Source organism: Mus caroli, unplaced genomic scaffold, assembly GCF_978045245.1.
Source record: "Mus caroli unplaced genomic scaffold, Mus_caroli_1 scaffold_12, whole genome shotgun sequence".
NCBI lineage: Eukaryota > Metazoa > Chordata > Mammalia > Rodentia > Muridae > Mus > Mus caroli.
The window spans coordinates 16,310,152-16,454,330 of record NW_028227267.1 but is presented as its reverse complement, the minus strand read 5'-3'; the positions used below and the strand labels follow the sequence as shown (position 1 = coordinate 16,454,330).

The following is a 144,179-nucleotide window of genomic DNA, read 5'->3' as shown; positions in this document are numbered from 1 at the left end:
TGTTTTCCTGTAATTCTTTAAGGGATTTTTATGTTTACTCTTTAAGTACTTCTACCTGTTTAGCTGTGTTCTCCTGTATTTCTTTAAGGGAATTATTAATGTCCTTCTTAAAATCCTCTACCAACACCATGAGATATGATTTTAAATCTGAATCTTGCTTTTCCATTGTGTTGGGATATACAGGTCTCTCTGTGGTGGGAGTCATGGGTTCTAATGATGCCAAGTAGTCTTGGTTTCTATTGGTAAGATTCTTACGTTTGCCTTTCACCATCTGGTAATCACTGGTGTTAGATGTTCTTGCTGTCTCTTGCTTGAGCTTGTTTCTCCTATTAGTCTATAAGCCTGTGTCAGCACTCCTGGTAGACCAGCTCTTTCCTGGCAAGACCAATGCACAAAGTACAGTGTAACAGCCCCATCTCCTGGCTCCAGATGTAGGCCCATAGGATCCTGTCCTACAAGCTCTGTTGCCTGTGCTCTCTGGAGTGGACCTGCTTTAGAGAGACACTGGAGGGAAAATGGTGATCTCACCTGAGTCCTGTGGTCAGAGCCCTCCCTCGAGGCAAGCTCTCCTCTGGGAGTGAAGGTTCACAGAGGCCAGAGGATCAGTTCCACCTCTTGGCTGAGGATGAAGGCCTGTAGTAGGACTGTGTCCGAGAAGCTCTGTTGCTTCTATGGCTCTACTGAGCAGACCCACTAAGGAGAGACACCCTACAAGGAATTTCTTAATCCAGGTAAGTTGTTGAACAGCTTAACCATCACAGCAATGCTTGAAAATCAACAGCCCTTATATTCACAAATAATAGTCAATATGAAGATGGAGAAACTATAGTAAAAAATTAAGTTGCCAAAAATAAGCTAAACAGGAAATATGCACAATGTTTATGAGTAAGACTTTAGGAAGTCTTTTGAAAGACGAAAACTATACTTGATCTGATGTCATTCCTTCTTGACTAAAATGACTCAACTTTCTATCAGTATGGGGTCTGCTAAACTGCAATAGTTCTGTAAAGAGCAATACAAGTTTGATGTAAAGCTAGGCTTGTTTATGTTGAAAATCAGACATAATAGCAGTCAGGAAAACAAGCATAGAGGGCACAGGTGGATTAGTAATGGAGGCAGTAGTAAGCTTTACCAGACATACATTTCTAGAACCTTTTTACAAGTAAAAGAATCTGACCAGACACTTAACTCTAGAGAGAGCCCTAAGAATTCTACATGCCAGGAAGTCTCACAAGCCAAATATCTCCAAAAACTAGAGATGGCTCAGTGGAGAAAATACTTGCCAGGCAAGTGTGTGTGTGTGTGTGTGTGTGTGTGTGTTTGTGTGTAGATAGATTAGATAGATAGATAGATAGATAGATAGATAGATAGATAGATAGATAGATAGATAGGCAGATAGATAGAGTATATCACAGGCACAAGCAAACACACAAACATGTAGATACACAACTTAAAAGCAAATTAGTCAACTGGGTATGGGAGCATATTCTTACAATTCCAGTGTTCAGAAAGCAGAGGCAATAGGATCAGGAGCCCAAGTCCAGCCTTAACTACTTAGTGATGCTGAATATGCAAAACAATGTGCCTCTAATCAGGGAACCATATCACAAGTCAAAATGGATTTATTGATAAATTATGCAAAAACTAAGTAGCCAATTCAAGAAAGATCACTTTAAACCTAGACTTCACACCATACCCAAGAAAAAATTGAAGAGTTTATCTGAAGCAAAGATTTATATACAAAATTTCCATATTCTACTATAGTCTTAAGAATACTACTCTATCATCTATCCATCTATCTATCTATCTATCTATCTATCTATCTATCTATCCATCTACAGCTTAAGAGAAAATTAGCAAACTGTGTGATTTAGATGTAGGAATTGCATAATGGATAAAGCAGAAGTTGGTTTAGAAGTTAGAGAATAAAAGAGGAATTTGCCACTCCATACAATTATACATAATCAAGTAAATGAAGTTAAAATGAGAAAACTTGCTCTATCTTAAGATTATATTTTAAGAAATAAACAAAGCTGGTAGAAACAAAAAATCCCATGGTAATCATAATATTGATTCATAAGTTTCATAAGATTCATTTGTGTTTGAATACAGTATACCTATTCCTATATATACATACATATGTATAATTGTATGAGAAATTAGATAAAACCAAGTTGAGAGACAATTCATAAAATAAGTGGCCAGTAATTTTAAACAAACCAAGCCATGAAACACAAGGATTGAGAAGGTTTTTCAGATTGATGATTATTTAGACAGAAGTGACTGAACTCAATGTTCTACATTGGGTTGGATCGTAACCCCCAGAGTGGACGTAGGTGAGCAAACTGGTAAAATTCTCCTAAGGCCTATAGACTAGCTGTTAGTATTCCATCAGTATTGATTTCTGGATTTTGTTGATTATATTGTTAGTGCATGTGTGTTCTGGTCACAATTTATGGTGTAATGCTTTGTTTGCCATGTTTTGTGCATTCTTATGAATTTGAATTTATTTCAAAATAATAAGTTAAAGAACTAGACAAAGCTAATGACCTAACCTCTCTGGAGTTTGGTGACAGACATTTAAGTGCGTAATAACCTGCTATTTCTTTTTAGTTTGGTGTCCCTGTACAAGAACTTGTAAGGTCTCACCCTACATCATGCAGAGTTCTCTGTGTAACAGTTGTGGGAAATGAATGAAAATTACTAACTACTAGCTTTTACTAGGATTATACCCCATTTTAATAATAAAGGGAAATATTTTTATTAACTAGAAAGTTTCCTTTTAACAGCAAACTTGTTGGTATCCACTTAGCTAGAGAGAGCACAGACTCAAATATCACCAAGGGCTTCTCTCTTTTTTGTTAATTGAACAAGAAACATACCCGGTTCCCTTCAAAAGTGTTGTTCAGACAGCTTGAGACTGCCTGGCAATGGCTTGTCTCAGGTAAATGGAAAGGGTGCAGTTAGCCATGTGTCTATGGCTGGGTAAATATTTCTCCTTGGAAGCTGGGTGTGGTAACTGCTGTAGCAAGAAACAGACTAGAATCACTTCATTAGTTGAAATGGAGATTCCAAAAACATGTTTAAAGAAAACCACATCCTCGATAGAATTCTGAGCTCTTTCGCATCTTCATGCTGCCACTGCAAATGATCGCTACCAGCCCCTCCTGCCCATCACCACAGCTGGATCAATACCTGTGCTGCATATAAAGTTATGTCTTACAGAATGTCGATATTAACCTTTCAAGTATGCATCTTTCATGATTTATCCATCAATAGCTCAACTAAATATGTTTTATATGCTGCAAGCACTTATTTTTACCTGGCAGGAAAAGTGACATTTCAAAGCTAACTTCCTTCCATCAAGACTATCTTCTGGAGTAAGGGATATATCTTACCTGGCTGGGCTGGAACTAGCCAAAGCTTTGGTCATATATGAAGGCTCTGTTCAGCTTTGGTCATGTACATATGGCTATATAATAAATATTGACAAAATAATTCCCAATTTTAAATAATTACTTTTAATTTTTACAGAAATTTAAAAAGCTTGATAATTTTATCTTTTGTATATCGAAGAAATAAACCTGTGTAGAGTTACATCTCGAAAGACACTTAGTTAATGAAAATAGGAGAGATAGTCACTGTAGCCATGTGTGTCTTGGGCTTGGTATTCAATAATGACGTAAAATGTATCCAGTCATTGTATGTGTTGGTGAGGATAGTTTGGGCTTAAGAACGATCTCAGTTCTAGTCTGTCCTGGAGTTAGGAGCATAGTATGTCTCAATCTAACTATTCAGCTAAGTCTGTTTTCTCAATGCTCCAGGGTGACAGATTTAGAGCAGGAAAGTTCCCATGAGTCAATGTGATGCCTGTACTTTCTGGTCCTGTTAACAAATCACAAAGGTTTGTGTCTTGAGCAACATGTTACGGCTCCAGCAGGACAGGGATGTTCTGAAGAGATGTTTGCCTGTGCCCCTCCTTTTGTCTGCCAATCAGCCATTTAGATAGAAGAAAAGCAAGTGACCAACATACCCTATCCAAAGTTTAGGTAATCTTATTAATAATCAGGAACATGTAGCTTTTGAAAATGTTATATTTTACAATCAGTAGAGTTAGTCATGTGACAGGTTAAGATGTTAATATGGAATAAATTTAGTGGTCACAGAAAAAAGAAGACATGGGATTAAGAGGAGAAATTGTTGAGAAGGATTCCTGAAAGACATAGGAATAAGGGATGTGGGGAGAGATTGTGACTAAAATTAATTATATAAATCTATAAAACAGCCAGACCGTGTGCATATTTTTTAAAGAAATAGTAAATCATGTGTACTAGTAATGAGAACCAAATGCAATTACAATTGCATTTACAATTAACGTCATTAATGCAATGACTTTAAAAGTATTTTGATCAATCTACCTGTAGACAGACTCACCAGATATCATCTTACAAGGGTATGTGGAGAAATTTTCAACCATGCTTGCTAATGACCTGTGTATAATACCAAATTCAGACATACTGTAAATCATGATGAATGAGCTTTGCATAGTTCTGTGTAAACATTATAGAACAAATGAAGAGAGTCAGCCACAGTCCAGGATGTGAATTTACATCCCACACCCGACAGTACAAGCTGTAAATTTAGTGCACACTTAAACCCAGAATTAGCCATTGGTAGGAAGCCACTCATACAGACCTTTACAAAGCTTAAAACAATAGTATAAATTATGTGACTATAAGCATGCACTTATGTGATAAATGTATACATGAGTCAGATGTATAAAACTTCGCAGTCATGTCATAGGTATGAACATGCATGAGTTAGCTTTTTTAAAGTCCGACTAAACATTCATCTGCCCATTGTACCACCAGGAGATAAATAAGAAAACTTCTGTGTCCAGCTATAAAACTTCCTATTCCTTCTCAATTTAGCCCCTCCCCCCATCAACTACTTTGCCTTCCTCTTATTGGACAAAAGCTCATAACTAATTTCTGTCAGATGACCTGAAGCAGTTCAGCATTGTGAGAGAATGTATACCTTCGGAGAGGCATTGATCTGGGCCATCTCTAAGCAGTAGCTTACAGCCATTTGCCTTGCTTCTGGGGCTGAGTCTAAGTGGTTAAACCAGAAAAGTGAACTCACTCTTCTAACGTTTACTATTGTAAAGATCTGGCTAACAAACAAACAAACAAACAAACAAACACCTGTGTCACATTAAAGTACCTAAACCTCAGTCACTGTATTCAACACTAGAGTTATTTTCAAAACAAAACAACAAAACAAAACAAAACAAAACAAAAAAACAACCAAACAAAAAGAGTTGTAAGCTTTGAGGTGAATGAAGACAGGATGGAATTCAGAAAAATGAAAACACCGTACTCCATCTATTGAACATCCACACCATCAGCTATTATTTTCTGATCCTACGGAAGGAGTGCATTCTACCCCTGGGATTGGTGGTTTACTGAAGGGCTAAAGTAGGGCCTGGAGAAACCTGATCCGAATTCACACAGCCACCCTCAGCTGTCTTCCAGGCTTATTAAACACCCGGCACTGTAAACTCCAACTTGTTTCTTTAAAAATTGTTAAAGCAGATATGCCAGGATGTCAATAGCAGAGTAATATCCAAACCATATATTATTCCTTCCAAGAGGCTACAACAAGGTAATGTGCATCGCCCAATGAGGACAAGACTAATCGCGGTGCAGGGCCGAGGCTGTGGAGATTTCCCCAGGGAGCCCATCATTTTATCATATGCCACAGCTTCTCTCCATCAGCATGCTTTCCAGAGCTGCTCCTCTTTCTTCCACAGGTACCATGCTGAGGAAAGAGCTCCCTGATAAAACCTACCTAGCACAGGTCCGGCCTGGTGCACAGGACCAAGCACAGATCCAGCCTGGTGCACAGGGCCATGTTACTGGCATACTGAGTAAGGGAATCCAAGGCTGCTCACTAACAGGTGCTTTGAAAACTCACCAGCATCCAAGTGAAGTGACCATTGCTTTGTGTGTGTGCTTAAGCAAATCAGTACTGGCTGTCAAATGACATATGTCACAGCTCCTCGTATTTCAGGCTACCCTGTCCCTGCTTTGAATGAACAATTATGACAGGCTTCAGAAACAGGACTATGCTCTCATGCATGTGTACATATGTACATAAGCACACATAAGACATATTTAGCAGTCCACATAAGACATATTTAGCAGTCTACATAAGACATATTTAGCAGTCCACATACAGACATATTTAGCAATCCACATACAGACATATTTCAACATACACATACATATTTAGACATAGACATAAAACAAATATTTAAAAGGCTGGTCATAAATACAGTTTGCCATTCTGCTTCTGAAATTCTGATGAGATAGACCAAGACCCATAACTCTTAAAATCACAGAAGGCTACAAGATTCCGCATGATTGCTTTTCTCTCTCACGCAGAGGGGTCAGGTAGAGTTACACATAGCACTTCTGCTGCTATTTGAGAAACATAATACCCAGTTCGTTTTGCTGCTTTTGACTTTGTTTAGTGATTGCATCCATAAGAGGCACGATTCACCTTTGTGATGATGGAGATTGAATGCTAAGCGGTGCCAGCTTAGAAAGTATTGACAGGTCACAGTCAAATTTGAGGTCACCAGGATCAAGGTCACCAGGTGACAAGCTCTAAGCATCTCAAACACTGAAGAATCCCTCCCCCCTCCACACACACACAAACATCCTGCCTGTGTTGTGTAGCACAATACTGGCCATAGGGCTGGAGAATCCCAGGATTTTTAGGTGCCTAGGGAATTGGCATAGTTCTCCCCAGCTCTGAAATCCCACAGTGGTCATTCTGAGTTACTTTAGTCTCAGCAGCCACAGGAAGTTTTATGTTCACTCAAGTGGCATTGAGTTGACCTGGCTGGAGATGAAAATATATTTTCCGTCCTTTGTTCTCCTGAAGTGCCCTGCACTCCCTCAGCCCATGCTTCCTAGACAGCTAAGATGGACGGCAAGGAGCTGTTAAAACATCTTGCTGGCAATGAATAGAAATGAAGCGATTGTCTGCAGAGACCTGTGCGGAGGTGGCAGGGACGAAGGAGGGCAATTGTTTTGTGAAGTACAGTTGTCACTCTGTGTTAATAACTGAACATGACCTTTCCGTGACAAAAATTAGTTGCTGGGATCTGTGCTGAATGATCAGAACAGTTTAAAATTTAAGCCCAGACAACAGGGGACCATCCATTTGAGAGAGCAAAACACCACACTCTCAATCCATTGCCTGTCACAGGAGCTCTGTGGAAGGTATGGAGGGAAGGTGGGAAATGACACTCAGGTCTCTCCCCAGAGGATGCTGCTGCTCTTGACAGCAGTAGAGGTGGAAGCTTCTAGCTGCCATTTGAGTACTTTCTCAAGATCAACCAAGATTCCACCGCTCTTTGCCTCAGGTGTAAACAACAAAGAAAATAACTCACACACATTTGTTGTTCCCATCCACAGACAGACCTCTCCTTCTACCGTACACTACCCCTTCATGACAACGGACATCTTTCTTCAACCTCATCCCCTAAGTGATATCTCTGTCTGATCTTTGCTTTGCATTCCTCCTGCCCAGTTGCCAGCTCACTCACAGTCTCTTGTTCCCTGAGCATCTACCTCAAGGGCTCTGAAGCTATTTGTCCTCAGCTGTCACTTTCCTAAGATCGCCTCTTCTGCTTTGGTATACAGCATATCAAGCTTGCCTTCTCTAGAGTAGCAATAGACTTTTCAACAAGAAAGGGCTCATCTGATTTTCACTGCTATTGTCAGAGGCTGTATCAGGTCTGGGGGACCATCAGGAGGGGTGAGTTTCAACTGCAAGAAATTTGTGTTATTTGCCACAGCATACTAGGATAGGAGCTGCTAGAACAGGCCATTAAAACAGAAGAGTCACTTTCATGCTAATGCGAACAGAAGAGGAGGAAAGAGTTCTAAATACTGATATCCCATCACTTTGCACTTGCCCAGTTAAGATCCCAAAGATAAAGAGATTGACTGTTGGCAGGGTCCAGACATTAAGACTGTGTAATGTTAGTGGGAGCTGTTCAAAATAGTCACAAATATCCCAATGCTTGTTTAGTGCCAGGTCTGTATTAAGAGCTTTCCAGGGGTTGGACGAATCACTCGGTGGTTAAAAGCATCTTCCAAGGGATCGGAGTTTGATTCCCAGCATCTACATGATGGCTCACAGGCATCTATAACTCCAGTCTCAAGGGATATCGCACTTTCTTCTGACCTTGGCAGGCACTAGACATACATGGTGTTCAGATATACAAGTAAGCAATATACTCATACACATAAAATAAAAATAAAGGAAACAATTTAAAAAGAAATTTTGCATAACATCTCTCAGGTTATCACTCCAGTCCAGGAAATTGGTTATGTGTGTGTAAGTGTGTATGTGTGTGTGTGTGTGCTCTCTCATGCGCATGCCTATGCACATGCACTAGAAATGGGAAAATGAAGACACTAAGACATTTTCCCAAGGATTTAAGGATTAGATATTGAGTGCTCTAGACAGAGAATCCAGCATGCAGCCAGCACACTCTGTGAATCGTTGGCACACACTTCACATAACTTCAGTTAATTGGGAAGAAAATAAATCAACTAAAGTGAAATTAAAACATCACCTGCTCACATGACTTTCTGATGCTCCATGAATCCCTAGAGCCTGGAGTCTTCTGGTGTGGATCTCTGGGTACCATTAAAGGCATGCATGACAGGCAAGATCATTCTCAAAAGGGCTTTGGTGTCCCCTATAAAATGAGAGGGTTGAATCAGATCTTCACAGTGTTCCTTTTTGGTTCTTGCAGCCTGGGATTTCAAGGAAAGATTTCTACATTCAAAGCCTATAAATTCTGACTACTTTCAGCAGCCCTAAAGAGGGAATGAAAGGAAAAATGAATGGTACCTTTGTGCAAATGTAAGTACTAGAGAATGGAGATAGTCCCCTGGTGAATTCTGAGGTGATATGCATGACTTGGGCAAAGCGAGAGAGAGAGAGAGAGAGAGAGAGAGAGAGAGAGAGAGAGAGAGAGAGAGAGAGAGAGAGAGAGAAAGAGAGCTCTTCATGTGGCACCAGAGAGGAACACCTTTATCTCAGCCCATCTTCCTGCAATAAAAATACAAGTGGGTTTTTCAGGTGAGTTGCTTGATGTATCACCCCGTTCTTTCTCATCAGTCTTGCATGATTCAACCAACATTAGAGAGAAATTTTTCTGCTTAAATTCCTTCTTGCAACAGAGGTAAATATCTTACTTTTATAAAAATACATTTCCTAAAGATAAAATACAGTGCTACAATGCTGTTTCAGATGGATTTGCCATAAGTCAGGTACCCTCATTCAAATAATAGACTATGAACACAATCCATCTTAGGGAGTCAAGCCGTAGTGAGCTTAGTCTTATGAAGGTGTTCTGTTATGAGGCCCAGTCACTGAGACCGTGGATTGTTTTTCAACAGGGCTGTGGGCTGCCACTAGAAGTATTTGGCTTGAATGAAAAAGCAATTAAGAAAAGGATCTGGAAGAAAGATTCACACTAAATGTTCTTCTTCTTGAGCCTCTAACATAATGAAAATGGTGTGTAGTCACCAGTCACTAAAACTAAGTAAAAAATGTAAAATTAAGTGACAGATGAAAGCTAACTGTATTTCTAAAAACACTCCTTCCTTCTAGTGTCATTAGACCCTTGCATTTATTTCTTGCAGAAGTTCTTGCTAAGGGTTCTTAAGTATTCATGTGAACAATAGAGAGAAGGCAATACTAGAGCCCTCATCTGACTCTTTAAAACTGAAAGCTCAACTTACCTTCCTCTGTTAGGAAAGCTTTAGTCTCCCAAGAAGATACCTTATGGCATTGCATCAAAGGCCATACTATCAACCTATTCCTGCATAAACTACATTGTAGTAATTTAGAAATACAATGTTGTGGCACTGTGGATATGGATGGATGAATGGGTGGATGGATGGATGGATGGATGGATGGACAGACAGACAGACAGACAGACAGGTAGACAGATAGACAGATAGGGGTGAAGGGGGAGATGAACTTTTATAACACCATCAATTGGGATGCAGAGAGAGGTGGACCATGGACTTTTTGAGCAACTAGCCTTGTCACATTAATGAATCTCAGATTGAGTTAGAGGTCCTGCTTCATAACTGTGATGGTTTGTATATCCTTGGACCAGGGAGTGGCACCATCTGAAGGTGTGGCCTTGTTGAAATAGGTATGACCTGGTTGGAATGGGTATTAAAGGCATACCAGGAAGTGAAATGGAGCAAAATCCTGTGTTCTAGGAAATAATAGATTAAGGGAGTGGGACCTTGGGGCAAGACCCTACCCAGCTGAATTTAGAACCAGGCATGGTGGTATACACCTTTAATCCCATGAGATAGGCATGCTGATCTCTGCATTCAAGGTCAATCTACAGAGCAAGGACCAGGATAGCCAAGCTTAGGCAGTGAAGGATTTAGAAAACATAAAGCTAGCGATAATGTAATAGTACAAGGGGATCATGTTCTAGTTCCTGTAAGCAGCAGAACTCGGCAGCTTCAGCCATGTGGCTCTGGCTCTAGAGTTAAGAATGGAAGGAACTACTGGGAAGATTGATGCTGGTTAGCTGGAGCTAAGGAATTAGCAGTGATTAAGAAGAGACCAGCATCACTGAGGTGAAATCTTCTGGAAATTGTTTTCTGGGAGCATAAAGAAACTGTGTTCCAGAGATACCCAAGGTTGTACCTCATGCTGTGGCTGGACTTGGTAATGTGTAAGAGTCACTCAGGTGGTACTGCTTGTGCAGGAATGTAGGGATCATGGAGAGAAGCTGAGGCTTAGCACTGTGAGGGCTAGGGAAGGCCATTGGAGAAGGTGAAGCCTCAGCTGTAGTTGATGGCCCAGGACTGAAGGGGTCATGCAAAGGATTTGAGGCTTGGCACCCTGAAGAGAGCCTATGAGAGGCTATTGGTGAAGCCTAGTTGGAGTGGAACACCCCAGTGTATTGGAGAGGTCAGTACCATGGGATGATTACCAAGAACAGCAGCCGTAGTGGAGTGGATCAACCTGAGCATAGAGTGCTACAGAGGACAGAGATGGAGAAGTGATGTCAGCCCTTAGGAGGAGTCCAAAAGATCAAGTGGAATCCCAGACACTGAAACAAGAAGCTGTAATATTGAAATTGCCTTGGAGACTCAAAGATGTTAAAGATGCCAGAGCCATGGGATACATGCCGAGGAAAGCTGCTAACAGGGAGTGGAACCAGCCCAGGAGAAAGCAGTTTGTTGCAGTCAACAAAGATGGAAAAGGAGTGGAGATTTGAAGACCACTTTGACATCAGCCATGGAGATGCAGAGTTTGGAGTTTGCCCAGCTGGTTTCCTGCCTTGCTTTGGGGATTACAGTTAATTAAGTTGAATGAATCTCAAAAGAGACCTTGAACTTTGGACTTTTAACATTGTTGCAACTGCTATAGACTATGAGGACTTTGAAAGTTGGACTAAATGCATTTTGCATTATGCTATGTTTAAGTATGGCCCCCATAGACTCATGTTTTTGAACAAGTCTATGGGGACCAGGGAATGGAATGTGATGGTTTGTATATCCTTGGACCAGGGAGTGGCACCATCTGAAGGTGTGGCCTTGTTGAAATAGATATGACCTGGTTGGAATGGGTGTGTCACTGTGGGTGTGGGTATAAGATCCTCACCCTAGTTGCCTGGAGGTCAGTCTTCCACTAGCAGCCTTTGGATGAAGACATAGAACTCTCAGCTCCTCCTGCACCATGCCTGCCTGGATACTGCCATGCTCCCACCTTGATGATAATGGACTGAACCTCTGAACCTGTAAGCCAGCCCCAATTAAATGTTGTTTTTTATAAGACTTGCCTTGGTCATGGTGTCTGTTCACAGCAGTAAAACCCTAACTAAGACAATAACCTAAAGCAGGGGGCTGGAAAAATGAGTTAGTGGTTAAGGGCACTTACTGCTCACAAGAACAGGAGTTCAGTTTTGAATGCCACAGCAGACAGTTTATGGCTGCCTAGAATTCCAGTCCTGAGGGAATCCTATGTCCCTGGCCTCTTAGGGCACCTGCATTCACCTATATCCTCACAGACACAAGCATGCTCACACACAAACACACATCACATCATTAAACGTAATAAAATAAATTAATGGAGAGTAATTGAGGAGACAGTCAACATAGGCCTCCGGCTTCCACATGCATGCACATATATCTATATAGATGCATGCAAGCATATATAACACAAACTTGTATACCAATATAGAATTATCATTCCACAGTTCCTTTGGGATTGGAATCTGGGCATGGCTTAGCAGAGCCTTCAACTTTAGGGTTACATTAAGGCTCAGTTAATGTTCACTAAAATAAGATTCACTGCCTAGCTCAGTCAGTGGTTATTGACAAACTTCAACACCTTGCTTGCCCGGGTGTGAAATCCATGCTCAGCCTCTCCAACATAGCAGCTTGTTCATCAAGCCAACAAGACTAACAGTCTGCTGCTCTTTTTTAACTTAATCAGAGAATTGCCCTTGCTTGAGTTTCAATATCACTTTGATTAGAGGTAAATCACTAGTCAGTTCTCACAGTCAATATTGCTCAAGTCAGTATTTAAGAGAAAGCCATGCATCATAAAACTGTCTCATGATGAGAGTCATGGGGAATTTGTAAGCTCTACTAAACACTAACATGCTATTTTTGTAGATAACCACTCCATCCAATATGATTCTTTGTAAAGTTTCTTAGTGAATCACACAATAATAAAATTTCTTCACATTTAATAGTCATAATGTATAAAATTATATTATTGAACATTTTATGGTGGGCTCCAGGAGCCAAGAAAGACGACTAGAAGAGATTCATCTGCCCCTTTTTTCTAGGAGGTGTCCTGCTCTCAAGACATACATGTTTGCTTTTTGAAAACAATTGACCTTTCTAAAGTTAATGACAATATTGGACACGTTGAAAAATATCAGATCAAGATAACCTATAATATTTAGGATTATATATTTTCAGTGTTGCTTTTCATAGGAAACTTCAAACTAGTAGAATATAAAGTTGTTGAAGATGGTTTAAGATTATATATGTGCATGTTTAATACCCTGCAACTTAAAAAAAAAAAAACATTGCCTGTTGGTAGTAAAATGTCTTCATTCCTTTTGACCAGAGGAAGCTGTTAGTAAAAAATCATATTTTTGTCTGTTATAAACCACACATGAGGAAAATGACCTCTGCTCATCTAGTCTACCTCTAATTTATATGAGAATCTTCTCCTTGCTGCCTCAAGGGACCTCCAACATGCCTGCTACTACCAGTGAATGGTGTAAAGGACTAACAGACTTCTGTAATCCTGAGTAGTTATAAATGCATTAATAAGTTCATAGATTTGACTGAGTTTGCTAATCAGCTGACAATATAGGGAAGTGCTTTGGGAAAGCCTTGTGGACCCTGTGGAATCAGGAAGGTCCTTAAAAATGACAGAGGTGATTGGGTAGGTTGGTATACTCAGTATTTTATGAAAAATGCTTATAATCCTTGCCCTGGTAATGCTGAAGCCAGGGGAAATCTCAAGTTCAAGGCTAACCTATCCTACATAGTGAGAGTGTCTTCAAAGGAACAATGCAGGTATTCTAAAGAGGACCTAGATGGTAGAGAAGCAGATTCCCCCTAGAGCTATCATGTGAAGACAGTTGACTTATGGTGCTAGCATCCTGAGACTCATTTTGGACTATTAACCTTAAGAACTGCAAAAGTAGAAATTCGGTTTAAGCTTCTAAATTTGTAGACATTTGTTGAACAATTCACAGGAAACAAACACTGATATACAGCTCTCAACTTCCCCAAATATCACCCACATTCCAGATCTGACCAGGCAATGTGAAATAATGGGATAACTATTTATATAACAGAATCTATCTGCACGACACACTACAGAATACACCTTAGATTTTAATATAGAAGTTTCTTCTAAACCATTGTATGTGAACAATGTAGCTCAGCATGTTCATTATCTTGATGTGATTGTATTATGCTTTAGGAAATCCTTCCAACGTGGTGACATGGAGTGTCCCAAGTTCCTCTGCTTTCTTATAAGTCATATGTATAGATAAGGTTATTGATAATTAAATTGTTTTATGGATTTAACATGTCATGGAACTGTATAGTGCTAAAGACATATATAACTTGTACTATGGAGAGACAGCTCAATAATTTAAAGCATACACTACTCTAGAAGAGAACTTAGATTCACATTCCAGCAGTCTTATGGTGGCTTAAAACTATATGTTACTCCAAATCCATTGGATCTGATGCCCCCTCTGGCTTCTGCATGTTCCTGCGTGCACATGGTACACAAAAACTTAGATATACACATCTATAGATATAAATTTTAAAATTGTTTTTATAAATCCCCACAAAACTTAACTTCATAGCCTAGATATCTTCAGGATGTACTGAAGAGAGTGTTATCTTCCTTGTATGGTGTTGAAATCCTGAAATGATAGATCATAAGTAAAGGGGCTGTAAAGTTACATGGTTACATATTCATCCTCAAACTTCAGATTTGCTTATTATTATTTTATTTATGACAACTCTATGTACAAATCACAGTATCCAGGAGTATACAGATTGTTTCACAGGCTCAGGGTCTCAGCACCTGGGAATGTGAGTTCCCATTCTTGTTTGTGTGCCCTTTGTTTGTGTGCATGAACCCAAGGATGCCTTTTTAATTATGCAAGGACATCGGCTGATGATATAACTGCTGTTAAAAGATCCCAAATTAAACAGCCAGAACTGGAGGCAACCTGGAGATTTTTGAGAGCAATCTCAGAGCTTGGAGAATTCATAAACCAAGTAAACCTTCTGACATAACTATAAAATGTGGTATAAACCCTAGAAAAAAATGGCCATCTTGAAAGGGTAACAGCACTTTTACGAGAATTCCAGCCGCACCATGGCAACATCAACCCGTCAAAGCAAATGAAGGGTAGTAAAAGTAAAATTAAACATGATGAAGGGGACACCAGCTTGCTAACAGCTTTCCAAGCAGTAAAGCTTTCAAATGTTATCTCTTCATTGGTCTGTTCAATCACACATGCCTGCTACCAAGCTTTATCGCATTATGTATCTTGCTCATAGCCACAGCCTGCCTAGCCTGGATGGACTTGTCTATCTGTTCACACAGGAGGGCTCTAGGCTCTCCCCTTCCCTTCCTAGTCCATCTCTCTGTGTGTCCTCTTTTCTCTGCTGAATTATCTCTCTGTCTCTGTCTCTGTCTCTGACTCTGTCTCTGTCTCTGTCTCTCCTGTTTCTGTTTCTGTTTCTCTCTCTCTGCTTCTCTCTCTTTCTCTCTCTCTCTCTGTTTCTCTCTCTGCTTCTCTTTCTCTCTCTGTTTCTCTCTCTGCTTCTCTCTCATTCTCTCTCTCCTTCTGTCTCTCTGTTTCTCTCTCTCTGCTTCTCTCTGTGTTTCTCTCTCTCTCTCTCTCTCTCTCTCTCTCTCTCTCTCTCTCTCTCTCTCTCTCTCTCTCTCTCCTCTTTTGCCCTTGCTTTAGTGTCCAAGTCTCTGCAATCAACAGCATTGGCTGTGCCCTAGGAGCATAGGGGTCTAAAAATAGCTCAATGCCTCAGGCAGCCTTCAGCATCCTAAAAATAGGATCTAACCTGATTCTGAGCTTGTCCTCTTGTTTGCTCCAAAAATCATGTCATTTTTCCCCCTTGATCCTCTCCCAATGAATCTCTTCTCCATACACCTTGTACAGACTTCTGCAGGGGAGACCATGGGGGCTTTTACCTGTGTGAACTCACAAACTAGCTGATCCCTGACTTGAATACATGTCCCTCTTTGCAGGGATAAGGAAACCTCAAGGTTACATTTAGTTTCGGACTCACTCAACCTCTAGAGACTCCCTGAAACAAAATTCTAGTGCACTGTTTCAGTCCCTCACACCTCTCCTTCATTCCATTTCTGTGTGTATGTCACGTTGACACAAGCCAAGGTCCTCTGCCTTTAGACTACACAGGTTATCTAACTGTATGGAAAGCAAAATAGGAAATCACATGAACAAACAGCCAACTTTGGCTTCCCATAGCCCACACAGAGAGGAGGAGATAAGGGAGAAATAAGAGGCCAGGGTATCTTTCTATCCTTAAAAATAGTCAATAGGAGAAGAAAAAGAGAAGGCAAAACCATGAAAAGAGAAACAAGTGGCCATGCTAAGTGTCTCATGAAACTGTCAGTATTTAGCTCCTTAGCCCTAGTATATTGTCTATTAACATGGTAACTCAATTGCTCTGAATTGTTCCCTCTCCCTCTTCCCCTCTCCCCCCACCTCTCTCACTGGTATGCCAACCCACTTTCCTATGATCAACCTTGAAGTCTGTTCCCAGTTAAATCAGCCCTTGTGATTTACTCGTTTGCCCATTAGCTTCCATCATTTGCAGAGTGAGACTTCATATGCTTTTAAAATCTTTGAAAGGGGTCATTGGATTTACCCAGTGGAGCTTAGGGGAGAATATGCTCAATCATACTTAGACAGCTCCCATCTTTGATCTATAAGCTTCTCTTTGGTTTGCCTCATAGAGCTCATCCTTAGGTACCTGGTCAAACCATCTTGATCTTCCACGGGGAACCTAGATATTTGCCCCTGTTGGCTTCCCATCTTTTATTGTCCTTACACATTTACTAGACAGTTTCTTACCTCCCATCTACAGCTGCTGCTTTAGTAAGCATTAAAATCCACTCCTTAACACACTCAAGCAAATGATAATGCTTACTTCCCTTTTCTCCTATTAGGATGTCTATTGGTGTCACCCTCGTTCAGGTACCATATCAGTGAGACCACATGGGTTTAGCTTTTGATATTTCTAGGGGGTAGCATCTCATAGTAAATTTTCTGTTTCTCTGACTCTTGAAGTCTAGTTATGAAGATCAAATACACTGGAAATTACTGGTGTGTGTGTGTGTGTGTGTGTGTGTGTGTGTGTGTGTGTGTGTGTTTTACTGGGAATAGAACTTAGAGCTCTGATTATGCTAGGCAAGGATCAGCTCCCAAGAGTTTGTATCTTTTAGGAGTTGTTGATTTTTGAAGAAAGGTCACTGTACCCCGGGCTGACCATGAACTCATTATCTTCCTGCCTTAGCCTCCTGAATGCTAGGATTATAGGGATGTAACATTACACTTGGATTCTCTTCAAACAACTGGAATAACCTAGTAATTACTTCATTCTCTCAGACATGCTTTCTCTGGGATTAAAAAGAACTTCAGACTACATCTCCTCTAGATTTCCCTTGGGGATAGTCTATGACACCTTTTTCAAATTTCAGAAATATACTCAAGAGAAAACAATCATAGGTCTTTCCTGTGTTTGCACAAGTTATGAGTGTTTTATAAGAACATAGACCCGGGAGTGACTCTGCCTGAGTCTGAAGCTTATATATTTGGTTAGTAACCCTCACTATATCACCAGATTTCATCTTGTCTCTGTCTCTTTCATGTAAGCCAGGAATATTAATACTATCATTTGCCTATTCTAAACATCAAATTGATTAGCATTTGAAAACTATTTCAGGTCAGGTGACTGGTATATATTTTGAAACTGTTATATCCATTGTCAACCTGAGTGGAATTGGTATCACCAGTAGACACTGTCGGGCACATTGGAGAAGATGTCTCTAGAGAGGTCTAACTAAAGAGGAATGAGTCTTTTTGGGTGTGGGGGGTACCTTTCTATATTCTGGGGTCCCAGACTGAGTTTCAAAAGGAAATAAAAGGAAGGCGTTAAATCAGCATTGTCTCTCTCCAGCTTCCTCACTGTGGGGGCCTGGGACTATTTGACTTACAGATCTACTGACATGCTTCCTAAACCTATCCACATGGTGCCACCAACTGGGACTAAGTATTCTAATGCCTGGATTATGGGGGTCATTTATCACTCAAACCACCACAGTGCTACAAGTGTTAAGCAAGAATTTCTACAAATGCATATATATAAAGGTAGGAGTGAAGTCTCCATGCATCCAGCTCTTATTCAACTACAAACTTATTTTGGAAACTACTCAGCTATAGATCAAAGTAATTGGAAAACTTATATTAATTCAATGTGATAACGAATATGGTTTTTCTGAATGTAAATTATGGAAGTTGTGATTAATTCTATAAAGATTTAGTCTCAGATCTAACTCTACATTGAATGTTTCTATATCTCTGGTTTTAATACCATTAAAGGAAGGCTATGTGCATAAATAAGTTTCTCAAATGCTATAAATGCCTTTAAGACTTTGCAATTTAGAGTAACCAGATCTAGCTTTTTTATCAGCATTCTATTGGAATGACAATTTTAAAAAAATCTTTATTTTTGAGAATCTTGTATATTCATATAACTCAATATGATGGTGTCTACTCGCCATTTCTCCTTTTACTCTCCCTGTACTCCCCCAAACTCCCTTCTTCCAACTTTGTTTCTTTTTGATTTTCTTCTTTTGGATAACACACCAAGTCCAGTTAGTATAGCTCACATGTATAAAGATGTGGGTTTGAAGTCATCTACTGAGTCATAGGCAGCCTACTAGTGACCACAGCCTGAAAAAAAATTGTTTCTTTCTGCAACAATTGACTGCCAATAGCTCCTCAGTAAGGGGTGGAACCCAGAATGCCAATTTTAATTATAGATAATGTCACTATGAAAATGTCCTCTAATTTCCAGACAGAAATCTGGAGGACATTCATCATTCCCACCTCTTTCTCCCCATTTTTGAGCTGAATTAATCTTCTCACAGTCACCTTTAAAACAGTAGAAACATTCTGCATTCTACTTTCATCTACTTTGTCCTTCAAGGCTGAACAACTCTCTACTTTTATACTGTTTCTTCCCAGCCTCCTAACTCTGCCTGCTTCACTTGCATATTCCCCAGCTTTTTCTTATATAATTTAACATAAACTATGCAACTGATTGTGGTCATAATTTTGTGCTCTATGATAAAGCTAAGAATCTCTGAGTTAGTCAATTGTGTAGGACTTGAATATACCTCAGTAAATAAACACTAAAACACTACACACACAACACAACACACACACACACACACACACACATCACCTGAAGGCCCTAGTATATGGAGAATATCCCACTTTCCCAGTCTTTCTAAGGTCATCTTCCTCATGAATTGCTCTCCCCAGCCATGCCAGCCTGCATTCATTCTCTCTCCTACAATCAAGTTTTCAGAAGCCTTAAGTCCTTTGCTCATTACCTTTCTTTTCTTAGGATTCTCTCTCCATAAGAATGGGCCCTTCTCATCTTTCAGATGTTAATGTGAACATCACCTCCTCAGTGAAGCTTTCTCAGATCACTGTAATGACATCGCCCTGGATTCATTGTCAACTCTTCATCTACTAGATTGTCCATTTTCTTTCTTAACTCCTCACCATTTTTTTCTTTTCATTTATTTATGTTTAAATTCCAGATTTTATTCCTCTCCCGGTCCACCCCCATACTACATCCCATACCTCCTCCCCATCCCCCTATCTCCATAAAAATGTCTCCACCCCCACCCCACTCCACTAGACCACTAAGCTCCCTGGGGTCTCCAGTCTCTTGAGAATTAGGTGCATCTTCTCTGACTGAACCAGATCTGGCAATTCTCTGCTGTATATGTGTTGGGGGCCTCATAACAGATGTTGTATGCTGCCTGGTTTGTGTTCCAATATCGTAGAGATCTTGGGAGTCCAGGTTTATTAAGACTGATGGTCCTTCTACAGGGTCTCCCTCTTCCAAAGCTTCTTCCAGCTTTCCCCTAATTCAACCACAGGGGCCGGCAGCTTCTGTCCATTGCTTGGGTGTAAATATCTGCATCTGACTCTTGCAGCTGCTTGTTGGGTCTTTAGGAGGCAGTCATGCTAGGTCCCTTTTTGTGAGCACTCCATAGCCTCAGTAATAGTGTCAGGTCTTGGGGCCTCCCCTTAAGCTGGATCCCACTTTGGGCCTGTTGCCAGATCTTCTTTTCCTCAGGCTTCTCTCCATTTCCATCCCTGCAGTTCTTTCAGACAGGAACAATTATGGGTCAGAGTTTTGACTGTGGGATGGCAACCCTATCCCTCACTTGATGCCCTGTCTTTCTGCTGAAGGTGGGCTCTACAAGTTCCCTCTCCCCAATGTAGGACATTTCATGTAAGGTTCTTCTCTTTGAATCCTGAGAGTGTTTCACCTCCCAGGGGTCTGGTACATTCTGGAAGGTGACTCCTCACCAATTATAATCACAGATTTGTGTCTTTGTTTCCTGATTTTTTTGTCACTTATCTAAGAATGTTATCCGGTTGGATGCCTAGTCTACCTGTGAATACCTAGAATGGTGTATGACCCATAACATGCACTTAAAAATATTTGAGAAATAACATTATTATTCAAACCCACTATCATTGTGGGATTAAGTTCAGATAGGTTTTCATCACAATAATTCCAGAATGTTCTTAAAGTTGGCTCATGCAAAGACGGGGTTAAGGTAGTACGTTCTGACATGTAAACACACATTTGGAGAGATGACTTAGTGGTTAAGAGTACTTTAGTGGTCTTGCAGAGAACCTAAGTTCAGTTCCCAGCACCCATATTGGGTTGCTTACCTGTAATTCCTCTTTCAGAGGATTTGACTCTCTCTTAGAGCCTCATGGAACATCTACATGCATGTGGTACACAGACCCAAAACTTCTAATTTTTAAGAAAACTTTAAAAAATGACACCAATTTACTCTTTGAAAGTTTATTAGGTTGTAAATTCAATAAGGGCCTCACTGAGAACAATCACAAAGTTCAGCTGTGTACAATCCCTATTGCAAATTGGGGAAGAACCCATTCAGGTTCTTAGTGGCTGTTCCTGTTCCCAGGCTCATGATTCCTCTTCTCTGGCCTCAAAGGCAGGAAAGAAAGCTGTGTCCTTATCTCTTTTGCTCTCCTTTAGCTGCTTATCTCACACCCACCACAACACAGTGCTTGAACCAGAAGCCTTTAGCTATAGAGGGCATTGAATAAAATGAATGAAATCCTGAAAATACCATTTTCCCCCCTGGATTTTTATTCCCTATACACTCTCACGTGTTTTGGTGCTGTTCATTGTGAATTATCAAATATGGTTAAAATACAGTGACAGAAATTATTTATCTTCCCACATTGTTCATTTGCTTTTCCAAGACATAGAGTAAAGATTACATGCTGCTCTAATGGGTTGGTTACTATGGAGGATAGGTATTTGAACATACATTATTTGTCAAACTGGTAAACATTAGGTACAGGTTGTATTGCCAACAGTACCATCAAACCCCCTGTAATTCTGTTGTAATAAATGTTTCGTGGGAAATTTTTCATTTTTTACAGTTGCTATGTGAGTAGATCTTATTTTATCATCACCAGTTAGTTTCAAAGTCAGAGCAACTAGAAAACATGAGTGAATATATCATTTGCTCAATCTTTCCTTGTTAAGTTATCTAGACCTGTAAGACATCCCACCTACATGTGTGAATATTACACTTACAAGCCTCATTCATCTTGTTATAGTTTAGGAATTACAATTATTCTTACTATTAATGTGATAATTATTACAACTGAATTTTTATATGCATGGTACATTTATGTGTATGTATATGCATACATATATGTAATCATATATAACCCCCTATATTATCTCTTATACAGCTCAATATGGTGACAGGCACTTTGCATGTATATTATTCTCATTTTTATGATAACCAAGCAAAAGTGACATCACCACTATCATCTCCCATTCTAAATGGAAGAAGCTGAGGCCTAAGAATATATTAGAAAGTCACCGAGGAAGGCCGTTGTGCCAGAGTTCTCCCAAGGAGTCCTCCAAGCAGACTTGCTCAGCTCAGTACAGCTTTTCTTTGCCTGGATTTATGCTTACTGGGATGAATCATGGCCCATGCCCAGAACAAGAATGTCCAACCTGAAGGGAGGGCAGATAGTCGCCAAGTAACAGAGAGAAATATTTGGAGCTTAACACTGTAGCTGCAACTGGACACCATCCAAGGCCCAGAGGAAAGGCAGATTGCCTAGAGTCAGAACAAGCATTTCCATGATGCTGATCATATGCCTAGCATTATCTTTAGCTTCATTCCTTGCTCACCTATCCTCACAACAACCAAACGAGGATACCCCCAGCCAATGTGAAACAGAGACCTGGAAGGCTGAGGCAATTTGCCTGAGGTCACAGAACTAGGAAGTGACCAGCTAGGGCACTAAAACTCAGACAAATTTAAGAGCTTGGCTTCTCACAGGTACCAGTGGCTTCAACATACCTATTGTCTCATTGAATCCTGTTCTCTCCTGGTTGCCAAGTACCAATAAATCTCAGCTTCCTTCTAACCATGTTAACTGCCATACCCATTACATTGTGTTGTTTCATTACAGTAACTGCCTCCCAAGTGGGTATGAGCTGACTGTCCCATCTGTGCCTTTGCAAACTCTCACTGAAGCTGATAGGCCACAGGCATTCAGCTGCTCTCCCCAGCAGTCTAATTTTACCCATCCCCATTGCTCTAACTAGTCCCAGAGTTTTGCCTTCTGATGCAAGGTTTACAAGGGAGCCATAATCACACAATTATCCTCCCCCCCCCCCCAGCACTGACAATGCAATTGTCTGTCAGCAAATGACCTGAGCAGCTCCTGCGTGGGGCTGTGTGGACCACACTGAGCAGAAGCAGGCTGTTGCTAGGATGGCTCTAACCAGAGAAAAACAATAGGGTTCTGTTCATCAGAACGGGAGGATGGCTTTGCCTGGCTTTCCTACTCACATTCTGAGATCCAAGCATGAGCTGCAGAGGAAAGGGGAATTATCTGGAGACAAAATGCCTTTGTCCTACCTCTTTAAACAAAAAGAGTTGAACAAGTTTTGCAGAAGGTTCTTGAAAGCTGATTACAAGAGGCTTTGCATGTCTTCTCCTGAAAGGGGTGCTCCTAATATTACCTGGCAGGTTTGTCTTCCAAATAGAAAAAGAAATTAAGTGGAGCAATGGGGACACCAACCCACCCATAAAACCTTCGACCCAAAATGTATCCTGTCTACAAGAAATGCAGGCACAGGGGTTTGGAGCAGAGACTGAGGGAATGGTCAAACAATAACCGGCCCAACTAGAGATCCATCCCATGGGCAATCACCAATCCACTATTAATGATACCCTGTTATGGTTGCATACAGGAATCTAGCATGGCTGTCCTCTGAGAGGCTCCATCCAGCAGCTGATTCCAATAGATACAGAGACTCACAGACAAATAGTGGATGGAGCTTGGGGACTATTATGAAAGAGTTGGTGGAAAGATTGAGTCCCTAAAGTGGATAAAAACTCCATAGGAAGACCAACAGAGCCAACTAATCTGGACCCTTGAGGCTCTCAGAGACTAAACTACCAACCAAAGAGCATATACAGGCTGGAGACCCCCCTCCAACACACACATATATAACAGATGTGTAGTTTGGTCTTCAGGTGGGTCCTGAATAACTGGAGCAGGCTCTATTCCAAAAGCTGTAGCCTGTCTGTGGGATATGTTCTAGCTGGGCTGCCTTGTCTGGCCTCAGTGGGAAAGGATGCATCTAGCCCTCCAGCGGTTTGATGTGTCAATGTAGGGAGATACCCAAGGTTTCCTCCACCCTCTCAGAGGAGAAGGGAATATAGGGATGAGGGAAGGATTTTGAGAGGAGATAACCAGGATGTAAAGTGAATAAATTAAGTGAATAAATTAAAAAATATGAAATTAAGTCATTTTATGTGGTCAGTGGGCAAGCAGAAAGACTGAGTTTGTGTGCCATGGCTTAGTCAGCTAAGCCCCAGAGCTCCAACATGCTGGTAATGCTGACTAGGTAAGGAACGGTTGATCCCTTTCTATTGTGAGAAAAATGAGGCTGGGCATGGTAGCGCATGCCTTTAATCCCAGCACTTGGGAGGCAGAGGCAGGCGGATTTCTGAGTTCGAGGCCAGCCTGGTCTACAAAGTGAGTTCCAGGACAGCCAAGGTTATACAGAGAAACCCTGTCTCGAAAAACAAACAAACCAAAAAAAAAAAAAAAAAAAAAAAAGAAAAGAAAAAGAAAAGTGAAGCCTTCCCCTCTAACACTCTGAAACAGTCCCAGGGGCTGCAGGGTTTCTCTGGGAAACATCCACGTTCCACCTTGTAACTCAGCTTAGATTTTATTATGACTTGCCTTCCAGCCTATCCGGCTACTGTCTATCCCAATAGCCACTTATCAATATATCCTATTTTCAAATGCATTTCTCTTCTGAGACAGAATTTCATGAATTTCAGGCTTGTCTTCAACTCACTATGTAGCTGAGAATAAACCTTACATTTCTGATTAGGCATATACCACTCATGGTCTATTGGGTTCTGGGAAATCAACCCACAAATTTCTTTGTGTCTGCTGGACAAGACCTCTACAAAGGGTACTTTAAGTTGCAGATTTTGCCACATTTTACCCCAAACATGTATTTCTAATCAAATTCAATAGTTATTAATATCTATCTCTCATATTTTAGTTTTGAGGTAAAATTTGCACATAGTATTGTATAGGGATCTTATAATAGTCTTTCCTGGATCTAGATGTGTGTGTGTGTGTGTGTGTGTGTTATTGGGCTGTATACACACTGTATACAGCCATCACGCCAGAAAATTCCCTCATACCACAATCCACTCTATTCTTATGCCTGCTTCCCTGGATGCAAATTGTAGGGGTTGGTCTGGTGCTGCTTGTATTCAAATGCTAAATTCTGTGCCCTAAAATCTTGCACCAAGATGAGAGAATCCTCGAGCATGAGCATACCAGCTTTTGTTGTGTAAACCTTGCCCCCCACCCCACCCTGCTCCCACTTATATCTGATTGATTAATAAGGATGACTATAGCCAGGAGCTGAGCAGAAGAGATGGGGGCAGAGCCTAGGGTTTGAGGCACCATTGACTAGAGAAGAGGAAAAGGAAGAAAGAAGTCACCATGGAGTAGGTGGATTGTGAATGAATGGCCATGAGGGTTAGCCTGTTGGAATAGGGGAAGACTTGGCAGAACAGGGAGAGTGATGCCTCAGGCTTTTGACAGGGAAATAAACAGAAGAACACAAAGGGCTGATATCTGCCCAGCTCTAGTGCTTTAAGGCTTGTTATAACTATAAATGTGTTCTTTATTTTGGAACTAAATTATCTAGGTGGTGTAGAAATCTATGGACTAATATTTACCACAACTGCAAATGCTATTTAGCCCTGGTTTCCCCATCACAGGTGGGATATATTTGCCACAGTGTGATATTATGGATCATAAAGCAGATACTCTTTTTGTGGACGGTATCCTTCATCTGTGGAAGATATCCTTCATCTGTTGATTAATGCCTGTGCTGCCTTCAGGCGTGGCTGCTTCGAGCAAAGCTTCTATGAATATCTCTGTGCACATCTTCCTGTGGGCATGTTTTCATTTCTTTTGAGTGAATTGGTGGTAGGATAGCTGAATGTGTCATTTCTAAGAAAGCTTTGTCCTCCTTGCAAAGTAGATATACAGTCTGACACACTCGCTGGCAGTGTGTTAACATTCATTTCTTTCCCATCATCACCATACATGAGTATTGCCAGTCTTTTTGGTTATTCAAGTTGTAACCTTGGTGTAGGCACCTCCATGAAGTATTAATTTATAATCCACTAATAAGATGGAACTATTTTTTTCCTGTACATATGACCATCTCTATAGCAAATTTTGTGAAGTGTCTTGTCATTTTTTTTTAAAAGTAATTCACCACAATCAAGTTGGCTTTATTCCAGATATAGAGATGGGATAGAGATTTAGAGATGGGATATACATACAAATAGATAGCTATAGATATATAGATGTAGGTGTAGATATAGATTTAGATTAGAAATTGTCTTTTCTTAGCTTTGGATCAGTTTCTTTCCCCCCAAAATGAATGCTTGGTCAAACACAGGCTCTCTTTTCAGGGAAACAGCATCCCGTGCATAACTAGAAAGTTCCTGGCTCATCCCTCATCTCCACTGCTCGGACCAGTTTTTGAAGAACCTGAAGAAGGCATGCTAATTTTTGAATAAATCCTAGTTATACTTCTCAGTTCCTGGGCACTACTAGTAGGCAGCAAAGATTGACGGCTTGTTAGTAGAGCCTGGCCCCTTTGTGAGATGTTTGCAGAATGATTGATTTACAATAAAGTGGTTCCTGGTGGGTGCATGCAGGTGGAACTGATGCGGATCGATTCCAGGGGTGCTAACTAATCAGCTGTTTAAACTGGCAGGAAGAGCGCCCAGTGACAGATACAGTGCCACAATCATTTTCCCCCTAAGATTACAAATTAACTTGTTCTGGTGTGCTTGCTTGTGTGACAACCTGAGGCCAGCTTCAGAGATGGAGAGGACAGGGAAGGGCAGCTATGGCCTCCCTGGGATCCACCTTTCCTGTTAGCCTGGGTCTGGGATCACCCTGACTGAAGGAAAAAAACAAAACAAAACAAAAAACAAAAAAACCCTCACCATTGAATTCATTGAAATTCTCTCCACTGCAATATGGGAACAGCTGTGTTTTGAAAGGCCCAAGTCTCTTCTCTTCTCTCTTTTGGTAGGCCCTTTCTCCTTCTCTCCTTTTAATAAATAGGGTCAACACAGAGGGACCCAATCTCTGCCTTTGGAGAGAATTCCATATCTTCAAGTGAAAAACTCATGGTTTGAGGAAGGTTGCTATATTTTGTTCTTCTCTTCACAGTGAGATTAAAGTACAATATGCTTTTAGCTTATTCAATAATACAATATGCTTATACAATATGCTTTTCAGCTTATTATTTTCAGCCTTGCCTTTTATAATATTCTCTACAAGAGTGTTCTGGAAACATGTACAGCTGTGGTCAAGTGGCCAGATAAGGTGTGGAGAGCAATGAAGTTATATCTGGAGAGGCCAATGTAGCTGAGGCCAATCACAACCACTAAGAATGCTAAACTTGACACTTTAGCAGTGGCACGGGAACAACTCCCGCAACATTGAATAGCTGTGCGATTCAGTTCCTTAACCTTAAGGTAGCTCAGTGAAAGGCACTGTACTGCCTCTTTATATATGAGAAAATAGAAATTAAATGTCACTCTCTAGACGGTCTAAATGAAGCCCTTTGTATGCTAAAATCTCCAATGAGAGCCAGGTTTTACACCCACACCCACCTACCCACACTTTATGAACAGTCTACAGTGGAATGTTTCTATACCACTATCCAGAGATAAAACAAGATAACACTACAATAGGGAAATCAGTCTGGCCTCAGGACAAACAACTGACAAATGAACTAAGAAAACTCTGTGGTGTTTTCCATGAAAGATAGAATGCACAATGTTAAACCTTATAGAGAAGAGATATATTAGAAAGCATATGACTCATCTGGGTGGTGCTAGCTCACACCTTTAATCCCAGCACTTGAAAGGCAGGGGCAGGAAAACCTCTGAGTTCGAGGTCAGCCAGATCTAGAGAGCTAGTTTCAGTACAACCATGGTTACACAAAGAAATACTATCTTGAAAGTCCAAACAAAAACAAACAAACAGCACAAGATTTTAGAACAGTGGTTCTCAATTTGTGGGTTGTGACCCCTTTTGAGGTTGAGTATCATATATTTATATTACAATTCCCAACACTAGCAAAAGTACAGTTATGAAGTAACAACGAAATTCATTCAATGGTTGGAGGGGGCAGTGTCACTGCAACCTGAGGAACTGTACTAAAGGGTCACAAAATTAGGAATGCTGAGAACCACCTCCCTAGAGCAACTGGAAAGCGGTTGGAAAAACTCTGTGTAGAAACTTAACAGAAGCCAAGTTTTAAATAAATGTTAAATGTGTCCATGTAGAGACCAAAATCCTAAAGTCTTCAAAATATTTAGGTAACTATTCAAGACTTTGAAGTATAAGGGCTCTAAGTAGAAAAACAAAGGAACAACCAAGAAATGAAAAACATCCATAATGTTAAAGTATAAAACCTTTGGTTTTGTATTTTTATTGTTTCTATAAAATAATGGAAAGATTAAAACCTAAACCAATTAGAATAAGAGGAATATTTACAACAAGGGTGCTAAAGGGTTAGTACCACTTAATATACAAAATGTTCCCATAGATAAGAAAGATGGGAAGCTCAGTGGGTACATTAAGACTAAGATATAAAGAATTAAGTTATAATGGAAGAAATGAAAAATGCTAAATTAGTTTCTTTTTTTTTTTTTTGCAAATTCACCAGTAAACAAATGATTAAAAACTGAGATGAGGTGTCATTTTTCACTGATCAAATTAGCTAAGATGTGAATAGGATAATACTGAGCCTTAGCAATTGCATGATAAAACAGGCAATCTCCTGCACATACGGATGAGGAGGTTTAAGTTGTGCAATTTCTGGCTGCTGTGCCATGCTCTGTTCACTGATGTCTCTCAATGACCCTGTCTCGAAAAACCAACAAAACAAAACAAAACAAAACAAAACAATGCATGAACAAGGATAACACCAAAACACATGTTAATGTAAACAAGGAAAGTCTGGTTGGGGTCTCAACCCTAGACAGAGGACACATTCTACTCTCTACTAAGGAACACTGGCAGATGGAGAAATGGTCTTCTCTAGGAAAGAGCTCTTTAACTGATTATCCAGTACCAAGTGTTCAATCCTAAAATCATATATAGGTAAATAAAGGGGAGAGCATTTAAAATGTAATGAAAAAAATCTAATAAAAAAAAAGACTGAACAGGTTGTAATCATACATGCACATGCACACACAAACACATACATACAAAAGAGAGGCCATAAATTTCAGAAAGACTAGAGGTTACATTGAGGCTTTCACACACACACACACACACACACACACAGAGAGAGAGAGAGAGAGAGAGAGAGAGAGAGAGCAGTAAATAGAGGCCATGGCTTATACAAGTCTGTCTTTGGTCCCTGGAAACCATAGAAATATGTAAGTAGAGAATACCATAATGTTGTTCTGTGATCTCCACACACACATAGATATACTATGTGTGTGTGTACATGTATGCACACACACACAGCATACACATCATCATCATCATAATTGTTATTATTAGTAATAAACTATTACAACTAATATAATAAAGGAAAAATAATAACAATTGTAGAAGTCCAGCCATAAAACGATGCTGGCTCACACAGGAATGAAGCTGGGCAGTGACACAGCATCCTTCAGAATATGTTTAGAAGGCAAATCTGAAGAGCCTTGATACTACAGGTGTAGTGAAGTGTGATGATAATGGAGGAATCAAAGATGATGTCACAGTTGTGATCTGTAGTGAATTTGGTGAATGCCGGTAGTTTAAAATATATATTTAAAAGAGACACTAAGATTAGTGGCTGGGAGGTAGAGAGATGAGATGGCTTACCAATTATGAATGCTTGCTGCTTTTGCAGAAGACCTGGCACCGAAACATAGCCCACAATGTCTTGTAATTCCAGTTCCGGGGATCCAACACCTTCTTCTGGCCTCCATGGGTTTATGCATATGCAAATGGTGTGCACACACTTATATAGGCACACACACACACACACACAGAGAGAGAGAGAGAGAGAGAGAGAGAGAGCGAGAGAGAGAGAGCGAGAGAGAGCAATAAAATAGAAATCAAATCTTAAAAGTAAAAGATTAAGTGTCTACAGTTCCTATTGGCTACCAAGTTTGGGTCAGAACTTACATCCAGAGGAACTCCAAGGAGAGATGAACAGACAGGATTCATGACAACATTGCTGTGAACTCAAACCTAGCTATGTCTAAAAGCCAGAGACATGGGGTTCTTGCTAGTTATGTGAATCAATAAACTCCCTGTTTACACAGGAGTGCATGATCTGGGATTTGATTCATTGCAAATAAAGGGCAATGGACAGGAACAGCACGTTACTGGATCCAGAGAACAGCAACAAACAGCCCATGGTGCCGAGCCCGATGCACACATGTTTTACCCTAGACTCAGTCCATAGGTTGTTAGGCACCTGGTCAAACGTGGAAACAAGATTGAGAGAGAAGTGCTTTGCCTTATGTTTTAAGTGTTTAATAGTTATTGTATTGTTTGGCTTCAGTGTGTCTAGCTGTTTATTTACATTATGCCATGAAGTCAGGAAGAGTATTATAAAGTATAATTTTTAGATTTCACTATATCTTTTAAATTAGTTTCATATAGGGTCAAAAATGGAAACATAGAATAAAGATTATTGGTGCATTATAAAGATATCTAAATCTGTGTCTTCAAAAACATTTTTTACTAGACTCAGTCCATAGGTTGTTAGGCACCTGGTCATGGGCAGATACTGAAAAATGCCTGGAATCTTAAAATGGAATGTTTCTAGCCTAACTGTCCATAGGCTAAAGCTAGAATGTACTGCTTTTATTCCTTGACTTAGAGCATGTTTCATGTCTATGTAGGTAGTATGGAGCATGTAGGCTGCTCATTTTTGTGTCTCTAAGTAGGGTGTCTGAGTTTGACAAGGAAGGGCAAAGAAGGGATATAAAAATCACCATCAAAGATTCATGCTGAGGAAAGTCTCCTTGAGAAGCACATAGAGACAGGAGGACAAGAGGGGTTTCTTCGTAGGTGGAAAGAAGTGATAATTAAACATAATTTGTAGAAGAAAATTAATAGTGATGGACTTGAATCCTTTATAGCAAATGTAAATTTCAAAGCAATTTTGTGTGGAGAAGTAAAAAGCTGTAATATATGGCTGAGTGGTATATGCTGACAGTAATGGTCCTCTTGTGTTATGAGTTATTAAAGACTTTCATCTCGTCATTTTCAATAATGAAAGGAAGGCATTTTGGGGCATTTTCTGAGATATGTCCCTGGTGTTGATTTAGCTGGCATGATCAGTAGGTTATCTCCACAGCTGTATGGAAAAGGTTAAATTTACTAAGGATGTGGAGAAGTGAGACGTGAGAAGCATCTTATTTTAGGAAGACATACTGCTACTTCTGATACTAACAACCTATAATCATGGGAAGTCATTTGATCCCTCAAGGGCTGAGTCTCAACATCTTGTCCAAGGATCTTGTGTGCACAGCCATTTCTAACTCTGATAACCTGATTTCTTCCTGTGATGAAAACATCCATTTACAATATGCTTTTTTTTTTTTTTTTACCCTTTGCAGACAGATCACTATGAAAACAATTCAGAGACATTTTACTCACAGTCATTTTTCTCTTCTGTTCCCTCCAAGACTGCTTCTCTTCCACTGAGCGGAGTTTATGGATTGTGAAGGACCATGACTGGATCACAGTCCTGGGTCAGAGGGATGGATCACAGTGCCAGATCACAGAATGAGATTACAGCACAAGATCAGTGTCTTGTGTTCATAATTTCACAAAAAGTTACAGAGGGAAAATATGCCTGGAAACCAATAGTTCTGATAATTAGGTCATAACATAGATGACTGAGGGTCTGGGAAGTCCGTGACTATTCTTAGGATGAGACCACAGAGAAAGGCAGGATTCTGCTGAGAGAAGAAAGAGGTCCTGTGAATCTGATAGTTTGTTGTATGTATTAAACCTTGGGGTGGGTGAATATGAGGCTTAATGTTAATAAATTTATAGAGCTCAGTAAATAATGTACTTTAATAAATAGGTTAACCAGAGTCATCCTATAATAACATGATGCATTTGGTGAAATGAATTAATCGATGTCAATTCATTATTGCCAGCTACATTCTTTTTTTTTAATTAGATATTTTCTTCATTTACATTTCAAATGCTATCCCGAAAGTCCCCCAGTTTGTAAGTCCCCCTCTCCCCCCACTCCCCTACCCACCCACTTCCACTTCTTTGCCCTGGCGTTCCCCCGTATTGAGGCATATAAAGTTTGCAAGACCAATGATGGCCCACTAGGTCATCTTCTGATACATATGCAGCTAGAGACCCGAGCTCCAGGGGTACTGGTTAGTTCATATTGTTGTTCCACCTATAGGGTTGCAGACCCCTTTAGCTCCTTGGGTACTTTCTCTAGCTCCTCCATTGGGGGCCCTGTGTTCCATCCAATAGCTGACTGTGAGCATCCACTTCTGTGTATGCCATGCCCCAGCATAGCCTCACAAGAGACAGCTATATCAGGGTCCTTTCAGCAAAATCTTGCTGGTGTATGCAATGGTGTCAGCGTTTGGAGGCTGATTATGGGATGGATCCCTGGGTATGGCAGTCTCTAGATGGTCCATCCTTTCATCTCAGCTCCAAACTTTGTCTCTGTAACTCCTTCCATGGGTGTTTTACACGATGGAGTACTACTCAGCTATTAAAAAGAATGAATTTATGAAATTCCTAGGCAAATGGATGGACCTGGAGAGCATCATCCTGAGTGAAGTAACCCAATCACAAAAGAACTCACATGATATGTACTCACTGATAAGTAGATATTAGCTCAGAAACTTAGAATACCCAAGATACAAGATACAATTTGCAAAACACATGAAACTCAAGAATAACAAAGACCAAAGTGTGGACACTTTGCCCCTTTTTAGAATTGGGAACAAAACACCCATGGAAGGAGTTTCAGAGCCAGCTACATTCTAAACATAACTTAGAGTTATTCATTATTTAGCCTAGTATCTTATACTTTTCTCACATTTTACTTTATTTTTTAACATTCTTAATTAAAATTTAATTGCACAATTTTCCCCTTTCTTCTCCCCCAACCCCTCCCAAGTCCTCTTCCCCCAACTGCTTCCATGTACTTTCTCATTCTCAAATTGATAACCTCTTCTTCCCCAATTATTACTGATATTTATGTGTATACATATGTATAAATATAGGCACACAACCCACTGAGACAATTTTATGTTTGTGTGTATATGATTTCATGGCTGATTACTCTGTATTGGACAAACAATTAGGGGACTCATACCTGGGAGAAACTAACTCTCCCTCTCTCTGCATTCACCAGGTGCTAGTCGTTCCTTGTTTAACAGTATGGCCTCATGAGATAACCCATTCTACATTAGCATGGCTATTGATATCACCATTGCTTAGATATTGTTTACGCAGCTATTTCTAAGAACAACTGTTTGATTAGCAGGTTATTTGGTATTCTGAATTTTACAATCCTTACACTCCCTTTTCAGCAATGTTCCCTGAGCATCTATGGATGAAGGAGCTGTGACATCGATGTATGAGCAAGGTTGGCTTTCCCACTGTTTGTAGATCTCTGCATTGTATCCAGTTGTGGCTTTTTGTTATTTACTGTAAAGACGAGCTTCTTTGATGGGGGTGGTAGCTACACTTATCTGTGAGTATATGATCAAGGTTTAAGATACACTTAGAAATTATTCTGGTCTAACAATGTGGTAGTAGAAGATTCTTCTTCTCACTGGATCGAGACAGATGGCTAGGCTTCTAGTACAGCCATGGTTTCCTAGCTGTTCGAGGGCCATAAGGCCAATTAGACAACTGTTGGTTACAACCAACATGCGAGTGTCACTTATCATACTTTTATGTCTGTCTTGTCATGTTCATAGGTGACATGATCTGGGTAGGACTATTAATATCTTCCTTCTTTTGCAGCTTTCAGAGTTGGTTCTGGTACCCCCAGAAGCTAGACCAGGGGAAGGAGGCTTTCAGGACAGACTCAGCTCTAATCATCCAAGTCCTGCATCCTAAGTGTGCAATGTCTTACGGAATGCAGAATTCCTTCAACCTCTCAGAGGCTATCAAGGGCAATAGGCACAGTTTGCTTGGGCAGTCACTTGGACTACTCCACTAACCATTTGAAAATGATTTCCTGTGTCTGGTATTGAGGTTTTTACTAGTCTATGATTCTTGTGGGGAACATTGTCTTTAAGTGTGTGTGTGTATAAAATTTCTGTATTTATATAAATATATTCATATTTATATAAATATATCCATTAAGGCTTTATAAAACAGTTTTGGTGCTGTTTGTTTCTCCTCTAACCTCCTTCTATATTGACCTTCCTCCTCCATCCCATTTGGAACCTCTTCCTCTGTTTTTCCCTTCTTGTTTCCTATCACCTGTACCCCACTATTCCTCTCTCTGACCTCCCCCACATGATGCTTTATACTTTTCTGGCTGGTATGGTTGCTCCACATTGGTTACTCATGTAGGAAGATGTAGGGTTAGGAAGCATGGGGGAGAGAGAGAGAGAGAGAGAGAGCGAGAGAGAGAGAGCATGTGGCTGTGCAGGTGCTATAACTGAGTTGGGACTGACGGGATCAGAAGGTTAGTTAGAGTCTATGACCATCATGTTGGGAATCATGGCAGCAGAAAGGAAGGCATGGTGTAGAAGCAGTAGTTGAGAGTTTATTTAAGCTACAGGCAGAGAATGCCAACTAGGAATGGTGTGGGCTTTTGAAACCTTAAAGCTGACTCTTAGCAACTCACCTCTTCTAATATGCCTCCTAATCCTTCCCAAATAGTTCCATCAACTGAAGATCAAGTATTTAAATACATGAGCCTATGGGGGGGGGGGCTGGTCTCCTTTAAACTACCACAGTTATCTTACCAAATACAATCTTATGAAGGTCCATTCATTTACATGTAATTTTATATTGTTTTATTTATAGATAAATATTATTATATTGTGTGTACATACCACATTTTTGATATCTATTAATAAGTTAAAAGTCTTTTAGATTGCTTCCATTTCTTGGCTATTAGGACCAAGCAGCAATGAACATAGGTGAGCAAGTGTCTGTGAAGCAGGGTGTCAAGTCCCACAGATTTATTTCTAGTTGTCTTAGAACTCTCCATACTCATTGTCAGAGTGGCCACAACGATTTGAATTTCCAATCACAGTGAATGAGGGTCTGCTTTCCCCACAATCTTCCAGAATTTGTTGTCTGCTCTTTTTTTTTTTTTTTTTTTTTTTTTTACTAATTTCCTTTCTCTGTTTGTCTTAGTCAGGATTTCTATTCCTGCACAAACATCATGACCAAGAAGCAAGTTGGGGAGGAAAGGGTTTATTCGGCTTACACTTCCATATTACTGTTCATCACCAAAGGAAGTCAGGACTGGAACTTGAGCAGGTCAGAAAGCAGGAGCTGATGCAGAAGGCCATGGAGGGATGTTCTTTGTTGGCTTGCCTCCCCTGGCTTGCTCAGCCTGCTCTCTTATAGAACCCAAGACTACCAGCCCAGAGAAGGTCCCACCCACAGGGGCCTATCCCCCTTGATCACTAATTGAGAAAATGCCTTACAGTTGGATCTCATGGAGGCATTTCCTCAACTGAAGCTCCTTTCTCTTTGATAACGCCAGCTGTGTCAAGTTGACACAAAATTAGCCAGTACACTGTTCTAGGACTTCTTTTAGAGTAGAATAATATCCATTATTATCAACTGCTCAGCTCTTGACCTGGCACAGTGTCTCAGAAATTTCCTTGTTTTTGATGACCTCAGCAATTTAGAAGGTTGATGTGATATTAGGTGTTTCTAAATTCACATCTGTCTGATATTTTTGTTTCAGAATTATATTGTAATTCTGAATTTCTAGGAAATGATGAGGTTTGTAAAGTGCCATTTTAGATAATGACAACTGTATATACTATCAGTATGAATTTCACTGATGATTTTAAACTCGATTTCATGGCTGAGAAAGCATCAGGTTTCTCCACTGAGATTTCCCTTCCTTTCCCTCTTCACTGGCTATTTCCATATTATTTGAAGGGAATGAGGGTAGGTTGCCTACATTTAAGAGAGTGAAAAGTTAGGTACTACTTCCAAACATCAATTGTTTGGGAGACTTCTGTAAGGTAAACATAAGCATTCCCATTTATTCATTTAATGAATTAATCACTTAGCTCAAAATAGACTCGGTATTTGTATATACTCCAAACTATACTATAATATATGTTATTAATATTGATTTTGTTGTTCAAAATATCCTAGCTGTAGTCCCCAAGAGTTCTTTCGGTTGAGCCTGTGTGTCACTGATACAACCCCATTGATTTATTCAGTCTGAGACCACAGGAGTTTTCTGTCTATCTCTCCAGATCTATAACTCCATCTCTCTTGTGAAAGGGTATTTCAAACCAAGATCTGGATGCTACCTGTCATTTCTGCTAAGGAGAATCCCTGCTTCCAGACTCTTTCAGGAGACTTCCCTTTAAAAAAATATGCCCACTATCCTTTATACGTACACATAGTTAGTTAGTTCTATATTTATTCATATGAAATCTCTGTTAAGTCAAACTTAAGTTTGCGCTGGCATTGAAGATTCCTATAATGTATCATATGATCCATTCTAGCCTTCTCCCCTTGTTTATCTGAAACCCCCATTGGTACCAAGGAGAAACCCAATTCTTAAGATCTGTATTTTAAGCCAGGTGTGGTGGCACATGACTTTAATCCCAGCACTTGGGAGAGATGGCAGAGGAAAGTGGATTTCTGTGAGTTTAAAGCCAGCCTGTTCTACAAAGCAAGTCCAGCACAGCCAGGGCTTATTACACAGAGAAACCTTGTTTCAAAAAACAAAACATCTGTCATCTAGGGGCTGGAAAATTGCTTTAAGAATAGAGCCTGCCCTGTTCTCACGCTAGACCTAAGTTCAGTTCCTAGCACGTATATCACATGGCTTATGACCACCGGCAACCTTAGCTCCAAGGGATCTAACAATATTCTTGTAAACTCTGCATGCAACTGTACACATATGCACATAGCCCCCAGCACACACACACACACACACACACACACACACACACACACACACACCATTAAAAGTAAAAACTTAAAGGCAGAGTTGTCATCTAGGTAGTTATTACTTGACTTCTTTACACATGCAGAGCAGTTGTACCCTTGTATATGTTATCAACTTTACAAACTGTGACGTAGTACTTGTAGTACTTAATTTCTTTAGTTTTATAGTCTCTGTTTGTTTTCAAAGTTACTAATGTCCATCATTCATAGAACAGCATCATCTGTTTGACAGACTGCACTCAACCCAGTGTCCTCTAGCTTTCTAATAATTGGTTAAGTTGGCATAGATTAAGCATGTAGTAAAGTTCATTCTTTGTCCTGTAAAATTCTATGAGTTTTCAGAAGTTCACAGAATTATGTATCCATTGTTATGTTACCACACAGACAACTTCACTGTCCTAAGAAATCTGCTGTTTCATATATTCTGACCCTTCTCTCATCATTGCAGTTTGCTATGAATCCTTGTCAAATGGAATGTTATTACATTTGATCATCATGGTTTCTTTGGGGCCTCTTGACTAATATGTTTCTCTCTGTCTCTGTCTCTGTTTCTGTCTGTCTCTCTGTCTCTCTGTTTTATTAACAAAGTTTTGATCTACTTATCTCTTCTGTTTTTTAAACCTTTTCCAGAATGTTGCATATGTTAGAACCATGCAGGAGGTGACATTTTCAGTCTCATTCTTTTTTTCAGCAAATGATCCAAAATTTATCCACGTGGTTATTTAGACTGAAAATTTACACGTTTGTTGCTGAGCTTGTTCATTTGGAAATGCTTGATTTGTATGATGGATACAGGATTTCAACTTGAAATTGAAAAGGTTGGGAGACAACACCCAAACTTTCATGGATACAAAAACATGAATGTAGTGAATGTCACTGAACTGTGTTCCTGAAAATGGATAAGATGATAAATTTTACTACCAGGTATTCTTTATCACAATTTACAAATGTTTAGTCTAAAAGATGAAATCCAGAAACTCCAGTCACCAAACTGTCCTGCAAACTGGCCAGGCTATTTTCCATTCCCACCAGCCATGAATGAAGAGATCCAGAGGCTTCAGCACTCACTTAGCTTTCTAAGCTGTCAGGCTTATTTGTTTGTTTTCCTGTTTACTGGAGATACCCCAATAGGTCTGAACAGTTGGCTCACTGTTTTGTATTTGCTTTGTGTTTTTAAGACAGAGTCCTGGTATGTATCCCAGGCTGACATTGAAATCACTGCATAGTGTCCGCAAGCTTGAAACTCATAGCACTCCCCCTGCTTACTGTTGGGATTCCTATGTGTACCTCCACACACCTTTTCCAAATGATAAGTGATGTTTCATTTCATTTACATTCTGATTTGCTACCTGCATATTCTCACTGGTGATGTCTGTGCATTGAGTTGTCCTCTTCATCGCTGAGTTTTCAGAGTTCTTTCCATATTCTGGATACTGGTCTTTAATTCACTATGTACTGTGTAAGTATCTTATGCCAAGCCAATGTGCATCTTGTTTAATTCTATTAACAGTGAGTTTTCACTTGGGGGGCAGAGTTAGGCAGATCTCTGAGGTGTACACCAGCCTCATCTACAGAGTGAACTATAGGACAGCCAGGGCTATACAGAGAAGCAATTTTTAAAAGCCCTAAGCAACAACAGCAGCAAAAACAAAAAAAAATTACACTTGTTCTATTGCTGAGATAAAGAAATATAATCAATTTTAATATATTGGCTGTATATAATGTCACATGAAAGTGCTCATTTCTTGGTGCCAAGAGGTTAGCTCTTCTGGTGGATGTGCACTGATATTATAAACACCAGGGGTTTCTACATTGATGGCACATCACCTGTGAATAAGTCCCTTTTTATTTTTCATCTGTTTTGTTATTTTCTCTTGTTTTGTTTCACTATCTAGGATCCCAGTATAGTGTTGAAGAGCTGTAGTCTTAGCAGACATTCTGCCTTTGGTCCCAAACCTGAGAAGGAAGTTCTCAGTTGTCTGATCATGTTAACTATTGGGGCTCGTTTCTGCATCTTTCTCTACAATAAAGAAGTCTCTCTTCAAACCATAAGTGGATGCTTAATTTTGTACTTATTTAGGTCTCAGAAAGTGGCTATATTCAGAAATGACAGTATTAACCCACCTCAAGAGGGACTATAGAAGAATTTCTGGCCCTTTAGATAAAAGCCAGCAATCCTTGGAAACTTGTAAAACAAGTTCCTGCCAGCCAAAAGGAACCATTTCCTTTTCCTCTGGCAGAAAAGATATTTGGCTCTTCATTGGTATATACCTGTGGTTATATATCATAGCTCATGCTGGCCTCCAGGTTCTTACAGTCCCTATTCAGGAGAACCCATTACATACTTCCAATTTCCCAAGCTGGCACCCGAGCCCTTCTTTTTCATTTTCCAAAACAGGACTTCTCCGTGTAGTCCCGACTCTCCTGAAATTCAGCCTGTAGACCAGGCTGGCCTTGAACTCTGAGAGCTGCCTGCCTTTGCTGGCAGTGCTGGGATTAAAGGCGTGCAGCCACCACTGCCTTTTCCTATCTCCTTCTCTATCCTGATCTCCCAGGTCTGTTGCAGCTCAGTTTCTTCTCTTGATATTCCTCAGTATCTGCTCTTCCCCAGCAGATAGTCCTGGCCATGTCCAGTCTGCAGTTTCTTTCTCTTACTCACAATAAAAACCTTCCCCTAATGGAGCAACCATTTTGGTAGTTTCTACCCTGTGCCCTTGTCTACACTACTGATATGAGCTCACTGCCAATTCTTACACCATTTGCAAGGGCAGTGAATTGTATTGATTAATCAAGGATGCTGAACCAGCCTTAACTTAGTAGTGATGTGTCTCCCTTTTTATTTCTGAAGCCTACTGACAAGTATTTTGGTAAGAACTTTTTTCTCTGTCTTTATAAGAGGAAGTCATGTGTAGCTTTCTTTCCTTGGACACCTTTCTTGGGTTTTGCATCATACTTTATGCGGGCCTTATAAAAGAATCTGAGAAGTGGTGCCTTTTTCTTGCCTTGCCATAAAGAGATTGTAGATAGCTGGTATCTTTTTTTTCCCTGAAATAATTGGTGGAATTTATCAGCTCTGCTGTGTGAAAGTGGTAGTTGTAGTTTTAAACCAGGAACTCAACTTCCTTACTGATGCTGTGCTGATATGTCTATGCTGTTCAAGGCATTGGTCCATTGCATCTAAACCATCAGATGTCTTGCCATTGGTTCTGATAAGACATTCTTGCTATCCTTCAGAAACGTAGTCAGCAATAAGTAATCTGTATTATTCCTGGCATTAGTAATCTGTATCATTATTCTTTTTATATGGCTTAGTCTGTTTATGGGCTTACCATTTTTACTATCTTGCCTGATTATTATTATTAATTATTATTATTATCTTAGCCCGTTTATAGGCTTACTGTTTTTATTATCTTCTCAAAGAAAAACTTTAGTGTGTTGTTTTCCTACTTTAACTTTTATAGTTTTTACTTTGAGTTTGGTGATATCTTTTTTTTTTTCCCTAGTAGTTTTAGATTTAATTATTTTTCTTCCCAGAATTTTCTTCAGAAATGTTTAGGCTACTGAACTTAAAATGCTCTTCTAGCTCCTATACATTCCCCTATAGCTCCCATAAGTTTTGCTAAGCTGTGATGTCACATAGTACAAAACCTTTAAACTTTCTTTGGAAACTTAATTTATTATGTAGAAATGTGCCATTTTACATGCAAATGTTTGGGCCCTGTCCAGCCACCGGTCTGTTAGGGTTTTCTAATGTCATTCTGTTGTAGTTTAAGAGTATGCTTTGAGAAGCTGTTATTCTTTGAAAAGCATAAGGTGGACCTGGAGAGATGGCTGAGTGGTTAGGAGAAGGCTGTTTTTTTGAAGAGGATCTGCTCTCCTTTCCTAGAACCAGGAAGTAGTTCACAGTCAAATCTCTAACTCCAGTTCTAGGAGATCTCAGGCCCTCTTCTCATCCTTATGGCTACCAGGTTAGCATGCAGTAGACATATATACACGCAGGCAAAACCACTGAGACATATAAAACAAATCTAGAACATTTTTTTAAAATATAAACTTTTTCTTTTTTTTTCTTTTTTTTTAATTTATTTTTTTAATTAGTTATTTTCTTTATTTACATTTCAAATGCTATCCCAAAAGTCCCCCAGACCCTCTCCCACCCACTCCCTTACCCACCCACTCCCCTGGCGTTCCCCTGTACTAAGGCATTTAAAATTTGCACGACCAATGGGCCTCTCTTTCCAATGATGGCCAACTAGGCCATCTTCTGATACATACGCAGCTAGAGGCACGAGCTCTGGGGGTACTGGTTAGTTCATAATGTTGTTCCACCTATAGGGTTGCAGACCCCTTTAGCTCCTTGGGTACTTTTTCTAGCTCCTCCACTGGGGGGTCCTGTGTTTCATCCAATAGCTGACTGTGAGCATCCACTTCTGTGTTTACCAGGCCCCGGCTTAGCCTCACAAGAAAGAACTATATCTGGGTCCTTTCAGCAATTTTTTTTCAAACTCTATTGTTGAATGGACCCTGTGTACTGAGAGACTGAGTGATCTGTTTCTTTTTGGTGGACTATGTTCTACAATGTCAATTTGATCAATTTGATTGTGTTGTTCTGGAGGTTTTACTGATTGCTAGCAGACAGATTCATCTGTCAGTAACTCACTCACTCACAGACGTGTGTTTAAGTCTCCAGATGTGATGGCAGGTTTGTCTGCTTCACTTTTCTGTGCTGTTAGCTATTGCCTTGTCTCTCTCCCAAGTCTTACATATTTCCATGGCTATGGCTGTGGGTGTTACGTCTTCTTGGATAATTAACCTCCTTCTGTCCTTCTGTAAAGCTTCTCTCCACCCTTCAAAGTTGCTCCTGCTTACAAGTCTGCTTTATCTACAATGAAAAAGACAACTCCACTTTCCTTTTTGAGTCCTGTTAGGATTTTCTACCCTTCTACTGTGCCTCTACTTTCAGCCAGGGGGACAAATAGGTTTCTAATCATTATGTTTGTTCTTTGTTTTGTTTTTTTTAACCTTCTTTTCCAGCTTTGCATTATATGTAGCTCCTAGAATAGCATTTGTATCCCCCTTAGACATGTCCCAAGAGACTGCCTCAAGATACCCTATGTATGTGCATATTAAAATAATCAAAATCTATTTCAAATACTCTCATAGCCATTCAAGTCCAGCATAGGGGTTTTCTAAAAAAATCTTCCCAATTCATTTAACCATCCTTGAAGTAACTTTGGTGATGTATTTTACTATCCATATGTATCAGTTTCATAATTCATTGGTCTATTATTTCTATTAAAAAGCAGTTTTCTTTGGAATAAATTTAAGAGTAATAAAGAATCCAGATTTCTGACATAAATTTTTCCAACAGTCTGAGGAATTTCTAATACTTTCTTCATGACTGGTCTGCCAGCAGCAGTTTCCTTTGTCACTCTGCCCACCCCCCACCAGCAGGGAGTACATTTGCTTTGCTTTTGAAGGACACTTTGCTAGCTATAGAGTTCCTTGGATTCTTCTTGGGCAGTCCATTCAATACTCCATTGCATGTTCTTCTTTTATGAATTGTTGCAAGGAGTCTGCTATGTGCCTATCCTTTGGATTGTATTATGTTAAAATATTTCCTTAAAAATTGTTGAGTAACTAGCTTGGGTTTCATAAAATTGGCATAATGAATATTGATGGAATCACAGCAGAATGTCTAGCAATTTCTGAAATAGTCCTTTATACAGAAGGTGTTCTCAGCACTGATGAACACACAGTCAAGATACCATTGGACTATGAGGCATCTTCAAGTTGCTCCTTGTCTTGCAGCATCAAATATTCAGTATAATATAAGCCTTCATATGAAGACAAACAAGCCAGTCCATGTCATGGCTCGTGAACTTGCTTTTCTCTTTACTGGGAGGTTCACTGTGTGTATATGGCGAAGCACTATTTAAAAGGAAATTTCTTTATGTTTTCTCTTCACTGAAGCTTGATTTTAAAATGTCTTTTCTATTTGATTAATTTATTTATTCACTTTACATGTCAACCGCAGATCACTTCCTCTCCTTCCAGTCCCACTCTCACAGCCCTTCCCCCCATCACTCCCTCTTTTTCTTCTCAGAGAAGAGAACACCTCTCTTCCTCATGGGTAACTAATCAGTCTTGGTATAGCAAGACTAAGCACATTCTCTCCCACTGAGGCTAGAGAAACAGCTCAGCTTGGAGAGTAGATCCAATGGCAGGCAACAGAGTCCGAGACAACTTGCTCCAATTGCTAGAGGGCCCACATGAGGACTCCAAGCTGCATATCTGCTACAAATATGGAGTGGGGGCTTAGGTCTATCCCATGCATGCTCTTTGGTTGCTGGTTCAGTCTCTGTGAGCCCTCATGGGCCCAGCTTAGTTATCTCCCTAGGTGTTCTTGATCCCCCTGCCTCCCTCACTTCCTCCCCCAACTCTTTCACAAGAGCTCTACCTGATGTTTGGCTGTGGGTATCTTCTTCTGTTTCCAACAGCTACTATATGATGCCACTGAGGAGACAGTGCTAGGCTTCTGTCTGCAAACATTCGAGAGTATCCTTAATCATGTCAGGGTTTGGTTCTCTCCCATGGGATGGGTCTCAAGTCAGACAAGTAATTGGTTGACCATTTCCTCAATCTCTGTTCTGTCTTTATCCCTGCATATCTTGTAGGTAGGACAAATTTTTGGTTGAAAGTTTTGTGGTGAGTTGGCGTCCCCCTCCCTCCACTGGAAGTCTCACCTATAAGACTATAGGAGGTGGCCACTTCAGTCTCAATATCCCCTGTTCATAGGAGTCTCAGGTAGGGTCACCCCATGGCCTCCCCATCTCAGATCTCCAGCTCATCTCAGAGATGACCTCCCCCCTGATTTCCATTTTTTCTCTCAGCTCTCTCCCCCTCTCTCCATCCCTGACTCTCACTAACATTTACTTCCCCACCATATCTCCCATCCACTTTCCTCCCTCCATATACTCTACCACTGATGTCTTTTATTTCCCCTTCTGAGTGATATTCAAGCATTCTCCCTTTGGCCCTTCTTGTTACTTAGCTTTGAGGCTGTGGATTGTAGTAGGGTTATCCTGTACTATATGGCTAATATCCACTCATAAGTGAGTTTTTCTAGGTCTGCATTACCTCACTCAGGATGATATATCCTAGTTTCATATATTTGCATGAAAACTTCATGATGATCTTGTTTTTAATAATTGAAGAGCATTCCATTGTATAGATGTACCATTTTCTTTATCCATTCTTTGGTTGAAGGACATCTAGGTTGTTTCAGTTTCTGGCTATTATGAATAAAACTTCAATGACTATAGTTGAGCAAGTGTCCTTGTGGGATGGTTGAAGCATCTTTTGGTTATATACCCAGGAGTGGCATACTTGGATCTTGAGGTAGAACTATTCCCAATTTTCTGAAAAATCACCAAATAGGTTTTCCAAAGGGGTTGTAAAAGTTTACACTCCCACCTGCAATGAATGAGTGTTCCACATCCTCAATACTAATGTGCTGTCACTTGAGTTTTTGATCTTAGACATTCTGTCATATGTAAGATAGAATCTCAGAGTCATTTTGGTTTGCATTTCCCTGATGAATAAGGACATTAAACATTTCTTTTAGTTCTTCTGGGCCATTAGAATTCCCAGTTTAGTTCTATACCCCATTTTTAAATTGGATTATTTGGTTTGTTGGTGTCTAACATCTTTTTTAAAAATTTTTTTATTACATATTTTCTTCATTTACATTTCAAATGCTATCCCAAAATTCCCCTATACCACCCCTGCCCTGCTCCCCTACCCACTCACTCCGACTTCTTGGCCCTGGCTTTCCCCTGTACTGGGGCACATAAAGTTTGCAAGACCAAGGGGCCTCTCTTTCTAATGATGGCCAACTGGGCCATCTTTTGCTACATATGCAGCTAGAGACAAGAGCTCTGGGGGTACTGGGTAGTTCATATTGTTGTTCCATCTATAGGGTTGCAGACCCCTTCAGCTCCTTGGGTACTTTCTCTAGCTCCTCCATTGGCCCTGTGTTCTTTCCTATAGATGACTGTGAGCATCCACTACTGTATTTGCCAGGCACTGGTATAGCCTCATAAGAGACAGCTATATCAGGGTCCTTTCTACAAAAATCTTGCTGGCATATGCAACACTGTCTGCATTTGGTGGCTGATTGTGGGATGGACCCCCGGGTGGGGCAGTCTCTGGATGATTCATCCTTTCATCTTAGCTCCAAACTTTGTCTCTGTAACTCCTTCCATGGGTATTTTATTCCCTATCTACGGAGGAATGAAGTATCCACGCATTGGATAAATTGGAAGAAGGTCTTCCTTCTTGATTTTCTTGTTTTTCAAATTGTATCTAGGTTTCTGGGCTAATATCCACTTATCAGTGAGTGCATATAACATGACTTCTTTTGTGATTGGGTTACCTCACTAAGGATGATATCCTCCAGATACATCCATTTGCCTAAGAATTTCATAAAATCATTGTTTTTAATAGCTGAGTAGTACTCCATTGTGTAAATGTACCACATTTTCTGTATCCATTCCTCTGTTGAGGAACATCTGGGTTCTTTCCAGATTCTGGCTATTATAAATAAGGCTGCTATGAACATAGTGGAGCATGTGCCCTTATTTTAGCAGTTGGAACATCTTGTGAGTATATGCCCAGGAGAGGTATTGCTGGGTCTTCTAGTAGTACTATGTCCAGTTTTCTGAGGAACCACCAGACAGATTTCCAGAGTAGTTGTACAAGTTTACAATCCCACCAGCAATTGAGGAGTGTTCCTCTTTCTCCACATCCTTGCCAGCATCTGCTGTCACCTGAAGTTTTGATCCTAGGTATGAGGGGGAATCTCAGGGTTGTTTTGATTTGTTTTCCCTGATGATTAAGGATGTGGAATATTTTTTTCAGGTGCTTCTCAGCCCCTTGGTATTTCTCAGGTAAGAATTCTTTGTTTAGCTCTGTACCCCATTTTTAAATGGGGTTATTTGGATTTCTGGAGTTCAGCTTCTTCAGCTCTTTGTATATATTGGATATTAGTCCCCTATTGGATTTAGGATAGGTAAAAATTCTTTCCCAATCTGTTGGTGACCCTTTTGTCTTATTGACAGTATCTTTTGCTCTACAGAAGTTTTGCAATTTTATGAGGTCCCATTTGTTGATTCTTGATCTTACAGCATAGGCCATTGATGTTCTCTTTAGGAATTTTTCCCCTGTGCCCATATCTTCTAGGTTTGCCCCCACTTTCTCCTCTATAAATTTCAGTGTCTCTGGTTTTATGTGGAGTTCTTTGATCCACTTAGACTTGAGCTTTGTACAAGGAGATAGGAATAGACCAATTCACATTCTTTACCTGATAACCACCAGTTGTGCCAGCACCATTTGTTGAAAATTATGTCTTTTTTCCACTAGATGATTTTAGGTTTTTTTTGTCAAAGATCAAGTAACCATAGGTATGTGGGTTCATTTCTGGTTCTTCAATTCTATTCCATTGATCTACCTGTCTGTCACTGTACCAGTACCATGCAGTTTTTATCACAATTTCTCTGTAGTATAGCTTGAAGTCAGGCATGGTGATTCCACCAGAGGTTCTTTTATTGTTGAGAATAGTTTTTGCTATCCTAGGTTTTTTATTATTCCAGATGAATTTGCAAATTGCCCTTTCTAACTCAGTGAAGAATTGAGTTGTAATTTTGATGGGGACTGCATTGAATCTGTAGATTGCTATCATCAGGATAGCCATTTGTACTATATTAACCCTGCCAATCCATGAGCATGGGAGATCTTTCCATCTTCTGAGATCTTCTTCAATGTCTTTCTTCAGAGACTTGAAGTTCTTATCATACAGATTTTTCACTTCCTTAGTTAGAGTCACACCAAGGTATTTTATATTATTTGTGACTATTGTGAAGGGTGTTGTTTCCCTAATTTCTTTCTCATCCTGTTTATCTTTTGTGTAGAGAAAGGCCATAGATTTGTTTGAGTTAATTTTCTATCCAGCTGCTTCACTAAAGCTGTTTATCAGGTTTCAGGGGTCTCTGGTGGAATTTTTAGGGTCACTTATATATACTATCATATCATCTGCAAATAATGATATTTTGACTTCTTCCTTTCCAATTTGTATCCACTTGATCTCCTTTTGTTTTTTAATTGCTTTGGATAGGACTTCAAGTACTATATTCAATAAGTAGGTAGGGAGAAAGTGGACAGCCTTGTCTAGTCCCTGATTTTAGTGGGATTCCTTCCTGCTTCTCTCCATTTACTTTGATGTTGGCTACTGGTTTGCTATAGATTGCTTTTATTATGTTTAGGTATGGGCCTTGAATTCCTGATCTTTCCAAGATTTTTATCATGAAGGGGTGTTAGATTTTGTCAAATGCTTTCTCAGCATCTAATGATCATGTGGTTTTGTCTTTGAGTTTGTTTATATAGTGGATTACATTGATGAATTTCTGTATATTGAACCATCCCCACATCCCTTGGATGAAGCCTACTTGGTCAGGATGGATGCTCATTTTGATGTGTTCTTGGATGCGGTTTGCGAGGATTTTATTGAGTATTTTTGCATCGATATTCATAAGGGAAATTGGTCTGAAGTTCTCTTTCTTTGTTGGATCTTTGTGTGGTTTAGGTATGAGAGTAATTGTGGCTTCATAGAATGAGTTGGGTAGAGTACCTTCTGTTTCTATTTTGTGGAATAGTTTGAGGAGAGTTGGAATTAGGTCTTCTTTGAAGGTCTGATAGAACTCTGCACTAAACCCATCTGGTCCTGGACTTTTTTTTTTTTTTTTTTTTTTTGGTTGGGAAACTATTAATGACTGCTACTATTTCTTTAGGGGAAATGGGACTGTTCAGATCCTTAATCTGATCTTGGTTTTATTTTGGTACCTGGTATCTAGGAACTTGTCCATTTCATCCAGGTTTTCCAGTTTTGTTGACTATATCCTTTTGTTGTAGGATCTGATGATGTTTTGGTTTTCCTCAGGTTCTGTTGTTATATCTCCCTTCACATTTCTGAGTTTGTTAATTAGAATACTGTCCTGTGCCCTCTATTTAGTCTGGCTAAGGGTTTATCTATCTTGTTGATTTTCTCAAAGAACTAGCTCCTGGTTTAGTTGTTTCTTTGGATAGCTCTTTTTGTTTCCACTTGGTTGATTTCAACCCTGTTTGATTTTTTTTCCTGCTGTCTACTCCTCTTGGGTGAATTTATGTCCTTTCATTTGAGAGCTTCTAGCTGTGCTCTCAGACTGCTAGTGTATGCTCTCTCTAGTTTTCTTTTTGGAGGCACCAAGGGCTATGAGTTTTCCTCTTAGGAGTGTTTTCATTGTGTCCCATAAGTTTGGCTATGTTGTGTCTTTGTTTTCATTAAACTCTAAAAAGTCTTTAATTTCTTTCTTTATTTCTTTCTTGACCAAGGTATCATTGAGTAAAGTGTTGTTCAGTTTCCATGTGAACGTTGGCTTTCTATTATTTATGCTGTTATTGAAGATCAGACTTAGTTTGTGGTGATCTGATAGGATGCATGGGATAATTTCAATAATTTTTTTTTATCTGTTAAGGCCTGTTTTGTGACCAATTATATGGTCAATTTTGGAGGAGGTACCATGAGGTTCTGAGAAGATGGTATATCCTTTTGTTTTATGATAAAATGTTCTGTAGGGATCTGTTAAATCCATTTGTTTCATAACTTCTGTTAGTGTCCATGTGACTCTGTTTCGTTTCTGTTTCCAGGATCTGTCCATTGGTGAGAGTGGGGTGTTGAAGTCTCCCACTATTATTGTGTGAGGTGCAATGTGTGCTTTGAGCTTTACTAAAGTTTGTTTAATGAATGTTGCTGCTCTTGCATTTGGAGCATAGGTATTCAGAATTGAGAGTTCATCTTGGTAGATTTTACCTTTGATGAGTATGAAGTGCCCCTCCTTGTCTTTTTTGATAACTTTGGGTTGGAAGTCAATTTTATTCAATATTAGAGTGGCTACTCCAGCTTGTTTCTTCGGACAATTTTCCAGCCTTTTACTCTGAGGTAGTGTCTGTCTTTGTCCCTGAGTTCGGTTTTTTGTAAGCCACAAAATATTTGGTCCTGTTTGTGTAGCCAGTCTATTAGTCTATGTCTTTTTATTGGGGGATTAAGTCCATTGATTTAAGAGAAATCAAAGAAAAATAATTGTTACTTCCTGTCATTTTTGTTGTTAAAGTTGGGATTCTGTTCTTGTGACTGTCTTTCTTTAGTTTTGTTGAAGGATTACTTTCTTGATTTTTCTAGGGTGTAGTTTCCATCTGTGTGTTGGTGTTTTCCCTTTGAAGGGTTGGATTCATGGAAAGATATTGTGTGAATTTGGTTTTGTCATGGAATACTTTGGTTTCTCCATCTATGGTAATTGAGATTTTTGTTGGGTATAGTAGCATGGGCTGGCATTTGTGTTCTCTTAGGATCTGTATAACATCTGTCCAGGATCTTCTGACTTTCATAGTCTCTGGTGAGAAGTCTGGAGTAATTCTAATAGGCCTGCCTTTATATGTTACTTGACCTTTTTCCCTTACTGCCTTTAATATTCTGTCTTTATTTAGTGCATATGTTGTTCTGATTATTATGTGTCGGGAGGAATTTCTTTTCTGGTCCAGTCTATTTGGAGTTCTGTAGGCTTCTTGTATGTTCATGGGCATCTCTTTCTTTAGGTATGGGAAGTTTTCTTCTATAATTTTGTTGAAGATATTTGCTGGCCCTTTAAGTTGAAAATCTTTATTCTCATGTACTCCTGTTATTCGTAGGTTTTGTCTTCTCATTGTGTCCTGGATTTCCTGGCTGTTTTGAATTAGAATCTTTTTTCATTTTGCATTTTCTTTGATCGCTGTGCCCATGTTCTCTATGGAATCTTCTGCACCTGAGATTCTCTCTTCCATCTCTTGTATTCTGTTGCTGAGTCTCACATCTATGGTTCCTGATTTCTTTCCTAGAGTTTCTATCTCCAGAGTTGTCTCCCTTTGGGTTTCTTCATTGTTTCTACTTCCATTTTTAGATCTTGGATGGTTTTGTTCAATTCCATCCCATGTTTGGTTGTGTTTTCCTGTAATTCTTTAAGGGATTTTTGTGTTTCTTCTTTAAGGACTTCTACCTGTTTAACTGTGTTTGCCTGTAGTTATTTAAGAACTTCTACCTGTTTAGCAGTGTTCTCCTGTAATTCCTTGAGGGATTTTTTTGTGCTTCCTCTTTAAGGGCTTCTACCTGTTTAGCAGTGTTCTCCTATATTTCTTTAAGTGAGTTATTAATGCCCTTCTTTAAATCTTCTATCACCATCATGAGATATGATTTTAAATCTGCGTCTTGCTTTTCGGGTGTGTTGGGGTATCCAGGGCTCGCTGTGGTGGGGGTACTGGGTTCTGATGATGCCCAGTGTTCTTGGTTTCTGTTAGTAAGATTCTTACATTTGCCTTTCGCCATATGGCAATCTCTGGTGTTAATGTTCAAGCTGTCTCTGGCTGGAGCTTGATCCTCCTGTGATTCTGTTAGCCTCTGTCTGCACTCCTAGGAATCCAACACTCTCCTGAGTTCCAGTGGTCAGAGAACTCTCTGCAGGCAAGCTCTCCTCTTGCAGGGCAGGTGTCCAGAAGTCTGGAGCTCTGATCCACCTCCTGAGTCCTGCGGTAAGAGCCCTCCCTGTAGGACAACTCTCCTCTGGCAAGGAAGGTGCCCAGGGGTCTGGGTCTCAGTTCTGCCTCCTGGTTGAGGATGAAGGCCTGACAGGACCCTGTCCAAGAAGCTCTGTTGCTTCTGTCGCCCACATGCACTCAGGTGATCATGAGGTCCTGGGTCTGCTAGGGGTCCTGTGGCATGGAGAGTCCTCTGGGGCCCTAGATGCCCTCGGCTGGGTTTATGCAGAAGATGGTGGGGCTTGCCCCAACCTGAACAGATCCCAGACTCTGGTCTGGTGGGGTTCCTCCATCCCTGTTCCTGCTGGCACAAGACCCTCCTCCACTCTTTGGAGCTGATGTTGTGTTCCACTCACCCATGATTCTGAGGTCCTGCAGAGTGGAGAATACTCTAGGGCCCCTGGCAGCCTCTGGCAGGTTGAGGCAGAATATGGCGGGGGATGGCCTGTGTCTAACTTCTTAAGTTCTTTATATATTTTGGATATTAGTTCTCTGTCAGATGTAGAATTGGCTATACATTTTCTATAGACACATATCCAGGATTACATAAAAAAGTTTCTTAGGCAAATGGGTTACAGGTGGAAACAGATTTCAGATGCCTTGTCCTCGGGACCTCTGTCTCAGGATGTCACTTTCCTGATGTTTTCTGTTTGTCTGTTTTTTCTTCCTCCCACTATTACACCCTCCCAGCATGCCTGTACTAAGTTGCTGCTTCTGCTGCTTGGTTTTTTGGTTTTTTTTTTTGTTGTTGTTGTTTTGTTTTGTTTCTTTACCACTTTGACAATAGGTGACTGAGACTGCCTGGGGAATAATTCTCTTTCCTGATTTTCCTAGATTCTCAGCACTACCCTGGCAAAGGAGTGTCCTGGAGGGTAACATTTTGTGGTGGAGATGGAGAAGGAAAAGAGATAGTTACTCTTAGTTTTCTTTTCCTCTGGTCAGAGCAGGCAGTGTGGGTGTGTCTCCTTCATCCTCTCCTTGAGCAATTGATAGGATATCAAGGTCAAGTGTAGGGACTCTCCTCTGGTTTCTGTCCTCAGGAGCTATTCAGGATCAAATTGTAGGCATACATCCCACAGACATCTCTCTGAATTCACAAGCAAAGAGTTTTGCAAATTCCGGTTGCCACTTGACTTCTGTCCCCATCACCACCCACTCCTGTCCCCATCACCGCAGTCTTCTGTCACCATGACCCCCGACTTCTGCCCCACATCAGCAGAGATGCAGAGCAGTGTGTCTCTAGATACTCTCATCTTTTCGGATTTTGGAGTACAGCTTACTCTATGGCCTGTTTTTGAGTAGATGTGCAAACAACTGTTGATTTTCAGTTTGCCCCCATTTTCACTTGCAGAGTTCCTCAGATGTCAGCTTTAAAATGGAAAATGCCAGTTTATTAATTTCAATAGCAAAAGTGGATGTGGTCTGAATTAACCCCAGAGACCTCCACATAGGGCAAATAGAAAGATAAATTAATTGAACAGTGAAACAAGTTCATGTGGCACACAGGCACTTGAAGTCAATAGATGCACAGGGCAATCCAACTTGATTTCATAAAAGGATGAAGAGGACATTTCAGAGCAGAGTTGTTGTAGCAATGAAGTGGCTTTTGGGAAGGAACATTCATCATTCTGTACTTGGTGACCATTTTTACATGAATGTTGAATCTTGAATGGAAATATTAAAAATACAGAAAACACAGAAATATCTATTTAAGGAAATAAGGGCTGAATCTAAAGGCCTGTCAAAGTGTGGGAAAACTGTACACACTCAACAGGCTGTTGAAGAAGTATCTCCCCTGTGTCCTTCTTACTTGGCAAATATTGCAGATGAAATGAGTTGGTTCATTAAACTATAACCCACAGTTTAAACTTGTTCCATGTGAGAATCTCTGACTAGAGCTGTATCCACTAAACAGGGAAATGCATCTTTACCTAAAGCCATAACATTACCATGTCTCATTGTAGAGAATATTCACTGTCTTAATGTTTATTTCCATGGGAATGCCTCTGTGTGTGTGTTGTGGTATAGGTGCTTTGGTGAAAAAGTCATTACAAAATAAAGGAGAGAAGTTGTGTCCAGAAATCAGTATATAGCTTTTCTTAAAGCTGTTATGGCAACCAACATTAACAGTGCAGTTCCTTTGAATTCATTCTGCCATTCATTGTAGCTTTGATTTCTTTTCAGCCTGGAACTAGTTAATTAGGAACTCAGCTTCCTCCAGAGCACTTGAATTTTTCTCAGCTTTGTTCCTAATCTCCACCAAAGAATGTATGGCAAACTCCTAAAATTTTAATTTACATTATTGTTAAATTCTTCCTAATAAAACATTATTTAGATCCAACCACAAGTGGCCTTCACTTCTTTGCTAACTGCTTCTTCACACATTTGCCTGCTTCCTTCTGAGTTCCTTTTTATTCTCATTCTACAAGTCATCCTCTGTGAAAGAGTCAGCTTTTGACACAGTTTATAATTAATAGACTTTTAAATTGAAGTTCAACTTTCAGTATTATATGTGGGTATAGAATTGTAGGGTCAAAATATTTTCTTCCGTACTTGCAAGATATGATTCCATTGTGACATTAAGTATAGTTGTATTGGTGACAAATTGGGCAGAGGTTCAATCTTTGAAATAGGTTGTGAGGCAAAGATGGCAGAACAGGATGTGCATTGTGAAGATGATCCCAGAAATACTAATGACATGTGAGACTAAAAGGGAAGACAAAAGCAGTCACCATGTGGGCAAACGAGGGTGATCTCCCTGGTCAAGGCTGAAAAATGGTATAGAAAGTTCCCTTGAAATTATCCCACTTTTATTGAGAGAGAGAGGGGAGAGAAACTGGGGGGAGAGAGAGGAGAGGAGAGGAGAGGAGAGGAGAGGAGAGGGGAGGGGAGGGGAGGGGAGGGGAGGGGAGGGGAGGGGAAGGGAGAGGAGGGGAGGGGAGGGGAGGGGAGGGGAGGGGAGGGGAGGGGAGGGGAGGGGAGGGGAGAGGAGAGGAGAGAGAGGTGTTGATTCTGCACCCCTTAGTTACTTGTTGGCTTAGAGCTGTCTCTTGGTGCTGCCAAGTCTTGTTTTTCTTACACTCATGACCACAGAGCAGCTTGTGGACCCTGAGTGATTGTTACAGATGACCACATCTTTTTCATAGTAAGAGTTACCATTTTCTCCTCATTGTTAATTAACGTGTGACTGTGTCAGCAAAGCATCGGAGCTATGTGTACATTTTCTTCCTGTGCTGTCATCCTTTGCAACTTAGGAATATATGTCTTTCTTTAATTCTTAGAAATTATTGGTCATTTTTTTGACTATCAATTTTCTCTTATGCCCTCTATTCCTTCCTCTGAGCTTTCTACTAGTCTGTACATGTTTAGAATTGGGTCATCTGTTTTCCTGGTGTGGAATTCTTGACAGTCTTTATATATTCTGGACCCAAGTAGGGTGTTAGATATAACTTATGAACATTGTGTGGATTGCTGTGTCTCTTCAAAGGACAGAATATCCAAATGCAGACACTCTTAATTTTTATGAAAGTTATCTAATACCAAACGTTAAAATTTTCCATAGCTTAATAATGTCTTCCAAGCCAAAAAGTTAAATCCAACTTTATTCTTTTTTTCAGTATTATTTTTGTGATTCTAGAAATTCCATGTTTCCATTGGAATTTTAGAAAACCCCCTTTGGAAATTTCTGCCACAGTATTTTCTAGAAGTTTAATTATAGTTGCACTGTATATATATATATATATATATATATATATATATATATATATATAGTTTAATTTGAAGATAACCACAGTTAAATGGCAATATTTAAAGTCCATGAATATAGTATGTTTTTCAATTATTTGTGTCTCTTCCTTCCTCTTGGCTGAGAAGAGCACCCCTCCCCCAGCTTGATGAGAAACCTACTCCTGATATCATTCTTCAAGCAGAAAGACAAATGCCTTCTGTTTAGGACCAGAACTAACCAGGAATGTCTGCCTTCTCTATTGTTACTTAGCATTGAGGGATCTCAAACTAGGGGATGTCTCAGTCAGGAAAGTGCTTGCTTTAGAAGCCTGAGGTTCTAATTTTAATCCCCAGAACTCCTAGGAAATAGCCTGGACATAGTTGTTGGTCCTTATAATCCCAGTGCTAGAGAGAAAGACAGACGATCTCTGAGGCTCACTAGCCAGACAATCTAGCCTTACTGATGAGTTCCATGATATGGAAAATTACAGTATTCATGCTTCTGAAAAAAATGAATGATATTATGAATGTTGGCTCCATCCCAGTCAAAATCACAGTAGTTTATTTCTAATTATTGATGAATTTTATAGAATGAAATAAATAGGTAAAAAGACTGTTCTGAAAATGTTGACCATTGAAGTATACAATTCTGCTGAATTAAATGGTGTAATAGAGCTATCATTTGAAGTAAGGTAATCCCAAAATATCCACACACTTCTGGGGCAAACTGATTTTCAACAAGTATGACTAAGTAATTTGAAGAAAGAAGAAAATTGTTTTTCAACAAAGGTTTCTAAAACCATAGAGCTTCTATGGAAGAAAAAAAGGTCGACCATATGTCCCACCATATATAATATTTATGTCAACATGAACCATAGGGATGAAATTAAGAAATAAAACCATGTCATTTTTAGGAAAAAATAATAAAGAGACTCTTTGTAACCTTGGCAAAGCAAGGTTTTCTTGATATGGCACACATACAAATCAAAAATTATCTAATAAAATGTTAAAATTGATTTCATCGGAATTAATAAAGAAAAAATTTCTCAAATAAAGAAGTCCCATGCTGATTAGAAATTTACAAAGCTGGTGTTTATATATTGTGTGTATATATTCAATTTTAGAATGAATCCATTGAAAAGCAAATTACTTGAATGGATTCTTCATCAAAGACAGTAAATAACCAAATGAGCTCATGAAAAGATAGTGAGTATTTCTCCAAAATACAAGTGGAATATTAAAACCAGAATTAAACACTCCCACATGCCCAGAAGAGCAGCCAGAATGGAAAGAAGAGCAGTTTTGTGCTGGCAAGGTTATGAAGTGGCATTATCACAGACTCACATAACTGCTTTGAAAAGCACTTGGTGGTTTTTAGCACAATTAAGCATACTGTTAACACTCAACCCAGCCTTCCCAATATTGAGCAGTAATTACAGAATATGAAAACATGCCTATCAAAAGACTTGCACACAAATACTCATATCTACTTAATCATCATCACTACAGTCCGGAAACAGAGCAGGGGCATGTGGATGGTTAGTAGATAAACATATTGTGGGCCATCAACTTCAAAGCTGTACTCAGCTGTGTAGAAGGCATTGAATCAGTGACATGATAAATCCTAAATGCATTCTGTGAAGCTAAAGGAGCCTGATATAGAAACTATTGATTCTGCAGTTCCATTGAAATAAAATGCTGGAAACTACAGCAACAGCTACTAATTTTGTGGTTGTTTTAGCTTGGACTGAACTGGTAGCAAAGGAGTAAAAGAGGCCTTTATGGGAAGGGATTAAAATATTCCATTGTATAATGGAATAATGGTAGATCTTAGTCATTTTTATTATAATGGTCTTCCTTCCTTCCTTCCTTTTTTTCTTTCCTTTCTCTTTCTTTCTTCCTACTTTTCTTTTTTTTTTTTTTTTTTTTTTTTTGGTTTTTCGAGACAGGGTTTCTCTGTGTGGCCCTGGCTGTCCTGGAACTCACTTTGTAGACCAGGCTGGCCTCGAACTCAGAAATCCGCCTGCCTCTGCCTCCCAAGTGCTGGAATTAAAGGCGTGTGCCACCACGCCCGGCTCTTCCTACTTTTCTATCATCCATATATCTACCTACCTACTATCCAGCAATCCATAGATAGTTCCACCAATATTTTGATGATGATTTTGGGTATATAAAATATGCCTTAATGAAGCCAATAATAGAAAACTAATATTTGAACCTCGTGTGCTTATTCATGCCTGTAGCACAAACACTCTAGAAGCAAAGACAGGAGAGCTGTGAGTTCAAGGCCAGTCTAGGTCACATAGTCATAGGACAGCCTCTCATTTTATAGTGATACCTTGTCCCAAAAATGTGGGGGCAGGTTGTAGGGGATAGGGTAGCAGGAAGGCAAGACTGAAGAAAATTCCAGAAAAATAAAAGTCCAGTTTTTCTTTGGAGGAAAATGCTGAGTGAGGTAACAGGCCAGTTATCAGGGTTTCATTACAAGAAATCTAAATGTCACTCTCTTAGAGGAGACTCCTCTAAATACCTACTTATGCATTTTGCTTCAGACCAAGATTTTTATTTTCTTTCCCTTTTTAATGTTAACTATTCATTTCTCCTATACTTCAAAAGATCTTTAGTGCACATTTTTTTAAATATGAAAAATGAAATCAAATATTGGTCATTTCATTGTGTCATTCCTATGAGTAGATAATGCTACGTGTCTGAAGTCAAACAGATGCAGGCCTTTCCTCTTCCATATTTAGTCAGCACTTTCCCCTTGCCTCTGGGACTGATCGCCCTGAGTCTCCAGCCCTGCCACCACCATAGTAAATTTAGACAGGAACCTAGGGAACCAAGGGCAGTGTGAGCCTTCCTCTTAGTTGACCTTAACAGTGGCCTAGGTATAAAAGCCTTCTAGCTATAAAGGGTTGATAACACAGGAGTCATTGCAGACTCAAGATATTTTTAATTATCAGATTTTTGGAAAACCAGAAGTGAGGGAGATCTCTCCCAACCAGCCTCATTAGCTTGCCTTGCATGTCCTGATGGCTTCATTACCAACACAGTCACATAGAAGTATTTAAAAGTTTGCTGCTGTTGGGAAAATCTTTAGTCCACAGCTTTTATGGCTTTTCCATCTTCTGTAACTGTCATCTCCAGCATTTGCAGTCCTCCTGAAGAGAGAGGAGAAAATATGTGGTGTATATAATCTATGATGGCTGAACCCTCTCTCCATCACTCATGGGTATGAAGGAGAATGAGAGTATGAGTTATCCTCACCTCTTCATTCACAGAGATAAAAACATAGAAATGTCAGCCTAGCACTTAAGCAAGACATACATGCTAAGCAAGGTGGAGAACAGTAAATTGCCCCAGGATCTTCTTTTACTCTTTGAACAATAAAATGCTAAGATTGAAGGAGGCAACATAAGTTGAAATAAAATTACTCTTTTACCAAATTACCCTTTATATTGGTTGGTATATACAAAATGTTTGACATTGTTTGGAGTGTCCGATAGCCATGGGGACCACAGAGAAGAGCCGAATGTATATTTGTGATGAGTAGCTTCATGGCATCTATCTAGTTCAAGGATGTCTATGGTGTAAGATTGCAAACCATCCAAGAAACAATTCTACAAATTATATGACTTTGAGTCTGTCCTTCACCTTAATTTACTCAGTACCAAGGCAGGTTTTGCAGCCCTACCCATGTTATTGTCTATGCATTCTGCCTTTTCTTGGGTCCGAGCTTACTGTCACCTGTGTGGGTATCTGTAAACCACACCAAATGCAAATGATTTCAGTGAAGAGAAGGCTTCTCTCATCAAAGTTCACCTTTATTAACTTGGAGTCTCATAGGAGTTTGTGATGCTACCATATTAAAAATCCCATGTTAGAGCAATCCCACAATATTTATTGCTTGTCATATTCTTCTCTAACTTTTTTCACAGAATAATCTTATAATATTCTAAAGCTAAATTGAGTCTCTTGTATGCATCAGCCCTCTCACAGGTTATTCTTGCAACGCAGCACAGGATACTATACCAGGCTAGCCTCTTGTGTGGACTCTTGTTCATGGCGAGGCCATCTTTCATACTTACGGAGTGTTGGATCCATACAGGAGCCTTAAAGACTGTTAAGATGATTAAAAGCTGCATTTAGTAGTTGCTCTAGTAGCATCTTGACAAACATTTTCATTTTATATCTCTCAAGCAAGCCCATAAAACAGCATGATCTAAAAATTCTTAACAAACATATTAATAAAAAATTTAAAGATGCACCGATTGCTGGTGCAGTTTTGAGTTAATTACACAGTGCTGTTGCCTTGTGTACACCTTAATTAGATTAAATATTGATCAGCACACTTGCCATTGATATTTAATTAGCACACAACAACTGTCTTGTTATATCTGGATGTAGCTTTAAATTAACTTAAAAGTCTAACCTGAAATGAAAGTAATGGAATGATATAGAATATATAAAAAGGGTTGGGTAACTCAGTTCAAGAATTAAAGAAGTGGAAAAATGAAGGTTCATCTATTTTAAGGCCTTAGGGCAGTGGTTCTCAACCTGTTGGTGAAGACTCACGGAGTCACCTGAGACTATCTGCATATCAGATACTTACATCATGAATCACAATGGTAGCAAACTTACAGTTATGAAGTAACAACAGAAATAATGGTATGGTTGAGGGGTCACCAAAGCATGAGGAACTGTATGACGAGGAAGCGTGAGAGCTACCGGTGTAAAGTGATTAGGCAGAAGAATAACAAACCACGGTAATTTCCACATGTAGTCTTTTGCTTGTAATTCTGCTGCACTATGTTCATCTATCACTCTGTATTAAGGACAGCATTATGAAATATTGCACTATTCCCAAGGAGTATTGTCTTTGTTTATTTCAGAAAGAACTGGGGTTTTAAACGGCATCATGGCGTTCCTAGGCTGTGATTAAGGCTGTTTATTTTCTGGCTGATGAGCTGAGGACCATTTCACTGGGGAGATGCTGTAATTTTCCCATGATCTGGAAAATAATTCATAGCACTTTTATGTTGTCATTAACTGTCACATCTCTTGAGTTAAATATGAGTCCTGTCATTGGGAAGTCAGAAAGTGGCTCCTAAATTTCTCAATTTCATTAGCAATTGATTCAAATCATTTCCTGAAAATCGTCTGAATTGACATGAATTGCAGTGGTCCCTCAGCTCCGTGATTAATTAACCAAGCCATCAGGCTCACATTAACCTATTTATCAATCTTACGATTTCCTGCTTTTCAAAAAAAAATTAAAAAGCACTCTCATGATATTTTATGAGTTTTGAGAAAAATTAAAATGGGGCTAGGAAAAAATAAAAAAGTGATCTGTCCTTCTTAATCCAGAAGCCCAGATGGGGCAAAAAGAGGCAGAGTCAATTCATTTCTGCAAGTCCTAACTCCTTTAGGAAGCCGAGCTGATAAATGAATAAAGTAATCTATTGCTTTTCTAGTACCTTAAAAATTGTGTTTGTTCACACACACACAAAATACACACACAAACAAACACACACACACATGATGTTTTGTTACTGTTAGCATCCATTACATGAATTTAAAATTATCTATTGACTTCAATTAAGAAACAAGCTTATGGGGCTCAGGAATGGCTCAATTAAGTGCTGGCTATGCAAGCACGAGGACCTGAGTTCTGATCCCCATAACTTACTTTTAAAAGTAAGAAATAAAAGCAGAGTATGGTGGCTGAGAGGGGGCAGCAGAGGGGTCCCTGGGGATTGCTAGCTACATCAGTAAACTCCAGGTTGAGAAAGTCTGACTCAGATGATGGAGATGGAGTTTGGATGACACCTGCTGTCAATCTCTGACTGCACATGTACATACACCTATACACATGTGTCCACACATACACACATGCACAAACTTATTAGTAGAACTTCAGAGGCTCAAAAGGAAAATTACAATTGGCATCCTGGAAGCCACATAGATTACTGTGTTGCTATTTGCATTTGAAATACTATTTTCAATTAAAGACCATGCTGTGTGGACCTCTTTTGAGCTATTATTTATAACAAGGACCCCCAGTCAATTGCTTCAACAAGGAATGCCAGTATCAAGGCCTTCCAAGCTTGGGCCACACCGAAAGCCATTTGTTAGCTGAGAAAAGAACCAGCAAAGCGCCAAGCTGTTTACTTCTCTGAGTTCTCTCAGACATTGCTAGATTCAATTAATAATCGGTTCTTTTCCAAATAAATGAGTAGCCAACTGAATTCAGCCCCCTCTCTATGCAAAAAAAAATTGCTCTGTGTATAACTACAAAATGAACTACTCATTCGTCACAAATTCCCCTGTTATTATTTGCAGCAAGCTGGGGTTTCTCTTTTAAAACTGACTGCCAGGCCTCCTCTGGTGATGGATAACAGTTTGTGCCACACAGAAGCAGCCACACATGAGGGATTAGAGGAGACCCGGGATTTGGTAAATCTCTTCCCTCCACTCTCTGCCTGTGGTGTCCTGAGAAGAACAAGAGTCTGAGGACCTGGGGTCCTAACTGACCTCATCATTTTCATAGCTTCCTCTGGCCAGCCATTGGGCTCGGAGAGATGAAGAGAACTGAACTGTTTTCTCTGCGGCTTCTCATTTTTAGAGAAATGTGTGGCTGGTTTTCCTCACACTGTACTGTAAAGATGAGGCCTTGTTTAGGCTGAGAGAGGACCACAGAGGAGTCACCCGAAGAGTAGTTTCCTGAGAACCTGTGTGGAGTTCTCCCTCTCCTTGAATAGCCACAGAAGGACTCCTTAGTGAGGAGAACAGGAGTCTGGTCCTTGAAGTCACTGTAGATCACTGTACCACTGAGGTGGACCTGCCATGTACCTCTGTGCACAGTAAAGACCCCAAGGAAGCCAACTTCCTGGAAACAATACTGTTTTTCAATTCTTATTCTTAAATTTTTACATTAATAGATAATAATTGCAGGGCTGGAGAGATGGCTCAGTGGTTAAGAACACTGATTGATCTTCCAAAATCTGACACCCTCATACAGACAGACATATGCAGACAAAACACTAATGCACATAAAATAAAAGTAAAATTGAAAAAATAATTGCATATATTTTGTGGGATGGTGAGATTTTTTTGAACATACACATGAATAAATAATTCAAACTCAGTAACGTCGCCATCACCTCATAGACTAAGCATTTCCTTAAACTTAAAAGCAAGTTCTATGAGGGCTAGGTTGGTGCCATAGTGTGTAAAGCACCAGCTGGGCAAGAATGAAGACTTGTGTTTGAATGCCCAGTATCCATAGCATGTGCTTGTAGCCATACAGATGGGGACAGGGACAGGCAGAACCCAGGGACTTGCTGGACAGCCAGTATTGCCAAACCAGGGATCTTTAGCTACAGTCCAAGATCCTGTCTCAAAAATATTACAGAGATCCATATAGAAAAACACTTGACACTGACCTCTGGTGTCCATACACACAGTCATGGATGGATACACTGGCATACATAAGTGTGTATAGTCTCCAAAGGAGGTCTCTCGCATCGTGCATATGAGAATCAGGGGATATTCTTAAGCTCACTTCATAATTTGAAACTTGTGTTCTATTATGGGATTCCTCCCCCTGCACACACACACACACACACACACACACACACACACTTTTTTTTCACTTCCCTTGTCACCTTATGCACAGCAAAACTGTATCTTTTTTGTTTGTTTGTTTGTTTTTGACTTAAAGAGTTCGTTTTGTATGACCATTTAAACCCTGACAGGACTCACCGTCATCACCTTATTTCAATGCTTCCTCTCTCTCTCTCTCTCTCTCTCTCTCTCTCTCTCTCTCTCTCTCTCTCTCTCTCTCTCTCTTTCTCTCCAGCTCTCACTCTAGTGCTCTCTCTTTTCCATATAACTTCAAATAACAGAGAAGCCCAGGTCTCCCTGAACCTCTCTGTTGTGCTTGCAGTCATCATTTTAATCTGTCCAGTGCTAGAGTCTCACCCTGTGGAAAGACAAAGTCTTATCCTGAGGAAAAATAACCACAGGAGAGATGCATTATAAATACCAAAAATGAACGACCTAAGTCTGTGCTACAGCTTTGGCACATTGCCGAAAGATACCTCCAATTATATTACTAAAGAGAAAGAAAGGTCCCTTTCCCATAGATTATCTCCTATCCCCACTCTTTTGCTATAAAGCATCGTTATCCCCAGCCCTTTCTTGAATCTGCCAGGCTTTCAAGCTCCTGGGCTAGCTCCTGAGGATGGAAAGGGATTGCATTTGCAAATGTCAGCCCCCATCATCCATCTCCCCTCATTCCAACAATACACATTCGAGGTTCAGCAATCGCAGTTATATATTTCTCCTTAATGTTGTTGTAAGGTAATGGTTCTCTTATCTGAAATTCATCAGCCTGCTATAAATTTAAACTCCATTACTGCCAATAGAGAAAAGCTAAGCAGCAAACCACTTTCAATAAATTTGCACTTATGCAATTGAACTGTTATGGCCTCCTAGGAGAAGGTGAAACCCGTCCTGAGATATTTAAGTTAGTCTGAGTCACTGCTTCCTCTGGTGTTAAATTGGATCCACTGAGAGATGCTGGGCAGCACTTGTCAGTCCTGAGTTATAAGGAGAAATTTCAACTCCCCCAGCACCTCCCCACCCCCATTCTGTCTCCAGCATTCCTTATTAGACGGCATAATGACAAGGAACCACTGCATTGCTCTGTGACTTGGCACAACTAAATCCTACAAATGGAAACCCTGATGGATGGATACTTTTATGAATGATGTTAATGAGGATCTGAGCAACCCACACTCTGGGGATCCCTCATGTCCATTTATAAAGCTGTAAGTGAGGGCATGTATACACTCAAAGCCGAAGAATAATCACTAACATGTACATGGGATGTCATCCATGCAGCAAGAATACGGCTTTTGGGTGTGTTGCTATCCTGGCTACATTTGCTTACCTTCTTTTATTTCTGATGGAAAAAATGAAGTTCTGGGAGTAAAATGTCAGGGTGTGTGGCAACTATGCCCTGGTATCAGTCCTCCTGGCCTGTGGTTTTGGTGAGTGAAAACACATCTAATTCAGTAGCCTTCAGAAGACAGCTAAGAAGATTGGTTGTTGAAACAGAGTTCCTTAATGCCAGGGGATGGCTGTCAGCAAAATGCTTGCCTTGCAAGTATGAGGGCCCAAGTTTGGTTCCCAGAACTTGTTTCTTTGTTTGCTCATTTGTTTTAATAAACAAGCTCCAGGTGTGGTGTCTTACACTTGCACCACACTAGGGAGTAAGGATTAGGGAGATAAGAGTTTCCTGGAGCTAACTGACCATCAAGCCTTGCTTATTTGGCAAGATCTGGGTTGGTAAGAAAGCCTATCTCAGAGAATAAAACAAAACAAAGCAATAAAACAGCAAGGTGTCTGAGAAACAATAGTCAAGGTTGTCCTCTGGCCTCCACATTCACATACATAACTGGTCATATACCTGCACATTCACCTGTACAGACACATGCATCTATGTATTAACACATACATAGGCACCCCAACATACACAGAGATACAGAGAGCGAGAGCGAGAGCGAGAGCGAGCGAGCGAGAGAGAGAGAGAGAGAGAGAGAGAGAGAGAGAGAGAGAGAGAGAACCTTTAATTGAGCTGAAAGGAGAGAATGGGGAATGAGCTATAGCTATGGATAGTCACTGCTGTAGCCTTAGCTGGAGTCTCTAGAGGCCACTCATCTTAGGCATTCCAGCTTGGAAGCGAAGGGAGCTGGCCAATTAGACTTGATGGTTTGCAAGCTGGGGACAGGGTGACCGACCAACAACTAAGCTATTAAGGAGAAGGCTTGGAGATGCAGAAATTTAAGGTGAGGTCTGTTTATGGTTGAGAAAATTCTCACATCTCTCTATATACTTGCCATGGGAACTTTATCTCCCTGGGCATAATGAGCATGCTACAGGTTTCAGGAGTTTAGTTGTCACATATAAGCACATGCACACACATTTGCCTCTCCAAGCTGTATTTTTGCCCTTCAGCCTTGATACCCATGCTAAGGCCAGAACTAGCATTGCCTACCAGTCACAAGAACTGAACAGCGTTTGTAGTTAATTGGATGATATACATTATTCATGAGCCTCGAATCTATGATGCTTTTGGCATTTGTTGTTGGGGTGTGTGTACGAAATAAAGCCTTAGTTTTCTTGGTACAAAACATTCCTTATTTAAACTGCATTTTACAATCCACTTTTCAAAGTGAGAAAATTAGAAATGCTTTTAAGCGAAGTTAGGAACTACAAAGTAGACAGGAAACAAGCAGCAGAGACCATACGGAGAGAGAACTAAGTAGTAAGGGGTGAGAGTTTCCACGCTCTGGGTATAGCTGTGAAAGATGAGGCCTATAAAAGAAACGAACATGTTGATAATGACTAATAATTTTATGCATATATAATTCTATATTCATATTATTTCTACTATATATATGAATACAGGTTATATTGATCAATACTTTATAAATCTATACATCTATCTCCTCAAAAATTTATTTCAAATCACTGAGTTTAGGTTTTTTTTTTTTTACCCCATCTCATACTTATATATTCTAAAAGGCATCACTGAAGGACAGAAGAAACTTGGTGCTTATATGGTGTCCATTTTCTTTTCATGTAGTATAAACCTATCAGACTCATTTGCAGACTTCATGTTGAACTCCACACTTTCCTATCCACAATGTATTTAGATTTCTCAGATGAAGGTTATATAAAGAAATCACGTCCTTTAAGAAGTGAGGAAGTTAAAGCATAAGGACAGCCCGAGCCCCTCTGATTCAGTGGGAGAGAGATCAAGAAGTTGGGATTTAGTGTACTACTCTGACTGCATAATCACTCATTGCTGGGGAAACACCTTTGCTTTGAAGTGAAACAAGTGTGAGCCCAAACACCATCAAGTCTAGGATCATGGGTAAGTTTCTTGGTTGTTAAGTTTCAATTCTTTGGTGGACACAAGCTCCTGCTGCTAAGTCTGATGAGCTGATTTCTATATCCAGGACCCATGTGGTAAAAGAAATATCTGGCACGCACAAATTGTCCTCATACCTCCACACGTACACACACATATATACCTGTATATACACACACATATATCTGCACACACATATACCTACAAAGACATAAACACATATGTTCTCTCTCTCTCTCTCTCTCTCTCTCTCTCTCTCTCTCTCTCTCACACACACACACACACACACACACACACAATGTAGTTGATTTCTTCCTATGCTTGTTTCTTCAATTGTAAAATGTAGACAAATTATGTACTTTTGTCATGAGACTTAGAGACAATAACTCCAGGTTATTGTAGAACGGTGCCTGGATCTTTATAAGCATTTGACTGGCTTATCTGTCTTGTCAGTGTTATTACAGAGTCTGAATATATACCCCACTGGGATATTCTTACCAGCACCATCCAGCTGGTAAGTGGGGGCATTTGGCTAAATTCTCTGTCAGACATTAAGTTCTTCAGATCAAATATAAATTTGTTGTATTATTGTATTTTAACCAGACCATAATTCAGTCAGTGGGTAGTCAGTAATAATATAAATCATGTTTTTACATCAAATAGCCTTGAGTAAGATGGTATTTTTCACATGCCCCTATTTAATGACCCCATCAGAAACCAGTGCCAATTCTGGGTTTTTGAGATGCAGAATAATTGAATGTATAAGAATATTGACAAGACAAGTTTCTCTTAGAAACAGTGGTTGATGTTCTTAAGATCAAACAAGTGTCAAGATTTCTGCTTATAGAATATGAGCCAGTTTTGCAAGGAAATGGTGATAAACCTATACACCAGCCAGCACAGGCTCAGAACTGGAAAAGAATCTTCACATAGCCATCTTATATTCACCCAGAAGGCATTCCCAGCAGTCCTTCCTTCTCATGTAGACTCTAGGATCATTGCTTTGGTTGAACTTTTAGAAGAGCAGAATGAATAGGCTGCCAGGTTGCTGAGTATTTCATCAGAGAAGTCCCCAAACTGGAGTAAAGTGATTGCCTGTCACCCAGAGTATGATGCATGGCCCAAGAGAGTCATCGCAAGGGGGAAAGAACTTTCTTAGAAGTTTCCCATTAAAATTCATGTCCATTTACATTCAACTTTAAGGTATATGCCTGTTTACTTTAATGCACATTTGCCCCTTAAATCTCTTAAAATAGGCATTCTGAGAAAATGCACTGAGTTTGTTCTGCATGTTAGGATAACCAGGCTCACAGCTGTGCGGCTCTGATTAGAAATGAGGGTTTGGAGGGGCTCTCTTTACTTGGGCTATTCCCCAAATCTCAGGTCATGCCAAAAGTGTGTGCTGCACCTCTGGTTTATCATCACTAGGCACAAGCTGATCAGCCTCTGTGGGTGAGGGTGTGTCAAATGATGACCTCTGACCCATCTGTCAGTTCTTCTTAAGGAACCACAGAGGACACTTGCTTCCCTTCAAAAGCTTCAGGAGCAGCCGGACTCATTTCTTTTCTGTCCAAGTGTATTAATTTCTGCTTCCGTAATGAGATGCAAGAGAGAAAAGGGAAGAAGAGTGACTGGGCATGATGAGTTGTGGCGCTCGCCTCCTCATCAGCGATGTAAAACAGCCTGGCTCTATTTACTGCTGCTGTCAGCAAGATCAATAAATAACACTTCAGTGACACAGAGAGGGAAAGTGTGCACTCACAGAAACCAAGGGGACCAGAAGGAGAAAGAGATGACATCCCTTTTGCCTTTCACTGTGCTTGGAGTCACCTGTTTCACAGGCAAAGAAAGAGTGACATAAATTGAATTTTGATTTAGAAAAGGAGGATGAATATCCCCCCCCACCTCACTCTGACCCCTACCCCAGAAGCTCCAGAGTGAGCTTTGGTTTAGAGAAGAGAAAATAAAGGGGTCCAGGTCTCTATGACCTCCCCCTGTGTAGCTGAACCCCCATGAAAGCCTATGAGCTCTCCCCCAAACCAAGTATGCAACAGACCCATCCTCGGTGACTTGAGGAGGGTTCTTGATTCCTAGTTTCATTTTCAAAAGTGTGCAGGGATAATTTGGAGCCCAAGGGATGTACAATGGATTACTGGATGGCCAAGAGGATGCTGAGCGCTACGAAATCCCTTCTCAGATCCACAAGTAGCATGCGTCGCATGCTGGAAGGCAGCACGGTACTATCACGAGAGGCTGATAGCACCACCGTGGAAGTCCCATGCTTTGTGACATATGACCTACATGAAATATCTGGTTGGGTATTCAGCTGGCTGGGCTGGGCTATTCCACAAATGGAAGGCAGTGCCTCCGGCGTCTTCTCTGTAAACTGCTGTGTGATAAACCTCCCCTGAAAGCAGATTAAGAATACTGTTTCATGTCTGGAGAACAAAACCATTCTATCTGTTTTATTTGTGTTACATTTCCTAATTTGGTTGACATTTGACTAGCACATGCATTTGAACTAAAACCTGACTGTGTTTGAGGTGAGTGTATAGGGCTTTTATATAATAGAGTCTCTGCAGCATTTTTTAAAAGTTTGGGTAGAACCCAATTGTAGTAGTTGCAGAAGTATTTGGGAGCTAGAAGGAAAGAGAAGTGGGGAAATCATTGAGGTAAGAGTGGTGAGTTGAATAATGGACAGCAGAGAGCGGGAGAGATGGGTAAAGGGTGGCATGGGAATTAAGCCAGTGAAAGAACCCCCTTTCATTTCAGGATGGGAAGGAAAATTCCCAGCTAGTAGTACTGGGTGCTTAGGTGCTTACCAGATGCCATGTACTGTTGAAAGTACCTTACAGGTTTCTAATCCTCAACTCGCATGCCAAGTCCATGAAATTGAGCTCCTGTCCTCTGTTTTTATCAGGAAGCACAGAGGACGATGGACTGTTTAAGGCAGTGGCTCTCAACCTTCCTATTACTGCAACCCTTTAATATAGTTCCTCATGTTGTAGTGACCCCCACCCATAAAATTATTTCATTGCTACTATATAACTGTAATTTGCTACTGATATGAATCATAATATAAATATCTAATATGCAGAATGTCTATTTCTTTTAAATTTTTAAGAATGACAAGTCTTATTTTTATGTGCATTGGTATTTTGCCTGCATGTGTATCAGTGTGAGGTCATCAGATACCCTGGAACTAGAGCTACAGACAGTTGGAGCTGCTGTGTGGAAATTTGAACACAGGTCCTCAACCACTGAGCCATTTCTCCAGCTCCATAGGGTATCTGATGTGTGACAGACTCCCAAAGGAGTTGGGACACATAAGTTGGAATGTAGTGGTCTAGGGCCACAGGAGGCAGGACTTGACCCCAGGATTTGATTGTGAGATGACTGCCTGGGTCTGACCTATCAGATGCTCTCAAGTCATTCATTTGCTCAGTAGATTCCTATAGAGCACCTACAGATCTGTCAGTTTCCTGTCAGGGGGATATATCTGAGAAAAGCTCCTCACGATCTGAAGGACAGGTGTGCTGATGAATGGAACTTTGCCTTAACTGTTAGCTCCTTGTTTTGTGATGTTGGTCTACATATCCCTAAAGTGATAAGATAGAGGTAGGAGGAGAGTGGATGGGTGTTAAAGGGAGCACTTTTCTGGGCAGGAAAGTGAGCCTGATTACATGACTGAAAGGTTTCCAGGGAGAAAGCAGGAGGAGATGTCTCTAGATGTCCTAGAGGCAGGCAGTTGTAACCATGGGAGACAGGTGACGCTCCCATGCTAACATGGAGTTCAGAACAGGCCAGTGAATCGAGGTGGTACAGAAGGAGCAATGGGTATTTGGAGTCAATAAACCATAGTCAAGCCAAAACAATACAAGAAAGAAAGTATTTTTTTTAAAAAAATTGGGAAGTGAATAACAATTTGAATTTTCTTCTGCCAAGAAGTATGCTTCACACACTACTTTAAGGTAGTTGGCAGTTAATTTGGAATGGCAGTCATATTGGGGCTTGGGGGCCTGTGAAGTAACATGTTTTAATTCTCTCACCCACAGCAAGAACTACTAAAACAAGAGGCTAGATTTTAAAGGTTTGGTTTCACAGGACCTGGTAAGCTTTTTACCCTCACAGGATGTTGAGAGGAGGAGGACCCTCCATGTCTGCTCTGTGTCTGAACCTGAAAAATGTCAGGCCTCCAGCTTGTTAACCACTGATTTGGCCATCATTGGTTTCTGCTTCAGCCGACTGCTACATTCATTGACTTAACACATTACTATCCCAGCATATGGTGGTCTGTAGGTGTTCTTCTATTATGGTCAAGTGCCACATTGGAACATGTTTCAATTTCAACTGACACACTAGTCTAACTTTGTCTATCCTTTAATTTGACTCAGTGGTAGCACTGCCTGAGATAACAGGCAGCACACAGTGAGTTATGATAGTGGTCTGTCATCTTAACATTCATTTAACACAGTCTCCCGCCCATGATCTAGCTGAATCTTACCAGTGTGCATGCATTTAGTTCCTGACATCTTGTATGCCAAGCACCTCTGCCATGATACATGAAATGTGCATACATCCTTCCATGAAAACATGTGTGAGTTGTGTAGTCAAAACAAAGATAACATGGCCAATTCTCCTCCAGTATGCATACTTTAATTGCATTTTTAACTGAGTAAAAGAAATTGTTTCTTGAAGAATAGTTGGGAACAATACATCAGATTTTGTGTTTCTTATATTCTTTCTGTACGATTCATTATTGTTATTTTTTTCATATTTTGAGGCAGGGTCTCACTTGGCTAGACTAGATTTCACCACATAGGCTAAGCTACCTTCAAACTCACAGAAATTTGTCTACCTCTGCCTCCTGAATGCTGGGATTACAAGCATGTGCCACCATTTTTGTTTACTTTTATTTTTATGAATGTGTGAAAAAGAGACAGAGACAGAGAAATATAAAGACACAGAGAGACACAGAAATATAGAGACACAAAGACACACAGAATCACATGTGTGCAGATGTCTCAGGAGTCTGAAATAGCATCAGATCTTTTGGAGCTGAAGTTACAGGTAGCTGTGAGCTCCCTGTGAGTTCTAGAAAATAAACTTGGAAGAATAGCAAGCATCATTTCAACACTGAACCTTCAATCTCTCCAGGTCTTGATGCTCATTTCTGAGAGGAAGAGACAGGAGAGATTGCTACTGGCCACCATACCGTGGAGGGGAAACCTTGCTTGACCTTGGTGTGATGAAAGTAGTAGGGATGGTTTTGGTGGCAGTGGAGAGCTCTAAAACCATGATGCTGGCATATGTACTCAAGTCAAGGGCAAAACAAGTATTTGAGAAACGTGTCTAAAAGCACTGCTAACTCAATTCGCCACAATAGCTTTTTATAGATTTGAAAAAGAGATTTGCTGTATATTCACAGGTGTGTACACAGTCACATTCATGTGATCAGAGCAGTGCCTCTGTGTATTCCCATGATCACTTTGTGTATTTATACTTCTGCCCTATCATTCCAGGATTATCTCTATACAGTATTTACTCTATATACATATATCACCTGTGTGTGTCTTATTACTGAACCTGATAAACTTTAATCTAACTATGGTGATTTGACTATAACCTAGGGCAAGGGGAGGAAGTAGGGTTTCATGATTCTAGCTCTATCAGAACTATTTAGACAGTGAGTGTTTATGTTCATGTGTGTATGTATGTGTGTGTGTCTGTGTTTATGTGTGTATCTGTCTCTATGTGTATGTGTCTGTGTGTATATGTTGTGTTGGAGTTAGAGAAGGGTAAGAAGCAGGAAATCTCAATCGTTGATCTCAATTTCTCCACACTTGGCATTCACCAATCCTTACTGATTTATCCAACCTTTAACCACAGTCCTGCCACAAACATCCTCTAAGTAACAGCTGGAGATATTCAGGACTTTCCCAAGGAGGTCATGAATCAACCAGGGCCTGAGAGAGACAACTCATGCTAGACCAATAATCCTTAAAATAAACAGCAATGGTCTTCATTTAGGAATCTTAGAAAAAGTAGCAAGACCGTTTGTAACATGTAATATGCATCACACAAATGATTGGTGTCCAGGAAGATGAGGACCACATATTATATTATTGGAAGAGTGATATATCCTTCAATAGTGCCTCCAAGGCCACTCTTAGCTTTCATCCCCAGATGATCATAAACACAATCCCTGAACATCAACTGTTCATAGTGGGAACCAATGCTTAAGCTCTTTAAGCACCAATTTCATGGTCATTGCAATGGGCATGCAGATTCTGGACTCTTTCAGTATTCATCATGCTTCTCTTCTTGATAAACACAACCCTACTTTTAGTAGGAATACCAATATACTGTAATGCTTAAAACCTCCAGTCTTCTTTACAGAAAGCCAAATGAATTATAAATGAAAACTGTTAGGAGCAAAGAAATGGAATCCTATCAAAGGGAGCTTATTAGTCTAATTCATGTTACTGTAACAAAATGCCCAAAGCTGAGAACTGATGAACAAAAAAGGTTTATTTAGCGGGTAGATGGATCAGGATTCTATAGTTAGCGGTAAGTTTCTTGCTGACAGAATTGTGCAGGGCATCACATATGTATCCTATGATTACTCTCCCTCTTCTTATGAAGCCACCAGGATTGAGCTAGAGAACTCAGCCAGGATGACCTCACCCATTCCTCATCTCCCCAAACTACACTTCCCATAAACACCACAGGAAGATTATGTTTCCAATATCTCCGTGCATCATAGAGAGGATTAAACATTTTCAATACTTGAGTAATTGAGGGCATACTCAAACACTTTCTAAAGTATAGATAGGCTGTGGTTTTGCCTTTATTCCTTGTTCTATCTGTCATTGGAGTGTGATGTCTTCAAGGGCCACAGTAGTTCCCTTGGGTCCATGAGGGTAACAGAATATCTAAGCTGACAGTGTCAACAGCTACTTTCTTCTTTTGCTATTCAAGTAAACAACGTGTATGAGGGTTGCTGTTCTCCCTCCCCTCCTGTTTTTTTTTTTTTTTCTCCATTAAAGCAATCTATATAAAGCACTCATTTCAAACTGAATCTAAGCCACTTCTATTAGATTCACTATGCTATTGTTTTGTTTACATTAGCAGGTGTCCTCTAGCTATGTATGTCACAACTGTCACCTGGCTGACAACTTGTGTAAACTGAGGTTGATTTATAAGATTTATAAGATATGCCCAGTTTCGGAGATGTTAACGAATGAACACCATTTGTTTGAGAATTGGCAGTCTAGGATAATGATAGCGGCTCTTGATCACAGCATACTTCTTATTCTTATTCTCATTGCCAGATGCATGGAGCATCCTCTAAGTGTTAGATCTTCCCTTTCATTCTTCTTAATGTAATCTTAGGGTTTGTCCACAGACCCAAGAGGCAGTGCCTCTTTAGACAACAGACAATGTAAGTTCCAGGTGGTGGCCACCAGAAATAGTTCTCTCTTAACCATTAGAGACCCCTAGTCATGAATTTGGGAAATATACCAAGTACTGTAGGTATCTCTTATATCTATCATTCAGATTGGCTCTTCAGACTAGTTCTAATTATTGAGCTGGAATTAATCTTATTGGGACAAACCAGTTCATTGAAATATTAAGTGTTCTCTTCATGTCACATGCCCCCACCCAGGTCTGGTGGGAATGCAGCGTTTCCATGACAATGCCGTACATTTAGTCAGCTGCACCTCAGAGTAAACAGTAATCCTTCAGAAAAACAAGAAGGTCATTACAGCAACTTGTCAAATCAATGCAGAGGGTGTCAGGGCCGATTAAGGTATCTTCTCTGGAAGCTGACACAGTGTCAATAGTACTGGGCCACCACTGCACAGGCAGATGATTGAAGTGAAGTGCCCATCAGTCAGGGCGTTGGGGTGGACTAACGATTCCCCGCGCTGCCTATTAGAGGTACATGACAACTCAATCCTGCTTGCTGGCAAAGAGAGAGAGAGGGAGAGACAGGGAAGGGGGGAAATAGTGACCTTGTTGCTTTGTTTGAAGCTGAATTAAATTGACAAGAACAGCTAATCTTTACCTTGGGCGATTAGCAGAATTAAAGCCCACAACAAAGGCACCCAAGGTTTTAACATCTATGCAAAGGCTCTGGGATGGTTATGACATAGGAAGGCTTCCTTGAGTATCCAGGTACCATCCACATAGTGATTCTGGGACCAGCTCCCTCCAGATGATATGTGGGCAATCCCATTAACACCTTGGCACAGCAGCATGCAAGGATGCAGACTCTCTGGATAAGTATGCCTCCCCCTATCTTTTTAGGAGTTGCTCTTCCCAGTGGCCCAGGCTGATTATTTTAGACTTATGAATCTGGACAGAGAAAAGTCATAAAAACAGGGGGCTTTTTAATATATTTCCCTGAAGAATAGTTTTCCCATATTTTAAATCTTCTACCCCAATGCTTCTACAGCAATTAGCCATTCAAGCTATCTAATAGTTCAGCAAAAAGAGACATGTCTGTGGTAGTGAACAGATCCAGGGAAGGAAATGAGCAGTTTCAGAGTTCTTGAACAGAAATTAGACATTCTTTCCTATTTAAGGGAATCTTCTATCCTTGGTCCTATGAAAGACATAGGAATATGCATTTTTTCTATTAGAAAAAAAAAATTGGACCAATAACATAAAAGAAGAAAATTTTTCTTTCATGTAAAAAGTACATTTAATATTTACTGAGGATACTTCAATTATTCAATGTGGGGCCATCAAAATATGGTTTTCTATAAAAGGCTAGAGAGCAAATATTTCAAGTTTATTTATATCATTTCAACTCTACCACTGCAACATGAAGAATATACAACATCATAGTGAATGGAAGTGAGTGGTGGCTCAAGAAAAAATTTATTTATAAAATAGAGTGGATACTAGATTTCAACTGCTGGTTCCAGTTTGTAGACTCCTAAAGAAAGTCGGTTTTTGCAACCAAGCAGCTGTCAGGAAGTGCCTTCTATATGTCATGCTGAGGCCTAGCTGTGACAAAAAAATGGAGCTGGCAGGGTTCCCATACTTGAAGAACTTGCAGTGTGGTGGGAAAGACAGACCTGTGGGCATAGGGTTATAGGTCAGTAGATTAGCAGCTATGATTAAAAGAACAAAGATGAAAGAGACTATGACAGAAAGTAGATTTGGGAACTATACATTCAAGGATGGGAAGGTGATTATAGTAAGTACAGTAGATCAGAACGCCATGGAGTCAGGGTGATCAGAGATTTGACTTTTCATTTTGTGTTTGTGGGAGGGGAAATAAGATGAGTAGAAAGGGTTAGGGAAAAAGAATGGAGACAACAAGGTTGGAAAAAAAAACTAATGGTAAGGTACACTAGTGGTAAGAACAACAAAGGGGTTTGTTTGGAAAAGCAAAGATTTGTAATTGCTAGTCTGTTGGCAACAAAGAACAATTAAGCAGGGACTTTATGCCCAGGAATAATACAATCATCTAGCTGTGTGAAGGCAAGCAAAGTGGGCACACCCTGTTTTAATAGTCTCAGGAAACAAAATAAAATAGAAACTATGGATTATGGTTGATCAGGGACTAGAGAGGACAAAGATGTAAGAAATGTTTTATAAATAGAATCTGTCAAGTATCTGCTCTTAGGATTATGGCTGGAGGGTTGACATAGAATCTGTTCCAAGAATCTTGTTCTTGGGGGAATGTAGGACCTTGAGAAGAATTTTAACAGTGCTAACCAGGGCAACAGAGCCACGGGGCAAATGTAGTCTAAAAGGATGGTCAAGAATATCACCATGGAAACCATCTCTAAGTGCCAAGTGTGGAAGATGATCCAAAGGTAAGAGTGAGGTCATGGAGCAGTGAGGTGAGAACCTCAGGAGATTTAGTGGAGGTCAGAAAACAGAGCTGGACATAGAATTGGAACAAACTACCCCAGGCTGAGGTGAGCAGAAGGTGATCCCTCTCTCTGCTTGCATTCAGGAGTGGGAGACAAGATGATATGCAGTGTGAGTTTATACAAATTCAGATACTGATATCACCAGAAATTACTCCCAGATGTCCATCTGGGCATGTCACAGTAGGGTACTGTTATCTGAGGCAGCTAGAATAGACGATGCTGCAGACAGAACACTGTCTGGGCATGTCATAGCAGGGCAATGTCACCTGAGGTAGGAAAGACAGATGTAGACAGATCAATATTGACTTCTGATGGCACAATGAGGTAGAGTCTCCTGCATGCTAACAGGTGACTTGATGGATGGGATGAAGCTTGGTGCTGAGATCAGCACCATTTTGGGACCATTCAATATGTCAGAATAGTGAAAGGTTCTGAGAATGGATGAAAATACCCCCAAAGGAATGTTTCCCTGAAGGGAATGGAGAAACTTTAACGTCCTTTGAAAATCACTTGGGGAAAACATGGTGAAGAGTAGCAATGTATAGATTCCATTCTGGCAGATGCTAATTTAATTTGTCTAAGGTTCTGCCTCAGGAATGAGGCCTTTAATATAGCATTCTTAGTGCACAGGCACACTTGAGAATGTTGATGGGGGGAGATGGGGCACAGGTGGCATTGTGCTTCCATGACATCCTATACATTATATATTTATATGTACATGTATATGTGCAGAATACTGTTGATCTTTAAAAAGAAGAACATACTGACATTTTATGACAACCTGGATGAAACAATATTGTGCAAAGAGAAATAAGTAGACAGATAAGTACTCTGTGGTCTCAGATGAAGGCTTTGAAAATGCGCTAATGTATAGAAATAGAGAGCACAATGGTGTTTACCTGGATGGGGAGCATGGGTAGAAGAGGCTGATAGAGGCCTAAGGAGATGCAGTTGTAATTATGCAGCATGAGTAATTCTAATTATAAAGTGGATAGAATTATAAAATTGTACTAATATTTATGTTGCAGGTTTACTAAGGAGGTTGGTTGAATAAAGTGTAGGTGCTGTTCAAAATTAAGGAAAGAAGAAATGGGGCTGGAGAGATGGCTCAGTGGTTAAGAGCACTGACTGCTCTTCCAGAGGTCCTGAGTTCAATTCCCAGCACCCACATGGTGGCTCACAACCATCTCTAATGGGATCTGATACCTTTCTTGGTGTGTTTGAAGACAGCAACAGTGTACTTATATACATACAATAAATGCATATTTTTTTTAGATTTAGTTTTAATTTTAATTTATTTTTTACACTCCATATTCCATTCCCCACCCACCCATCCACCCTCCATCTGCTTCACATTCCACACCTACTTCCCACCCCACCCTGCCTCCAAGTGGATGCCCCCACCTCCCAACCCACCTGATCTCTAAACTCCCTGGGGCCTCTAGTCTCTTAAGGGTTGGGTGCATCATCTCTGAATGAACACAGACCCAGAAGTCCTCTACTGTATGTGTGTTGGGAGCCGCATAGCAGCTGGTGTATGCTATCTGTTTCATGGTCCAGTGTCTGAGAGATCTCAGGGGTCCAGATTAATTGAGGCTGCTGGTCCTCCTACAGGATCGCCTTTCTCCTCAGCTTCTTTCAGCCTCCCCTAATTCAACAACAGGGGTCAGCTGCTTCTGTCCATTGGTTGGGTACAAATAATCTGCATCTGACTCTTTCAGCTGCATGTTGGGTCTTTTGGATGGCAGTCATGATAAATCCCTTTTTGTGAGCTCTCCATAGCCTCAGTAATAGTGTCAGGCCTTCAGACCTACCCTTGAGCTGGACCCCACTTTGGGTCTGTCACTGGCCTCCTTTTCCCCAGGCTCCTCTCTATTTCCATCCCTGTAATTCTTTTTTTTTTTTATTTATTTTTATTTATTTTTTTTTTAATTTTTAATATTTTTATTACATATTTTCCTCAATTACATTTCCAATGCTATCCCAAAAGTCCCCCATAGCGCCCCCCACTTCCCTACCCACCCATTCCCATTCTTTTGGCCCTGGCATTCCCCTATATTGGGGCATATAAAGTTCGCAAGTCCAATGGGCCTCTCTTTCCATTGATGGCCGACTAGGTCATCTTTCCATACATATGCAGCTAGAGACAAGAGCTCCGGGGTTCTGGTTAGTACATCATGTTGTTCCAACAATAGGGTTGCAGATCCCTTTAGCTCCTTGGGTACTTTCTCTAGCTTCTTCATTGGGAGCCCTGTGATACATCCAATAGCTGACTGTGAACATCCACTCCAGTGTTTGCTAGGCCCTGGCATTGTCTCACAAGAGACAGCTATATTTGGGTCCTTTCAGCAAAATCTTGCTAGTGTATGCAATGGTGTCAGCGTTTAGAAGCTGATTATGGGATGGATCCCTGGATACGGCAGTCTCTAAATGGTCCATCCTTTCATCACAGATACGAACTTTGTCTCTGTAACTCCTTCCCTGGGTGTTTTGTTCCCAATTCTAAGAAGGTGCACAGTGTCCACACTTTGGTCTTCATTCTTCTTGAATTTCATGCTTTTAGCAAATTGTATCATAACTTGGGTATCCTAAGTTTTGGGCTAATATCCATTTATCAGTGAATACATATTGTGTGAGTTCTTTTGTGATTGTGTTACTTCACTCAAGATGATGCCCTCCAGGTCCATCCATTTGGCTAGGAATTTCATAAATTCATTCTTTTTAATAGCTGAGTAGTACTCCATTGTGTAAATGTACCATAATTTCTGTATCCATTCCTCTGTTGAGGGACATCTGGGTTCTTTCCAGCTTCTGGCTATTATAAATAGGGCTGCTATGAACATAGTGGAGCATGTGTCCTTTTAACCGGTTGGGACATCTTCTGGATATATGCCCAGGAGAGGTATTGCTGGATCCTCCGGTAGTACTATGTCCAATTTTCTGAGGAAGCGCCAGACTGATTTCCAGAGTGGTTGTACAAGCTTGCAATCCCACCAACAATGGAGGAGTGTTCCTCTTTCTCCACATCCTCGCCAGCATCTGCTGTCACCTGAATTTTTGATCTTAGCCATTCTGACTGGTGTGAGGTGGAATCTCAGGGTTGTTTTGATTTGCATTTCCCTGATGATTAAGGATGTTGAACATTTTTTCAGGTGCTTCTCTGCCATTCGGTATTCCTCAGGTGAGAATTCTTTGTTCAGTTCTGAGCCCCATTTTTTAATGGGGTTATTTGACTTTCTGGAGTCCACCTTCTTGAGTTCTTTATATATATTGGATATTAGTCCCTTATCTGATTTAGGATAGGTGAAGATCCTTTCCCAATCTGTTGGTGGTTTTTTTGTCTTATTGATGGTGTCTTTAGCCTTGCAGAAGCTTTGTAGTTTCATGAGGTCCCACTTGTCAATTCTCAATCTTACAGCACAAGCCATTACTGTTCTTTTTTTTTTTAATATTTTTATTACATATTTTCCTCAATTACATTTCCAATACTATCCCAAAGGTCCCCCATAGCGCCCCCCACTTCCCTACCCACACATTCCCATTCTTTTGGCCCTGGCATTCCCCTATATTGGGGCATATAAAGTTTGCAAGTCCAATGGGCCTCTCTTTCCATTGATGGCCGACTAGGCCATCTTTCTATACATATGCAGCTAGAGACAAGAGCTCCAGGGTTCTGGTTAGTACATCATGTTGTTCCAACAATAGGGTTGCAGATCCCTTTAGCTCCTTGGGTACTTTCTCTAGCTTCTCCATTGGGAGCCCTGTGATACATCCAATAGCTGACTGTGAACATCCACTCCTGTGTTTGCTAGGCCCCGGCATCGTCTCACAAGAGACAGCTATATTTGGGTCCTTTCAGCAAGATCTTACTAGTGTATGCAATGGTGTCAGCATTTAGAAGCTGATTATGGGACGGATCCCTGGATACAGCAGTCTCTAAATGGTCCATCCTTTCATCACAGATACGAACTTTGTCTCTGTAACTCCTTCCCTGGGTGTTTTGTTCCCAATTCTAAGAAGGTGCACAGTGTCCACACTTTGGTCTTCATTCTTCTTGAGTTTCATGCGTTTAGCAAATTGTATCTTATATCTTGGGTATCCTAAGTTTTGGGCTAATATCCACTTATCAATGAATACATATTGTGTGAGTTCTTTTGTGATTGTGTTACTTCACTCAAGATGATGCCCTCCAGGTCCATCCATTTGGCTAGGAATTTCATAAATTCATTCTTTTTAATAGCTGAGTAGTACTCCATTGTGTAAATGTACCATAATTTCTGTATCCATTCCTCTGTTTAGGGACATCTGGGTTCTTTCCAGCTTCTGGCTATTATAAATAGGGCTGCTATGAACATAGTGGAGCATGTGTCCTTTTTACCGGTTGGGACATCTTCTGGATATATGCCCAGGAGAGGTATTGCTGGATCCTCCGGTAGTACTATGTCCAATTTTCTGAGGAAGCGCCAGACTGATTTCCAGAGTGGTTGTACAAGCTTGCAATCCCACCAACAATGGAGGAGTGTTCCACTTTCTCCACATCCTCGCCAGCATCTGCTGTCACCTGAATTTTTGATCTTAGCCATTCTGACTGGTGTGAGGTGGAATCTCAGGGTTGTTTTGATTTGCATTTCCCTGATGATTAAGGATGTTGAACATTTTTTCAGGTGCTTCTCTGCCATTCGGTATTCCTCAGGTGAGAATTCTTTGTTCAGTTCTGAGCCCCATTTTTTAATGGGGTTATTTGACTTTCTGGAGTCCACCTTCTTGAGTTCTTTATATATATTGGATATTAGTCCCTTATCTGATTTAGGATAGGTGAAGATCCTTTCCCAATCTGTTGGTGGTTTTTTTGTCTTATTGATGGTGTCTTTAGCCTTGCAGAAGCTTTGTAGTTTCATGAGGTCCCACTTGTCAATTCTCGATCTTACAGCACAAGCCATTACTGTTCTATTCAGGAATTTTTCCCCTGTGCCCATATCTTCAAGGCTTTTCCCCACTTTCTCCTCTATAAGTTTCAGTGTCTCTGGTTTTATGTGAAGTTCCTTGATCCACTTAGACTTGACCTTAGTACAAGGAGATAGGAATGGATCGATTCGCATTCTTCTACATGTTAACAACCAGTTGTGCCAGCACCATTTGTTGAAAATGCTGTCTTTCTTCCACTGGATGTTTTTAGCTCCCTTGTCGAAGATCAAGTTACCATAGGTGTGTGGGTTCGTTTCTGGGTCTTCAATTCTATTCCATTGGTCTATTTGTCTGTCACTATACCAGTACCATGCAGTTTTTATCACAATTGCTCTGTAGTAGAGCTTTAGGTCCGGCATGGTGATTCCACCAGAGGTTCTTTTATCCTTGAGAAGAGTTTTTGCTATCCTAGGTTTTTTGTTATTCCAGATGAATTTGCAGATTGCACTTTCTAATTCGTTGAAGAATTGAGTTGGAATTTTGATGGGGATTGCATTGAATCTGTAGATTGCTTTTGGCAAGATAGCCATTTTTACAATGTTGATCCTGCCAATCCATGAGCATGGGAGATCTTTCCATCTTCTGAGATCTTCTATAATTTCTTTCTTCAGAGACTTGAAGTTTTTATTATACAGATCTTTCACTTCCTTAGTTAGAGTCACGCCAAGATATTTTATATTATTTGTGACTATTGAGAAGGGTGTTGTTTCCCTAATTTCTTTCTCAGCCTGTTTATTCTTTGTGTAGAGAAAGGCCATTGATTTGTTTGAGTTAATTTTATATCCAGCTACTTCACCAAAGCTGTTTATCAGGCTTAGGAGTTCTCTGGTGGAATTTTTAGGGTCACTTATATATACTATCATATCATCTGCAAAAAGTGATATTTTGACTTCATCTTTTCCAATTTGTATCCCTTTGATCTCCTTTTGTTGTCAAATTGCTCTGGCTAGGACTTCAAGTACAATGTTGAATAGGTATGGAGAAAGTGGACAGCCTTGTCTAGTCCCTGAGTTTAGAGGGATTGCTTCAAGCTTCTCACCATTTACTTTGATGTTGGCTACTGGTTTGCTGTAGATTGCTTTTATCATGTTTAGGTATGGGCCTTGAATTCCTGATCTTTCCAAGACTTTTATCATGAATGGGTTTTGGCTCTTGTCGAATGCTTTCTCTGCATCTAACGAGATGATCATGTGGTTTTTGTCTTTGAGTTTGTTTATATAATGGATTATGTTGATGGGTTTCCATATATTAAACCATCCCTGCATCCCTGAAATAAAACCTACTTGGTCATGATGGATGATTGTTTTAATGTGTTCTTGGATTTGGTTAGTGAGAATTTTATTGAGTATTTTTGCATCGATATTCATAAGGGAAATTGGTCTGAAGTTCTCTATCTTTGTTGGATCTTTTTGTGGTTTAGGTATCAGGAGTAATTGTGGCTTCATAGAATGAGTTGGGCAGAGTACCTTGTATTTCTATTTTGTGGAATAGTTTGTGCAGAACTGGAATTAGATCTTCTTTCAAGGTCTGATAGAACTCTGCACTAAACCCATCTGGTCCTGGGCTTTTTTTAGTTGGGAGACTATTAATGACTGCTTCTATTTCTTTGGGGGATATAGGGCTGTTTAGATCATTAACCTGATCTTGATTCAACTTTGGTACCTGGTATCTGTCTAGGAACTTCTCCATTTCATCCAGGTTCTCCAGTTTTGTTGAGTATAGCCTTTGGTAGAAGGATCTGATGGTGTTTTGGATGTCTTCAGGATCTGTTGTTATGTCTCCTTTTTCATTTCTGATTTTGTTAATTAGGATGCTTTCCCTGTGCCCTCTAGTGAGTCTGGCTAAGGGTTTATCTATCTTGTTGATTTTCTTAAAGAACCAGCTCCTTGATTGGTTGATTCTTTGAATAGTTCTTCTTGTTTCCACTTGGTTGATTTGGCCCCTGAGTTTGATTATTTCCTGCCATCTACTCCTCTTGGGTGAATTTGCTTCCTTTTGTTCTAGTGCTTTTAGGTGTGTTGTCAAGCAGCTAATGTGTGCTCTCTCTAGTTTCATTTTGGAGGCACTCAGAGCTATGAGTTTTCCTTTTAGAAATGCTTTCATTGTGTCCCATAAGTTTGGGTATGTTGTGGCTTCATTTTCATTGAATTCTAAAATGTCCTTAATTTCTTTCTTTATTCCTTCCTTGACCAAGGTATCATTGAGAAGAGTGTTGTTCAGTTTCCATGTGAAGATTGGCTTTCTATTATTTATTTTGTTATTGAAGATCAGCCTTAGTCCATGGTGATCTGATAGGATGCATGGGACAATTTCAATATTTTTATATCTGTTGAGGCCTGTTTTGTGACCAATTATGTGGTCTCAGGTCCCGCGCACAATTGGATTGGAGCAGAAGCTGTGTTCCTCTCACCAGAAGTCTTAAGATCCTGTGGCAGGTGTTGTGGGTAGCTGGCGAGTGTCAGCCGACCCTGCGCCCTAGCTACCCCGGTGCTTTTCTGACCGGAAGACTTTTCCTTTTCTTTATCCCACTTCTACTCTCCTTTTTAGTAAATTTATTCAATGACTCTGGTAGAATTTTGTTTGAATCAACTTTTTTTTTTTAAATCAATTTTCTCTTCATTTCTCAAACTATTTTGATTTTCCATTTTCCTTTACCTGGTTGTGTTAGTTGTCTTGATTTTTTTTTTTTAATTTCTTTTAAAATTTTTTTTGCATCAGTTGATTTTTTAGCCCTCTCAAATTTCTAATTAACTTTTCAGTGTTATCTTCGTCTTCTCTCTTATGTGTTATTAAGGAGGGAAATTTTTATAAGGTAGGATGTACTGACTCTTATTTTCTGAGTTTTAGTAATAATTTTGACTATTTTTTATTTGGCTTTCATTCATAAAAGATTTTCTGATATTTAAGTATTTCTAATTTAATTCTTCCCTTTTCTGCTAGCATGATAATGTCCAATGTCTTTAGTGGACTTATATGCATCAGGGACTGGAGAGATGGTTCTGTGGTTAGGAGTACTTCCTATCCTTACAGAGGACTGACTAGAATTGAATCCCAGCCCCTACAAGGAAGCGCACCACCATCTATAAACCTCAGTCCCAGTGGATTTAATGGCCCTTATAATCTTTGTGAGCACCAAACAAACACATGGTACACATACATACATACATACATACATACATACATACATACATGTAGGCAAAATACTCTTAAAATAAGATGGTTAAATCTAATAAAAGGGGTAGCTTTAAAAAATGTGTGTGTGTTGTATGTATGTATGCATGTACACAAAATATGGGAAGAATGGTCCACAAATCATATTTTGCAAGCATTTTGTCTTATTTGTTTTTCTTTTCATCTGTTTTATTCCTTATCATCTATTGGCCGAATGAGTCCCCCACACTTTAATCTTCCTTTCTTTGACTCCTGTGGTGGTTTTACTGAAACTGTCCTCATGGGTTCATATATTTGAATACTTGGTCCCCAGTTGGTGAAACTATTTGGGATGGTTGGAAGATGTGGCCTTGTTGGAGGAGGTGATTTCCTAGTAGTGAGCTTTGAGGTTTCAAATAATGAAACATTTTTAGTCTTCTCTTTTCTCTCTCTCTTCTCTCTTTCTTGTCCCTCCCTCCCTCCCTACCTCCCTCTCTCCCTCCCTCCCTCCTACTTGTGGCATACATTAACCCTCAGGAACTGTAGGTCCAATTAAGCACTTTCCTTTATATGTTGCCTTGCTTATTGTGTTTGATAGCAATAAAAAAGTAACTAAGACAGTTTCCTACATTGTCGTGTATTCTAAAGAAAGCTGTTGTAAATCATATGTACTTGTAAGAATACTTCTTGCCATCAGTAATCAGATCTATCAATAAGCAGCCTGAGTAGTTTTATACTTAAGATGAACTTTCTCTGACAATGGATGTCAACAAATTTATGTCAATCTTTATTTTCTCCCTCCCCTTCCAACCTTTCTTCCTTCTACCTTTAATATTTCTTCTTAAACTGCCCTTTCACTGCCAAAAGCTTTCAGTTGGAGGCATGAGTGATCATTTCCTAGCATTTGGCATATTTTCTGTCTATGGTTTTTTGAAGTTTGGTAGTCTCTCTTACAGTTAAGAGTGTGTTTGTGTTTTTATTTTGGGCTGATCTCTATTGTTTTTACAGGATATCTGTGGAGATGTGGACCTAATTTGCTGGTATTAGTCTCAGCCACATAGAAGTTCATTTATGTCATTGTAGAAAACAATCTCCCATTTTATAATCAAAGATAAGATGTTTGCGACTCTGTGAGAAGCTTACTCCAAATCCAGCAGCTGTCCACTATGAGATACTGAGAATAATAGAAGGCTATATAGTTAGGAACTGAGATATTAGGATAAGATATATCTCGTTTCAAATTTTTCTGGTTTTGTAGTTTTTGTGATCACATGACTTAACTATCACGAGTTCTTGTTATCTTAGTCCAGCAAATAGGGATCACAACTTTCTTTTCACCACTCCACACAGAATATTAAACGACATAAACTATAAAAAGTCTGTAGTATACTTTCTACCATGGCATGAAACATTAAATACAAATGTTAGCCTCTTCCCTACCTTCACAACAATGTTTCTTTTATCACATTTAGCCCAGGTTTTGCTTACAATGTCCTGTTGCCTATAGACCCCAAAAGAGCTTGGACTAACCTTATGCTGGAGAACAAATAAAGAGGTCAATTTACCCAGTCATTGTTATAAATGCTCCAAACTTTTGAAGACATGAAAGTAATATGTAAAAGAGCTAGAAATTCATATATTCTCTGGATATCTAAGTCCTTCCACATTTCTTCTAATAACAGAAACCCATGATTTACCAGGAAGCCCATTTTCTTTGGTATCTCCCTTGACTTTTTGGTACCACACACTCAATCTAATCCTGTCAACTAAAAACTGGCTACAGAGTTTGGTGGCTGTTTATGGGATGGATCCCTGGGTGATGCAGTCTCTGGATGGTCCTTCCTTCCATCTCAGCTCCAAACTTTGTCTCTGTAACTCCCTCCATGGGTATTTTATTCCCCATTCCAAGGAGGAATGAAGTATCCACACTTTAGTCTTCTTTCTTCTTGAGTTTCATTTGAAATGTAAATAAAGAAAGTATCTAATATAAAAAGTGGCTACAGGTAACTGACCCTGTGTCCCTAACATACTGATTGCCTTATTGAAGTTATTAAAAAGCCATTGTTCCATGGTAATCCTGATGGGCTTAGACAGTAAAGGTGCTTGCTGCCAACCCCAACAACCTGAGTTCTATCCCTGGAACCCACATGATGGAAGGAGGGAAGCCAATTCTGCAAATTGTTCTCAGATCTCCACACCTCTACTGTGACATAAATAAAGGTTAAAAAAAATGAAACAACCCTGAGATTCAACCTTACACCAACCAGACTGGCTAAGATCAAAACCTCAGGTGAAAACACATGTTGGAGAGGATGTGGGGAAAGAGGAACACTCCTCCAATGCTGATGGAATTGGAAACTGGTAGAACCACTCTGGAAATCAATCTGGAGGTTCCTCAGAAAACTGAAAATACATCTACGTGAAGAGCCAGCTATACCACTCTTAGGAATATACCCAAAAGATGCCCTACCATGCCACAGGTGCACATGTTCCACTATGTTCGTAGCAGCCTTGTTTGTGATAGCCAGAATCTGGAAACAACCTAGATGTCCCAGGACAGAAGAATGGATACAGAAAATGTGGTTCATTTACACAATGGAATACTGCTCAGCTATTAAGAATAAGGACACCCTGAGTTTTGCAGACAAATGGATGGCACTAGAAAATATCATCCTGAGTGAGGTAACTCAGACTCAAAAGGACATGCATGGTATGTATTCACTAATAAGTGGATATTAGCTTTTTTTTTTTAAAAAGAGTACAGAATACCCATGATGCAGTCCACAGAACTCAAAAAGTTCAACAACCTGAAGTGCCCAAGTGAGGATGCCTCAGTCCCACTTGGGAGACAGAAGAAAGCACTCATAAGTGGAGAGAGAGGGAAGGACTTGGGAGGGAAAGTGGATGGGGACAGTAGTGGCAGGGGCGTGGGGGGAAAGAGGGAAACTGATCTGGTATTGGGTGAGGGAAAAGGACTGAAGCCCTGAGGGCCAGGAGAAAGAATGGAAACAGGCAACCTCAGGAAATAGGAGGTTGGGAAGAAGCCCCATAGGGCATCTGAGACCTGGGAGGTGAGAGACTCCCAGGACTCAAAGGGAGGGACCTTAGATGAAATGCCTGATAGTAAGGAAAGGGAACTTATAGAGCCCACCTCCAGCAGGAAGCCAGTACATCAAGTGAGGGATGGGGTTGCCATCCCACAGTCACATCTCTGACTCATAATACTGTCTGAAAGAATTACAGGGATGGCTCATCCAGCTGGATCAGCGCTGGGGTAGCAGGAGCGCAGGGTTGCCTGACACCCGCCAGCTACCCACAACCCCCGCCGCAGGATTTTGGAACTGCTGGTGAGTGGAACACAGCTTCTGCTCCAATCCAATTGCGCGGGACCTGAGACTGCATTAGTTAGGGAAGCAGAAACCGGCCTGAGTAGGACCACAGGCCTCATCCGGCTGGATCAGCGCCGGGGTAGCGGGAGCACAGGGTTGCCTGACACCCGCCAGCTACCCACGACCCCCACCGCAGGATTTTGGGACTGCTGGTGAGTGGAACACAGCTTCTGCTCCAGTCCAATCACGCGGGACCTGAGACTGCTCTGGTTGGGGAGAGAGAAATCAGGCCTACATAGGGCCACAACCCTCTTCCGGTCAGAAAAGCACTGGGGCAGCTGGGGCGCAGGGTCTGCTGACACTCGCCAGCTACCCACAACACCCGCCACAGGATCTTAAAACTTCTGGTGAGTGGAGCACAGCTTCTGCTCCAATCCAATTGCGCGGGACCTGAGACTGCATTAGTTAGGGAAGCAGAAAACCGGCCTGAGTAGGACCACAGGCCTCATCCGGCTGGATCAGCGCCGGGGTAGCAGGAGCGCAGGGTTGCCTGACACCCGCCAGCTACCCACGACCCCCACCGCAGGATTTTGGGACTGCTGGTGAGTGGAACACAGCTTCTGCTCCAGTCCAATCACGCGGGACCTGAGACTGCTCTGGTTGGGGAGAGAGAAATCAGGCCTACATAGGGCCACAACCCTCTTCCGGTCAGAAAAGCACCGGGGCAGCTGGGGTGCAGTGTCTGCTGACACTCGCCAGCTACCCACAACACCCGCCACAGGATCTTAAGACTTCTGGTGAGTGGAGCACAGCTTCTGCTCCAATCCAATTGCGCGGGACCTGAGACTGCATTAGTTAGGGAAGCAGAAACCGGCCTGAGTAGGACCACAGGCCTCATCCGGCTGGATCAGCGCCGGGGTAGCGGGAGCGCAGGGTTGCCTGACACCCGCCAGCTACCCACAACCCCCACCGCAGCATTTTGGGACTGCTGGTGAGTGGAACACAGCTTCTGCTCCAATCCAATTGCGCGGGACCTGAGACTGCATTAGTTAGGGAAGCAGAAACCGGCCTGAGTAGGGCCACAGGCCTCACCCGGCCAGATCAGCGCCAGGGTAGCGGGAGCGCAGGGTTGCCTGACACCCGCCAGCTACCCACGACCCCCGCTGCAGGATTTTGGGACTGCTGGTGAGTGGAACACAGCTTCTGCTCCAGTCCAATCACGCGGGACCTGAGACTGCTCTGGTTGGGGAGAGAGAAATCCGGCCTACATAGGGCCACAACCCTCTTCCGGTCAGAAAAACACCGGGGCAGCTGGGGCGCAGGGTCGGCTGATACTCACCAGCCACCCACAACACCCACCACAGGATCTTAAGACTTCTGGAGAGTGGAACACAGCTTCTGCTCCAATCCAATTGCACGCGGGACCAGAGACTGCATTAGTTAGGGAAGCAGAAAAACGGCCTGAGTAGGACCACAGGCCTCTTCCGGCGGGACCAGCACCGGGGTACCGTCAGCTACCCACGACCCCCGCCGCAGGATTTAGAGACTGCTGGTGAGTGGAACACAGCTTCTGCTCCAATCTTTAAATAGTGACAACGATAACAACTAACCCCAGAGATTACCAGATGGCGAAAGGTAAACGTAATAATCTTACTAACAGAAACCAAGACCACTCACCAACATCAGAACCCAGCACCCCCACTTCGCCCAGTCCAGGGCACCCCAACACACCGGAAAAGCTAGACACGGATCTAAAAGCATATCTCCTGATGATGGTAGAGGACTTCAAGAAGGACTTTAATAACACACTTAAAGAAATGCAGGAGAACACTGCTAAAAAGGCAGAAGAAAATAAAGAGGAAGCACAAAAATCCCTTAAAGAATTGCAGGAGAACACTGCTAAAGAGTTACAAATCCTTAAAGAAAAACATGATAACATAATCAAACAGGTAGAAGTCCTTACAGAAAAACAGGAAAACACATCCAAACAGATGATGGAAATGAACAAAACCATACTAGACCTAAAAAGGGAAGTAGACACAATAAAGAAAACCCAAAATGAGGCAACACTGGAGATAGAAACCCTAGGTAAGAAATCTGGAACCATAGATACGAGCATCAGCAACAGAATACAAGAGATGGAAGAGAGAATCTCAGGTGCAGAAGATTCCATAGAGAACATCGGCAAAACAATCAAGGAAAATGTAAAATGCAAAAAGATCCTAACTCAAAACATCCAAGAAATACAGGACATAATGAGAAGACCAAACCTACGGATAATAGGAGTGGATGAGAATGAAGATTTTCAACTCAAAGGACCAGCAAACATCTTCAACAAAATTATAGAAGAAAACTTCCCAAATCTAAAGAAAGAGATGCCCATGAACATACAAGAAGCCTACAGAACTCCAAATAGACTGGACCAGAAAAGAAATACCTCCCGACACATAATAATCAGAGCAACAAATGCTCTAAATAAAGATAGAATACTAAAAGCAGTAAGAGAAAAAGGCCAAGTAACATATAAAGGCAAGCCTATCAGAATTACACCAGACTTTTCACCAGAGACTATGAAAGCCAGAACCTGGACGGATGTTATACAGACACTAAAAGAACACAAATTCCAGCCCAGGCTACTATACCCAGCCAAACTCTCAATTAACATAGATGGAGAAACCAAAGTATTCCACGACAAAACCAAATTCACACATTATCTCTCCACGAATCCAGCCCTTGAAAGGATAATAACAGAAAAAAACCAATACAAGGACAGGAACCACGCCCTAGAAACAACAAGAAGGTAATCCCTCAACAAACCTAAAAGAAGACAGCCACAAGAACAAAATGCCAACTTTATCAACAAAAATAACAGGAAACAACAATTACTTTTCCTTAATATCTCTTAATATCAATGGACTCAACTCCCCGATAAAAAGACATAGACTAACAAACTGGCTACACAAACAAGACCCAACATTTTGCTGCTTACAGGAAACTCATCTCAGAGAAAAGGATAGACACTACCTCAGAATGAAAGGCTGGAAAACAATTTTCCAAGCAAATGGCATGAAGAAACAAGCTGGAGTAGCCATTCTAATATCTGATAAGATTGACTTCCAACCCAAAGTCATTAAAAAAGACAGGGAGGGACACTTCATACTGATCAAAGGTAAAATCCTCCAAGAGGAACTATCAATCCTGAATATCTATGCTCCAAATACAAAGGCAGCCACATTCATTAAAGAAACTTTAGTAAATCTCAAAGCACACATTGCACCTCATACAATAATAGTGGGAGACTTCAACACACCACTTTCACCAATGGACAGATCATGGAAACAGAATCTAAACAGGGACACAGTGAAACTAACAGAAATTATGAATCAAATGGATCTGGCAGATATCTACAGAACATTCTATCCTAAAACAAAAGGATATACCTTCTTCTCAGCACCTCATGGTACCTTCTCCAAAATTGACCACATAATTGGTCACAAAACAGGCCTCAACAGATATAAAAATATTGAAATTGTCCCATGCATCCTATCAGATCACCATGGACTAAGGCTGATCTTCAATAACAAAATAAATAATAGAAAGCCAACCTTCACGTGGAAACTGAACAACAATCTTCTCAATGATACCTTGGTCAAGGAAGGAATAACGAAAGAAATTAAGGACTTTTTAGAGTTCAATGAAAATGAAGCCACAACATACCCAAACTTATGGGACGCAATGAAAGCATTTTTAAGAGGAAAACTCATAGCTCTGAGTGCCTCCAAAAGGAAACTAGAGAGAGCACACATTAGCAGCTTGACAACACACCTAAAAGCACTAGAACAAAAGGAAGCAAATTCACCCAAGAGGAGTAGACAGCAGGAAATAATCAAACTCAGGGGTGAAATCAACCAAGTGGAAACAAGAAAAACTATTCAAAGAATCAACCAATCAAGGAGCTGGTTCTTTGAGAAAATCAACAAGATAGATAAACCCTTAGCCAGACTCACTAGAGGGCACAGGGAAAGCATCCTAATTAACAAAATCAGAAATGAAAAAGGAGACATAACAACAGATCCTGAAGACATCCAAAACACCATCAGATCCTTCTACCAAAGGCTATACTCAACAAAACTGGAGAACCTGGATGAAATGGAGAAGTTCCTAGACAGATACCAGGTACCAAAGTTGAATCAAGATCAGGTTAATGATCTAAACAGCCCTATATCCCCCAAAGAAATAGAAGCAGTCATTAATAGTCTCCCAACTAAAAAAAGCCCAGGACCAGATGGGTTTAGTGCAGAGTTCTATCAGACCTTCAAAGAAGATCTAATCCCAGTTCTTCACAAACTATTCCACAAAATAGAAACAGAAGGTACTCTACCCAACTCATTCTATGAAGCCACAATTACTCTGATACCTAAACCACAAAAAGACCCAACAAAGATAGAAAACTTCAGACCAATATCCCTTATGAATATTGATGCAAAAATCCTCAATAAAGTTCTTGCTAACCGAATCCAAGAACACATCAAAACAATCATCCATCCTGACCAAGTAGGTTTCATCCCAGGGATGCAGGGATGGTTCAATATACGGAAATCGATCAAAGTAATCCAGTATATAAAAAACTCAAAGACAAAAACCACATGGTCATCTCCTTAGATGCGGAAAAAGCATTTGACAAGATCCAACACCCATTCATGATAAAAGTCTTGGAAAGATCAGGAATTCAAGGCCCATACCTAAACATGATAAAAGCAATCTACAGCAAACCAGTAGCCAACATCAAAGTAAATGGTGAGAAGCTTGAAGCAATCCCTCTAAACTCAGGGACTAGACAAGGCTGTCCACTTTCTCCATACCTATTCAACATTGTACTTGAAGTCCTAGCCAGAGCAATTCGACAACAAAAGGAGATCAAAGGGATACAAATTGGAAAAGATGAAGTCAAAATATCACTTTTTGCAGATGATATGATAGTATATATAAGTGACCCTAAAAATTCCACCAGAGAACTCCTAAGCCTGATAAACAGCTTTGGTGAAGTAGCTGGATATAAAATTAACTCAAACAAATCAATGGCCTTTCTCTACACAAAGAATAAACAGGCTGAGAAAGAAATTAGGGAAACAACACCCTTCTCAATAGTCACAAATAATATAAAATATCTTGGCGTGACTCTAACTAAGGAAGTGAAAGATCTGTATAATAAAAACTTCAAGTCTCTGAAGAAAGAAATTATAGAAGATCTCAGAAGATGGAAAGATCTCCCATGCTCATGGATTGGCAGGATCAACATTGTAAAAATGGCTATCTTGCCAAAAGCAATCTACAGATTCAATGCAATCCCCATCAAAATTCCAAATCAATTCTTCAACGAATTAGAAAGTGCAATCTGCAAATTCATCTGGAATAACAAAAAACCTAGGATAGCAAAAACTCTTCTCAAGGATAAAAGAACCTCTGGTGGAATCACCATGCTGGACCTAAAGCTCTACTACAGAGCAATTGTGATAAAAACTGCATGGTACTGGTATAGTGACAGACAAATAGACCAATGGAATAGAATTGAAGACTCAGAAATGAACCCACACACCTACGGTCACTTGATCTTCGACAAGGGAGCTAAAAACATCCAGTGGAAGAAAGACAGCATTTTCTTTTTTTTTTTTCTTAGATCATATTTATTCCCTTTTTCCTTTTACAGAGAAAGTGGAAAACCAATCCTGTGTGTTATTTCAAGAAGGCGATTTCGTTGAATCCCTTTTCCAGGAAGCCAGGCAGTGGCTTGCAAAGCTTATTTCCTCTTGGCAGGGCTCATGGGATCTTGGTCTGCCTGTGTGTAGCTGTGAACTGGCCGCCGAAGACAGCTACCTTAACTCTTTCCTCAAATGCCCAGTGTTAATGTCTAAGAGAGTCACACCTGTGTGAAAGGACATCTCCTGGCAAGGCTTAATGATGCTAAACCAATTATTAAATGAAAGTTGGTAATATTATCTGGATAAGATGGTCTGAATTCCCAGATATACCTCAAACCCCCAATTCAATTTTTTTCTGAGATGTGGAAATTTTCACTGCCATGTTTGCACACCATGTAGTGCTTACCTCTTGTCTTCATGCTCTTGTTTCGGCTCTTTTTATGGTCATTTCCAGCAGGCCTGCTCTGTCACGTTTCTTGCAAGCCATCAGAGCCTATGCCCATTAATGCCAATGCTCTTTCATTACCACAGATGAGCACTTACGACTTAGTATCACAGGCATTTCCTCTGCAGTCTCTTCCACTCTCTTTTTAAGGCAAGGAAAAAAGCTCCTTAGGAGAAATTATGTAACTCTAGAAAGAGCAGCCAGCATTTGAGACATCCTGTGACAGCGAAAAGCCAAATTCCAGATGTGGGGTTTTGATTCTCCAAAGAAATGTGCATAGGGAAGGAGGGATTGGAGTCTGGTCAGGAACGCCTGAGACATTTGCTGATTGTCCTGTCCATGAAGCAAAGCTCCAGACCTGCAAGGAGAAGGGAGTTGGGACCCAGGCCCAGACCGTGATACCTCTGGCCCTATTTGTCCAGAAGCCCACTGTCTACTGGTGGACTTTCCCAGGCCTGGTCCATCAGGAACAACTTCCTGATGGTCTCAGGAAGTGCTTCCCCAGGAATTCTCAAGTAGGGCAATTAGGACAAGGTGCCATTCTCTCTCTCTCTTTCTCTCTCTCTCTCCCCCTTCCTTCCTTCCTTCCTTCCTTCCTTCCTTCCTTCCTTCCTTCCTTCCTTCCTTCCTTCCTTCCTTCCTTCCTTTCTTTCTTTCTTTCTTTCTTTCTTTCTTTCTTTCTTTCTTTCTTTCTTTCTCTCTTTCTGCATTTATTTTCCTTTGTGATCCTCTCTGCGTATGTTGAACAAGTAAATCCCCGAGCTTTTGAAGTTTGATCTTTTTTTTTTTTTTAACAGATTTTATTTTATTTATTTATTTATTTTTTAATATTTTTATTACATATTTTCCTCAATTACGTTTCCAATGCTATCCCAAAAGTCCCCCATAGCGCCCCCCCCACTTCCCTATCCACCCATTCCCATTCTTTTGGCCCTGGCATTCCCTTATATTGGGGCATATAAAGTTTGCAAGTCCAATGGGCCTCTCTTTCCATTGATGGCTGACTAGGCCATCTTTCGATACATATGCAGCTAGAGACAAGAGCTCCGGGGTTCTAGTTAGTACATCATGTTGTTCCAACAATAGGGTTGCAGATCCCTTTAGCTCCTTGGGTACTTACTCTAGCTTCTCCATTGGGAGCCCTGTGATACATCCAATAGCTGACTGTGAACATCCACTCCTGTGTTTGCTAGGCCCCAACATCGTCTCACAAGAGACAGCTATATTTGGGTCCTTTCAGCAAAATCTTGCTAGTGTATGCAATGGTGTCAGCGTTTAGAAGTTGATTATGGGATGGATCCCTGGGTACGGCAGTCTCTAAATGGTCCATCCTTTCATCACCGCTACGAACTTTGTCTCTGTAACTCCTTCCCTGGGTGTTTTGTTCCCAATTCTAAGAAGGGGCACAGTGTCCACACTTTGGTCTTCATTCTTCTTGAGTTTCATGCGTTTAGCAAATTGTATCTTAAATCTTGGGTATCCTAAGTTTTGGGCTAATATCCACTTATCAGTGAATACATATTGTGTGAGTTCTTTTGTGATTGTGTTACTTCACTCAAGATGATGCCCTCCAGGTCCATCCATTTGGCTAGGAATTTCATAAATTCATTCTTTTTAATAGCTGAGTAGTACTCCATTGTGTAAATGTACCATAATTTCTGTATCCATTCCTCTGTTGAGGGACATCTGGATTCTTTCCAGCTTCTGGCTATTATAAATAGGGCTGCTATGAACATAGTGGAACATGTGTCCTTTTTACCGGTTGGGACATCTTCTGGATATATGCCCAGGAGAGGTATTGCTGGATCCTCCGGTAGTACTATGTCCAATTTTCTGAGGAACCGCCAGACTGATTTCCAGAGTGGTTGTACAAGCTTGCAATCCCACCAACAATGGAGGAGTGTTCCTCTTTCTCCACATCCTCGCCAGCAACTGCTGTCACCTGAATTTTTGATCTTAGCCATTCTGACTGGTGTGAGGTGGAATCTCAGGGTTGTTTTGATTTGCATTTCCCTGATGATTAAGGATGTTGAACATTTTTTCAGGTGTTTCTCTGCCATTCGGTATTCCTCAGGCGAGAATTCTTTGTTCAGTTCTGAGCCCCATTTTTAATGGGGTTATTTGACTTTCTGGAGTCCACCTTCTTGAGTTCTTTATATATATTGGATATTAGTCCCTTATCTGATTTAGGATAGGTGAAGATCCTTTCCCAATCTGTTGGTGGTTTTTTTGTCTTATTGATGGTGTCTTTAGCCTTGCAGAAGCTTTGTAGTTTCATGAGGTCCCACTTGTCAATTCTCGATCTTACAGCACAAGCCATTACTGTTCTATTCAGGAATTTTTCCCCTGTGCCCATATCTTCAAGGCTTTTCCCCACTTTCTCCTCTATAAGTTTCAGTGTCTCTGGTTTTATGTGAAGTTCCTTGATCCACTTAGACTTGACCTTAGTACAAGGAGATAGGAATGGATCGATTCGCATTCTTCTACATGTTAACAACCAGTTGTGCCAGCACCATTTGTTGAAAATGCTGTCTTTCTTCCACTGGATGTTTTTAGCTCCCTTGTCGAAGATCAAGTGACCGTAGGTGTGTGGGTTCATTTCTGGGTCTTCAATTCTATTCCATTGGTCTATTTGTCTGTCACTATACCAGTACCATGCAGTTTTTATCACAATTGCTCTGTAGTAGAGCTTTAGGTCCGGCATGGTGATTCCACCAGAGGTTCTTTTATCCTTGAGAAGAGTTTTTGCTATCCTAGGTTTTTTGTTATTCCAGATGAATTTGCAGATTGCACTTTCTAATTCGTTGAAGAATTGAGTTGGAATTTTGATGGGGATTGCATTGAATCTGTAGATTGCTTTTGGCAAGATAGCCATTTTTACAATGTTGATCCTGCCAATCCATGAGCATGGGAGATCTTTCCATCTTCTGAGATCTTCTATAATTTCTTTCTTCAGAGACTTGAAGTTTTTATTATACAGATCTTTCACTTCCTTAGTTAGAGTCACGCCAAGATATTTTATATTATTTGTGACTATTGAGAAGGGTGTTGTTTCCCTAATTTCTTTCTCAGCCTGTTTATTCTTTGTGTAGAGAAAGGCCATTGATTTGTTTGAGTTAATTTTATATCCAGCTACTTCACCGAAGCTGTTTATCAGGCTTAGGAGTTCTCTGGTGGAATTTTTAGGGTCACTTATATATACTATCATATCATCTGCAAAAAGTGATATTTTGACTTCATCTTTTCCAATTTGTATCCCTTTGATCTCCTTTTGTTGTCGAATTGCTCTGGCTAGGACTTCAAGTACAATGTTGAATAGGTATGGAGAAAGTGGACAGCCTTGTCTAGTCCCTGAGTTTAGAGGGATTGCTTCAAGCTTCTCACCATTTACTTTGATGTTGGCTACTGGTTTGCTGTAGATTGCTTTTATCATGTTTAGGTATGGGCCTTGAATTCCTGATCTTTCCAAGACTTTTATCATGAATGGGTGTTGGATCTTGTCAAATGCTTTTTCCGCATCTAACGAGATGACCATGTGGTTTTTGTCTTTGAGTTTGTTTATATACTGGATTACGTTGATCGATTTCCGTATATTGAACCATCCCTGCATCCCTGGGATGAAACCTACTTGGTCAGGATGGATGATTGTTTTGATGTGTTCTTGGATTCGGTTAGCAAGAACTTTATTGAGGATTTTTGCATCAATATTCATAAGGGATATTGGTCTGAAGTTTTCTATCTTTGTTGGGTCTTTTTGTGGTTTAGGTATCAGGGTAATTGTGGCTTCATAGAATGAGTTGGGTAGAGTACCTTCTGTTTCTATTTTGTGGAATAGTTTGTGAAGAACTGGGATTACATCTTCTTTGAAGGTCTGATAGAACTCTGCACTAAACCCATCTGGTCCTGGGCTTTTTTTGGTTGGGAGACTATTAATGACTGCTTCTATTTCTTTGGGGGATATAGGGCTGTTTAGATCATTAACCTGATCTTGATTCAACTTTGGTACCTGGTATCTGTCTAGGAACTTCTCCATTTCATCCAGGTTCTCCAGTTTTGTTGAGTATAGCCTTTGGTAGAAGGATCTGATGGTGTTTTGGATGTCTTCAGGATCTGTTGTTATGTCTCCTTTTTCATTTCTGATTTTGTTAATTAGGATGCTTTCCCTGTGCCCTCTAGTGAGTCTGGCTAAGGGTTTATCTATCTTGTTGATTTTCTCAAAGAACCAGCTCCTTGATTGGTTGATTCTTTGAATAGTTTTTCTTGTTTCCACTTGGTTGATTTCACCCCTGAGTTTGATTATTTCCTGCCGTCTACTCCTCTTGGGTGAATTTGCTTCCTTTTGTTCTAGTGCTTTTAGGTGTGTTGTCAAGCTGCTAATGTGTGCTCTTTCTAGTTTCCTTTTGGAGGCACTCAGAGCTATGAGTTTTCCTCTTAGAAATGCTTTCATTGCGTCCCATAAGTTTGGGTATGTTGTGGCTTCATTTTCATTGAACTCTAAAAAGTCCTTAATTTCTTTCTTTATTCCTTCCTTGACCAAGGTATCATTGAGAAGAGTGTTGTTCAGTTTCCACGTGAAGATTGGCTTTCTATTATTTATTTTGTTATTGAAGATCAGCCTTAGTCCATGGTGATCTGATAGGATGCATGGGACAATTTCAATGTTTTTGTATCTGTTGAGTCCTGTTTTGTGCCCAATTACGTGGTCAATTTTGGAGAAGGTACCATGAGGTGCTGAGAAGAAGGTGTATCCTTTTGTTTTAGGGTAAAATGTTCTGTAGATATCTGCCAGATCCATTTGATCCATAACTTCTGTTAGTTTCACTGTGTCCCTGTTTAGTTTCTGTTTCCATGATCTGTCCATTGGTGAAAGTGGTGTGTTGAAGTCTCCCACTATTATTGTATGAGGTGCAATGTGTGCTTTGAGATTTACTAAAGTTTCTTTAATGAATGAGGCTGCCTTTGTATTTGGAGCATAGATATTCAGGATTGATAGTTCCTCTTGGAGGATTTTACCTTTGATGAGTATGAAGTGCTCCTCCCTGTCTTTTTTGATGACTTTGGGTTGGAAGTCAATCTTATCTGATATTAGAATGGCTACTCCAGCTTGTTTCTTCAGACCATTTGCTTGGAAAATTGTTTTCCAGCCTTTCATTCTGAGGTAGTGTCTATCTTTTTCTCTGAGATGAGTTTCTTGTAAGCAGCAAAATGTTGGGTCTTGTTTGTGTAGCCAGTTTGTTAGTCTATGTCTTTTTATCGGGGAGTTGAGTCCATTGATATTAAGAGATATTAAGGAAAAGTAATTGTTGTTTCCTGTTATTTTTGTTGTTAAAGTTGGCATTCTGTTCTTGTGGCTGTCTTCTTTTAGGTTTGTTGAGGGATTACCTTCTTGTTGTTTCTAGGGCGTGGTTCCTGTCCTTGTATTGGTTTTTTTCTGTTATTATCCTTTGAAGGGCTGGATTCGTGGAGAGATAATGTGTGAATTTGGCTTTGTCGTGGAATACTTTGGTTTCTCCATCTATGTTAATTGAGAGTTTGGCTGGGTATAGTAGCTTGGGCTGGAATTTGTGTTCTTTTAGTGTCTGTATAACATCTGTCCAGGATCTTCTAGCTTTCATAATCTCTGGTGAAAAATCTGGTGTAATTCTGATAGGCTTGCCTTTATATGTTACTTGGCCTTTTTCTCTTACTGCTTTTAGTATTCTATCTTTATTTAGTGCATTTGTTGTTCTGATTATTATGTGTCGGGAGGTATTTCTTTTCTGGTCCAGCCTATTTGGAGTTCTGTAGGCTTCTTGTATGTTCATGGGCATCTCTTTCTTTAGATTTGGGAAGTTTTCTTCTATAATTTTGTTGAAGATGTTTGCTGGTCCTTTGAGTTGAAAATCTTCATTCTCATCCACTCCTATTATCCGTAGGTTTGGTCTTCTCATTGTGTCCTGTATTTCCTGGATGTTTTGAGTTAGGATCTTTTTGCATTTTCCATTTTCCTTGATTGTCGTGCCCATGTTCTCTATGGAATCTTCTGCACCTGAGATTCTCTCTTCCATCTCTTGTATTCTGTTGCTGATGCTTGCATCTATGGTTCCAGATTTCTTTCCTAGGGTTTCTATCTCCAGTGTTGCCTCATTTTGGGTTTTCTTTATTGTGTCTACTTCCCTTTTTAGGTCTAGTATGGTTTTGTTCATTTCCATCATCTGATTGGATGTGTTTTCCTGTTTCTCTTTAAGGACTTCTACCAGTTTGGTTGTGTTTTCCTGTTTTTCTTTAAGGACTTGTAACTCTTTAGCCATGTTCTCCTGTAATTCTTTAAAGTCCTTCTTGATGTCCTCTACCATCATCATGAGATATGCTTTTAAATCCAGGTCTAATTTTTCGGGTGTGTTGGGGTGCCCTGGACTGGGCGAAGTGGGAGTGCTGGGTCCTGATGATGGTGAGTGGTCTTGGTTTCTGTTAGTAAGATTCTTACCTTTACCTCTCGCCATCTGGTAATCTCTGGAGTTGTTATAGTTGTCTCTGTTCAGAGGTTGTTCTTCTGGGGATTCTGAGTATCCTCTGTCAGCAGACCTGTACAGACTAAGTTCGGCGGAGTCCCGGAGCCAAGATGGCGCTCCCTGCAGGGCAGGTCACTGTTCTCCGGCTGGGAGGGTGTCGGATGTCTGCGGCCCCAAAAGGGTGCTGCCTCAGCGGTTCTGTGGCTCCCGCCTGTCCCAGAAGCTGTCTGCCTCTGTGGTCCTCACTCTGACCTGTACAGACTAAGTTCGGCGGAGTCCCGGAGCCAAGATGGCGCTCCCTGCAGGGCAGGTCACTGTCCTCCGACTGGGAGGGTGCCGGATGTCTGCGGCCCCTAAAGGGTGCTGCCTCAGCAGCTCTGTGGCTCCCGCCTGTCCCAGAAGCCGTCTGCCCCCTTGGTCCCCACTCTGACCTGTAGAGACTAAGCTCGGCGGAGTCCCGGAGCCAAGATGGCGTTCCCTGCAGGGCAGGTCACTGTCCTCCGACTGGGAGGGTGCTGGATGTCTGCGGCCCCAAAAGGGTGCTGCCTCAGCGGCTCTGTGGCTCCCGCCTGTCCCAGAAGCTGTCTGCCTCTGTGGTCCTCACTCTAACCTGTAGACTAAGTTCGGCGGAGTCCCGGAGCCAAGATGGCACTCTCTGCAGGGCAGGTCTCTGTCCTCCGGCTGGGAGGGTGCCGGAAGTCTCGGCCCCAAAAGGGTGCTGCCTCAGCGGCTCTGTGGCTCCTGCCTGTCCCAGAAGCCGTCTGCCCCCGTGGTCCCCACTCTGACCTGTAGAGACTAAGCTCGGCGGAGTCCCGGAGCCAAGATGGCGCTCCCTGCAGGGCAGGTCACTGTCCTCCGACTGGGAGGGTGCCGGATGTCTGCGGCCCCAAAAGGGTGCTGCCTCAGCGGCTCTGTGGCTCCCGCCTGTCCCAGAAGCTGTCTGCCTCTGTGGTCCTCACTCTAACCTGTAGACTAAGTTCGGCGGAGTCCCGGAGCCAAGATGGCGCTCCCTGCAGGGCAGGTCACTGTCCTCCGACTGGGAGGGTGCCGGATGTCTGCGGCCCCAAAAGGGTGCTGCCTCAGCGGCTCTGTGGCTCCCGCCTGTCCCAGAAGCTGTCTGCCTCTGTGGTCCTCACTCTAACCTGTAGACTAAGTTCGGCGGAGTCCCGGAGCCAAGATGGCGCTCTCTGCAGGGCAGGTCTCTGTCCTCCGGCTGGGAGGGTGCCGGAAGTCTGCGGCCCCAAAAGGGTGCTGCCTCAGCGGCTCTGTGGCTCCTGCCTGTCCCAGAAGCCGTCTGCCCCTGTGGTCCCCACTCTGACCTGTAGAGACTAAGCTCGGCGGAGTCCCGGAGCCAAGATGGCGCTCCCTGCAGGGCAGGTCACTGTCCTCCGACTGGGAGGGTGCTGGATGTCGGATCGACAGCATTTTCAACAAATGGTGCTGGCACAACTGGTTGTTAACATGTAGAAGAATGGGAATCGATCCATTCCTATCTCCTTGTACTACGGTCAAGTCTAAGTGGATCAAGGAACTTCACATAAAACCAGAGACACTGAAACTTATAGAGGAGAAAGTGGGGAAAAGCCTTGAAGATATTGCTACAGGTGAAAAATTCCTGAATAGAACAGTAATGGCTTGTGCTGTAAGATCGAGAATTGACAAGTGGGACCTCATGAAACTACAAAGCTTCTGCAAGGCTAAAGACACCATCAATAAGACAAAAAAACCACCAACAGATTGGGAAAGGATCTTCACCTATCCTAAATCAGATAAGGGACTAATATCCAATATATATAAAGAACTCAAGAAGGTGGACTCCAGAAAGTCAAATAACCCCATTAAAAAATGGGGCTCAGAACTGAACAAAGAATTCTCACCTGAGGAATACCGAATGGCAGAGAAGCACCCGAAAAAATGTTCAACATCCTTAATCATCAGGGAAATGCAAATCAAAACAACCCTGAGATTCCACCTCACACCAGTCAGAATGGCTAAGATCAAAAATTCAGGTGACAGCAGATGCTGGCGAGGATGTGGAGAAAGAGGAACTCTCCTCCATTGTTGGTGGGATTGCAAGCTTGTACAACCACTCTGGAAATCAATCTGGCGCTTCCTCAGAAAATTGGACATAGTACTACCGAAGGATCCAGCAATACCTCTCCTGGGCATATATCCAGAAGATGTCCCAACCGGTAAAAAGGACACATGCTCCACTATGTTCATAGCAGCCCTATTTATAATAGCCAGAAGCTGGAAAGAACCCAGATGTCCCTCAACAGAGGAATGGATACAGAAATTATGGTACATTTACACAATGGAGTACTACTCAGCTATTAAAAAGAATGAATTTATGAAATTCCTAGCCAAATGGATGGACCTGGAGGGCATCATCTTGAGTGAAGTAACACAATCACAAAAGAACTCACACAATATGTATTCACTGATAAGTGGATATTAGCCCAAAACTTAGGATACCCAAGATATAAGATACAATTTGCCAAACGCATGAAACTCAAGAAGAATGAAGACCAAAGTGTGGACACTGTGCCCCTTCTTAGAATTGGGAACAAAACACCCAGGGAAGGAGTTACAGAGACAAAGTTCGTATCTGTGATGAAAGGATGGACCATTTAGAGACTGCCGTATCCAGGGATCCATCCCATAATCAGCTTCTAAACGCTGACATCATTGCATACACTAGCAAGATTTTGCTGAAAGGACCCAAATATAGCTGTCTCTTGTGAGATGATGCCGGGGCCTAGCAAACACAGGAGTGGATGTTCACAGTCAGCTATTGGATGTATCACAGGGCTCCCAATGGAGAAGCTAGAGAAAGTACCCAAGGAGCTAAAGGGATCTGCAACCCTATTGTTGGAACAACATGATGTACTAACCAGAACCCCGGAGCTTTTGTCTCTAGCTGCATATGTATCGAAAGATGGCCTAGTCGGCCATCACTGGAAAGAGAGGCCCATTGGACTTGCAAACTTTATATGCCCCAATATAGGGGAATGCCAGGGCCAAAAGAATGGGAATGGGTGGGTAGGGAAGTGGGGGGCGCTATGGGGGACTTTTGGGATAGCATTGGAAATGTAATTGAGGAAAATATGTAATAAAAATATTAAAAATTAAAAAAAAAAGAAAAGGAAAAAAGACATAGAAAAGGAGTTGTTGGTGGAAGACAAAAAAGAGATATTATATTTATAATTGGAGACTTTAATTAAGTAATGTGAAATAGTGGATCAGACTTAATATTGAAATTTTTAATTAATTTAATTAATTTAATTTTAATTTAACACAATTATGAAGTTTTTGTGACATTCACTCAGAATGCTCAGTACTGGCACAGATATTTAACTGTTTTTTTTTTTTTTTTTTTTTTTTTTTTTTTTTGCTTTAAATTGTATGTATATTTGGGAGTCAGGATATGTACATATTAGTTCAGGTGCTCACAGATCCAAGAAGATGGCATAAGGTCTCCTGGTGCTGTAGTTACAAACATTTGTGAGCCAACTTATATTGGTGTTAAGAACTGTATTCTGGTTTGTAGGAGTAGAACATGCTTTTAACTGCGGATACCTCACTCTAACCCCACTGAAGCATGTCTTGTAAAAGACATCAAACATAAAAGAAAAATTCCCTCCAATCTTCCCCCCAAAAATGAATAACTTACAATGCCCAAAATGTTTACTGGAATCAAACTTCTCATAACAGTGCCAGATACACATTTTAAAGACTTCAGTGTGAGAGAACCAATTTAAAACATAACAGAGTTTAATGAAATCTATAATGTACTTCCCAGAAATATACAGAAATTTCAACTGGCTGGTAGCTGACTCAAAAACATGACAATGAAGAGAGAAAGATTTATTGTGGGTGGAATATGGCTTACAAGACAGGAAGAAAATCAAGATCAAAGATGGTTGTAAAAATACTATTTACTGTGTCAAACTAAAATTATTCAACATGGCTTAGCAGGTAAAGGCACTGGCCACCTAGTCCGACTTTAATTTGATTGTGGTTCTACATGAAAGAAAAGAGAAGAGAGAACTTCCCCCAAGTTGTCTTCTGATCTTTATACGTGCATTGCAGCATGCACATGCCCCACAATGCAGCCCACACACAAATAAATAAGTAAATAAAAGTAATAAAAGAAAAAGATATACCACCACCACCAATAATAATAATAATAATAATAATAATAATAATAAAGAAATGGAGGAAAAATAAGTGATTATGGGCATTAGAATATATACATGGAAAGACAACTACAGGTGAAAGCAAAAGACTTTTCTAAGTGCAACAGTATTTTTAAAAGATTAAAAATATGAGTCAAGTAAGCAAATTAACAAAGATATATAATATGAAACATACTTTTAAAATATGATGACAATGATATCAGCTTGAAAAATACAAATTGGCTCACGAAGTAAGACTCACACACACACACACATATATATATGCACACACATGCACAACATATAAACATGTGTGTGTACCCTATTCCCTGATATAACAGAAGCCATCTAGGGAAAGTTCACGTAAGCAAATGAATTTTTCTGGAGATGGCCCACCATTTTGAATGGCCTATGATGGGTGAGTGCTGAGAGGTAAGGTCCAAAGAGACTTCATTCCAGGATTTCTTCTTGTTGGTAATATGCCTTTTTCTATCATTATTACATAACCTAATGATTCCCGGGCATCAGCCCACCCTATTGGATACATTTATTGAAGATCATCATGGAGATATACTCTCATGTAATGATACTATATAAATAACTCAATTTCACAATTTCTGATAATGATTTTATAGAATTTTTAAATTGATACAAGTAATCAATCCCAAGTTCCCTATCTAGTAAAGATACAAGTAGAACTCTGAAAACCTTCACATATCATAAGCCAGTTGCACTAAGATAAGAAAACAGGCTTGGAACAAGTTTGTGGTCAAGGAAGACATTCCTTCTAGGTGAGGTCCAGGGGTGAAGTCAGAGGTGTGCACTAGAATAAGGCAAGGCCATAAGAAAGTGTTGCACTGAACTTATAATGAGCTTACAGAATGAAACACTGCTCTGAACTTGCTATCAACATCCTTCTGTAACTCCCCTTTATGTAACATTTTATCTATGAGGTAATTCTTCCTTACATAGAGAACTTTTTTTCTAAAAGCTATAAAAAGCTGGAAGTAATAATAAAGTGTTCACATAGCCATTTCTGATTCACCTGGTGTGCATGTATGTATAAATGACTTTTTTCTTTCATTCTCTTTTCTTTCATGAAGAGTTAATGAACTCTAAGCATGGCTTCGGCTCCTAAACTGGAGAGAAAAGAGCCCTAGACATTAAGCCTTTTCTGTTATTAATCCCCTGCTGCTGAACAGCAGGAGTTAATTACCAGAATCCAACAGCTTTTGCCTTAGAATAGCAAAGAGTTAAAGAAAGAGAAAATTTACCAGAAGTAGAATACTTTAGCCCCCAACTTTTGTCACCTCAACTGCCAATGTCACCCAGCACTGCATGCCTCAGTACCTGGTGCCCTGGCTGGTCCATGACATGTGTACCAACTTCTTTCTTAGTTAGGGTTTCATTGAGGTGAAGAGACAGCATGACCATGCAAACTGTTATAAAGAAAAACATTTAATTGAGGCTCTCTTAATATTTCAGAGGTTTAGTTCATTATTGTCATGGCAGGAAACATTGTGGCATGCAGGCAGACGTGGTACTAGAGAAGGAGCTGAGAATTCTACATTTTGATCCACAGAGAACAGAAGAAGACTGTGTTCACACTGAACATAATTTGAGCATATATGACCACAAAATCAGCCTCCAAAGTGACACACTTCCTCCAACAAAGCCACACCTTCTAATAGGGCTATCCCTATGGTCAAGCATTTAAACACATGAGTCTATGCAGGCCATATATATTCAAACCACCACATTAGCACTGCTGCCTTTAAATTTCTAAAAGCTCAAGAGAAAACAAAGTGCATACTCCTAAACAATAAACAGATGGGGATTTTGTAAAGAGGGAGTGATAGAAATCAAGATGCACATGAATATAGGACACAATGGTACATGACTAGAGTCTCTGTTCATAGCAGTCAGACTGCAAGTTCCAGGCCAGCATGAGGTCAGCAGTGCAGGCATGCTCTCCTTTCCTGGGCACTGAATTTCCACCTCTTGAGACTTAGGTCTCAATGGTTGCTGAGCTGTTTGAGTGCACTCCTCACTCATGATCATGGGTTTCAGAGGCCAGTTGACCTGAGTCTGTGGTTTATAGTAATTCTTAATTCTGTAATTTGTTCTGTGATGATGGTTTAGGAGAAGAGGGCTGTTCATATGATAAAGAGTTCTAAATTAACCAGTAGATAATAGAGTGTTTCTAGAAAAACAAGGAACACAGTATGCTAATTTTCTACTAAATTACATATATTGCTCAAACTCCACAGTAGCTACAGTGATTGTTTAGAACTTAGTCTAAGAATCTCCCCTCCCTTGGGAAAGGAGAGTTTACTACTGAAAATGTTTAAAATTGTTCTCAAATCACGGTAACAACACCTTTAATTCTAGCATTTGTGAGGCAGAGTCAAGTGCATCTCTACAAGTTTGAAGCTATCTTGTTCTATATAGCAAGTTCCAGGTTAACATGGACTACATATCATGTCTCTAAACAAAACAACAACAACAAAATAATTAAATATAACTGTAGAGAGAATCTCTTATATCTTGGGTAGAAGTATCATATGCCAACATAAAAAACCTATGGTCAATGAGATAAGGTAGGACTGGAATGTGGGGCATTGAGCAGAGAAAGAGAGGAACTGTTGGAAAGAGTCTGACATGGTAGATTTGTCCCAGACTCTTTAGAAGTCAGACACATAAAACTGAGGAGAGGTAACTAAACATATGGAAGACATTAAAAATGGGTTAATTGAGTTACAAGCTAGTTAGGGAATAAGACCAAGCTTGTGGCCTAAACATTTATTCATAATAATTCTGTCTCAGAATCATTTCAGGGAACAAAGAGGCTGGGTGAAAAACCACCAATGTGGACCATAAAATTCAAGTTTAGAAAAGTCTTGGGTAAGAATCTATGCAGCTATATAACTTTTACTTGATTCTATTGTTATTAATAATTTCTTTGACCCACGCATGGCTGGTCTTCCCATCTTCCTACATTTGAGAGCTCATGCTTCTTTCTTTCATAATCTCCAGGATGGTGCTTGATAATAGTTTGATGGACACTTGTTTCATTTAGGATGCTATCTCCTACTTGTAAGAAGAGGGAATACTCCAATGATTTACCTCTATATCCCAAATTCTCAATGTTCAATAAACTCTCAATCATTGTTTAGTAAGAGAAGGATGTTTCAATAAATGTATTTATGTAAAAAGTGACTAACATCTCCATGTAAATACTCCTGGAAAAGAGTTGAAAACAAATTCAACTTTAATACTGTTGTATCTCTCAAGTCCTCTCAGCCAGTCTGTATAGACTTGTCATAAGGCAGTTGAGATGGTCTTCACCTGAGGGCTGAGCTCCCACTTCTGTTCAGTGAACTGCACAGTAAGAGTGAGTGGTGGAAGGAATTCAGTGCTGGTGTTAGAAAAGTCTGGATTCACAGTATGACTCTTCTACTTATTGCAAACATTTGAAATGATTAGGAACCTCAGGCTCAGTGCACTCAGTGTTAAGATTGGACGTTCTCCCTGTACCACACAAACTTCTTGTAATATAAACGAGATGCCTCTGTTGTGGTTTCATGACATAGAGTATGGCCATAGCAGGGGCTTGGTCATTTGGTTTCTATCTCATTCTGCTCTTTTGCTGTGTGCTAAAACTCTATCTTCATTTCTACCACATTATAAAACCCAAGGGACATCTTTACTGTAGTATGACTTTCCCTGAACATAGGAAACATTTATTATAACTTAGTTGTGGCCATTGTAAATATTTTTCATTACCTACAAGGAGATGCGATCCTAGAACTTCAGGGCCTTGATACTGTCAGGACTATCCAAGAGAGCCTGGTGGGTGACTGACAGAGAAACTGGAGAGTAGTTTTTAAATCCCTGCTGGAGCTCTACCTAACACCAGTTGGGGAACCACAGAGTCCAACAACAACAATTATCCAGCATCATTTTCTCTTCTTTCAGTAGATACTTAATTGGCATCTGTTAATCAACTTGACCAGATTCCAGTAATCACAACTTATTTTCCAATTTGACAGGACATGCTCAGAGGAAAAGAATAAAAGAGCACACAGGGGGATAGATGTAGCAACAGATAATCAACATTTTTAATTGAATTCGAGGTTTGATCTTAAGCCTCTCATTGCAGTGTCTATATTGAATCTATCATTAGCAGAATAATTCTATTTTCTTTTTCTCATTACTTTAAATTGGCCGGCAAAAGAAAAGTAGGATTCCAGACAAGCATGCTTATTGGGGAAAATAACTGAACTGATTGAAGCAATAGTTTAATCCTGTGCGTTCTAATATAATCTTTTACAATGTGGAAAATGTGCTGTTCTACATAATACAGTGACTGCTAGAAATATGAGCATTGGAAGTGTGGCTGGCACAACAGAAGAAGGAGAATAATTTTAATTTTATTTATTATACATTAATTTCAGTAGGAATATGTGGCTAGATACCATGAGGAGTGACACAGACATGAAGCCACAGCAAGAGTCTTGTTTGCTAAATGTTTTCAGAGTTTTCACGTTGAGCCTGCATTGTTGGAAGGGCAAGCTGGCTCTGTATTACAAATGCCTGTGTATGTTCCTGTCCAGCTAGAGCTTTGCCAGGTTTCTGTAAGTTGCTTCCAATCAACCCTAGCTCTGGCTTCCTGATGTCTATCTTGCAAGCTGCCCTTTCTCATTTATAAAGGTAGTTGACATTGACTTATTTTACTCTTAACTGCATTGTACCAGTTTCCCTTTTGGTTTCTTTACCACTTTCCTGGTAGTCGTTTGTCTTTTCCTATATAAATCTAAGTGGTTTTAGTACATAACACCTTGAAGTAAGTGCATTAGACACTGCTAAGTAAAGAATCACTGAACTGAAAAACATGTCTGTGGAAATTTTCCAAACTGAAAGTACAAAGATAAAAGCAAAACAAATGAGAATCCAAAACCCTTGGATACCTAGAAAATGTAAAGTATATGCATTCCCAAACGTTCTGAGAATGCCACATGGGATACATACCACAAAACCTAGACCTGAGTATATTGTATCCAAATTGTAGATACCAAAAGACAAAAGGACACACTTAAAAGGAGCCATAAATTAAGGAAAACATGCTACATATAAAGGACAATTACTGGCCCCTTATCTCTAGAAGCCATACAAGAAAGAAAAAAAAGTGAAGTGAATTATTTAAATTTTTGAAAAATAACACCCCATCATCCTAAGAATCTGGATCCTGCAAAACTATTCTCCAAAGATGAAATAGAAATAAAAACTTCCATGATGAAAAGAAATTGGAAGAAGATCTCCTCCAGCAAGTCTTCCTTGGAAGACTTGTTTTAAAAATTAATGCTATAAATAAGAACCTCGGGCATATATTTAAGAAATGACAAACATTGAGAAAGAAATAAATGAGGGGAATTTAAATAGTTAAATGATTTGAATAGGAGATAACCACAACAGGTTCATGTGTTGCATGCTTGGTTCCCAGCTGTGAAGTCCTTTTGGAAGGTTTGCGAAACTTTAGGTTATAGAGGTTAGCTGGAGGAAGTATGTCATTGGGGACAAGAATTTAATGTAATACCCTGTTCTTCCTGCCTTCTAATTCCTATCCTTCACAAAGCTTTAAAATAAAAAATTTCCCTACCATGTACTCTTAGTCCCATGATGATTTACCCAAGTACATGAAGGCAAGCAGGTGCTGACTGAGCACTCTGAAGACACAAGTCTAATGCCTCTAACCTCCTTTAAACTGTTCTCACAGTCTGCTTTCACAGACACCCAAGGTAACTCAGTGTTTCTTTCTTATTATTCTTAATAGATCTAATTATTACAGTTTGTTCATAAATAATAACCGAATCAAAGTGTTCATTACTTATTGGCTGTGGATAAATGAAATGAATGGCCACAAAGTTAGATGATAGAAATTCTAAAGACCATCTGCAAGGAGTCTTTACTAACTGAAAAGTGCTGTAGTGTTATTTAATAGCATATAACACTATAATGAGGCAGTATTATATTAAATATAGGTGTGTGATGAAACCTAATAGAGCTACAAATTTTTATATTATTTTATATGTAATTTTACTAATTCTTAGAAAATTTTATACAATGTATCTTGATCATATTCTCCCCTTTTTTGAATATCTTTCAATGCTGGTAACTGTTTGTTGGAATTGTAGGTGGAAAATGCAGGAAGTGGGTGCGGCCATGGGCCAAGATGGTTACTGCCTTGCCCCAGTGAGGCTGCATGCGTGGGCTGCCTGCCAGGCTGAACCGTTCCTCAAGTCCGGACCTGTCAGCCTATCTGTGAATGATCTGAGCTCGTGCCTGGAGCATGTGTGAATTCTGATTGGATGAGGTGGGGTGGAGCTAGAAGGAGGTGAGTCAGGGTGAATAGAGTTTTAGCCCTTGCCTTGAGTAGAAGTAGTAGAAGAGAAGCTGTTGTAATAGGAGTAGTTTAGCCCTTGCCCTAAGAAAAAGCTGCTGGGGAAAAGAGCTGTAAAGGAAAAAGCCACAAGAAGTAAAGAAGCCGTTGCGTGAACCCGACTTGGTGTCCCTGTGTTGTTCCTGTTGCCGTCGGAGACTGTGGAGACCTGAGTGGAGAGGACCTGAGCAGAAAAAACTAATGATTGCTTTTCTCATTCAGGAGCTTGCATGGCTCCTTCTAAAACTTGTAAAACTTCACTGAGCAATAGTCCTTTTTCTTCAGTGAGGTAACTCCCAGATAAGAAACAGATTGATTTATCTGCCTTGGTCCCAGAATGTGTGGTCTCTTGAGCAATTGAGCATTGCCTTCTTTTACTGAAAAGCACCATGGGCAATCACACTAGCCTATATTTTCTGAGCATCTTTTGTACTCCCCTGACCAACAATTCCAAAGGAGGTAAGGACATGTCTCATTCCCTGCACTGGGATTAGCTTGTGACCCCAATTGGTGTAGCTTCAGTGTTTTATAATGGGTTTTGTTACTTTAGAATGATAAACCATCCTTGAATTCTTAGGATATATATGGCTTGCTTATGGTATATAATTCTATTTAAACAATGGTTAGATTTAATTGGTTACTATTTCATTGAAGTCTCTTACAGTTATATACTGAGAGATACTGTCTATAGCTTTATGTCATGTTTATATTCATTTGGCTTTTGAATTAGCGTAATTTTCACTCACATAGTTCCTTGTCCTCTAATATTCTAAACAATTTAAAAAATAATTGGCATGGCATCTTTATTAAATATCTTATGCGTTCACCAATAAATCTGTCTGGGCCTGGTGTTTTCTGTTTTAACAGGTGACTTGTTACCAGCCAATTTCTATAATAAATATGGGTCTAACAGGATTACATAGTTTTACTTGTATGATTTTCAATGAATTGGTCCATTTCATCTAAGCTATTTAATTGTTAATTGTAAGGCATAGAATTGTTAATAATGTTGTATTGTTAACCTTTTAATGTTCATGGGGTCAGTAGTGCAGACTGTTCCTTCATTTCTGACATTAGCAATTGGGATCTTCCTTTTTGCCCTTGGTTAGGTCTGGCTAATGGATTATTTTATTGATTTTTCAAAAGAAACATCTTTTCTCATTGATTTTTTTTCTCTACTGATTTTATGTTTTCAATTTCATTGATTTCTGTTATAACCTTTAATTCTTGAATTCTTACTTTGGATGTAATTTGTTCTTGTTATCATTTCCTAAGGTACAAGCTTTGGCTAGTGGATTTAACCTTTGTTCTCCTAACAAATGCATTTGTAAGGTCAAGGAAGGGTTCTTCCACCAGACATGACCCCGTGCTTCATCTTGTCCTTCTGTCATACCATTGACTGTATAGATAAGTATATTAAGCACATGAGAAAGCCAGTAACATTTAGGAGTCAAATACAAGAGTAAGTTATCACAAGCCATGAAACGCTTTTCACTGGTGGCTCTTTTGGTTAGCACTACACACAGAGACTTTTTGGAGACTGTCACTCCAGTCTTCTGAAATTAATTCTACAGCATACTCATGTGTACTCTATCGTTCTGAAGTCAATGGAGTAGGGTGGGTAAGAAGAAAGCAATGGAATCAAGTGACCTGGGTTTGTCTCTCATTCTACGAGTTACTTGCTGAGTGATCCTGGACATTTCACCTTGGCCTTTCTCACTTATACAATGTGGGCAAATTATAGTATATGGAGATGTAAAGATTCAGTTCAGCAAATTCATATAAGAGGTCTGTAATGCTGCCTGGACCATACCATTGACTTTTGTTCAAATGGGATGAGCTGCCATGAACTATGTATATTTCCATCGAGTCTGTGACATGACAGCTTTGCCAAACTACTATCTTGCCATTCTTTTGATATGATATCCATCATGTTGACATCTAGGGAAATACTCTGCAGGAATTTGACAGATAATATTTGGATTGCCATTCTTCAAGTCACCTTGAAATGAACATATCCTAGACACATTCACTAAAGTCTGTGACCTTCAAAGGTACACAAAACACAGTTACAAATATCTCTAATAACTCCTAGAGTGCACGTACACACACACACACACACACACACACACACACAGAGAGAGAGAGAGAGAGAGAGAGAGAGAGAGAGAGAGAAAGAGAGAGAGAGTTCTTAAAGTTCTTAATGATAGGGTTTTCTAAATTCAGTTGTATATACAATGCCTGCCAGCAGAAACTGGTTCATCCTTAGTTCTCCCTGGAATAGTTCTTCACAGATGGCCAAGTTTCAGGCAAAGTATAACTAAAGAAGCAAAACTAGGGGATATTGACAAAGCAATGCTGTCATCATAGAGAAAGAGAATACTTGCCATTTGTTTTGTTGCCCATGTGGCTGGTTGCCTTTAAAAGGATGTCCATGTCCCAAGGATTGGATGCAGGGTTCAGAGCTAGCAAATCTGTACCAGACACACACCCCCACCCACAAGAGACTGTCAGAAAGAATTAGAATCTCTCTAAGTTGGAAAAAGACACTTCTCCTGGTGGCAGGCACTTATCTTACTCAATAATACCATGTCAATGTGGCCACACACCATAGAGTCTCTCAATGACAGAGGAGAGGCATTATCCCACCCAGGGAGAAACTACTCAGCACCCGATGTGAATCAGAGGAGGTCAGGCTCATATGGATACCATTTGTGGAAAGTTTATATGAAAACTAGGAAATTTGACTTAGTAGACTGGCGGAAATAAAAATTCAAACAAACAAAAACATTTTCAAAACCAACTCTGAGGGGAAAACTAACAGTACAAAAGGTTTATCATTGCCTCTAAGATGTCTTTGGCAACGTCATCATTTTCTCAAACTGCATTCCTTGGAACACGAGTGTTGAGTGGGATAGTACTACAAAACTGTATGGGCTCAGAATCAGCCCAGAACAATCAGTGTTGTACACTCCCTGTTAGAAAATGACACATAGGGACTTTGAAAGTTTTCAAAAGAAAATAGAAACTGTTCATTTTGGTCTATTCCAGATTTCTTCAAATTTATGTGAGCATCTAAGCATTTGATTTAGACTGTTTTACAACTGACTACAGCCTGTTGAGTGGTAATAGTGATGATTTCCTTCCTATACCATGACCTGCTCATTGTTGCCCACAGCCAGACGACTCACAGTTCCAAACATCTGCCCATTCTGATTAGCTACGCAAAGATATGTTGTGGATAAGAAAGTGGTTTCAGAGAGGCTTGTAACGTTTATGTGAATACATCCCATGTACTAGATTGCTAAAAACACTCAGAAGTGAGCCAGTCATGTTAAGCAACACTAAATGAATTAAATGAATGTATCACAAAAAGCTCCCAATTTTTAGCTTCCCTGAAAAAAAAAGTAATACAGAGTAAACAAAAGTTAATAAAAATTATTATTTGACTGAAGGAGGAATTATAATTTACAAGTTGAATAAAAAAGCTTGCTTAGTTCATCAATTTGACAAATGTTCCTCAACATTTATATTGAAGATTCTTACTATGAGAAGTGATAATCTTATTCAGATGATCTATATCTAAAAGGCCTTGAGAGGGGCTGAGGAGGTACCTGAATTAGTACAATATTTGTATGCGAGCTTGAGAAGCTGAACTCAGATCCTCAGTTCCTCTGTAAGAGGCTGGGGGCCATGGCATTCCCCCACACTGGGGCACAGAGCCTTCTCAGGACCAAGAGCCTCTCCTCCCATTGATGACCTACTAGGCCATCCTCTGCTACCTGCTACATATACAGCTAGAGCCATAAGTCCCACCATGTGTTTTCTTTGGGTGGTGGTTTACTCGTAGGGAGCTCTGGAGGTATTGATTAGTTCATATTGCTGTTCTTCCTATGGGGCTGCAAGCGCCTTCAGCTCCTTGGGTACTTTCTCTAGCTCCTTCAGTGGGGACCCTGTGCTCCATCCAATGGATGGCTGTGAGCGTCCACTTCTGTATTTGTCAGGCACTGGCAGAGCACGGTCATGGTGTCTCTTCACAGCCATGGAAACCCTAAGACATGTTGGATTCAATCCAATGTAGTGGAAAACAATAATGCATAGGGTGTTGTCAATGTGACACAAGTTAAAGTTATCTGATAGGAGTGAACCTCAGTTTAAAAAATGAAGAAAATGTCTCCATGTATGTCCTCCCTTCAGGTTCCTGCCCTGTTGGGGTTCCTATCCTGACTTTCTTTAACAGGGATGAACAGTGATGTGGGAATGTAAACCAAATAAACCCTTTCTTCTCAAAAAAAATAAAAATAAAAAATAAAAATAAAATAAAAATGCTGGAGCCTGCATTGTGTGTCTGCAAACTTTGCGTGAGGAAATGGAGCTCTCTGAAGCTCACAGGCCACCCAGTAGCCTAATTGATGAGTGCCAGGTACCAGAGAGAGAGACTACCTCAAAACTAAGGTTAAACAACAAGAACAAGAACAGCAAGAACAACAACAACAACAACAAAACCTAAAAAAAAACAAAACAAAACAAAAAAAACAACTGAGAAGATACTCAATGACCTAATGTTGACCTCTGGTCTTACACATACATACACACACAAGGTCACATAGACTCACAAATGAACTTGTGGCATATTGCATTTTATAAAAATGAAGATGGCTATTCTGGTCTGACATACTCTTCCAGAAAATTTTTCTTTCCTTTCCCTTAGAATTGACAGTTATTTTTCAATTTCCTGTTTTAAAATCTTGCCTTTTCTGTTCTTTCTCAATCGTGCTCAAAGCCGGGTTATCCAGAGTAGCCCTGAGCTATGTTTGGTGGGCTCACTGTACTCACATATCGACTCAAGTGCAAGTGAATATTTATGGAGTGTTTAATTTGATCTAAGCAGAGTTCTAAGTGCTCTACCTGAATTAACTCATTACATCAATTATAACTGCTATGAGGTAGATACCACTAATATCTCTATTTTCAAGAAAAGGAAAATGAAGATGTAGAGGTGTTTTTTGTTTTTTGTTTTTTTTCCTGACCACAGCCTGCTTGACTTAGGAAGGTCAGAGCTGGGATTTAGAATACAGCCCTGAAGCCCCAGAAGCAATGCATTTGCTACTGTCCTCCAGTGAGTACCATCGTTCTACCCATTTAGTAGATATGGGGCACCTGCAAATGGATAAGTGGATATCTTCCTATGAAAACCTTTCTTATCCATGGAAGGGAATAGGATGTAATCAAGCAAATTGCAATTCAATATATCCACTCATTTAAAAAGGAGAGAGTATATAAAACACTGTGAGAGCTTAGGATGGGAAATGGTAGTCCTTACCTGAGGTGAAGAATCTACCAAAGCATCAAAGAGTGGTGGTAGTGTGCTTGTCCTTAAAATTAAAACAGAGGTTTTTGCCCTGGAGAAGAGGGATAGATGGAAAGCTATTCAGGGCAGTATATTCAAGAAAGGTAGTACCATTTTCTGTAAAACAAGGGGACATGCTTCTTTCTTTCAAACACATACTTATAATATGTAGTAGACACACTTACGGAAGGTTGAGAACCATCAAGTTGGTCTACTCTCTTGAGCCTACATTCTTCCAGAATCTTAGGAAGATTCTAGCTGGGAGATCGAACAGCTTTCTCTGTGCTTTCAGCCAGGCCAGAATGCCCTCTTTCTTCATCCAGGAGTACGGGCTCTGATCGTTTCCATATTTCCCTAGATTCCCCAAAGAAGACAAATGGTAACTTTGGTCTCAGTTTTTACTTTTTTGCAGAAATCAAGAAAACCACCTCCACATCCTTCTAAGAGGCAAAGAAGTAAAGGACTTCCTCCCTTAGCTATGCTCTTTGACTGAGGTTGGTATGTGCTTGCAGCAGATTGGCATGTGTATGTGTGAGCATGCATGAGTACATGTGTATGTGTGTTTTTGTGGTGTGTGTGAGCACCTCAGGCATTTTCATTGAGTGTGGGCTGCACATGTGCTGTATATGCTGTGGAATGAAAGAGTGGGAAGGCAGTGTGTTTTAGTCTTCATTTGTGGCTTAGCGTTTGCATAGCTTGGCTTTGCTTGCACAACACAGTGAAGGGGACTGCATCTCGGGTTTCAGTAAATGACAAACCTTATTAGAGAAGAGGAAGGAAGGAAGCATACCCTGCTGTTTTCCATCGTTCTTCAGAAGGCAGTTGGATTTCAGCATCAGAATAGAGAAGGGCAAAGCAATTGTCCCTTGTCTCGAGGATAATTAAAATGATCTGTACTATTTTATTGGGAAGGGAAATCCTCCCTCTAGTTGGTCTCTCCAAAATTAGGTATTGAAATTTTCCAAAGAAAATTCACACAGTACACAGATTTTAAAGATAATTGCTTTTGTCATGTGTTCTAGAATCTGAGTTCTGAGATATATTTTAAATCTTAAAACTATGTTCATTGCCTTTTCCTTCCAGAATCCTGAGCAGCGATTCTCAATATTCTTTCTAGAAAAACAAAGACACAAATACATGTGGGCCTGGAAAGATAGCTTAGTGATTAGAGCATGAGGATCAGAAAGAGACTGTGTCTTAAAAATAAGGAGAGTGATACCTACAATCTGGGATCTAGGGAAGTAGAGACAAGAAGACCTAGGAACAAGGTAGCTAACTACACCAGCCAATCAGCAAGCTCCAGGTTCAAATGAGAGACCCTGCCTTGAAAAAGAAAGAGAGAACAATTGAAGAATCCATCAGGCTTTAACTTCAGGTCTGCTCATGCACACATATACACATCTGTATGTATAACCACAGGCACACAAACCACACACACACACAAATTAAAAACACAAGAACTCATTTATCACATGGTAGTCTCATCATTCACTCAACATGGTTTATTACTTTTCTAGGTGCTGTGTGAGGTAGGGGATACAGGATGAATGGACAGACTCACTCTCTTTCTTCAGGGACCTCATTTACTGGCTTCTCATTGGTGTCTGCCATGGTAGTATTAGGGGTTGGATAATTCAGGGTGCTTGAAAAAAAAGTAAGACTAAGGAGATGGCTCAGCAGGTAAAAGTGTTTGTCAAACAAGCTGATGACCTGAGTTGCATAGATGGAGCCATTGTTGAAAGGAGAGAACCAAGTCTCAAAAGTTGTTGTCTTCTAACCTCCATTCACACACACACACACACACACACACACACACACACACACACACACACACATACACACATTCATGATCTTCACCACCACCATGACCACCATCATCACCATCATCACCACCACCACCACCATCACCACCATCATTATCGTTATCATCGAGTACTCTGGAGTGTTTCAAAACCAGAACTTTCAGTAGGATGGCCAAAGGCAAAGGTTATCACTTACTCCCTCAGACTTTGAATTTGTTATGCATTTTCTGATAATCAGGTCATATACTCAATCAAATATGATCATTTTCATATTATGTAATGAAATGCATGTGTAACAGGTAGAAGACTTGAGAGCTAGGGGCCCGCAAACTCATAAAAGTGGCTCTGCAGCCTTGTCAGCTGACACTGGAGACTTAAGAAGCAGGCTGCTTGGGTCAAAATTTGGCTTCATAATCCTTTAGCTCTGTGTCATTGAATGTTAACTCAGTTAACACAGTATTATTTCCCATCATGTCCATTTCACAGATGAAGGAACTGAGGCATACAAAGCTAATTTCTGTGAGGGACACAGATCTTTGCCTAAGTTGTGATATTTTGGAGGGTCTAGTCTCCTACTGCTGTGCTTCCTCATCTAGACTCCAGGATCATTTGCTCAGCAAATATGTCCTGAATTCTTGCTGTATCTGGCACTGTGGCTGTAAATGCAGTGGGCAGCAGGGGTCACCCTTGTTTACAGTGTTGATGTAGACTTGGAAAATGAGAGAGAGAGAGGAAGAGAGAGAGAGAGAGAGACAGAGAGAGAGAGAGACAGACAGACAGACAGAGAGACAGAGAGAGAGAGCTGCTGCTGTTGTGAATGGGTTTATTTCCTAGGCTTAGGGATAACTTTCAAAAATGTTTCTCTCCTGTATTGCTTGGTACTGCCTTTATCACATGGGCTTCTCAGCAGGTGGAGGTTCCAGCCTAGAACCCAGCCAGCCAGAGGGAGTGATTTTTAAGGAGTCAAAACAGGACCCAAGATGGGCAGAGATGTGTCCATGGCAACAGAATTAGCTTATATTAGGGGGTTGTCAGAGTAAAGTCCCTCCCCTTCAATTGTCATAAACATCAGGCCTATAAACTTGAGAAAGGGAAAATACACTGTTCTCTAGGCTGAGTCTTTCTCCCCAAACCAAACAGATGGAGCCTGAAAATCAGAGGGTGTCAGGCCTTTGGGGACTGTCCTTCCCTGCTGCTGCACTTCCTACAGCTGACAAATGTCACCCTTCTTTATTCTGCAGCCACATAGGCTCTGGAGTGAGAAAAGAGCCCTGGTTCAGGGAAGGCAGCTGGGCAAAGAATAATGGATGGGGGCTTCAGTTTCTCAGATGCTTGGAAGATGTGTCCTATACCAAAGTAAGTTACCACATCAAGGTGACTGGAGAAAACACAGAGGTTGTAGAAAACAGGCACCAAAAGAGGGCTCTCTTATAAACAAAAGCCAAGTAGTAGCTAAGGTGAGGAAATATGGGGCCTGGGGTGGGACTAAGAGATGAGCAGGAAGAGTATCAGCAGAGAATCTCTACAAGTGTCACTCAAATATCCAACCAGTGAGCAAGTTCTTACTTACACACCCAGAAGAGCTCTGTATTCTGCAGAGGAATATCCTCAGGACATTGCCAAGGACCACCTTTGGCTTGGAGACAGTTTCTGAGGAAGGGGTGTTTGAGATCAGCTAAACCAACAATTTGAAGTCAAGTTGTGGGTTACAAGCTAACGGCTTATGTTCTGCCTGGGTCAGCTTTCAGACTGCTCTCTTCCTCTGTTCTGATTGAGACAGCTTATCTAAAAGCTCTCTGGGTAGCTCATATCTTTCAGACAAAAGTCCAATCTTTTATTTACGTATTAATTCGGTCCCCTTTTAATTATCTCATGAATCAGCATCCTATAACCCAAGTTCCAGGATTCCTAAAAAAAAAAAAAAAAGACACCAAGCACATTTTTTAACATCACAAAAGAATTTAAAGGTCTGCCTGCCTTTGTTAGGCACAGACCATGAGATAGTTGGGTGAGATCCTGCCCTGAAATTACCATTCCTACCAAGTCTGGGGCTGGACCTAAACTCCCCCTACCCCATGCTGACTTTGAATTCAGGAATCTGCCTGACTTTCTAAGCATAAACAAAAAATTTAGCTGAGTGGGATCTTGCCCTAAACAACTACTCCTTAAATCTTTTTATCTCCATCATTAGTGTCTTTCTAATAATCTGGCTCATTAGTACTGCTGCCTCTTAGATCTGTGAAGCTCCTTATACAATTCATATTGCATCCTTATATTTTGCATAGTTGAGAAATTAAATATTTTTGAACTCATGTTTTCAAGAGTTCTTTCCCACAGCCTTAAGGGCTGTCCTGAAGGTCTCAACATTTACCATTTTTCAGAGATATAAATAAACACTCAACTCCTAGACACATACTGCTTCTAATTATCATGGAGCCATTAACATTGGCAGGAAGAACATTCCCTGATAACCTTGGCAGGGAGAATATTTCCCAAAGGATGAACATGAAATAATATGGATACAGTTATATATACAAACCTTATGCCCATAGCAACCATGAACACTCATGAAGGCCCACACCCTGCTGGCTCTGTTCCAGGGGTGGGAACCATTTCGCACCCTCCCTGCCATGGCCAAGCCAAATTTGGCAGGACCTGGCCTTGGAAGTTTGCCTACCTGATAAAACACTTTTGCAAAGGGTTCAAGCAGAAGCTGGAAGACCTGAGACATTTGTCCTTTCTGGTTACTATAAGCAAAAATTAAAGGCTCAGCACTCTACAAAAGCACCATTCTGTCTCTACACATAGACCATCAGTAAGCGCATACACATCATACCTCAGCTTCACCTAAATTCCAGGACTTCTCCCAGATCTTCCTTATATCAATGGCTTGGAAAATAACTCAAGCCTTTATTCATTCATTCATTCATTCATTCATTTAAAAATGTATTTACATTTCAAGTGCTATCCCCTTACTTGGTTTCCCCCCTCCTAAAAACCCCTTATACCATTGCCCTGACCTGCAGGACTAAAAAGCAAGGATTTTGAGGGAGCGAGTGAGAATGGGAAGGACAGGAGATGCAAAGAAAGGAGACAAGACAAAAATCTGATCAAGTCTCATTTACTCTTGGGAAACAGAAGGCTGATAAAGCTGCAAACCACAAACGGTATTGCCCAAGGTGCACAGGTCAAGCCGGTGTTATTGCTTGCTAACACACTGATGTCAATGGAATGTACACATTGCAAAATGTCCAGAAAGTCCCCTGTCATAAAGTATCCCAAGTCAATTACAGGAACAGAAGCAAGATAGTAGAAAAAACAAAAGAGTGTTAGTTATAAGATGATGGCCCAGGGACAAGATAGAGTCTGAGATGCATGGAGCTTTTGGGCCCCAACAGGTTTCCCATTTTTTTATACAGAAACAAGGCATACTTAGGATGGCAATATCTTCATCAGTTTGACCCTAGAGACTCCAAGGGGACCATGCCTGTTTTAGAACAGAGAGGTTGAAAGGACAGTCATGCCCATTATAGGGGGGGCCCCATCATCTTAGCAGGGTTCCCTGTCTTAGGTTGTCATTCATACTAAGGGTGCCTTCCTCCTCTCAGTTGCCCATCTAGCCAGTCAATCACACTGGAAAGGTGAAGGACCAAGCATGAACTTGATTATTTTAAGGGCTGTTTGTAAGAATGTCATCAAAACCATTTCCCAGATCTGACATCGCCAGCCAGTGGTAATGAATCTGCAAGGGTTGGGCCTTAATTGCATCTATTTGTCCCTAAATGAAGGCCATAATTCTATTTAAAGGAAAGGTCCTAACGATAGTAGAATTAGTAAGAAATATGAGTATCCATTTGCAATAAGATTAAGTATAAGTCCTCGAGAATTAACACCATTATGTGGAACAGGTAGAAATTGAGAACAAGTCTTTACAATTTGATGTGCAAATTCTCTAAAATTACCGAATTATTATCTCAAGCTTTTACTATTTTGATGAGGTAAAAGAGTGAGATTATATGCCCGACTGTACTTGTGTCAGGCCTATAATCTGTCTGGGATACAAGTCTGCTGTGGCACTTCCTTAAGGGGTCTTGTCCAGGCAGTCCAGGATGAATTTTTAAATGTCCAAGGACAGTCCTTTAAAGGAACAGTATTTTCTCTTAACTTGAGTTGTATATGCATAAACAATTGCAAAATTTGAGAATTAGCAGTATCTAAAAAAGGAAAAAATTCAAGCATTTGGCTATGTCTTAGTCAGGGTTTCTATTCCTGCACAAACATCATGACCAAGAAGCAAGTTGGGGAGGAAAGGGTTTATTTGGCTTACACTTCCATGCTGCTGTTCATCACCAAAGGAAGTCAGGACTGGAACTCAAGCAGGTCAGAAAGCAGGAGCTGATGCAGAGGCCATGAGGGATGTTCTTTACTGGCTTGCCTCCCCTGGCTTGCTCAGCCTGCTCTCTTATAGAACCCAAGACTACCAGCCCAGAGATGGTCCCACCCACAAGGGGCCTTTCCCCCTTGATCATTAATTGAGAAAATGCCTTACAGTTGGATCTCATGGAGGCATCTCCTCAACTGAAGCTCCTTTCTCTGTGATAACTCCAGCTGTGTCAAGTTGACACAAAACTAGCCAGTACAGGCTATATATTCTGATAGCCAATATATATTAATTGTACAAATTAAAGCTTAATTTTTTAACATTTCAAAAATAGTAGCTACAGCATGTGGTTCAATTATCTGTGCTGAAGCAGGAAGAAACTCAAAAGAATAAACATGTGATCCAATCACAATACTTCTCTCTTGTTGAAGGTCTGTTTATAAATACAGTAGATATATTCTTTATGGAATGCATTGTGGAGAGCCATTTGGGGTGCTGCTTGGCAGGAAACTGACATTGGCCAAGGACAAAGAAATGGTGCCACTTGGCAGTAATCTGACATTGGCCATGACAAGGAAGTAAGCTTCAATCTTTAGGCTATAATAGGGAAGTAGGTTAAGGCATGAATTTTAATCTTAGGGTGGAACAAAAGAAGTAGGCTTCAGGCAAGATTTTGGGCTTGGACAAGGAAGTTGGCTCAAATAGTTTGGTCATTATGACAAGCCCTTTTAAAGAACTGTCATGGGAGTAATCATGGGACTTTACTTAACTACATTGCTAGTTCCTCATTGTACTGTTCACCCTTAATACTTGCATGTAATTAAAATAGTATAAAAAGCAAACCGGGAAAATTAAATTTGCCTTCAGTTTCAGAGTTGACCAGGGTCATGTCACAATGTTGTCTAACTGTCTTTCTTCCTTTTAATCCTCACTCCTGCGCTGGAGAACCTGTTGAGTGACTGAGCAGACTTGGTCAATACATGCATAAATTTAAAGGAAATACAAAAGCATGCATAGAAGGAAATTTTAACAACTTATCACTTGGATAATAATTATCAATTTTGCTTAAGAAGTTTGCTATGCAATATGCCAAATATCAGTATTCTTAAATAACCAGTTTACTTGCTGTTTGAAACAAGGATAGATATCTCATCAGGTTTTTAAGATATTTTTTCAAAAATACTTTCATGATTGTATCCTATAATTTTTATTAGATATTTTCCTTATTTACAATTCAAATGCTATCCTGAAAGTTCCCTGTACCCTCCCCCCGCCCTGCTCCCCTAACCACCCACTCCCAGTTCTTGGCCCTGACATTCCCCTGTACTGAGGCATATAAAGTTTGCAAGACCAAGGGGCCTCTCTTCCCAATGATGTCTGACTAGGCCATCTTCTGCTACATATGCAACTAGAGACACGAGCTCTGGGGGTACTGGTTAGTTCATATTGTTGTTCCACCTATCTGGTTGCAGACCCCTTCAGCTCCTTGGGTAATTTCTCTAGCTCCTCCGTTGGGGGTCCTGTGTTCCAAGCAATAGATGACTGTGAGCATCCACTTCTGTATTTGCCAATCACTGGCATAGCCTCACATGAGGCAGCTATATCAGGGTCCTGTCAGCGAAATCTTGCTGGTATATGCAGTAGTGTCTAGGTTTGGTGGCTGATTATGGGATGGATCCTTGGGTAGGGTAGTCTCTGGATGGTCCATCCTTTTGTCTTAGCACCAAATGTTGTCTCTGTAACTCCTTCGATGGGTATTTTGTTCCCTATTCTAAGGAGGAATGAAGTAACCACATGTTGGTCTTCCTTCTTCTTGATTTTCTTGTGTTTTGCAAATTGTATCTTGGGTATTCTAAGTTTCTGGGCCAATATCCACTTATCAGTGAGTACATATCAAGGGACTTCTTTTGTGATTGGGTTACCTCACTCAGGATGATATCCTCCAGATACTTCCATTTGCCCAAGAATTTCATAAATTCATTATTTTTAACAGCTGAGTAGTACTCCATTGTGTAAATGTACCACAATTTCTGTATCCATTCCTCTGTTGAGGGACATCTGGGTTCTTTCCAGCTTCTGGCTATTATAAATAAGGTTGCTTTGAACATAGTGGAGCATGTGTCCTTATAACCAGTTAGAACATCTTCTGGGTATATGCTAAGGAGAAATATTGTTGGATCTTCTGGTAGAACTATGTCCAGTTTTCTGAGGAACCACAAGATTGACTTCCACAGTGGTTGTACAAGCTTGCAATCCCACCAGAAATGGAAGAGTGTTCCTCTTTCTCCACATCCTCGCCAGAATCTGCTGTCACCTGAATTTTTGATATTAGCCATTCTGACTGGTGAGAGGTGGAATCTCAGGGTTGTTTTGATTTGCATTTCCCTGATGATTAAGGATGTTGAACATTTTTTCAAGTGCTTCTCAGCCATTTGGTATTCCTCACTTGAGAATTCTTTGTTTAGTTCTGTACCCCATTTTTAATGGGGTTATTTGAATTTCTGGATTCTAGCTTCTAGAGCTCTTTGAATATATTGGATATTAGTTCCCTATCAGATTTAGGATTAGTAAAAATCCTTTCCCAATCAGTTGGTGGCCTTTTTGTCTTATTAACAGGGTCTTTTGCCTTACAGAAGCTTTGCAATTTTATGAGGTCCCATTTGTTGATTCTTGATCTTACAGCATAGGCCATTGCTGTTCTGTTTAGGAATTTTTCCCCTTGTACCATATCTTCTGGGCTTTTCCCCACTTTCTCCTCTATAAATTTCAGTGTCTCTGGTTTTATGTTGAGTTCTTTGATCCACTTAGACTTGAGCTTTATACAAGGAGATAAGAATGGATCAATTCGAATTCTTCTACATAATAACCCCGAGTGTGCCAGCACCATTTATTGAAAATGCTGTCTTTTTCAATTGGATGGTTTTAGCTCCTTTGTCAAAGATCAAGTGACCGTAGGTGTGTGGATTCACTTCTGGGTCTTCAATTATATTCCATCGATCTACCTGTCTGTCACTGTACTAGTACCATGCAGTTTTTATCAAAATTGCTCTGTAGTACAGCTTGAGGTCAGGCATGGTGATCCCACCAGAGGTTCTTTTATTGTTGAGAATAGTTTTTGCTATCCTGGGTTTTTTATTATTCTAGATGATTTGCAAATTGCCCTTTCTAACTCAGTGAAGAATTGAGTTGGAATTTTGATGGGGATTGCATTGAATCTATAGATTGCTTTCAGCAGGATAGGCACTTTGACTATATTAACCCTGCCACTCCATGAGCATGGGAGATCTTTCCATCTTCCGAGATTTTCTGCAATTTATTTCTTCAGAGACTTGAAGTTCTTATCATACAGATCTTTCACTTCCTTAGTTAGAGTTACACCAAGGTATTTTAAATTATTTGTGACTATTGTGAAAGGTGTTGTTTCTCTAATTTCTTTCTTAGCCCCTTTATCCTTCTGTAGAGAAAGACCATTGATTTAATTGAGTTAATTTTGTATCCAACTACTGCACTGAAGCTGTTTATCAGGTTTAGGAGTTCTCTGGTGGAATTTTTAGGGTCACTTATATATACTATCATATCATCTGCAAATAGTGATATTTTGACTTCTTCCTTTCCAATTTGTATCCCCTTGATCTCCTTTTGTTTTCAAATTGCTCTAGCTAGGACTTCAAGTACTATATTGAATAGGTAGGGAGAAAGTGGGAAGCTTTGTCTAGTTCCTGATTTTAATGGGATTGCTTCAAGTTTCTCTCCATTTAGTTTGATGTTGGCTACTCGTTTGCTGTAGATTGCTTTTATTGTGTTTAGCTATGGGCCTTGAATTCCTGATCTTTCCATGACTTTTATCATGAAGGGGTGTTGGATTTTGTCAAATGCTTTCTCATCATCTAATGAGATAATCATGTGGATTTTGTCTTTGAGTTTGTTTATATAGTGGATTACTTTGATGGATTTCTGTATATTATACCATCCCTGCATTTCTGAGATGAAGCCTACTTGATCATGATGGATGATCATTTTGATGTGTTCTTGGATTAAGTTTGTGGGGATTTTATTGAGTATTTTTGTATCGATATTCATAAGGTAAATTGGTCTGAAGTTCTCTTTCCTTTTTGGATCTTTGTGTGGTTTAGGTTTCAGAGTAATTGTGGCTTCATAGAATGAATTGGGGAGAGTACCTTCTGTTTCTATTTTGTGGAATAGTTTGAGGAGAGTTGGAATTAGGTCTTCTTTGAAGGTATGATAGAACTCTGCACTAAACCCTTCTGGTCCTGGTCTTTGTTTTTTTGTTTTTGTTTTTGTGTTTTTGGTTGGGAGACTATTGATGACTGCTTCTATTTCTTTAGGGTAAATGGGACTGTTTAGTTTGTTAATCTGATCCTGACTTAACTTTGGTACCTGGTATCTGTCTAGGATACCATTGTCCATTTCATCCAGGTTTTCCAGTTTTGTTGAGTATAGCCTTTTGTAGTAGGATATGATGATGTTTTGGATTTCCTCAGGTTCTGTTGTTATATCTCCCTTTTCATTTCTGATTTTGTTAATTAGAATACTGTTCCTGTGCCCTCTAGTTAGTCTGGCTAAGGGTTTACCTATCTTGTTGATTTTCTCAAAGAACCAGCTCCTGGTTTGGTTGATTCTTTGTATAGTTCTTTTTGTTTCCACTTGGTTGATTTCAGCCCTGAATTTGTGTAGCCTCCCATAAGCCTGAAGCAGGCTAAACCAGAACCTTGCTGCCAATAAGAAGATTATCTAGGGTGGAGCCTTCCTCCCTAGATCACTCTATTGTTCTGCCACTGCCACTGTTCCTCTTCAAGATACTGCTACCTGCTGAGAGGCCCCAGAGCTATTCTGGAGATTATGCCCTATCCTGCACATCATCACCTGCAGCTGGTTCCAGGCTCCAAAGATGAATTGGCAGAAATGGACTTTCCCCTCTCTTTTATAAAGCATGTCCACCATTAAAAATTTGAACCTTGAGCAGACTAGTTGTCTTGTTTCCATTATTTCTGAACCCGCCTAGGCTCCCTCTTTTCTTCTAGATTCCAAGATGCCTTCCAGGCTTGAATGTGGACATGTGAGCCTCTGGCCGGCCCCAACAAGTTTGATTATTTCCTGTGGTCTACTCCTCCTGGGTGAATTTGCTTCTTTCAGTTCTAGAGGTTCTAGGTTTGCTGTCAGGCTGCTAGTGTATGCTCTCTCTAGTTTGTTTTTGGAGGAACTCAGGGCTATGAGTTTTCCTCTTAAGCCTACCTTCATTGTGTCCCATAAGTTTGGGTATGTTGTGGCTTCATTTTCATTAAACTCTAAAAAGTCTTTAATTTCTTTCTTTATTTCATCCTTGACCAACATATCATTGAGTAGAGTATTGTTTAGTTTCCACGTGAATGTTGGCTTTCTATTATTTATGATGTTATTGAAGATCAGCCTTAGTCCGTGGTGATCTGATAGGATGCATGGGATAATTTCAATATTTTTGTATCTGTTGAGGCCTGTTTTGTGACCGATTATATGGTCAACTTTGGAGGAGGTACCATGAGGTGTTGAGAAGAAGGTATATCCTTTTGTTTTAGGATAAAATGTTCTATAGATATCAGTTAAATCCATTTGTTTCATAACTTCTGTTAGTGTCCATATGTCTCTGTTTAGTTTCTGTTTCCAGGATCTGTCCATTGGTGAAAGTGGGGTGTTGAAGTCTCCCACTATTATTGTGTGAGGTGCAATGTGTGCTTTGAGCTTTACTAAAGTTTCTTCATTAAATGTGGCTGCTCTTGCATTTGGATCATAGATATTCAGAATTGAGAGTTCATCTTGGTAGATTTTACATTTGATGAGTATGAAGTGCCCACTCCTTGTCTTTTTTGATAACTTTGGGTTTTAAGTCAATTTTATTCGACATTAGAATGGCTACTCCAGCTTGTTTCTTTGGACCATTTGCTTGGAAAATTGCTTTCCAGCCTTTCACTCTGAGGTAGTGTCTGTCTTTGTCCCTGAGGTGGGTTTCCTTCAAGCAGAAAAATGTTGGGTTCTGTTTGTATAGCCAGTCTATTAGTCTATGTCTTTTTATTGGGGAATTAAGTCCGTTGATGTTAAGAGAAACTAAAGAAAAGTAATTGTTGCTTCCTGTTATTTTTGTTGTTAAAGTTGGCATTCTGTTCTTGTGGCTGTCTTCTTTTAGGTTTGTTGAAGGATTACTTTCTTGCTTTTTCTAGGGTGTAGTTTCCCTCCTTGTGTTGGTGTTTATTATCCTTTGTGGGCTGGATTCGTGGAAAGATATTGTGTGAATTTGGTTTTATCATGGATTACTTTGGTTTCTCCATCTATGGTAATTGAGAGTTTTGCTGGGTATAGTATCCTGGGCTGGCATTTGTGTTCTCTTAGTGTCTGTATAACATCTGTCCAGAATCTTCTGGCTTTCATAGTCTCTGGTGAGAAGTCTGGTCTAATTCTAATAGGCCTGCTTTTATATGTTACTTGACCTGTTTCCCTTACTGCTTTTAATATTCTATGTTTATTTAGTGCATTTGTTGTTCTGATTATTATGTGTCAGGAGGAATTTCTTTTCTGGTCCAGTCTATTTGGAGTTCTGTAGGCTTCTTGTATGTTCATGGGCATCTCTTTCTTTAGGTTTGGGAAGTTTTCTTCTATAATTTTGTTGAAGATATTTGTTGGCCTTTTAAGTTGAAAATCTTCATTCTCATCTACTCCTATTATCCATAGGTTTTGTCTTCTCATTGTGTCCTGTATTTCCTGGATGTTTGAGTTAGGATCTTTTTGCATTTTGTGTTTTCTTTGATTGTTGTGCCCATGTTCTCTATGGAATCTTCTGTAGCTGAGATTCTCTCTTCCATCTCTTGTATTCTGTTGATGATGCATCTATGGCTCCTGATTTCTTTCCTAGGGTTTCTGTCTCCAGAGTTGCCTCACTTTGGGTTTTCTTTATTGTGTCTACTTCCCTTTTTAGGTATTGGATGGTTTTGTTCTATTCCATCGCCTGTTTGGTTATGTTTTCCTGTAATTCTTTAAGGGATTTTTGTGTTTCCTCTTTAAGGACTTCTACCTGTTTGACAGTGCTCTCCTGTATTTCTTTAAGTGAGTTATCAATGCTCTTCTTCAAGTCCTCTACCAGCATTATGAGATATGATTTTAAATCTGAATCTTGCTTTTCAGGTGTTTTGGGGTATCCAGGACTGGCTGAGGTGGGAGTTTTGGTCTCTGATGATAGTGAGTGGTCTTGGTTTCTGTTAGTAAGATTCTTACATTTGCCTTTCACCATCTGGTAATCTCTGGCACTAGTTGTTATAGTTGTCTCTGGCAGGAGTTTTTCCTCCTGTGATTCTGTTAGCCTCTGTCAGTAGTCCTGGGAGTCCAAGTCTCTCCTGAGTCTCAGTGGTCAGGTATTCTCTTCAGGCAAGCTCTCCTCTTGCAGGGAAGGTACACAGAGGTCTGGCATTCAGACCTGCCTCCTGGCTGAAGATGAAGGCCTGAAACGGGGCCTGTCCGAGAAGATGTGTTGCCTCACCTGCACAGACTGGACTCCCAGGGACCTGGGACACAAGATGGTTCCCTCACCTGCTCTGGCAGTCAGAGCCCTCCCAGGTGGCCACCTCTCCTCTGGTGGGGAAGGTGCCCAAAACAGGGCCTGTCCCAGAAGCTGTGTTGCTTCTGCAGTCTGCATGCTGCTATAAGTTTTTTATTAACACCAACTACTTCATAACAGGATGTTAAAACTTTACTTGGAGACGAGGAAAGATGAATCCATATTAATCCTCTCTTTTGCCAAAGAATTGCTGTGTGCACATTGAGTAATAATAACTAAAATTTTATTACAATTGATTACAATCGAAAGCAATTGATTACAGAAGTTTCCTCTACTTTCTGCAAAGGTATTTGTCTCTCACCAGCTAATTTGCGTCTCCCTTGAGAACATCCAACAAAGGCTTAAGTCCTCCTGTGATGAGCTTAAGGTAAGGTCTTTGCAAAAAAAAAAAAAAAAAAAAAAAAAAAACCAAACCAAACCAAAACAACAACAACAACAACAACAAAAAACACACCAAACATCTCCTGGAAGCTTTCGAAAATAATTTGAAGTAACCAAATCATCTTTTCTTTCTTGAATTTTTTTGTGCCACAATTTGTCTAGTATATAGCTGAGGCCCCAAATATTGAAAAAGACATTGCCTTTGAATCTTTTCTGGAGCAACAGCTACTCCCCAAAAATTTAAAGCTTATTGTATAAGAGCAAAGGTTTGCAATAAAACTCCTTCATAGAAATCAGCTAATAAAATATCCATATAATGAATAATATACACTGAAAGTCATAACTTCTAGTAATGAAGTCAAGACAAATTTTTCTTTTTTACATAAACTAGTGCTATTAGTCATTCCTTGAAGCAAAACTCTCCAATGATGTCACTTCATGGTTCTTTAAAATTACAAACTGACTAAAAGCAAACCCTTTGCATTCATCAGGATGCAAAGGAATAAAGGACAATCCTCCAAATCCATAATAATCCAACAATTTATAACCAAGACATGCATAACATATTTATACTTTTAAAACCAGTCAGAAACAAAAAATGAAATGGCTACACATTTCCTTTTTTAAACCAGACAATATTCTTAGTTTTTCTAGCTGTAATTTCAAGAGAGGAGCTCCTTGTCTCCTGCTGAACCCAGTAATCACAAGCACAGAGATCATTCTAGGAAAAACAACCACCAGTTCCCTTACCATAGAACTTGAGAAGCTGCTGGCGCTTTTAAGAGCAGCTTTTCAGAGAGGCTACTGGCAGGGCTTCTCCAGCTGTGCTAGACTCCTAACTACTGGTACAGTGCTCCAAAGGCCAATTGAGACTATTTTTTACTTATTTCATTTTATCTCTTTTTTAAAAAAATAAGTTAAAACTAAATCAAGAGCTGAACAACCAGAAGATAAAGTATTAACTATTTTTTCTTTTGAACATGAAACACAGAACAACAAACAATCAAACCACAAAACAAAAACACAGACTTAACATAAAACAGTCAGTTTTGATGAACATGGATAGATTGGTGCACCAAGGACAGACAATAGACAGAGGAGGGAAGAGAATTAGATGTCCCAAAGGGACCCAGATATCCTACCTAAGAGACCCAGAACCAAGCATTCCTCCATTAGGAGCCAGAGAGGAGGCGGGACATCTCCTGACATTTTCCTGTCCCTAGGAGAGCTCTGAAACAGCTTACATAAAATTTCCTTCTCTTTGCCAAAGCAGCCCCCCCCCCATAGTCAATAGTCATTGAGGACTGTGTTTCCTAAACCATTCTCTTGTGTCTCAGTTGTAAACTATCTCTAGTCAGAGTCCAAAGACTAAAAACACCTATGAGAATTACCTTCCCCTTTCTAGATTTTAGCATAGCTCTAAACACATACACAAAACACATTTTACCATTACCTTGTCCTTCTACAAGGTTTATTTACCACTGGCCCAAATCTTTATAATAATCTTGGAAAGCACTACACATACACTCCCATATTTTAAGAGCAATGGTACCATTAAGAGAGAACCATGAACAAATCTCTTTTACAAAATCAAAGAAAATGCAAGTAAGTCTTTTAACCTTTATCCCTTGAGCCTTTAAAGCCTTTTTTAAACCTTCCACAAAGAGTTCATGGCTACTAAGTGCCTGTCCCATGATCACTGCAGACTAACCGGGATCCCTAGTCAGGGAGGCAGGCTCCCTTGCAGGACGTCTTCCACACAAAATCAGCCGAACAGAAACACCAAGACATTCTTCACTGAAGCCCCCATACTTGAGCCCCACTTGCTGGGTGCCAGTTGCCTCAACCTGCAGGGTTTCAAGGGAGGGACAGGAAGATGCAAAGAAAGGAGACAAGACAAAAATCTGATCAGGTCTCATTTGTTCTTGGGAAAGAGAGGACTTATAGAGCTGTAAACCACAAACAGTATTTGCCCAGGTGTACAGGCCAAACCAGTTTTATCACTTGGTAACACATTGATGTCAGTGGAATGTAATGTCCCCATTGCAAAATGTCTGAAAAGCCCTCTATTGTAAAACGTCCCAAGTCAATTATGGGAACAGAAGCAAGATAGTAGAAGAAACAAAAGAATATTAGTTATAAGATTATAGCCAGGGACAAAATGGATGCTGAGATGCATGGGGCTTTTGGGCCCCAATATCCATCCCCCCACCCCTGCTTCTTTGAGGGTGTTTATCCACCCATCCACTCCCTCTTCCCCACCGATGATTCCCCCACCCTGGGGCATCTATCAAGCCTTCATAGAACCAAGGACCTCTCCTCCCATTGATACCTGACAAGGGCATCCTCTGCTACATATGCAGCTAGAGCCATGTGTGCTCCTTGGTTGGTGGCTTAGAAAGTCCCTTACACACTCTTGTGGATAATTTAATTGTCTCCTTGAGTCAACTGATAAGGGATTCTCAACTGGGGGATTTTCCAGATCAGATTGGCCTGCAAGCTTATCTGTAGGTACTGTCTTGATTGTTCACGGATGCAGGAGAGCCCATCCTACTGTGAACACCATCATTCCCTTGACAGGTGGGCCTGAGTGATACAAGAATGCTTATAAGCCTGCAATGAGCCATCCAGCAGTATTTCTCCATAGTTTCCACTGTACTGTTTTGGTTTTGACAGAGTTCCCTGGTCAGAGGCAATACTGTGTGAAATAGCAAGGAGGCTTTGTCTTTGGGTTCTTTCATAGAGTTTGTGATTCCCTAATTTCCCTCAGTGAAGGATCATGATAGAAAGAGTTTGACACATAAACCCATTTCTGCCAAAGTTGCTTTGGTCACAATGTTTTTATCGCAGCACACAAAAGAAACAAAAATACAAAAAGTTTTCCTGTTTTTCTGTCATGTTATACCCTCTCCTCCCACCAAACAAACAAACAAAAAACAATGAAGTAAGCCAGTAATTCTCAACCTTCCTAATGCTGTTACCTTTTAATACAGTTCCCCATGGTATAGTGACCTCCAATCATAAAATTTTCTCATTGCTACTTCATAACTATAACTTTGCTAGTGTTATGAACTTTTAATATAAATATCTGATATGCACCATCTCTCATATGCCAACCCCAAAGGTGTCATGGCCCATGAGTTTAGGACCACTGAAGTAAGTGATTTGAATGAGGAAACACAGTAATAATCATGACTGAGGACCAATTAGGTCCTGAATTAATTAAGTTTGTGCTAAGAACTTCATTAATTTTCCTAACCTTACCACCAGTGTTGCCCCCTTTTGCAGGGAGGAAAACTGAAATAGCAGTGGAGAAATGTGCCAAGGTTACCCTCTTAGTAAAATGCTGAGGTACTTTCCCATAATTATGACCCAAAGACTCCTTGGACTATACCTAGTATAGTACCCTCATGGAGAAGGCACTACAGCATCATCTCTCACTGTTCTCTGCCCATCCTGATATGAACAGCCCTCAACCAAACTTGTGTCTTTCATTTCTTAGTCCTACTGGGATCTGAGCAAATAAGAAAGTAAGAGTTCTATGAATGAAGTTCTATCTTTGAGCATCCCTACTCTTGTTTGAAATTTTTTGTATTGTTTTGTCTTTGTGCAGAATCTTTTCCAAGAAGCTAAAGAGCAAATGGGGGCAGAAAGATTGTAAGAGCCAGAGAATCAGGGAATTTACTGTAATGTTGTGTTTCTTAGGAATGTCAGAAGGTAAGCCCAGAGAATTGTCACCAATATGAGTGTGTAAACATGAGCTGAACAAGTACAACAACAATAGACATGCCAAAGTGAATGAGAACAGCCCAGGAGGTCTTAACTCTAGCCAGAGAACTACAGATAAGGAAGGAATGCTGAGAGTGAGGAATAGTCTTCCCCAGAGAAGAGCACCCCATTGTCAATGACAAATAGTTAACCCCCAAAACATACAATAGCACTATATAAACTGAGCAGGTTGTAATTTGTATTTAGGAATATATATATACACACATATACATATGTGTATATGACAACAATTAATGATAAAAGAGGTCATGAATTTGAAAGGAAGAGAGGACATATGGGAAGGTTTGGAGGGAAGACAGGAAGAAACAATACAAATATATTCTAATCTCAAAAAAGAACTATTTTAAAAAGAGTACTATTTGTATATGAAACAAACTTGGTGCCATCAATACTACTCTACAAGTCCCTCGACCCCAGGGCAAAGTAAAAATAAAAATGAAGAAACGTTGTTCTTGGTATGAATGTGTTTGTATTATTAAAGACAGATCATAGCCACGAGAGTGTTGGGGTACCTTTTTGTGCTGCTAATGTGACCTTAAATGAACTCAATATAGCCTTTTGGGTTGGGGTTGAGACCTGTAATATGGCTCATTCTGCAATATTTGTATCCTGATATAATGTTCATAGAATGTAGTTGTTCAAAGAATAAATAACATTAGTTTTAGATCGGCATGGGGGTGGGGTGGATTTAAACCCAAGACTGGCCACTTATCAACTATCCCAGCAGATGCCTCATCTTTAAGTTCTTGTCTCCTTCTACCTATAGTGGATGTAAAATGCCATAGGACTTATAGGGAACTTAAATGTGCCAGTATAGTATGACATGCTGCCTGTCATGGACTAGAAGCTCTGTATTTGTTTCTTTCCTCTGATTTATGCTACACATTCAGATCAGATATGGAGATAAACTGTCTCAACATGCTAATAAAAGTGAGAGACTGCCCAGCATGCCATAGTGCCTCCATAGTAAGTTATATGAGAAGAAGAAATAAGAAAACCTCTACAAAGAACATCACCTTCTTTGGGCTTTTTAGCAGGGTCCAGTAATCAGGAGTGAGGGTGGGATTTTTGGTGGGAATGGGAAAGCCCAGCACAACCCTGTTGATTACATAGCTACAGAGGGTGGTTCTAGTAAAAGGTTCCCTCAAATTCTTTTCTGCCCTAATCCTCTATTAGTGTGAAGGCCTTGGTGAGAGATGTTTAAATTAAATGGGACCCACAGTTAGCCAGCATCATTCTTCAAGTAAATCATATTAATGTTCTCCATAATTGGCACTTTCATGAATGATAGGAGTTAAATGCTGATTTACAACATGTTATTGCTTTCCTCTTCATAATCCAGTGCTATTTGTAATCTAATTTCTAATCTCAACATTGCTATGACTCTCTGAGGAAATGTTAGGCCAGGGCCCAGCAGCAGTACTAAGCTTCCAGGACCATCTTACTGAGTTCTCTGAGTTAGTTAATAGGTTCTGACCAGCTTACGACCATCTTGAATGGCATGTTCTTTGTCTCCACAGAGGAACCTTATCAGATATAAGTATGCCCTACTCTTTGAATCATTTGTTAACCATTTCCTTGAACACTCAGTTACCTCCTTGTCCCAGGTTGCTTTGACTACAGAATTTGGTAATGTTCCCAGAACAAGTTGTCTTTGTGCATGGATTTTTATTCCAGTTACTTCTTTCCTGATGTAATGATGGAGTCTTGCCTAACTGTCCTGTAATTTTTGGAACCATGGAGAGCTGACAGTCAGCTCAGGCTACAGAGCAAAATACTGCGGTCTTAACTCAAACAATAGTAAATTATGTCCTCAGAGTTCTGGAAAACTGGATGTTGAAGGTTGATGTTCCAAGATGGTCTATTTCTAGTCAGGCCTTTCTTCCTGGCCTGCAGGCAGTGTCTTGGTGTATCCTTTAGGTGTGTTGCCAAGGCACAAGACCTTGATTTCTCTTCCTGGAGAGCCATCAGTTCTGTCAAATTAAGGCCCAAGCTTTATAATGCCATTTAAACTTATTTGCCTGTCTCCCACATGGACTTAGGTCTTGGATATATAAATTTCCAGGGGCACATTTGAGTTCATAGTGGTGATTCAACTACAGGAATTTCTCCAACCTTTGTGTGCGGGATACTGTTTAAGGGAGCTACTCTACTCTGGTTGTATATTTACCTGCCTGAGTATTTGGCTCTTTCTTAGTTTTTGAATATGGTATGATATCTGCTCACTCCCTAGCCACACATCAACTCCTCCATGTGAAATGCTGCAGAGTGGAATGAGAGAAAATCTGTCTCATCACCTCCCAGACATGCAGGATTAGAATGGTGTGATCAAATTAGAGGTCCCAGAGTTTGCCCAAGTACACCATCTTGCAGCATTGATCAGTGTGTGAGGAACTAGGAAGAGCCACAACAAACACTTACTATTGAAAGAACAAACTAGAAGCTAGAAGTAAGGAAACCCAAATGGGACAAGGATTTTATTCCCACCAAAGATAGGAACTAAAACTTTCTTTCTTCCTCTTTCCATCCCTCCCCACTATCCCTTCCCCACTCTTGACATTCTATGGCACACATATTCTATAATAGTAGATTAAAATAAAAATGGTTGAGGTAAAGATTTAGGTTTCTACAGAACACACAGACACACATACACACACACACACATACACATACACACACACCACTTGTATACACATGGGCATACACATACCTCAAAATATGGAAATAGATGAAATCCCATCATTGTTTGACTAGCTGAGAAAATATACTTATGGTCTCTGTCTTTCTCAGGAACCTGAGGAATCTAAAGCCCTTTGTCAGGCATTGTACACTAAACAATGTAGATTTGCATGTAGTAAAAGAGCAGGCAGCAGCCCAGTCAGATACAATCAAAGTATAATTTGGAAGGGATAGATCTGGGAAGGAAACATGAAGACCTTAGAACATACAGGCACCCCCCACCTCTGCCCCTGTGAAGGTCTTGCTTCACAGCCATTACCATTGTACTTGCTTAAGTCAAAGCCACATTTTCCACTGGATTCTGAATGTATCACATTATAGAAGTTGGCATGCATGGTTTTGCTACTGTAATGTCTTCTTGGTCACTAAGTTGGTGCTGGGTCACTTGAAATTTAAGATTTTACTGCTTTGATTTCTGGAGAACCAAGGTCTGGCTCAACCTAAATAGAATTCAGAGGTTCAGTGCTGGGGTGTAAGATCACTTAAGCCATAAGGCAGAGTGTCCTGTGCTCCATACAACTTGGAACAGATGGCTTAGGCTTTCAGTAGGTCGGGCACAGCCCCCAACCACAATCATTCTCTTGACTCGTCTCTGGCAGTGAAAAGCTGGACAGGACTCTAATGGCTGGCTAATGAGCATGATTAAAACATGGTAATGACTCATCCTGGGAGAAAATGTCTGATGCTTCAGAACACATTCTGCTTTATTATCTGTGAACTTCTTGCTGATGGGGACCAGAGATTGACTGAGTTCTGTTATGTAGATGGCTCGGCACACAGGCTTGCTGAAATGGAAGGTAGCTTCCAACTGTCAGTGCTGAGGACTCAAGAGGCATGACTGCAGACAGGAAGGCCCTGTTCAGGGATGTTCAGAAGAAAACTTTGACTCTTTCCTCCTTAATGCTCCGGCTCTAACCCCGAAAGAGAAGCAGCCGTTGAGTCTAAACAGAAATGTGTTGTTTTCTGCAGAGATTTGATTAACACTGTGCTGGCGAGTCCTTAGGGTCAGGGCAGATTATATTACAGTCATGACAAGTAGTTAATGAATTTACACAGAGCAATCCATACAGTGCTAAAGATTTTTCTGTCAGGATTAATATCCAAAATGTGCAGGACACTCAGTCTGAAGCAGGGCTCTGCTTTTTATGATGGGTGGCTTGTGTTTAATGTCCAATGATTAGAGCTAAGTGACAGACAGAAACTCTGCACTGGGATTGAGGATTTCTTAGAGCAGGCTGTAAACAGGACCCAAGATGGCCTCATTCTATTCTGAGTAGGCAGCAAATGTCTTGCTATCCTGTCCCCTGCAGCCACCAAGCTCCTCTGAGGATACCTCACAGTACCTGTGGCATCTCTAGAAATCACTCTATCTTATCCACATACTTCTCTGACTACTTATCTTCCTTTCTCTGTTTGCTTGGCCCTTTGTCTTCTGTGTATATTCAGCCTGATTCTGACCTATAGCTATTTGGATATTTAGTACCTGCCAACATCTACCCGCAGAGGGAAGAACGATCCTAGATTCCTTGCCTCTTTTAGAAGGCAGCTCTCCCTCAACTGTTACCTTAGCTCTCCTAAAGCCTTCTAGCCACATCCACATTCCCAACAGAGGAGCCTCACTGATGGCCAGTGCCTGTTGTTTGATGACCAGTAGTTGCTGATGGAGATGGTATATTACTAAATTGTCTCTGCAATAAAATAGATACCAAAGGCAACAGAAGGGAGCAAGAATCTACTTTGTATCACAGTTTCAGGATGCAGTCTATAATGGTAGGGAAGTTGTGGTGTGAGCTTGAGGCAGCTGGTCATGGTGCAACTGCAATCAGGAAGCAGCGGGTGATGGATGAGGCTAGTGTTCCGTTAGTTATTTGTCTCGTTTTCTACGTAATTTAGGTCCCCATAACAGAGAGTTTAGGGTAGATCTTCATACTTCAAATGATAAAATCTAGATATTTTTTTCCACAGAAATGATCAGAGGATGACCCTGTCAAGACAATTTTTTTTAAAGGAGTGTCTAGAAATGTGTCTTCTTAGTAATTAAAGATCCTGTCAAGTTGACCATATTATCTATCTGGGATGGCATATCGCAAAGTATGATGGAAGCCAGCACTGCCTTCAAAATGTACCAGGTATTCCCACTCAGGTCTCCTTCCACTGAATGTGGACATACTCCCACTATGCTCTTCTTCTCAAGTAGTACAAATGATTTTTTATGATCAAAAAGAAGGAGTTGACAACCCACACTTCAAAAAATCAAGGATCATGTCAACATTTAAATAAATAAATGACTATGTAACTAAATGCTGGTAGAAGTCTTTTGTTTAAAAAGAATCAAGGACATCTGTGCTAATGCCACCTCTAACTTGTTCCTTTCCAAGGTAGCACTGTGTGGACTAACTAGTTTATTGACGCATGATAAGAGTAAATTTGAGCATTCTGGGATCAGCTTGCTGAGAGTTGACTCTCAATACTAGGATCATTCTTAGTTTTTTCCAAAGTTTGAGGTAAAACTAGAACAAACAACAATCTTGGCCACTGCCAAGATTGCTTTCTTTGCTCCCAGGTTCTGTCAATTAAGGTTGGGGGAAAAAAACTTTCAGGTGAGAACAGCAAGATTCTAATGAGCAATTGGCAGGAACAGAAGAAAGAAAGAATGATGGCTGGTCCTCACCATGTGATCACTTAGCAATAAATTGATAATACTTTGTACAAATGGAAGCTGGAATAGAAAGTTATAGAATATCATTATGGACTAGGGATGGAGACTAATGGTTTGAATTGGACCAACAATCTTAAGTTCGTGGTTCACTAGAAGGGGATCTGACCTCTACTGAGAACCTGACGAGGCTTGGAGTTCCACAAACACTCCTGATTTTACTCTTCCTAGTTTTTACTCTCTATGTTGTAGTAGAAATACTTCTGAGAGGAATTCAGATTCAGGAATCTAAAGTCATCCACCTTCAGGTTACCCATGTAGCAGGAGCAGGATGAAAACTCAAGTTAGCTACAGCAGAATGCTATTTCTTGAGTTTGTCAAAGATGTTGATTTCAGTCTGATCCATGGGAGCTTTACACCTGAAAACTCAGCACCGCCCTGAGCTCTCTCTTTTCTATATTCCTCTAGGGGACTGTACAGTGTCAGGCTAAGGCCTGATTGTATCCAACACTGTATGCCCTGCTCTTTCTACCACTGAACTACTAAGATGGATAGAGTAAGTTGAAAGGCTGTGTGTCATGAACACAATTCAGTGATGACCCAAGTCAAGAAAGAGTCTTAAGTGTACAGATTTATTTTCTCATGAATATCAATGCTAGAGCTATATAATCATATGCTTTTATTCATTCTTAGAGCCTCTGAAATTTGAGTAGAACTGTGATATATTTCCTTCTCCCTATCACTTTTCTATTTGAATCTTATACCAGTTATTTCCTCATTCATGAATCTTCCCAGTTTTGTAGTGGTAAGTTGGTCTTTTTCTTCTGGTTCTCCAGGTCATCTCTGAGTGAGTCATATTCTGATATTACAATGTCTTGTTCCTATAGCCATATGTCCCTTCTACACTGTGCATGCCTGAAAGGGAAAAAAAAACTGAATTGTATTTGCTTTCACATGAAAACAATGCTCAATAAATGGCAATTTCATTCACGAATGGGAATCAGCCATATTGTCAAAATTGACTTAATGGCAACCAAAGCCTTAGACTTATTCTCGACCACAAAACCTGGTCTTTCAGACACTGAGAAGTCAAATAATAACAAAGATGCCTTGGAAGGAGCTGTTGCCAGAAATGCCTACTAAGTCAGTATCTCTGTGGGGAAACTGAGTCCTTTCCTCCTCATCTGATCCAGACCTAATGTGAAATATCTAGGCAGCTGGAAGACAGACTTCCTGTCATTTGTTCTGTCTTTCAGATAAGCTGCATTCTTGTCCCAGGCAGAGGCATGGTTTCTGTTATTTTAGGTCAAATCACTGATCATTTTACATTGTTTTCGCTAAAGGGGTCTCCCCACTGGAGCACCCCTAGAGTCTCCTTTGATCCACTACTGAGAAGCTTCAAGGCATTTTCTACTTTGCTGAGTCTGAGCCATGGCCTGGAAGAGCCTTTGGGTTCACACCCAAGGCTTGTCCCTGCCTGTGTATCCCTGTTGTGAGGGCTCATTGTAGTAGTTACACTCTCTCAGAATCCATTCCTACATTTCTGTTGATTTTAGTTGAGGGGATGTTCGGCCAGGAACAAGAATGTAGATACATTTCCCAAGATTAGCCCGTGCAACCCCCACTGTAAGGAACTCTGTGAGAGACCTCCCTTCAAGAGGTCATCTAGGTGACTCTTTCTGGCTTCATAGAATTCCTGGCATCTCGTGCTTGGTTAGTCTTGTATCTGGATGCTGTGTGATGTCCCATTTGCCTCAGGGGGGCTACTCCTCCTTCAGTTGAACTCTTTGAGCCAGATAGAGATGTTTTTCTTAAAGTGAAGAAATGTTTGCTGTCCCTTAAGCAGAGCTGTTGAAAGGTCTTACTCTTCCAGTATAAACTTCCCAGTAGAGAAGGGAAAATTTGTCAAAACAACACTTTTTTTCAGGTTTGGGATGCTTGTCACAGCATAGGTTCTGGGTCTACTTGGCAATCAGCATTTCATATGGACTCATTTGATTCGAAATGATCAAGCACATGCACCCACATGGAGTATTGTACAGGTATATGTGTACTAGCAAGGAAAACTAGGTTCTTGCTCTTGGGAACCTTATTAGACAAGTGGCAGATGACAAGTCCTCCCCAGCAAGCACCAGATTATCATTCTTTTCTGCCTTCTTGGCTTTTTACTCCAAATCTACAGAAGCTGTGGGGCATGCCTTTAGATGGATCTCTATGAGTTTGAGGCCACCCTGATATAATAATATACTTATATATGCATATATATACATATATACACATATACCTAATATGCATATGTATACTTATAAGTGTATGTATGTATGTATGTATGTATATATGTATGCTTGTATGTATAGTGAGTTTCAGGTCAGTTAGGACTACCCAGTGAGGCTGTCTCAAAACAAACAAACAAAACACCCCATATATTACATTGGATTCTTTTTTTTTTTTTTTTTTTTTTTTGGTTTTTCGAGACAGGGTTTCTCTGTGTAGCCCTGGCTGTCCTGGAACTCACTTTGTAGACCAGGCTGGCCTCGAACTCAGAAATCCGCCTGCCTCTGCCTCCCGAGTGCTGGGATTAAAGGCGTGCGCCACCACGCCCGGCTTGGATTCTTAAAGAGGTTGTATTTATCAGATTATATTTGCTTGAGTCTTATTAATTCACATGTCAAATACATGTGAATGTGAATACATTTAAATGTGAAAATATAAGCACTTTGGTTTTGTGAATAGGCTCTTTTTCATTTTCTCCAAAAAAAACTGTGCTGTCATTGACCAACACTCTTTCTTCTCTTGATCAAGTTAGAGAAGTGACATTTTATTCCCTGAGCTATAGTGGCACAGGATGTCTTAACTGAATCATTTCCCTAGAGAAAATGTAAGTTCTCAAAGAGAGAAAGAGTCATGCCATAAAATGTTTTAGTGTCCCAAAATCCCTTTGGATGTCAGAGAGCCAACATTCCATCCACTGCTCATCATTGAATAAGTAATTAATAAGGCCTGGTCTCCTAGCCTTCTCATGGGACTTCTCTGCTGACAGGTCATTTTTCCTGGCTAAGGATGCTATAGCACATGACCCCTTTGCTGTCTGTAGTTATGCAACATAGAAGGCCAGATGTAGTTGAGAAAGTTATTCCTCATATTGCTTCATTGTACTTACAGGATAAGTATGCAATCTACCCTTAGAAGCCTATGAGAATTGGTAAAAGTCTGTAGTAGTTATTACATAAAATACCTAATAAAAGAAATTTAAAGAAGGAAGTGTTTTTTTTTTATGTCATAGTTCAAGAATACAGCCCATCCGTGGTGGGAGCATGGGCCTGCTGATCATATTGCATCTGTAGTCAAGAAGCAAAGAGAGATAAATGCTGGTGTTCGGCAAAGTTCAGGACCCAACTCAATGAACCTAATTTAGAAATGCCTCACTTCCATCCCATTCATGAGTCTAGATCAGAAGTTCTCAACCTTTTTTTGGGGGGGGGTCTAAAAACCTTTTCACAGGGTTTGCATATCAGATATCCTGCATATCAGATATTTACATAATGATTTGTAACAGTAGAAAAATTACAGTTATGAAGTAACAACTAAAATTTTACATAAAGAACTGTATTAAGGAGTCACTCAAAGCAATAGGACAGTTGGGAACCACTGCACTAGATACTATCAAGTTTACAATCGGTATTCATCATCCCGATTTTATGAGGACATTCTCCATAGTTCTAGAAACTCCAGTGCTGAGTTCAGAAATACAAAGGACAGACAGAGAAAAATCACTAGGTGAATGGGGGGAACTCTAAATGAAGTTGTTCTAGCAAGTGAACCATTATCAGAGACCTAGAGGTACTCAAGTGAGCTCAGCGTTATGGAGAGCTTGGTTCCTTTGATCTTTAGCCTATGGCTTGGACCTGTGCTTGGCTGGATGGATTTTTAGAGCACACTGTTAATCAAGCCAAGATCTCAAAGGTAATCCTTGCTCAGTCTTTCCATAGCCAGAGTTGCGTTAGTGCCATCGCCAGAAAGATGCATCCACACTCACACAGGCATGAACACACATGCACAAATTTCACATGCATCCACACATACACATGTGCACACATGCACACACATATACACATACATACACCTGCACACACATGTACACACACACAATGTACACACATACACAGATGGGCACACACCCATTAGAACATGTGCGTGTATACACACACACATATTTCTCAAATTTTTCTTTCTGAATTACTATGAAAGCACACGATCTAAAATTTGAAAAGGAAACCTGTAAATCTCTCAGTCTTGTCTTCCACCCTATCTCTAATGTCTTTGGCCCATATTCGCTCAGCCTTATGACAGCCATAACAACTCTCACTGCTTTTGCAATTATGGCTTACTGACTTTTATGGCACTTGTATTCTTCTACCTCATCTTCATTTTCACCCTATGAGACTGGCACAACTAAAATCCATATTTTACATATTGAGTTAGATAGAATGCTCAAGATCACTTTTAAGTAGAAATGGTGACATTTTAACCTAGAACAGAATTGAGACTAGAAATGTAAAATGAACCTCAGTGGTTTAGTTTAGTTTTGTTGTGTTTATTAATTTTTATTTTGCCACAAGCAAAGACCTGGGTCCAATACTTAGAACTACAAAACATTTACCCAGGTCTGCTTGACTCCAGAGAGTCCCCATCTTCATCACTATTATTTTAAACAGTGGTTTTTACCCACCTCAGTGATGGGTGGGGGGTCACTATGTCACTAGTGTTGATCATGAGGAAGTTGGTTACCACCCACGTTTATCAGCCCAAGCAGTAAGTCTTCCATTCAACACAACACATGAAGTTCTCTGTCCATGTGTTGGACTGCATCTAAGTCTTCTAGATTTGCTCTGTGAGATCATATGACAAGTTTATTTCCTTCAGATGTCTGGAGAGGGAACGTGTAAAGTTTGCTCCAATTCCTTCTAAGATTGTCCTGGAAGGCCATTCTCATCACTCTCCTCTTACTCATCGACTCCTCTTTTCCATGTGGCACTCAGTTTTTCAACATTCACACTGAGGTCTGGCACATCCATTTAGCAGAAATGAAGTGTAAACTTATGGTTTCTTTGGAAAATCAGTTGTGTTGGATGGTGTTTTGTTGGGACAAACATGTGAAGGAGTGTTTTTCTGTAACAGATATAGGATGTTTTGCTAGCTCAAACATGTGGAAGGATGAATGATGAAGGAATCTTTGCTAACAACACACATTGTATTGGTTCGTCTTACATTACATGGCTGAACTCCACTTATGGTGACACCATAGAGAGACTCACCAAAGAACTTCTCTTGAGGTTCCTGTGGCTTTTTGCTACTTCTGCAGACTCAGGACAATTGGCAGAGTGATGTCTGCTGATACAGACTCACTTGGAGTTTGCTAAGACATTCTCATGTGCTGAGGCAAGACACATGGTGAGGCAAGACCTATGGAGGACATGTGATGTTTGGAGAGAATATAAATAGCTAGCTTTGCAAAGCTTCTTGGTCTGATGTATTCGCTGATTGTCACTTCATTGAGAGAGGCCTGGCAGAGAACGTCTCCTTGCATCCTTGGTGGGCTTGGTTGCTCCTGTTCCTTCTAGGTCATGCCAACACTGGTGATTTAGGTCTCCTGTCCTGGCATTACTGAACTGGACTGATGATAGTGTATTTGTGAGGTATTTGCGAGTGGATCAAGGTGCCACCGCTGAATCTTGGGAACTGAACTACTGATTTCCTGACAACACATCTGGGATTTGCTCCAAAGAAGAGTTTCTACACAGGTCCACTTCCCTCGTATCCTAATAA

General features: G+C 40.3%; 1 long non-coding RNA gene across 1 annotated transcript; it reads right to left on the bottom strand.

The window, feature by feature from the left end:
- Positions 1 to 57,208: 57,208 nt before the first annotated feature.
- LOC147001653 (uncharacterized) lies at positions 57,209 to 121,230 on the bottom strand. Its single transcript, XR_015044766.1, has 3 exons — positions 121,135 to 121,230; positions 115,191 to 115,359; positions 57,209 to 57,282 (listed from the first exon to the last, which is right to left on the bottom strand). It is a non-coding gene; the product is annotated as an uncharacterized LOC147001653 (long non-coding RNA).
- Between the last annotated feature and the right edge of the window lie 22,949 nt (positions 121,231 to 144,179).